The 144,179-nt window shown below is 43.1% G+C and overlaps 1 protein-coding gene across 1 annotated transcript; it reads right to left on the minus strand.

Moving 5' to 3' along the window:
- Positions 1-50,912: 50,912 nt before the first annotated feature.
- Positions 50,913-115,377, minus strand: LOC124805657 (venom carboxylesterase-6-like). The gene is made up of 10 exons (XM_047266224.1): positions 115,330-115,377; positions 113,692-113,826; positions 104,766-105,048; positions 94,076-94,261; positions 87,687-87,907; positions 83,068-83,233; positions 75,741-75,919; positions 71,648-71,771; positions 52,515-52,647; positions 50,913-51,060 (listed from the first exon to the last, which is right to left on the minus strand). Exons 1-10 carry the CDS (start codon positions 115,375-115,377, stop codon positions 50,913-50,915), a joined length of 1,623 nt encoding a protein of 540 aa, XP_047122180.1.
- Between the last annotated feature and the right edge of the window lie 28,802 nt (positions 115,378-144,179).

Genomic DNA, 144,179 nt, shown 5'->3' on the forward strand with positions numbered 1-144,179 from the left:
GGATGCCTTTCAAATTTCCGACAGAGGAGTACGCTAATGTGGTGTTATTTATTGCAAATGTTATGGTAATGCTACGGCAGCAGTTAACGAATATCGCGTCGTTATCCAACTCGGAGGTTTCCGATTGCACGCACCATTAGCGGAGTATTTCGATAGTTACGGGAGACAGGTTCTCTTCTAGTGTTCATAATCACTATGAGCACTTGATACGTGAAGACGATGTCGAGAATATTATGGATGCTGTGTAACGTAGCTCGAGTACCAGTACACACCGTATCTCTCAACGATTAGGCATTTCACACACTAAGGTATGGCGTACACTGAAGTACAATAATCTGTATCCGTACCATAAACAAATAGAGTTGTCCAACGTGTTAAATACTAATGGTGGTTACACAAATACATTTTATTTAGTGACGAGGCACAGTTTACTCGACATGATATACACAGTTTACATAACGAGCACATATGGTCTGAAGCAAACCCACGTGCAACAGTGCAACGCGATTTCCAGCAGCGATTTACCATAAATGTGTGGTGTGGTGTAATCAACACGCACTTTATTGGACCATTCGTTTTCCCAGGACGTCTAACTGGTGAAACGTGCTTACAATTCCTTCAAGAAGAAATGCCCTCTTGCTCGAAGATGTTCCACTTGCTACGCGATTGAAAATGTATTTTCAACATGACGACGCGCCACCACACTTCACCAACTCCGTTACTACACATTTAAATGAACATTGTCCCTAGAAATGGACTGGTCGTGGTGCTACATGATTGTGGCCATCCAGATCGCCCTATTTAATACTAATGGATGGATGTGTGTGATGTCCTTAGGTTAGTTAGGTTTAAGTAGCTCTAAGTCTAGGGGACTGAGGACCTCAGATGTTAAGTCACATAGTGCTTAGAGCGATTTCAACCATTTTTATTAGATTCAACAGATGAATATCAACAAACTAAATGGAAATCGTGCTTTGCTTTAACCTCATTTTTTCTTTAGTTTTACTTGTAGATAAACATTTTAAGATATTTTCATATCTTGATGAATCGCCCTATGTACTCTGACGGAGGTTATTTAGCGGTACCATTCGATAACTACTTTAACTTGCGGCAACTTAAATCAGACTGGTACCTTCTCGACTTAAACTAAGTTAGTTTAAGTTGGATTAAATAGTGTGTAAGCTTAGGAACTGAATGACCTCAGCAGTTTGGTCACATAAGACTTTACTACAAAAAAAAGAAAAAAAAGACGCACGTGCGATAGAAGTATAGTGTCACAAAAAGCTTGTCCGGTGAGTGTACTGTCTTCAAAGATTCGGTACTCAATACGCTCATGCAGTATCATAACTCGCCACACCATAACACCTATTCAATTATAGCCCACTTTGTCCTGATTGAGATGTTATGATGTCTCAAAACTATCCTGTGTAAACGCAGAATTATTGAAAAGCTGGTTTACAAAACGCTTCCTCCTGCGTAAAGATGAAAGAAGTACTTCGTTTAAGTTTTGATGAACATATACCTGATTGACTTTTCCTTGATCTTTTGGAAACAGCCGAATTGAAAAGTATTGCTTCGTTGTGTCTGCACCCGCAAACTACGAACTATTCACAGCCATTTGATACAGCGTTATCCATATCAGCAACTCTTGTTGTTACGTAACTCACAGAGAATTGATGAAAGGTTACCCGGAGAAGGAAGCTAGGATGTTTGCACTTTAGTGAACTATTAACACAGTGCTAGGGGAAGTCATCGAATCTGAGGTCAGTATGTGTTTATTCTGTCAAAAAGTTTCATAGTTTTATTTAGATACTGCATTTGAGATAAGTCGCTTTTGTCCCCAGAGTCTTTCGTGACGGCATACATGAATAAAACGTTCTCGGTTTTCCAGTCACGTCAGTTAGAATAAAATCCTCGGGCTTTCGATGGCAATCTCCTCCATCGTCGTCAGGAGTTCACTGACTGCCGGGGCTAGCCAAGGATCTTCAGTGGGGGATGACTTCAAGCCGTGTGTTTACGGAGTGTCCAGCCTTGCGGCTTCTCCTCCCGAGTCTGAGTTGGTGAGAGAGAAGGACTTCGCAGTATGTTTGTCTTCTGGGCGATCCGGCTGCTGGGGCGTTTTTTTTTTTTTCTTTGATGTTATTTTGCACCTCATACAAGGTGGGCTGGCAGCGGAAAAATGTTACTCCGCTCTTCAGCCACAAGCACTACAATAAAAGAGAAAACCAATGAAGACAGAAAAGTAACATAATGGTGGTTAAAAAACAGTAGATACAATAATTAAAAAACATGAAGCCATTCACACGCGACGAAAAACAAGAAAACTGTCGGCACTGTGCACAAACACTGATGATTTAGACGACACACGTGAATGAAGGAGCGTGGACAGCGAAAAACACTGAATCACAAACACGACGGCACACACAAAAAACTGATGGCGCTGATCTCCGGTGCGCGAATGCCTACTGAACGTGTGCGAGTCCGGGGACCTGCCAAGAGAGTAAGAAAGTGGTATAGAGGGGAGAGCAGAGATGCCAATGGCAGAGGAGATGGTGGGAGGAATGAAGGTATGGGGGTATGGGAAGCCCGAGGGAGGAGGGGGGAGGAGGGGGGAGGAAGGGAGGAGGGAGGGAAGGGAGAGAGAAGGGAGGGAGGGTGCCCTAAGGAAAAAATACAGGAAGTGGGAGGGGAGGATCAAAGTTGATAGGAGGGGTAGATGGAGTGGAGGAGGGCATCATCAGGGAGGGGGAGCTGGCAGAAGCCACTTTGGGAGAGGGTAAGGAAAGTGGAGAGATGGAGAGCAGGTGGACTGTGGAAATACAGGCGCAGCAGCGGACGGGGGCGGGAGAGGATGTGACAGACAAGCGGGTGAGGGGGATCTAGTTTACAGGAGATGTAGAGGAACCGTATCCATTCGAGAAAAGGAGGAGGTGGGGAAACGGAACGGAATAAAGTCGTACAGGATCTACGTGGGGGAGGGGAGACGGATATGATAGGCGAGGCAAAGAGCATGGCGTTCGAGGATATGAAAGGATTTGTAAAAGGTAGCAGGGGTGGAGATCCAGGCAGGTGGGCGTAGCAGAGGATAGGGCGGATGAGGAATTTGTAGGTGTGGAGGATGGTGGAGGGGTCCAGACACCATGCACGGCCAGAAAGGAGCTTGAGGAGATGGAGTCAGGAGCGTGCCTTGGCTTGGATTGTCCGGAGATGAGGGGTCCAGGAGAGGCGACATTCAAGGGTGACGCCAAGGTACGTAAGGGTGGGGGTGAGGGCGATAGGACAGCCATAGATGGTGACATAGAATTCGAGGAGGTGAAGGAAGGGGTGATTTTGCCTACAATGATCGCCTGGGTTTTGGAAGGAATGACCTTAAGCAACCACTAGTTGCACCAAGTTGTGAACCGGTCAAGATGGGATTGGAGAAGGTGTTGGGAGTGCTGCAGGGTGGGGGCAAGGGCAAGGAAGGCGGTGTCATCGGCGTGCTGGAGAAGGTGGATGGGGGATGAAGGAGGCGGCATGTCCGCCATATACAAATGGTACAGAAGAGGGGAGAGGACGGAACCTTGGGGCACACCAGCGGAGGGGAAAGACATGTAGGAATCCATGTTATGGATGGTAACATAGGAAGGACGTTGGGAAAGAAAGGACCCAATCAGACGGACGTAGTTGATAGGAAGGGTGAAGGTTGGAGCTCAAGGAGGAGACCAGAATGCCACACTTGGTTATAGGCGCGTTCGAGTTCAAGGGAGAGGAAGACAGTGGAGTGACGGGAATTGAGCTGTTCAGAGAGGAGATGAGTGAGGTGAAGGAGAAGTTCATCAGTAGAGAAGGATGGCCGAAAGCCACACTGGGTAATGGGAAGGAGGTAGTGCTGGCAGAGATGCTGGTGGATGCTTTGGGTGAGGATGGATTCCAGTACCTTGCTGAAGACTGAGGTAAGGCTGATGGGACGGTAGGAGGAGACAGCGGATGGCGGTTTGTCGGGTTTAAGGAACATAAGGATGCAGGAGCTTTTCCACAGGTCGGGGTAGTAGCCGGTGGACAGGACAATTATGGTCTGGGATGGTAAAGACATCAGAGAGGTAGGAGGCAAAGTGATTGGCCTTACTAAGGTTGTCAAGGAAGGGTTTATTATCATGAAGGAAAGGGTAGTAGGGGGAGGGGTTGGATCCGGTAAGGCGGTGGAAGGCTGACCAGTATGTGGGCGAGTTGATAGGAAGTGTAGCATTAAGACGGGTGCATATCTGTCGCCAGTCCCAGCGTTTCTTAGCCGTGAGCAAGTTTCTGATGTGTCATTGTAGTTGTCAGTGGTGTCATAGTGTGTCTGGGTCACATGTGTGAAGGAAGGCACGGTAGAGACTGTGGGATTCAAGGAGGAGGAGGACAGCCTATGGGGGTGGATGGCGACGGAAGGTCCGTGGGCCTCCATGGCCTCAGACAACGTCTGCTCGAGAAAGGAGGCGGCATGGGTAATGTCATCAGGGTGGTGGTAGGTGAGGGGGTGGCTATCGACCTGGGTAGAGAGGGTATCCCAGTAGGCATTCCAGTTGGCACGGGAATAATCATGGACGTATTTCAGGGGAGGGTCATTACGAGGGTCGGGACGGGGGCGACGACCATCTGAAATGGTGAGAAGGACAGGGAGATGGTCACTACCAATGGGGTCCAGGACATCCACCGCTATGCGGCCAAGGAGGTTAGGGAAGGAGAGGATGACATCGGGATTGGAGTTGGATTCAGGGCTGGGGAATGGGGACGAAGTCGCCTACCAGGGCTGTTACGATTTCTCGCTTATATAGGCAGGATGACATCAGCAGCAGCCAATCAGATCGATCCAATGTGGCGCGCGTGCGTAAGTCGATCTGGGCAGCTAGCAGAGCTATTGCCCTTGGCAGCATCGGTGACGTCAGGTGGCGCCAGGGGCAGGCGCCACGTTTGAAACTGCCACTCCCGCGTCGCGCATCTGTCTCTGCTTTCTTTCTATGTCCAACGCTCGCCCCCATGCCCTGCTGAGTGTGTATCCCTGGTCTCTGTTGAAACTGTTGTTGTTTAAACGAATCTCAGCCGCTTCCTTTATAACGGAGTCATAATATGTAGACGCATGAGTCAACACTTTTGTATTTTCGATCTGTATTTCATGTCCGTTTTCAAGGCAATGCTCGGCTATGGCCGACTTGTCAAGCTCCCTTTGTTTTATATGGCGCTTGTGCTCAGTACAACGCTCCACAACCGTGCGAATTGTTTGTCCAATATACATGTTGCTACGTTCACAGGGTACACCATACACACCGGACACTTGAAGAGCAATGTCGTCTTTAACATGGCGCAACATATCTCGTATCTTGGGGACGGGCCGGAACACTGGTCTTAGTCCATGCTTGTGCAGCAGACGTCCTAACTTACTGCTAGTTGCTCCACAATATGGCAGGAATACAGTTCATTTGGCCTCTTCTACTGATTCAATAGGGGTCTTTCGTCGGTGGCCCTTGAAAGCGTTTGCGATGTCTCTTTTTCTGTACCCATTTTCCCCGAAAACACGTTTTAAGTTCTGCAGTTCAGACTGTACGTGGTCGTCGTAAGAAATAATCTTGGCTCTATGAACCGACGTCTTCAGGAGAGCTTTCTTGTGTGCAGGGTGGTGGAAACTATTGACGTTCAAGTACCGATCAGCGTGTGTTGGTTTCCAGTAGACTGAATGACCAAGCTGGCCTCCTGCCTTCCGCTCAACGAAAACATCCAAGAATGGTAGCTTGCCGTGCTTCTCCATCTAGACAGTAAATTTAGTGCATAGAGGCATGGGTAGGAGCATGCATCAGTGCATTGTGCCACATTGTCCTATCAAAATGAATTTGGTGGTCTCCTGGCTCCAAAAACTACTAAAACAACGATCAAACACTGACTACAACCTCACAAGGGCAAATATAGCAGGGGAAAGATCCACAGTTCAGTTGTTGTGGAACATGCTTTGTAGCCAGGAGACCTTCACAATCATTTTGATAGGACTCAAGTACTGGTAGACACAAGCAGGTCCATTGAATGGCTATACAGAGAGACTATAGAGATTCCTAAACGCCCCAGGAATTTCAGTAGGAAGGAGGACGTGAAATTGAATGATATCTAGATCCAGGTGCTGAAGAAGACGTGTGCGGTATATCCACCATGGGGTGAAGCAACAACGGGTGACAGGAACTGACAACATCCTATTGTGCCCGGCAATTCAAAGCATGTAACGTCACGACGCCGAACATGAGCACGCTTAAACGGAATAACGAGCCAAGGTGTGAATTGGTCAATCAAATAAACTTGATCCCCCTTGAAAATACAATGCTCATATGGCAACGAATCGTTGGGTTCTAATGTGAAATCCAACCGACCATTGTATAACAGCCCGGAATATTTTATTAATTATGACATTTCTGGCCATGAAAGTTTACATTTTGCAATGGTTATGGGTTGTTTTTTGTGCTTTTTTCGCATTTTTGGTCATCCCTGCATTTGGACATCTCATATGTAAGTCTCATCACAGGTTTGCTGATGTCGGAAAACGGAGGCGCTTCTTCGAATAATTTCAAACAGAAACCAGGAAAGATGCTCAAGTATCATCTAATTAAGCCTAGGTCACAGATAGATCATTCCAGATGATTGCCGTGGAAGAGATACGAAAAGAAACCAATGGTTTCAAAAAAATAAATCTCTTAGCTCTGTGTGAATACCCATAGATTCAGCTATTTTGCTTTAGGTTTCTCACCGTGTCCATAAATGACTCCAGATGGAGACCCTATCTTATCTCATGCCCCGTCTCGATCAATTCAAGCTTGTGCTCCGTGTGCGATGACCAGAAGATCGACGGTACATTTAATTTAACTCGTTATCTTTTATACTGTGTTATCCTGTGCAATCCTGCAAACAGCTAACGTTTACTAATGCTCAATACCATTATGAAATGATTTGCTAGATGAATGAAACTTTACGTTTACAACAATAATATGTACACGTTGGTTTTGCTTACAGAGGAAGTCAGGAAACTGTGCTCAGATTACAACTGAGCAGTTGTAGCCACAATTACTACAAGAAAATGACAAAAATATTTTGAGAATAGTTCAAAATACAGGTCAAGGCGTTTAAGGATGGAGTTTTAAAGTAGAAGGTCCTGAATGGATGAAATATCACCATTGAAAAAATTAGATATACTGTACCAGAAGAAAAATGCGCCTATCAGAGCACAAAAATTTCGAGTACGTTCCTCTTTATTTAAAAGACTGACTCAAAAGTGGAGTACTAGATGCCACAGCACATTAAAAAAATTTTCCAAAAATGTTGGCATGTGAAGATATTCGTGCATTTTTTTAACATGGAATTCACCTCTCACTCTCACATGCTCCGCTGACTGTAACTCATTCAGCCATTAGACCATCGCTGCAAGCCACTCTTACCAGTCCTCTACCAGCTGCCCATTCTCACTCACTCATTCAGCCCAGCTCATTGTCATTATCTCTTTACGTTTCTCTGTTATTGTCTCCCGTGTCACAGCCACAGTCCCCTCCATTGTATCCTGCTAATAGTCACCTTCCACTGTCTGCTTCCTCTTGCTCTCTCTTACCGCTAATATCTCATTCCTTCCATCTTACTGATGCTATCTCTCTTCACTGTTACTATCTCTCTGTTCCTTGTTAACTTTCTCATATACTCTGTCTTTAATTAGCACCTTTCTTTCCCTTTATTTCTCCAGCATGGCACTGTCTTCTTTACCCTTTTCCTGGCACTGTTCTGTTACAGTCAAAGATGTTCTACTGTCGCTGCGTCTCTCTCATACTCTCATACTGCCATTTTCTCCTTCGCTCTTTCTATAACACAACCACTGTCTACTACCTTCCAGTTTTTATTACTTTCCCGTCTCATTGCCCGTGCCATTGCCTTCTTCTCTCTCAGCATAAAACAGCGCGAATATGTTCGCGTGTCAAAAGTTTTGGGAAGTTAAAATGAAACAGCTGGTACCCACTTTTCAGTCAGTCTTTTAAATAAACAGCAACATCTCCGCATTTTATTTTTTTTTGCTCCGGTAGGAGCATTTTTCCGTTGGTTCTCTCCTTTTTCCTCCTGTAGCAGGACATGTAACTCATATGAAAAGAAATTGATTCGTCAGTAAAATTTTTGAGGTTAAAAATTTTTGTGGTTAACTTATGTGAAACAGAAACAACGAAAAACTAATTTTACACCTCAGACCGGATTATACGTGCAAAAAAATTTTGCGTGTGCTTCAGTACAACAACATGAGGTTCCAGATGATAGCGGAGACACTTTACAGCATATCTCTCCGTGATATATCAGTTTATAAAATACGTTATTGCCTCACAGGGGATTGTACAAGTAGGGTACCTTTGAACCCCTGCAACTCGGAAATGAATAAAGATACACAGACAATATTCAACGTTGTGCGAGGATCGTAGTAACATACCGTAAAAATTAAAGCCATTTGCTCTCTGTAGCAGTCTTGGGGAGGCTTGCGTGCCTCAGCGATACAGATAGCTGTACCGTAGGTGCAACCACAACGGAGGGGTATCTGTTGAGAGGCCAGAGAAACGTGTGGTTCATGAAGAGGTAGTTACAGGGGCGACAGTCTGGATGATTGACTAATCTAGCCTTCTAACACTAACCAAAACGGCCTTGCTGTGATGGTACTGCGAATGGCTGAAAGCAAGGGGAAACTACAGCCGTAACTTTTTCCGAGGGCATGCAGCTGTACTGTATGGTTAAATGATGATGGCGTCCTCTTGGGTAAAATATTCCGGAGGTAAAATAGTCCCCCATTCGGATCTCCGGGCGGGGACTACTCAGGGGATGTCGTTATCAGGAGAAAGAAAACTGGCGTTCTACGGATCGGAGCGTGGAATGTCAGATCCCTTAATCGGGCAGGTAGGTTAGAAAATTTAAAAGGGAAATGGATAGGTTAAAGTTAGATATAGTGGGAATTAATGAAGTTCGGTGGGAGGAGGAACAAGACTTCTGGTCAGGTGACTACAGGGTTATAAACACAAAATCAAATAGGGGTAATGCAGAAATAGGAAAATAGGAATGCGGGTAAGCTACTACAAACAGCATAGTGAACGCATTATTGTGGCCAAGATAGATACAAAGCCCACACCTACCACAGTAGTAAAAGTTTATATGCCAACTAGCTCTGTAGATGGCGAAGAAATTGAAGAAATGTATGATGAAATAAAAGAAATTATTCAGATAGTGAAGGGAAACGAAAATTTAATAGTCATGGGTGACTGGAATTCGTCAGTAGGAAAAGGTAGAGAAGGAAACGTAGTAGGTGAATATGGATTGGGGGTAAGAAACGTAAGAGGAAGCCGCCTGGTAGAGGTTTGCACAGAGCACAACTTAATCATAGCTATCACTTAGTTCAAGAATCATAAAAGAAGACTGTATACATGGAAGAAGCCTGGAGATACTGACAGATTTCAGATAGATTATATAATGATAAGATAGAGATTTCGGAACCAGGTTTTAAATTGTAAGATATTTCCAGGGGCAGATGTGGACTCTGACCACAATCTATTGGTTATGACCTGTAGATTAAAACTGAAGAAACTGCAAAAAGGTAGGAATTTAAGGAGATGGGACCTGGATAAATTGAAAGAACTAGAGGATGTAGAGAGTTTCAGGGAGAGCATAAGGGAACAATTGACAAGAATGGCGGAAAGAAATTGAGTAGAAGAAGAATGGGTAGCTTTGAGGGATGAAACAGTGAAGGCAGCAGAGGATCAAGTAGGTAAAAAGACGAGGGCTAGCAGAAATCCTTGGGTAACAGAAGAAATATTGAATTTAATTGATGAAAGGAGAAATTATAAAAATGCAGTAAATGAAGCAGGCAAAAAGGAATACAAACCTCTCAAAAATGAGATCGACAGGAAGTGCAAAATGGCTAAGCAGGGATGGCTAGAGGACAAATGTAAGGATGTAGAGGCTTATCTCACTAGGGGTAAGATAGATACTGCCTACAGGAAAATTAAAGAGACCTTTGGAGAAAAGAGAACCACTTGTATGAATATCAAGAGGTCAGATGGAAACCCAGTTCTAAGCAAAGAAGGGAAAGCAGAAAGGTGGAAAGAGTATATAGAGGGTCTATACAAGGGCGATGTTCTTGAGGACAATATTATGGAAATGGAACAGGATGTAGATGAAGATGAAATGGGAGATATGATACTGCGTGAAGAGTTCGACAGAGCACTGAAAGACCTGAGTCGAAACAAAGCCCCGGGAGTAGACAACATTCCATCTGAACTACTGACAGCCTTGAGAGAGCCAGTCCCGACAAAACTCTACCATCTGGTGAGCAAGATGTATGAGACAGGCGAAATACCCTCAGACTTCAAGAAGAATATAATAATTCCAATCCCAAAGAAAGTAGGTGTTGACAGATGTGAAAATTACCGAACTATCAGTTTAATTAGTCACAGCTGCAAAATACTAACGCGAATTCTTTACAGACGAATGGAAAAACTAGTAGCAGCCGACCTCGGGGAAGATCAGTTTGGATTCCGCAGAAATGTTGGAACACGTGAGGCAATACTGACCCTACGACTTATCTTAGAAGATAGATTAAGAAAAGGCAAACCTACGTTTCTAGCATTTGTAGACTTAGAGAAAGCTTTTGACAATGTTGACTGGAATACTCTCTTTCAAATTCTGAAGGTGGCAGAGGTAAAATACAGGCAGCGAAAACTATTTACAATTTTTACAGAAAGCAGATGGCAGTTATAAGAGTCGAGGAGTATGAAATGGAAGCAGTGGTTGGGAAGGGAGTGAGACAGGGTTGTAGCCTCTCCCCGTTGTTATTCAATCTTTATATTGAGAAGCAGTGAAGGAAACAAAAAAAAATTTGGAGTAGGTATTAAAATCCATGGAGAAGAAATAAAAACTTTGAGGTTCGCCGATGACATTGTAATTCTGTCAGAGACAGCAAAGGACTTTGAAGAGCAGTTGAACGGAATGGCCAGTGTATTGAAAGGAGGATTTAAGATGAACATCAACAAAAGCAAAACGAGGATAATGGAATGCAGTCGAATTAAGTCGGGTGATGCTGAGGGAATTAGATTACGAAATGAGACACTTAAAGTAGTAAAGGAGTTTTGCTATTTAGGGAGCAAAATAACTGATGATGGTCGAAGTAAAGAGGATATAAAATGTGTATTGGCAATGGCAAGGAAAGCATTTCTGAAGAAGAGAAATTTGTTAACATCGAGTATAGGTTCAAGAGTAAGGAAGTCGTTTCTGAATGTATTTGTATGGAGTGTAGTAATGTATGGAAGTGAAACATGGACGATAAATATTTTAGACAAGAAGAGAATAGAATCTTTCGAAATGTGGTGCTACAGAAGAATGCTGAAGTTTAGATGGGTAGATCACATAACTAATGAGGAAGTGTTGAATAGGATTGGGGAGAAGAGAAGTTTGTTGCACAACTTGACTAGAAGAAGGGATCGGTTGCTAGGACATGTTCTGAGGCATCAAGGGATCACCAATTTAGTATTGGAGGGCAGCGTGGAGGGTAAAAATCGTAGAGGGAGACCAAGAGACGAATACACTAAGCAGATTCAGAAGGATATAGGTTGCAGTAGGTACTGGGAGATGAAGAAGCTTGCACAGGATAGAGTAGCATGGAGAGCTGAATCAAACCAGTCTCAGGACTGAAGACCACAACAACAACAACAACAACAACAACAGCAGCAGCAGTCTTTGAATCCTCGGCTGTGTTTTAGTCGGCTGGTGACAGCAAAAATCTGGTAAAAAGCCATTTTTGGAGGCTTTTCGAGGGAGCGACCATGAACTAATGGTGCTCCATAAATCCTATCAAGCCCACAATAGACCACATCAAATGCAAAAAGAAGTAACCGATTTTTTGCCTTTGCTTAAACAGGAAGAAGAGTATGCAATTCATAGTGACACTAAGGCGATCCTTCTGTTGGGATACAAATGGTCCCTATGCCAAGGGATATCTAAAACACTTGACCATATCTTTTTATCACCAATAGAGCCCGAAATTTGTGCACCGAAAGTTCCGTTTTTATGTGCAGCATTTTGGAACGTACAAGTATTAGGAACGCATGCTGTCGCACGCGTACCGATATGCAAAGGAACAGCACTCATTGATAAAAAGAATTCATCTAAGTAGCCGCTATCTTTAGACTTATTTAAGATAAATGTACGTTAGTAAATCATTCAAAGAGATGACGAAGAACGCGCAGTTACCTGGGAGTGAAGACAGTCACGAAAGCGACACACCAATCATTGTTTCTTATTGGGAAAGCTGTTCTTGTAGAAAACTGTATCAAGCTCAAGAGAATATAACTTAGTTACGAATATGTATCTTATGAATTGTGAATAAACATGGGGATGAAAAAATTCATCTCTTACTGTTTTTAATAAAGTTATTTTATTAATTTCCATTGTAACTTGTATTTGAAACTATATCATACCAAAAATCAACAAAAAGGTTGTCGCCATCGGATGTAGAGGGGAAGGATCAAATCAAAGAGGAGAGAGGACATTCAGGTGAAGACGAAGTCGCGCAATGTGTCCAAAGACATCATCTGACAAGAAATGGGTTGTGATATTCTTTATTTCTGTATACAAATCCATATATTTCGATGCTTATGACTATCTCCACATCTAAAAAGCTGTTCTGCTTTTAATTATGAAACAAATGCCGATGTTATTTTGATTGTTAGTGCGTTTATACGTAAATCCCTGCAGCTCAGCAATACGCATACTGATTTATCAATGTCGTCGGAAATCATATATGCAGCAGCACAGATCTGAGGCCATAATAAAGATGATGGACGCGCACTGGCTGTTTACATGATGTCACGGGGTGAGTGACTGTAATCCGAAGTAAAGCAGCTTGCACGTATACAGGTCGTCGCACCCAACTCTGCCACCTCATATATTTCCGAAACGAAATTAAGTGTGAAAAATACAAATATCCAGCGATGGTTCTATGCCAGGGGCTCACATAATATGCAGGAAAGCAAATTCATAAATGTAAACAAATATCACTTTCAACAAAAATGCACATGTATGTCTTTTTCTACGGAGATGAAAACTAGACGCACGATTAGTGACGACAGACTGTTTTCACAATTGTCAATGTCATACCTTCTGAAACACGTAGACTTCAAAAGATGACAACTGTGACCCAGTTTGTGCCGTAATGCGCAGAGTAAGTATTGCCTTTAAAAGGCTTCAGGATAGTGCAAACAACCCTCATCATGACATTATTTAAAATGTAAGTGTTCCAGAAGGTGTAAGATTTTGAACATTGAAACCATGTCTGCCATCACTAGCTTTACCTCTAGTTTACATCGGGGTAGAAAAAAGCATACACCGGCCACTCAAAAAAACGTAACTTCTTTTTAAAATTAATGTTTATTTACTTATAGGGCATTGTGCATTCCTTCCCCCTTTGTGTGAGCCCTTGACATTAGTGCATCCCTGGCCAATAGCTTTTTTAGCACTGTGTTTCATTTCGGAACAGCCTAATATATATATATATATATATACATATGCTTGCAGCCTCGCTACTACTGCAGGCCATCGCAAGTGCCACTTTGGTCTCAAAGATCCAGCCAAGTTATCACAAGATACATACACCACTGAGTGCTCGTTACATGTTCTGAAACCTGTGACATAATGTGCTCCTCCATGTCTGAGTACTGTTGGTAGCTTTTGTGGGTATTTGTGTAATTCAGTATTAATCTCTGTAACTTTTTTCGTGTAGCCAGATTCTACATATACAGGGTGATTCCGTGATCATGTTACAGACTTTCAGGGATAATGGAGAACGGTAAATGTATTAGTCTGAGGTAAGAGACCCTGCTCTAAAATGCTTACCTTAAGAGCTATGAGCACTCGTTCACCTTCTGTACTGTGAAACACATTTCTTCTACTGAAAGCTGTTTGGTTTCCATATTTCTGGAGGGGGTACTACGGACCAAAACAAGAAAAAAACTCCACTAAATATGGGCTGTAAAATGTAATTGTTCAGTAGGCGAGGTGAGTTCCGTGGTAGGAAATGTTTACTGGAAAAATTTTTCTTGGTTTGGTCCATACTACCTCCACTCAAAATATGTAAGGCAAAGAGCTTGCAGTATCAGAGGTTCACTGTCAAAGGTAACAAAACCATTTTCTCTTATAACTTTCGACCTCGTCGTTTCCAGACTAGGGACCCTTGCCTCAAATTGATCCATTTACGCATCATCCCTGAAGGTACGTAACATTATCACGGAATCATCCTGCAATAAAGTATTTTCAGAACTAATGAAGTCTGACAATGTCGAACTGGAGCACATGATCTATCTAGAAAGCTATTTTTTTTATTCACTGTTGTCTGCCGGCCGGAGTGGCCGAGCGGCTCTAGGCGCTTCATTCTGGAACCGCACGATGGATGTGTGTGATGTCCTTAGGTTAGTTAGGTTTAAGTAGTTCTAAGTTCTATGGGACTGATGACCTCTGATGTTAAGTCCCATAGTGCTCAGAGCCATTTGAACCATTTTTTTCACTGTTGTCTCGATCACATAGAACGGGCTTACAATAGTTTAACGTTTTCGCGCCTTAGAAGGCATCGTCAGAACCAGTATTTTGACATAAAGAGCAAAATGGGCGTTAGGTGACTCCCAGACGTGTTACTTTTGCAATATGTTATTGGTTCTGATAATTTATTGTAAGAGTCGAAACCTGTAAACTGTTAAGTCACAAGTTCACCCACTACCATCATGACAGTTATAAATAGAAACGTCTTTTCAGCATTACGTTAAATTTAGAATAATATCAACGCAACATCAGTAACTGTAAGTCAGTTTGCTTTTAATATAAATTTTTAAAACACACGCAGTGTTTGATTGTAAAATGTAAGATGTTTCAATTAATAAAATGTTCCGGGCTAATATGCCGTGGTCGAATGGATTTCACATTAAAACCCAACGTTTCGTCCTCATCTGAGGACATTTTTCAAGGGAAATCATAGCTTCCTTGAATGTCCGATTCATACCCTGGCTCGCTAATGACTACAGCAAAATTCCACTTCCGCCTGAGTCAGCGCAGTGGCGTGACGTCACATGGTTTGAATAAGTAAGGCCAATTGGCCTTGTCGACTGCCGTCGTCCGCTGTTGCTGTCACCTCGTGAAGGAAGACTGATACACATCTTTATAGCACCGGAATCCAGATGTCACTCACTTTCACGCTTTCCTCCTTCTTATTCAGGTTCCTACTGTGTTCTACAATCTCTATGGCTTCTTTATATAGTCTTTCATGGTATCTGCTTATGGCCGCCAGTGCTTGAGCCCTATCAAAATGAATGTGGTGGTCTCCTGGCGGGAAACCATGTTCCACAACAGCTGATCTGTCAACCTCTCCTGCAATTGCCTTTGAGGACTTCTAGCCGTTTTTTGACCGTTCCTTTTGTAGTACCTCACGTACACCTCCCCACAACTACATGGATTCCTGTATTTCCTACTTTTTCCAGGGGATGACGAGCACCCTTTGCTGATTCTAGGTGAACTTGTGTCTTCCCTGGTGTTCTACAAACTAACCTGGAGAATTTCTTAAAAACTTATAATAATAGTCCAAATCACATACATATACAGAAATTAAAATATGACTTATGGTTTCAGTGCAAGCATGCTCAGAACATGCTCTTATGAGACGCAAGTTGAACAAATACAGCATGTATCAGTAATGATGGCTTGGTTCAAATGGCTCTGAGCACTATGGGACTTAACTTCTAAGGTCATCAGTCCACTAGAACTTAGAACTACTTAAACCTAACTAACCTAAGGACATCACACACATCCATGCCCGAGGCTACCAGTAATGATCATGATATGCAATGGTGCAATATACTGTATGACATAGTTATTTACTAGTAAATCTAGTTTTTGTTCAGCTTGCCTCTCATATGAGCAAGATCTGAGGGTGGTTTCACTGACAACTGAAACTAGTCTAGTCATCATATTTCAATTTCTACATATGTACCGGGTGGTTATAATTAAACTTTCCCTATTCAAACCGTTATAACACGGAAACAAATTACCGTACGAGTACCAAACTTGGTAGCATTAATGTCCAGATTACGGGGTGCATGATTTCCATACGTCACAGCGCCACTGACCAGTTCCAACTATGGCCGGTAAGTGCCGTGACTAGTCATCGTGATTCATAGTCTCACACACTTGACCACTCGCAATGCACTTGTTCATATGTCAACATGAGCTTGGACAAAACGAGCAGGGCATTATTGGTGAAGTTCCGCTATTATCAAAGCAGCGGTAATGCTGCAACTGCACTTCGAGAATATCGCCGGATTACGAAAGGGTCATCTTTCGCCACCTGTTGCGTGGAGCATGATGAAGTTCGTATCAACTGGAGAACTGGGCGTCGCTCCGAGAAGAGGCCGACGACCGGTTGCACCACAGGTGGTTGATGAAATCCCTGTTGCTATGGCAGACAACGCTGTGCGCTATTCCCGATCGTCAGGCAGTGCGCGTGTTGTGTCATGACAGTGGTCCACTGTACAGAAGGTGCTTCGAAGCTTTCTTAAATAGTATCCATACAAGATCCATATCGTACAGCAGCTTGCACCACAGGACACACAACGACGTGTTGACTTCGATTCCCACTTTCTCGCAAGGACTGAAGTTGTTGAGAGCTAGTCGTGGACCATCCTATGGACAGACGAAGCTCAGTTTTGTCTTTTTTTTTTAGGTGAATACACAGAACTGCCGTGTGTGGGGATCTTCACCTCCAGTCAGTGTGCATGAATTTCCTCTGTATGGTGAACGTGTCATCATATGGTGCGGCTTCACATCGTCATTGGCCCATTCTTCTTTGAAATGGTTGGTGCTCAAGGACCAGAGACGTGCAGTGTGACTGGCCAGGGTTACTGTGATATGCTTCGCCAGCATGTCATACCCGCCTTACAGGAGAGAGACTCATTGAACTCAACAGTTTTACTGCAAGATGCTCATGCTCGTGAAGTTCACCTGCTTCTCCGAAACACATCTGGAAACGATCGAATTATCAGTTGATCGTTTCCAAATGCTTGGCCAGCAGAATCACCTGATCTCAATCCTTTTGATTTTTGGTTCTGGGGCTACCTGAAGGACAGGGTTTACAAGGGGAACATTCACACTCAGACTGATCTGAAGCGCAGCATATCAAGAGACGGAGCCAGCATCACTACAGACAAGCTTCGTTCTGCGGTGCAGACGAAATTCTGCACTTTCAGACTTCTGGACACTGATGGGCTCGATATTGGGCCCCTTTAGTAGCAGTAATAGTACGGGTTTGTAATAGTGTAATGTACCGTAGCAGCACATTAAAAGTCGTAACACGCCTCGGAGTACGAGTGGGTGGGATACTTTAAACTGTCTTCTCGTTCCGTGACCGTGCGCCCTGTCCACACCACGTACCTGAGAATCCCGCGACGGTCGTGCTGTTCTGCTCCACACTGCTGTTGGCTTGCCTACAATTATCTATCGAAATATGCAAGCGGGTTTAGGGGAGCCACTCAACGTTAAAACACAACACTGTCCTATGGCTGGTATGAACATCTATATTCTGAGACGATATGGAAACCACAGGTTGCACTGTTTACACTCCAAATCATAAATGTTTATGCCAATTAACAATCTTGATGATTAACAGTCCAAAATATCATTCGGACGAGCGTATGCGTAACCGACACGACGCGGGTGATTGTTGATGATGCTGAAGCCGAAAAATCGAAAGAAAGTTCTTACGCTCGTCACACATACAGGTACCTGGTAACAGTCCTCCTTGTCACTAGGAATGATATAACACTGGTCGTAAAGTTATTTTTCAGTTCTCAGTTCTCACTTGTACGAGCGTGCGCGTAACCGTCGCGGGGCGGCTGATTGTTGATAATGCGGAAACGCGATGATCGAACGCACGTCCTCACGCTCGCTACAAGACACTAGCACTTGACTGCACTCTTTTATGGTAACTAATTTCTAGTGATTCACATCAGTTCATTCTGGGAGACCGAACACGGCGCGGATGATTGATACTGTGCGACACGCAACTAGAGGATACACAAAATACGTTATCGGCGGCACTGCTCGTTTTTAATTACACGTTGACGCACTTTTCCTCTGAATTACTTCCTTATTTAATCACTTTACTGTAATAGCACTTGTAGCAACACTTCAACCTCCATACTAACAATGCTTCTTACATGAAGAGCTACACACTACACAACATAACAGTTTCGTATCCCGTGTTCGACTCTCTAGACGCGGCTGCCCACGAAGATACTCCCCAACTAAACCAGCGATATGACAGTACTCTCACAAAGTGTTTCAACTGAACTAATTCTACATTACTTCTCTTCTCCATATCCTTGAAATTCATGCTACAAAATTTTGTCCTCGTGCAGCAATTAGTTTCCTTGTTATAACGTGTTAAATAGTGAAAGTTTAATTATAACCACACGATACAAGATCTACGAAATAAAGAGATTTTTGAAAAAAGGATTTTTTTTTAAACTGTAAGTAATGCTTTCAGCTGAACCAAAATTTTAGGGCAAAGGCAACTGGCTCTCCCAGTTTGGTGTCTGACTGTTGAAATAAATGCAGGAAGGCAAAAATGTCGTTCTCAATTGATCTCTGGGACCGTGGGGTGACCTCATTGTTCAGAGGCATTGGATGCAGGGACCTGCCCAGCAATCAAGAGCCGCTGAGAGGGTCACTTCCTGAATTCCGCAAAACTGCCCTATCCAAAAGGAGGCTCTCCTGAGAATCACAGACGGCCTTCTGCCGACAAAAGAGGCCATAGACACGTTTCGGCGACACGCCATTGCAGCACGATGAATGCAAGGCTGCCTTTTCAAGCACATTGCTACAATATGCTCACTGACATAACTGTGAAAATAGCTAGGAAACAGAATTAATATCAGACGGTGATATGTGACAGTGACATCACGTCATTACAGTAGCATCTTACAGTTTATGAAGGATTAAAAAAGGGTTATTTACAAAAGTAAACTTACACATTCCAAATTAACTAAATTTGGAAGCAACTGTTTTAAAATACAGAAATGAATTGATACTATATTTGTATAAAATTGTATGGACTGTTACTAGCAGAACGTGGAATGTGACACATTTCACTGTTCCAGGAAAAATGTAAAATATGAAATATGAGGGAGGAAATTTGCAAGACATGGATTCTGTGAAATGTTGTTTGGAAGCTGCAGCATTATACTTTTTTGGATGTATAATATGCAGGATAAAATTGATTGCGCCTCATATTTGCATTTTTATGCTGAAATGCTGAAAAAAGTTAGTGTGCATGGAGTGCCATTTGAGTACAATGATCCTATGTTCGCATGCCTATAGATAAAAAATGATATCTCGCCTTTTCGGATTCACGTTACCTTTGTCTGGCCCCTGATTGCTGCACCTGAACTTCACGGCAAATCGCACAAAGTTCATCTCCACTGTCATTGTCTTTACTCGTCTACTGAGAAACTTCACTCCATAGTTCTGAGTGAAATTACAAACATTTTGAGTTTGGTTTACGAACCTTTCCTGTTGCGTTTTAAACCAGGTTTTGAAATTGCTGCTCTACCTCTCATCCAGCTATTGACCATAACTCTTGTTACAGTTAGAATATGCAGCCACTACCAACTGAGTATGGAGTCGTTCGAGGTAAGGTATTGACTTCCCTCAATGTAACACGCAAGATTTGTGGAACTGACGAAAGATCCGATTAGGGAAAGAGGCCAAGCCAGCTGTATTTATTCCCTACTGTGGAGCAACGACTAGGAACGTAGAACGCGTGCTGAAGAGGCATAGACTGAGACCAGTGTTTCGCCCCGACCCTGGGATACAAGACATGTTACACCCCATTGAAGTCAACATATGTATTCGGGTTCCTGGTGTGTATGGTGTCCATTGTGAATATGGTAGCATTTACACAGCACGAACACTTCCCACTGTCACTAAGCGTTGTGCAGAGCACTCACAACGTGTTAAACAAGAGTAACATAAGAAGTAGGCCATGGCTGAACGTTGTCTAGAAAACGGAAATGAAATGCAGTTTGGAAAGAACAGAGCGCTGGCTCAAACGTCATCATCTTGCGATTCTGTCACGGAAGAAGCGGCCGAAATTAGAATATACAGCAACAACTTTAACAGGACCAGGAGTACAGACTTAGTAGGGCTTAGGGGTCAGCTTCGGTTATCGAGCGAAAGCAAAGACGGAGGCTTTGAAGCTTAGGGGGAAGCAGGAGTGGCAAACGTCTCTCTTCATGCCGCTTGACGTTACTCGATTCCGCAGTGGGAAGTAGCTGTTATTTGCTGCCCGACACGCGTCACATGCGTCACTTCACTTCACCCCCCTCTGAAAAGGTCCAGTTCCTGCTGTTCCACCTATCTGAGAAGAAAACCGTGCCAGCCCCGGCAGTCAGCGATTTTAAGTCCTGATGACGGTGGCGGAAGCAGGTATCGAAAGCTCGAGTGTTTTATTCGAAGTGACGCGGCTTGTAAACCGATAAGATTTTATTGAAGCATACCACTGTGAAAGACTCTGAGGACACAATGTACTTATCACATACTGTAGGATTATGAGTAATAAGTTACTGACAGTAGCAGCACCACTTTAACCGTCCTTTACAGAAATTGTGTTACAGAATATGAAATGCAATAGTCTTCGTCAAGTTGAGTACCACAGCTGAACTAATACTAATTTCAGTGGTTAGTGAGAACAGTCGCAGCTGTATTACCACACATTTATTGTGTTACTACTAGTTTTGTTCGTAGAACATCTTCAGGTTGCCGAATTGTGCTAAAGTCATGATGTAAATGGTACGGTTGTCGTATGCAATGTTAAAGACCAAACCCAAAAATAATGATCACAAACATTCCGTCGACCACTTGGCAGAAGTATGGTGAGCAGACACGGTATGCTGCGTGCAGAATGCTACTGATGTTGCCATGACATATTAAATAGAAACCATTTTTATTTTGCGTTGAACAGTACATGACACAAAATATTAAAGCGTGTAACTCATTACAAATTTAATATTCCTCTCCAGAAATCCATCCGTTCCTTGAGCATGTCTTGACGTGTCACAAATTCCAGTTTCATATCAAGATAGTTGGTGGCATTGGCCGTCAACCTTTCCCAGACCATTGGATTTCCAGAAGGCGCAGGCTCCCTGGAAGACAAAATTAACGGTTTTGTGATACACTGTGCGTATCTGCTACAATAACGCTGATAACAGTGAACGGCAACTTAAAACTTAATTTTTAAGCGTTTGGGAAATGGCTCGATTTGGTTGGTGTTTGAGAAAATTAATTAAATAAATAAATCTAATTTTTCACAGATTTGGTAGAAATGACAAAATCTTCCAAAGCTCGAACGAATAAAGACGATGCCACCAAAGATGATGCTTGGATGTCTCGGTAGTGCTGCATACCAGTGAACGGCGCTGCGATTAGTAAGCGTCGTCTGCACGTGGCAGCTAAGTGACGTCTGAAAGGAAGGCAGTGGTAGTGCAGAAAGCTGTGACAGACACACAGTAAAGTGTCATATTCATCGGATGAGCAGTCCGTCAGAAGTCATTCGATGGTTAAATGCTTGACTTCAGGAGATTTAACCGAGGCCTGCCAAAGTGGCATACGTATGCAAGTACAAAAATTATTCTGCCTGACATATGTGAAGGCGCCAGAAGAGAAAGAAGAAACGAAATGGAATTTTACAGTCCAAGAGAACTTTCTTTGGGTCATCAGTCTTCCGACGGGTTGCATGCGCCCCGCTCTAACCTCATCATGCATCCTATGTCCCCAATTATTTGCTGGACATATTCTAATATCTGTCTTCCTAAACTGCGTTTACTGTCTACACCTCAGTCTAGTCCATGGTGGATATTCCGTGATGTCTTAACACATGTTCTGTCAACCTGTCCTCTCTTTTTGTCAGTTTATATATACCGAGATTCACATATAAGGAGAGCTCGGCTCTATGAGGCCACTTATCAGCATAACGATGCTCCCTCCATGGTCCAGGTGTTTGCACTGATTGTGCAGATAAGGATATCATAATTGTCTTAACTGGTCTTTGATATCCTGCAGCTGGTCTCCAACAAATGGTCCAGAATGACACGGAATGGTCAGGGATTCCATTATTTACTCTCGGACGGCATGCGCAGATGCGTCCACTGTCACATCCGAATGGCGCATAAATTCGGATAGTGCATGAAATGACCGGACGCAAAATGAAGACCCACCATGAGGCGTCTTTCAAACTCTGTTGGATGCTGATAACGCTTTCTCGGACCAGTACGTGGTGACTATTTAACAGTGACTATTTAACAACCGACACCGTTCACGCCACTTATGTGCCTTACTAGGCCACTCTCTGGTGGCAGTTCTACCTGTTACAGAGAACTGCAGCCGTAATCATTCACCCACCCGCCAAAGGTGCGCAGGTGTACGAAGTTACATTGACATCTGACATTTATCGGTGGTGCTTAACTTTTTATTCATGCAATGTATATCAATTAGTTGGTGGTAACATTACAAGTGCGTCTAATCGACACTCTTTTCAAGCTGTAATTGGCTGCTAAAGCTAAGTTTTAATGACGTACTTACCCGTATTTTGGGAGATTTGTCCACAGTGTTATCAACTAATTTGACACTTTCCCATCGTCGGAATTAGGGTCTGTGTCTGGTTTAAATAAGCCACCCGCAAACAGAAACGTTGTTTCACCAGCATGTATCATACCTGGAAATAGATTAATGTAGATGAGCGCTAGTAGATATAGTTGAAGTGTATTGTAATTTTTATTTTTTTTTTTTTGGCATTGCAAGGAAAAATGGGGACGGTTTGCAAGTCGAATGACATTTTAAAGCCAACAACAATATGCAGCACTAGTTGTTTAGAAAGGGAATTGTGAACGTGACATTTACAAGTTGCAAGAACTTCTCTGGAACCACGCTAGGCAGTACATTCAGTGGAACATACAACGAAAAGTACGTCTCATTTATTTATTATAGAAGCATTGAGATTAATCTCTCAATATATGTGGAAGGGCGGTAACATTAACAACAAAAAGGGAATTCCACTGTTAAATGCAGAGGAGAGAGCGGATAGATGGAAAGAGTACACATAAGGCGTCTATGAGGGGAAAGGCTTGTCCGATGACGTGACAGAAGAAGAAACGGGAGACGTTATAGAAGATGTAGGGAATTCAGTATTAGAATTTAAAAGAGCATTAAAAGTCTTAAGATCAAATAAGGCAGAGGGGATAGATAAAATTCTATCAGAATTTCTAAAATCATTGCGGGAAATTATAACAAAACAACTATTTACATTTGTGTATAGAGCGTATGAGACTGCCGATATACCATCAGATTTACGGAGAAATATCATCCACACAATCCCGAAGATAGCAAGAGCCGACAAGTGCGAGAAATATCGGACACTTAGTTTAACAGCTGCCTTAAACTAGAAATAAATAACAACAAAATTTTACATTTCGATCGGAACGTCTACTGCTAAGACAGACTGGACACGAGTGACATGGGCACATTCATTATTATGAAAAAAAAAAAATCAACAATCTTTAAAAAGACATGTACAGAATCTGAACGCGATGTAATAAGGATGACGAAAAGAATAAGTAATCCTAAGAAGTTTCGGTGCTATGTTAAAACAGAAAGAGGATCGTAGCCGTCAGTCCAGTCGCTCTGACCATAATGGCTCTGAAAGAGAGGATGACAGAAAAAACTGAAGTACGTCTTTCTCAAAAATGTTTTCACAGAGGAGTAGTTCCTCCTTTAATCTGTCACACGAACGGAAAAATGATTGAAATTGTAATTGATGACACAAAGATTTCAAAGCAACTGTAATTGTATCAACAAAGGAAAGTACAATGCACTGACGGTATACCAGTTCGATGCTACATAGAGTATGCTAAGGAGTTTGCCCCTCTTCTAGCAGCTGTGTACTGCAGATCTATAGGGGACTGACGCCGGTCAGAAGTAAAATTTTGAAATATGTTTTACACTGTCGTATTGCGAGACCGGAACCAGAAATCTCCTCTGTTACAATCAACATACGTTCGAAAAACAGCGATCATTTGAAACTCAGCTCGCTCTGTTCGTACTCAAGACCCAGAAAGCACTAGATACAGACGCCCCAACAGATGCCGCGTTGCTTGACATCCGGAAGAAGTTCGGTACAGTTTCACACTGCCATCTAATGAACAAAATACGGGTATACGGAATATCACACCAATAGTGTGGCTGGATTGAAGAGTTTCTGGAAAACAGAACGCAGCATGTCATTGTAAACGGAGAGAAGTGTGATGTACTGATAAACCGCACAAGAAGAGTTTGCGACTGGTGGTACCAGAAGTACCGTGGACGTCCATGCGCAGCGGTAACGTCGCTGCGCGGAAACCAGTCACGCTGGCCGCGAGAATCAAGGCTTGGAACAGCAGCGCCAACAGTTAAGACAGATGCACGCTTAGGTGACCGTTGTAATATTTCTGGCTTATTCAGCAATCATATTAGGCTCCAGGAAGAAATTTTTCCAGGGCAGTAGAGATGCAAGGAGCATAGAGATGATGCAATGTGGGATGAGGTACCGGTGACAGATGTTAGATTCGGTACCATTCCCGTGAGAAAGACCGCCTCCATGATGCTGCTGCTCTGTGATTGGCTGCTGTGTTCGGTGGTAGGGCGCCAAAACGTTAAAATTTAGTTGCTATTATTAATTAAACCTGTCATCCAAATTACTTCATTTTTTTTTAAATAAACATCTCTCAACAGGCAGCTATCAATCAGTCATTTCAAAATTATTAAATCGAAGTATTACTAAAACAAAAGACTGACGATATTACTGCCGATGCACTTCGGTGGCGTTCGGGTCACGCCTTGCTGGCTTGGCGCGCGAAGTGTCTCGGGCAGTCCGGCTCTGCAGTTCTGACCGTTCTAGTAGACAGACATGTTGTCTGTTACAGCAGTATTTGTTTCTTGCAATTTTATTTACTACAGTTCCGACCGTCGCTAGGTACAGACATGTTGTCTGTGGCAGGATGTATTTTTTGTTATTTTAGCCAGATATAATGACTGTGGAAAGATATGTTCAATACGTTGTGATCAAGAATAGTTTGTCGTGTCTATATCAATAAAAACGCGAGTGGCATCCCAAATGAGTTATGGTTTATTCGTAGCAGCAGTTCCTTGCGAAGTTAATTTCAGCCTCTAGAAAAAGAATCCACGACCTGCGTGCTGTTTTCTGCGCTGGGAACATCATCATCCTGAAGACAGCAGGTTAGTGAAGTGTACAAGAACTTATGTGTTCCACACAGGGCAGTGGAAACTACTAGGCATCTCACGTGTACTGCATGCACAGTTCAAATGTGCTCAGTGACACGTCATCTGCAGTAATTCAGAGGAGGTAAAGAAGGATGAAAGTATTAACACTATCTCACTTTTATTCCTTTTTTCTTGCCGTACCGTGCGCGAGCAGAAGTTGTCAGGAAGTTCATGCAGAACAGTCGTTCTGTCTTCACGTCATCAAGTCGTCGAATGAGATAGAAACAGCGGCAGATAAACAGACAGTGGTTAGCCTTCAGCAGAAACAGACCGGTGAATAGAATCGTCCTGTATGGAGAGAGAACGCCTGCCTAGAGATTTAACTAAGAACTGTTAGTCTGGAACTGTTCTCTGAACAGTACATCAAGACAGAAGATTAGTTTTCTTCGACTTCAGTTCATAGGGCATTATTTAGTTTGTGTTCATGGAACTGTAGTCAACGTAGGGCAGATGACCTAAACCTACATTAAATAACTGCTGCAACCAGCGTGACCAAAGTTGTGTATTACTATTCACTATTCTGTGTTACTTTCATTGTGTGTGTGTGTGTGAGTGTGTGTGTGTGTGTGTGTGTGTGTGTGTGTGTGTGTGTGTATGTTCTGTCCTAGTACCGACGCATCCGTCCTACTAAGGCGCCTTTATTAGCCTTTTTCAGCGGCAGCGTGACTTTCATCAAACTGGATGCCCCCAGCCACAACAAGATGTCTTAAGACGTAATAGTAACTTCGCTCGTACCACGAGGGAGTGTTATGCGACCATTACTTTTTACCCCGGAAGACCTGCAGAGGACCGACGCTTGGTGCATTGGCAACCGACATGCAATGTAAGCAAATACAGCATATTGCGAATACATAGACAGAAACACCCTTAGATGTATGATTATACGAAAGTAAAACAGTCACTGGAACCAGTTACTCCGATAAAATATCTTGGTGTATGCGTACAGAGTGATTTGAAATGTGTCAACCATATACAATTAATCACTATTAAGGCAGATGACAGAGAGTCATTGGAAGAATCCACAGGAATTGTAGTTCATCAACATAGAAAATAGCTCACAAAACACTCTTCCGAGCAATATTTGTATATTGCTCATCAGTCTGGGTCAGCACTGAGTCAGGAAATAGGGAAGACTCAAAGCAGAGCAGCACGTTTCAAGTTCATTTAGTAAGCACTAAAGCGAAACGGGTGTGGCTGACGCTGCAAGAAAGGCGTTCTGTACCATGGTATGGTCTACAGTTAAAATCCCAGAAGAATCAACCAATATATTGCCTGCACCTACGTATGCTTGAAAAGATAAAATTAGAGAGACTGGAGCAAACGTGGAGGCTTACCAGCAATCGTTCTTCCCGCGAACCATACGCGACTGGAGCAGAGAAAGGAGGGAGGGACACCGACACACAGAGTATCCTCCCCCACACACTATAAGGCGGCTTGCTAAATATAAATGTAGATGTACAAGAATATATAGGGTCATTCACAACGATATAAATACAGTTGGTGATGGAGTATTTATTGCCTTGTGGCGAAATTGAAGTAGATAGTTCATGTGAAATAGTATGGGTAGAGGTTATACCTGACAATCGGACTAAACTATTAATTGCATCGTTTTTCCACCCCCCCCCCTCCCCCCGACTCAGAAGACATAGTTGCTGAACAGTTCAATGAAAACTTGAGTCTCATTTCAATTAATTACCCCACTCATACAATTATAGTCCGTGGTGACTTCAATCTACCCTCGATATGCTGGAAAAATTATACGTTTAAAGCTGGCGGCAGGCGTAAAACATCATCCGAAATTGTACTGAATGCTTTCTCAGAAAATTATTTTGTTGAGTTTGTGAGCCCACTCGAAGCGTAAATTGTTGCGAAAGCATACTTGACCTCTTAGCAACAAATAATCCTGCACAAATAGTGAGTTTCGTCACGAATACAGGGATTAGCGACCACAAGACAGTTGCTGCTAGGCTGAATACCGTAACACCTACAACCATCAAAAAGAAACGCAAAGTATATGTATTTAAAAAAGCTGATAAAAATGCTCTTAATGCCTTTTTAAGAGACAGTCTTCACTCCTTCAGATCTGATCATGCAAATGTAGAAAAGTTGTGGAATGTTTTCAAAGGGATAGTATCGACAGCAATTGAGAGATATATATACCACACAAATTACTAAGTAATGGTACTGATCCCTCATAGTACACAAAACGGGTCAGATCGTTGTTGAAGAAGCAACGAAAAAAGCATGCCAAATTTAAAAGAAAGCAAAATCTCCAAGATTGGCAAAGTTTTACAGAAGTTCGAAATATGGGTCGTACTTCAATGCGAGATGATTTTAATAATTTCCACAACGAAATTCTGCCTAGAAATCTGGCAGAAAACCCAAAGAAATTCTGGTCATACATAAAGCACACCAGTGGCAAGACGCAATCAATGCCTTCACTGCACGATAACAACGGTGAAGTCACTGATGACAGTGCCACTAAAGCAGAGTTATTAAACACGGTTTTCCGAAACTCCTTCGCCAAAGAAGTAGGATATCCTCGGTGTAACAAAGCAGCTTAAATCACTTAATAAAGACAAGGCCTCCGGTCCAGATTCTATACCAGTCAGGTTCCTCTCAGAGTATGCTGATAAAATAGCTCCATATTTAGCAGTTATATACAACCACTCGGTCACAGAAAGATACGTACCAAATGACTGGAAAATTGCTCAAGTCACACCAATACCCAAAAAGGGAAGTAGGAGTAATCCGCTGAATTACAGGCCTATTTCACTAACGTCGATTTGCAATAGGGTTTTAGAACATATACCGTATTCGAACATTATGAAGTACCTCGAAAAAATGATTTATTGACATATAGTCAGCACGGATTCAGAAAATATCGTTCTTGTGAAACACAACTAGCTCTTTATACTCATGAAGTAATAAGTACTATCGACAGGGGATGTCCAATTGATTCCATATTTTTAGCCTTCCAGAAGGCTTTCGACACCGTTCCTCACAAGCGCCTTCTAATCAAACTACGTGCCTACGGAGTATCGCTTCAGTTGTGCAACTGGATTCGTGATTTCCTGCCAGAAAGACTCAAATGGCTCTGAGCACTATGGGACTTAACTTCTGAGGTCATCAGTCCCCTAGAACTTAGAACTACTTAAACCTAACCTAAGGACATCACACACACCGATGCCCGAGGCAGGATTCAAACCTGCGACCACAGCAGCCGCGCTGTTCCAGACAATAGCGCCTAGAACCTCCCGGTCACACCGGCTGGCCCTGTCAGAAAGGTCACAGTTCGTAGTAATAGACGTAAAGTCATCGAGTGTAACAGAAGTAATATCCAGTGTTCCCCAAGGAAGTGTTATAGGCCCTCTATTGTTCCTGGTCTAGATTAACGACATAGGAAACAATCTGAGTAGCCGTCTTAGATTGTTTGCAGATGATGCTGTCATTTATCGTCTTGTAAAGTCATCAGATGATCAAAACGACTTGCTAAATGGTTTAGATAGGATATCTGTATGGTTCGAAAAGTGGTAATTGACCCTGAAAAAAGAAAGTGCGAAGTTATTCACATGAGCACTAAAAGAAATGAGCTAAATTTCGATTACGCGATATGTCACACAAATCTAAGGGCTGTAAATTCAACTAAATACTTGGGGATTACAACTACAAATAACCTAAATTGGAACGATCACATAGATAATATTGTGGGTAGAGCAAACCAAAGACTGCGATTCGTTGGCAGAACACTTAGAAGGTGCAACAGGTCTACCAAAGAGACTGCTTACACTACGCTTGTCCGCCCTATTCTGTAGTACTGCTGTGCGGTGTGGGATCCGCATCAGGTGGGACTGACGGATGACATCGATAAAGTTCAAAGAAGGGCAGCTTGTTTTGTATTATCGCGAAAGAGGGGAGATAGTGTCACAGACATGATACGTGAATTGGAATGGCAATCATTAAAACAAAGGCGTTTTTCGTTGCTACGGGATCTTCTCATGAAATTTCAATCACCAGTTTTCTCCTCCGATTGCGAAAACATTCTGCTGGCACCCACCTGCATAGGGAGAAATGATCATCACGATAAAATAAGAGAAATCAGGGCTCGCACGGAAAAATTTAAGTGCTCGTTTTTCCCGCGTGCCGTTCGAGAGTGGACCGGTAGAGAGACAGCATGAATGTGGTTCATTGAACCCTCTGCCAGGCACTTTATTGTGAATAGCAGAGTAATCACGTAGATGTAAATGTAGATGTAGATGTAGATATGCAGATAATTTAATATGTTATTCTACAAGTAAAACTACAGGAAAAAGTTCATATAAACACAGGTCCGCAAATGTTTAATTACGGAGTTACGGATAATAAAAGATTTTGCCTAAAATTGAGCAACTTCGCTATTATGAAGCCATCGCAAAACTGTACGTCGTTAAATTAAAGCACGATTTCCATTTATTTTGTTGTTGGTCCGGTGAATCCAACAAAACATGTCCCAGATGTGTATCTGCTGTAGTTTTCCAGAACATCCAGAGAAGCAAAGATTATTATACAAGTAAATTTGTTTAATTTACATTAAGAAAGTAGAAACGTTTATGTCATTGTTGGCAATCGTTAGTGAGTTGTTTCAGTCGTTATCTGACCTTGAAATTAGTTTTTTTCTGTATTGTTTAGTGAAAGAACATAGCAACAGTGTACAAATTGAAATCACATAGTAACTGTTGTATTGTAGTTTGTAGACTATTTATGAAATAGGGATGCCTTTCAAATTTCCGACAGAGGAGTACGCTAATGTGGTGTTATTTATTGCAAATGTTATGGTAATGCTACGGCAGCAGTTAACGAATATCGCGTCGTTATCCAACTCGGAGGTTTCCGATTGCACGCACCATTAGCGGAGTATTTCGATAGTTACGGGAGACAGGTTCTCTTCTAGTGTTCATAATCACTATGAGCGCTTGATACGTGAAGACGATGTTGAGAATATTATGGATGCTGTGTAACGTAGCTCGAGTACCAGTACACACCGTATCTCTCAACGATTAGGCATTTCACACACTAAGGTATGGCGTACACTGAAGTACAATAATCTGTATCCGTACCATAAACAAATAGAGTTGTCCAACGTGTTAAATACTAATGGTGGTTACACAAATACATTTTATTTAGTGACGAGGCACAGTTTACTCGACATGATATACACAGTTTACATAACGAGCACATATGGTCTGAAGCAAACCCACGTGCAACAGTGCAACGCGATTTCCAGCAGCGATTTACCATAAATGTGTGGTGTGGTGTAATCAACACGCACTTTATTGGACCATTCGTTTTCCCAGGACGTCTAACTGGTGAAACGTGCTTACAATTCCTTCAAGAAGAAATGCCCTCTTGCTCGAAGATGTTCCACTTGCTACGCGATTGAAAATGTATTTTCAACATGACGACGCGCCACCACACTTCACCAACTCCGTTACTACACATTTAAATGAACATTGTCCCTAGAAATGGACTGGTCGTGGTGCTACATGACTGTGGCCATCCAGATCGCCCTATTTAATACTAATGGATGGATGTGTGTGATGTCCTTAGGTTAGTTAGGTTTAAGTAGCTCTAAGTCTAGGGGACTGAGGACCTCAGATGTTAAGTCACATAGTGCTTAGAGCGATTTCAACCATTTTTATTAGATTCAACAGATCAATATCAACAAACTAAATGGAAATCGTGCTTTGCTTTAACCTCATTTTTTTCTTTAGTTTTACTTGTAGATAAACATTTTAAGATATTTTCATATCTTGATGAATCGCCCTATGTACTCTGACGGAGGTTATTTAGCGGTACCATTCGATAACTACTTTAACTTGCGGCAACTTAAAGCAGACTGGTACCTTCTCGACTTAAACTAAGTTAGTTTAAGTTGGATTAAATAGTGTGTAAGCTTAGGAACTGAATGACCTCAGCAGTTTGGTCACATAAGACTTTACTACAAAAAAAAGAAAAAAAAGACGCACGTGCGATAGAAGTATAGTGTCACAAAAAGCTTGTCCGGTGAGTGTACTGTCTTCAAAGATTCGGTACTCAATACGCTCATGCAGTATCATAACTCGCCACACCATAACACCTATTCAATTATAGCCCACTTTGTCCTGATTGAGATGTTATGATGTCTCAAAACTATCCTGTGTAAACGCAGAATTATTGAAAAGCTGGTTTACAAAACGCTTCCTCCTGCGTAAAGATGAAAGAAGTACTTCGTTTAAGTTTTGATGAACATATACCTGATTGACTTTTCCTTGATCTTTTGGAAACAGCCGAATTGAAAAGTATTGCTTCGTTGTGTCTGCACCCGCAAACTACGAACTATTCACAGCCATTTGATACAGCGTTATCCATATCAGCAACTCTTGTTGTTACGTAACTCACAGAGAATTGATGAAAGGTTACCCGGAGAAGGAAGCTAGGATGTTTGCACTTTAGTGAACTATTAACACAGTGCTAGGGGAAGTCATCGAATCTGAGGTCAGTATGTGTTTATTCTGTCAAAAAGTTTCATAGTTTTATTTAGATACTGCATTTGAGATAAGTCGCTTTTGTCCCCGGAGTCTTTCGCGACGGCATACATGAATAAAACGTTCTCGGTTTTCCAGTCACGTCAGTTAGAATAAAATCCTCGGGCTTTCGATGGCTATCTCCTCCATCGTCGTCAGGAGTTCACTGAAGACAGAAAAGTAACATAATGGTGGTTAAAAAACAGTAGATACAATAATTAAAAAACATGAAGCCATTCACACGCGACGAAAAACAAGAAAACTGTCGGCACTGTGCACAAACACTGATGATTTAGACGACACACGTGAATGAAGGAGCGTGGGCAGCGAAAAACACTGAATCACAAACACGACGGCACACACAAAAAACTGATGGCGATGATCTCCGGTGCGTGAATGCCCACTGAACGTGTGCGAGTCCGGGGACCTGCCAAGAGAGTAAGAAAGTGGTATAGAGGGGAGAGCAGAGATGCCAATGGCAGAGGAGATGGTGGGAGGAATGAAGGTATGGGGGTATGGGAAGCCCGAGGGAGGAGGGGGGAGGAGGGGGGAGGAAGGGAGGAGGGAGGGAAGGGAGAGAGAAGGGAGGGAGGGTGCCCTAAGGAAAAAATACAGGAAGTGGGAGGGGAGGATCAAAGTTGATAGGAGGGGTAGATGGAGTGGAGGAGGGCATCATCAGGGAGGGGGAGCTGGCAGAAGCCACCTTGGGAGAGGGTAAGGAAAGTGGAGAGATGGAGAGCAGGTGGACTGTGGAAATACAGGTGCAGCAGCGGACGGGGGCGGGAGAGGGTGTGACAGACAAGCGGGTGAGGGGGATCTAGTTTACAGGAGATGTAGAGGAACCGTATCCATTCGAGAAAAGGAGGAGGTGGGGAAACGGAACGGAATAAAGTCGTACAGGATCTACGTGGGGGAGGGGAGACGGATATGACAGGCGAGGCAAAGAGCATGGCGTTCGAGGATTTGAAAGGATTTGTAAAAGGTAGCAGGGGTGGAGATCCAGGCAGGTGGGCGTAGCAGAGGATAGGGCGGATGAGGAATTTGTAGGTGTGGAGGATGGTGGAGGGGTCCAGACACCATGCACGGCCAGAAAGGAGCTTGAGGAGATGGAGTCAGGAGCGTGCCTTGGCTTGGATTGTCCGGAGATGAGGGGTCCAGGAGAGGCGACATTCAAGGGTGACGCCAAGGTACGTAAGGGTGGGGGTGAGGGCGATAGGACAGCCATAGATGGTGACATAGAATTCGAGGAGGTGAAGGAAGGGGTGATTTTGCCTACAATGATCGCCTGGGTTTTGGAAGGAATGACCTTAAGCAACCACTAGTTGCACCAAGTTGCGAACCGGTCGAGATGGGATTGGAGAAGGTGTTGGGAGTGCTGCAGGGTGAGGGCAAGGGCAAGGAAGGCGGTGTCATCGGCGTGCTGGAGAAGGTGGATGGGGGATGAAGGAGGCGGCATGTCCGCCATATACAAATGGTACAGAAGAGGGGAGAGGACGGAACCTTGGGGCACACCAGCGGAGGGGAAAGACATGTAGGAATCCATGTTATGGATGGTAACATAGGAAGGACGTTGGGAAAGAAAGGACCCAATCAGACGGACGTAGTTGATAGGAAGGGTGAAGGTTGGAGCTCAAGGAGGAGACCAGAATGCCACACTTGGTTATAGGCGCGTTCGAGGTCAAGGGAGAGGAAGATAGTGGAGTGACGGGAATTGAGCTGCTCAGAGAGGAGATGAGTGAGGTGAAGGAGATGTTCATCAGTAGAGAAGGACGGCCGAAAGCCACACTGGGTAATGGGAAGGAGGTAGTGCTGGCGAAGATGCTGGTGGATGCTTTGGGTGAGGATGGATTCCAGTACCTTGCTGAAGACTGAGGTAAGGCTGATGGGACGGTAGGAGGAGACAGCGGATGGCGGTTTGTCGGGTTAAAGGAACATAAGGATGCAGGAGCTTTTCCACAGGTCGGGGTAGTAGCCGGTGGACAGGACAATTATGGTCTGGGATGGTAAAGACATCAGAGAGGTAGGAGGCAAAGTGATTGGCCTTACTAAGGTTGTCAAGGAAGGGTTTATTATCATGAAGGAAAGGGTAGTAGGGGGAGGGGTTGGATCCGGTAAGGCGGTGGAAGGCTGACCAGTATGTGGACGAGTTGATAGGAAGTGTAGCATTAAGACGGGTGCATGTCTGTCATCAGTCCCAGCGTTTCTTAGCCGTGAGCAAGTTTCTGATGTGTCATTGTAGTTGTCAGTGGTGTCATAGTGTGTCTGGGTCACATGTGTGAAGGAAGGCACGGTAGAGACTGGGATTCAAGGAGGAGGAGGACAGCCTATGGGGGTGGATGGCGACGGAAGGTACGTGGGCCTCCATGGCCTCAGACAAGGTCTGCTCGAGAAAGGAGGCGGCATGGGTAATGTCATCAGGGTGGTGGTAGGTGAGGGGGTGGCTATCGACCTGGGTAGAGAGGGTATCCCAGTAGGCATTCCAGTTGGCACGGGAATAATCATGGACGTATTTCAGGGGAGGGTCATTACGAGGGTCGGGACGGGGGCGACGACCATCTGAAATGGTGAGAAGGACAGGGAGATGGTCACTACCAATGGGGTCCAGGACATCCACCGCTATGCGGCCAAGGAGGTTAGGGAAGGAGAGGATGACATCGGGATTGGAGTTGGATTCAGGGCTGGGGAATGGGGACGAAGTCGCCTACCAGGGCTGTTACGATTTCTCGCTTATATAGGCAGGATGACATCAGCAGCAGCCAATCAGATCGATCCAATGTGGCGCGCGTGCGTAAGTCGATCTGGGCAGCTAGCAGAGCTATTGCCCTTGGCAGCATCGGTGACGTCAGGTGGCGCCAGGGGCAGGCGCCACGTTTGAAACTGCCACTCCCGCGTCGCGCATCTGTCTCTGCTTTCTTTCTATGTCCAACGCTCGCCCCCATGCCCTGCTGAGTGTGTATCCCTGGTCTCTGTTGAAACTGTTGTTGTTCAAACGAATCTCAGCCGCTTCCTTTATAACGGAGTCATAATATGTAGACGCATGAGTCAACACTTTTGTATTTTCGATCTGTATTTCATGTCCGTTTTCAAGGCAATGCTCGGCTATGGCCGACTTGTCAAGCTCCCTTTGTTTTATATGGCGCTTGTGCTCAGTACAACGCTCCACAACCGTGCGAATTGTTTGTCCAATATACATGTTGCTACGTTCACAGGGTACACCATACACACCGGACACTTGAAGAGCAATGTCGTCTTTAACATGGCGCAACATATCTCGTATCTTGGGGACGGGCCGGAACACTGGTCTTAGTCCATGCTTGTGCAGCAGACGTCCTAACTTACTGCTAGTTGCTCCACAATATGGCAGGAATACAGTTCATTTGGCCTCTTCTACTGATTCAATAGGGGTCTTTCGTCGGTGGCCCTTGAAAGCGTTTGCGATGTCTCTTTTTCTGTACCCATTTTCCCCGAAAACACGTTTTAAGTTCTGCAGTTCAGACTGTACGTGGTCGTCGTAAGAAATAATCTTGGCTCTATGAACCGACGTCTTCAGGAGAGCTTTCTTGTGTGCAGGGTGGTGGAAACTATTGACGTTCAAGTACCGATCAGCGTGTGTTGGTTTCCAGTAGACTGAATGACCAAGCTGGCCTCCTGCCTTCCGCTCAACGAAAACATCCAAGAATGGTAGCTTGCCGTGCTTCTCCATCTAGACAGTAAATTTAGTGCATAGAGGCATTGGTAGGAGCATGCATCAGTCCATTGTGCCACATTGTCCTATCAAAATGAATTTGGTGGTCTCCTGGCTCCAAAAACTACTAAAACAACGATCAAACACTGACTACAACCTCACAAGGGCAAATATAGCAGGGGAAAGATCCACAGTTCAGTTGTTGTGGAACATGCTTTGTAGCCAGGAGACCTTCACAATCATTTTGATAGGACTCAAGTACTGGTAGACACAAGCAGGTCCATTGAATGGCTATACAGAGAGACTATAGAGATTCCTAAACGCCCCAGGAATTTCAGTAGGAAGGAGGACGTGAAATTGAATGATATCTAGATCCAGGTGCTGAAGAAGACGTGTGCGGTATATCCACCATGGGGTGAAGCAACAACGGGTGACAGGAACTGACAACAGCCTATTGTGCCCGGCAATTCAAAGCATGTAACGTCACGACGCCGAACATGAGCACGCTTAAACGGAATAACGAGCCAAGGTGTGAATCGGTCAATCAAATAAACTTGATCCCCCTTGAAAATACAATGCTCATATGGCAACGAATCGTTGGGTTCTAATGTGAAATCCAACCGACCATTGTATAACAGCCCGGAATATTTTATTAATGATGACATTTCTGGCCATGAAAGTTTACATTTTGCAATGGTTATGGGTTGTTTTTTGTGCTTTTTTCGCATTTTTGGTCATCCCTGCATTTGGACATCTCATATGTAAGTCTCATCACAGGTTTGCTGATGTCGGAAAACGGAGGCGCTTCTTCGAATAATTTCAAACAGAAACCAGGAAAGATGCTCAAGTATCATCTAATTAAACCTAGGTCACAGATAGATAATTCCAGATGATTGCCGTGGAAGAGATACGAAAAGAAACCAATGGTTTCAAAAAAATAAATCTCTTAGCTCTGTGTGAATACCCATAGATTCAGCTATTTTGCTTTAGGTTTCTCACCGTGTCCATAAATGACTCCAGATGGAGACCCTATCTTATCTCATGCCCCGTCTCGATCCATTCAAGCTTGTGCTCCGTGTGCGATGACCAGATCGACGGTACATTTAATTTAACTCGTTATCTTTTATACTGTGTTATCCTGTGCAATCCTGCAAACAGCTAACGTTTACTAATGCTCAATACCATTATGAAATGATTTGCTAGATGAATGAAACTTTACGTTTACAACAATAATATGTACACGTTGGTTTTGCTTACAGAGGAAGTCAGGAAACTGTGCTCAGATTACAACTGAGCAGTTGTAGCCACAATTACTACAAGAAAATGACAAAAATATTTTGAGAATAGTTCAAAATACAGGTCAAGGCGTTTAAGGATGGAGTTTTAAAGTAGAAGGTCCTGAATGGATGAAATATCACCATTGAAAAAATTAGATATACTGTACCAGAAGAAAAATGCACCTATCAGAGAACAAAAATTTCGAGTACGTTCCTCTTTATTTAAAAGACTGACTCAAAAGTGGAGTACTAGATGCCACAGCACATTAAAAAATTTTTCCAAAAATGTTGGCATGTGAAGATATTCGTGCATTTTTTTAACATGGAATTCACCTCTCACTCTCACATGTTCCGCTGACTGTAACACATTCAGCCATTAGACCATCGCTGCAAGCCACTCTTACCAGTCCTCTACCAGCTGCCCATTCTCACTCACTCATTCAGCCCAGCTCATTGTCATTATCTCTTTATGTTTCTCTGTTATTGTCTCCCGTGTCACAGCCACAGTCCCCTCCATTGTATCCTGCTAATAGTCACCTTCCACTGTCTGCTTCCTCTTGCTCTCTCTTACCGCTAATATCTCATTCCTTCCATCTTACTGATGCTATCTCTCTTCACTGTTACTATCTCTCTGTTCCTTGTTAACTTTCTCATATACTCTGTCTTTAATTAGCACCTTTCTTTCCCTTTATTTCTCCAGCATGGCACTGTCTTCTTTACCCTTTTCCTGGCACTGTTCTGTTACAGTCAAAGATGTTCTACTGTCGCTGCGTCTCTCTCTTTCTCTCATACTGCCATTTTCTCCTTCGCTCTTTCTATAACACAACCACTGTCTACTACCTTCCAGTTTTTATTACTTTCCCGTCTCATTGCCCGTGCCATTGCCTTCTTCTCTCTCAGCATAAAACAGCGCGAATATGTTCGCGTGTCAAAAGTTTTGGGAAGTTAAAATGAAACAGCTGGTACCCACTTTTCAGTCAGTCTTTTAAATAAACAGCAACATCTCCGCATTTTTTTTTTTTTTTTGCTCCGGTAGGAGCATTTTTCCGTTGGTTCTCTCCTTTTTCCTCCTGTAGCAGGACATGTAACTCATATGAAAAGAAATTGATTCGTCAGTAAAATTTTTGAGGTTAAAAATTTTTGTGGTTAACTTATGTGAAACAGAAACAACGAAAAACTAATTTTACACCTCAGACCGGATTATACGTGCAAAAAAATTTTGTGTGTGCTTCAGTACAACAACATGAGGTTCCAGATGATAGCGGAGACACTTTACAGCGTATCTCTCCGTGATATATCAGTTTATAAAATACGTTATTGCCTCACAGGGGATTGTACAAGTAGGGTACCTTTGAACCCCTGCAACTCGGAAATGAATAAAGATACACAGACAATATTCAACGTTGTGCGAGGATCGTAGTAACATACCGTAAAAATTAAAGCCATTTGCTCTCTGTAGCAGTCTTGGGGAGGCTTGCGTGCCTCAGCGATACAGATAGCTGTACCGTAGGTGCAACCACAACGGAGGGGTATCTGTTGAGAGGCCAGAGAAACGTGTGGTTCATGAAGAGGTAGTTACAGGGGCGACAGTCTGGATGATTGACTAATCTAGCCTTGTAACACTAACCAAAACGGCCTTGCTGTGATGGTACTGCGAATGGCTGAAAGCAAGGGGAAACTACAGCCGTAACTTTTTCCGACGGCATGCAGCTGTACTGTATGGTTAAATGATGATGGCGTCCTCTTGGGTAAAATATTCCGGAGGTAAAATAGTCCCCCATTCGGATCTCCGGGCGGGGACTACTCAGGGGATGTCGTTATCAGGAGAAAGAAAACTGGCGTTCTACGGATCGGAGCGTGGAATGTCAGATCCCTTAATCGGGCAGGTAGGTTAGAAAATTTAAAAGGGAAATGGATAGGTTAAAGTTAGATATAGTGGGAATTAATGAAGTTCGGTGGGAGGAGGAACAAGACTTCTGGTCAGGTGACTACAGGGTTATAAACACAAAATCAAATAGGGGTAATGCAGAACTAGGAAAATAGGAATGCGGGTAAGCTACTACAAACAGCATAGTGAACGCATTATTGTGGCCAAGATAGATACGAAGCCCACACCTACCACAGTAGTAAAAGTTTATATGCCAACTAGCTCTGTAGATGGCGAAGAAATTGAAGAAATGTATGATGAAATAAAAGAAATTATTCAGATAGTGAAGGGAAACGAAAATTTAATAGTCATGGGTGACTGGAATTCGTCAGTAGGAAAAGGTAGAGAAGGAAACGTAGTAGGTGAATATGGATTGGGGGTAAGAAACGTAAGAGGAAGCCGCCTGGTAGAGGTTTGCACAGAGCACAACTTAATCATAGCTAACACTTAGTTCAAGAATCATAAAAGAAGACTGTATACATGGAAGAAGCCTGGAGGTACTGACAGATTTCAGATAGATTATATAATGGTAAGATAGAGATTTAGGAACCAGGTTTTAAATTGTAAGACATTTCCAGGGGCAGATGTGGACTCTGACCACAATCTATTGGTTATGACCTGTAGATTAAAACTGAAGAAACTGCAAAAAGGTAGGAATTTAAGGAGATGGGACCTGGATAAATTGAAAGAACTAGAGGTTGTAGAGAGTTTCAGGGAGAGCATAAGGGAACAATTGACAAGAATGGCGGAAAGAAATAGAGTAGAAGAAGAATGGGTAGCTTTGAGGGATGAAACAGTGAAGGCAGCAGAGGATCAAGTAGGTAAAAAGACGAGGGCTAGCAGAAATCCTTGGGTAACAGAAGAAATATTGAATTTAATTGATGAAAGGAGAAATTATAAAAATGCAGTAAATGAAGCAGGCAAAAAGGAATACAAACCTCTCAAAAATGAGATCGACAGGAAGAGCAAAATGGCTAAGCAGGGATAGCTAGAGGACAAATGTAAGGATGTAGAGGCTTATCTCACTAGGGGTAAGATAGATACTGCCTACAGGAAAATTAAAGAGACCTTTGGAGAAAAGAGAACCACTTGTATGAATATCAAGAGGTCAGATGGAAACCCAGTTCTAAGCAAAGAAGGGAAAGCAGAAAGGTGGAAAGAGTATATAGAGGGTCTATACAAGGGCGATGTTCTTGAGGACAATATTATGGAAATGGAACAGGATGTAGATGAAGATGAAATGGGAGATATGATACTGCGTGAAGAGTTCGACAGAGCACTGAAAGACCTGAGTCGAAACAAAGCCCCGGGAGTAGACAACATTCCATCAGAACTACTGACAGCCTTGAGAGAGCCAGTCCCGACAAAACTCTACCATCTGGTGAGCAAGATGTATGAGACAGGCGAAATACCCTCAGACTTCAAGAAGAATATAATAATTCCAATCCCAAAGAAAGTAGGTGTTGACAGATGTGAAAATTACCGAACTATCAGTTTAATAAGTCACAGCTGCAAAATACTAACGCGAATTCTTTACAGACGAATGGAAAAACTAGTAGCAGCCGACCTCGGGGAAGATCAGTTTGGATTCCGCAGAAATGTAGGAACACGTGAGGCAATACTGACCCTACGACTTATCTTAGAAGATAGATTAAGAAAAGGCAAACCTACGTTTCTAGCATTTGTAGACTTAGAGAAAGCTTTTGACAATGTTGACTGGAATACTCTCTTTCAAATTCTGAAGGTGGCAGAGGTAAAATACAGGCAGCGAAAACTATTTACAATTTTTACAGAAAGCAGATGGCAGTTATAAGAGTCGAGGAGTATGAAATGGAAGCAGTGGTTGGGAAGGGAGTGAGACAGGGTTGTAGCCTCTCCCCGATGTTATTCAATCTTTATATTGAGAAAGCAGTGAAGGAAACAAAAAAAATTGTATTAGGTATTAAAATCCATGGAGAAGAAATAAAAACTTTGAGGTTCGCCGATGACATTGTAATTCTGTCAGAGACAGCAAAGGACTTTGAAGAGCAGTTGAACGGAATGGCCAGTGTATTGAAAGGAGGATTTAAGATGTACATCAACAAAAGCAAAACGAGGGTAATGGAATACAGTCGAATTAAGTCGGGTGATGCTGAGGGAATTAGATTACGAAATGAGACACTTAAAGTAGTAAAGGAGTTTTGCTATTTAGGGAGCAAAATAACTGATGATGGTCGAAGTAAAGAGGATATAAAATGTGTATTGGCAATGGCAAGGAAAGCATTTCTGAAGAAGAGAAATTTGTTAACATCGAGTATAGGTTCAAGAGTAAGGAAGTCGTTTCTGAAAGTATTTGTATGGAGTGTAGTAATGTATGGAAATGAAACATGGACGATAAATATTTTAGACAAGAAGAGAATAGAATCTTTCGAAATGTGGTGCTACAGAAGAATGCTGAAGTTTAGATGGGTAGATCACATAACTAATGAGGAAGTGTTGAATAGGATTGGGGAGAAGAGAAGTTTGTTGCACAATTTGACTAGAAGAAGGGATCGGTTGGTAGGACATGTTCTGAGGCATCAAGGGATCGCCAATTTAGTATTGGAGGGCAGCGTGGAGGGTAAAAATCGTAGAGGGAGACCAAGAGACGAATACACTAAGCAGATTCAGAAGGATATAGGTTGCAGTAGGTACTGGGAGATGAAGAAGCTTGCACAGGATAGAGTAGCATGGAGAGCTGAATCAAACCAGTCTCAGGACTGAAGACCACAACAACAACAACAACAACAACAACAGCAGTCTTTGAATCCTCGGCTGTGTTTTAGTCGGCTGGTGACAGCAAAAATATGGTAAAAAGCCATTTTTGGAGGCTTTTCGAGGGAGCGACCATGAACTAATGGTGCTCCATAAATCCTATCAAGCCCACAATAGACCACATCAAATGCAAAAAGAAGTAACCGATTTTTTGCCTTTGCTTAAACAGGAAGAAGAGTATACAATTCATAGTGACACTAAGGCGATCCTTCTGTTGGGATACAAATGGTCCCTATGCCAAGGGATATCTAAAACACTTGACCATATCTTTTTATCACCAATAGAGCCCGAAATTTGTGCACCGAAAGTTCCGTTTTTATGTGCAGCATTTTGGAACGTACAAGTATTAGGAACGCATGCTGTCGCACGCGTACCGATATGCAAAGGAACAGCACTCATTGATAAAAAGAATTCATCTAAGTAGCCGCTATCTTTAGACTTATTTAAGATAAATGTACGTTAGTAAATCATTCAAAGAGATGACGAAGAACGCGCAGTTACCTGGGAGTGAAGACAGTCACGAAAGCGACACACCAATCATTGTTTCTTATTGGGAAAGCTGTTCTTGTAGAAAACTGTATCAAGCTCAAGAGAATATAACTTAGTTACGAATATGTATCTTATGAATTGTGAATAAATATGGGGATGAAAAAAATTCATCTCTTACTATTTTTAATAAAGTTATTTTATTAATTTCCATTGTAACTTGTATTTGAAACTATATCATGCCAAAAATCAACAAAAAGGTTGTCGCCATCGGATGTAGAGGGGAAGGATCAAATCAAAGAGGAGAGAGGACATTCAGGTGAAGATGAAGTCGCGCAATGTGTCCAAAGACATCATCTGACAAGAAATGGGTTGTGATGTTCTTTATTTCTGTATACAAATCCATATATTTCGTTGCTTATGACTATCTCCACATCTAAAAAGCTGTTCTGCTTTTAATTATGAAACAAATGCCGATGTCATTTTGATTGTTAGTGCGTTTATACGTAAATCCCTGCAGCTCAGCAATACGCATACTGATTTATCAATGTCGTCGGAAATCATATATGCAGCAGCACAGATCTGAGGCCATAATAATGATGATGGACGCGCACTGGCTGTTTACATGATGTCACGGGGTGAGTGACTGTAATCCGAAGTAAAGCAGCTTGCACGTATACAGGTCGTCGCACCCAACTCTGCCACCTCATATATTTCCGAAACGAAATTAAGTGTGAAAAATACAAATATCCAGCGATGGTTCTATGCCAGGGGCTCACATAATATGCAGGAAAGCAAATTCATAAATGTAAACAAATATCACTTTCAACAAAAATGCACATGTACGTCTTTTTCTACGGAGATGAAAACTAGACGCACGATTAGTGACGACAGACTGTTTTCACAATTGTCAATGTCATACCTTCTGAAACACGTAGACTTTAAAAGATGACAACTGTGACCCAGTTTGTGCCGTAATGCGCAGAGTAAGTATTGCCTTTAAAAGGCTTCAGGATAGTGCAAACAACCCGCATCATGACATTATTTAAAATGTAAGTGTTCCAGAAGGTGTAAGATTTTGAACATTGAAACCATGTCTGCCATCACTAGCTTTACCTCTAGTTTACATCGGGGTAGAAAAAAGCATACACCGGCCACTCAAAAAAACGTAACTTCTTTTTAAAATTAATGTTTATTTACTTATAGGGCATTGTGCATTCCTTCCCCCTTTGTGTGAGCCCTTGACATTAGTGCATCCCTGGCCAATAGCTTTTTTAGCACTGTGTTTCATTTCGGAACAGCCTAATATATATATATATATATATATATATATATATATATATATATATATATATATGATTGCAGCCTCGCTACTACTGCAGGCCATCGCAAGTGCCACTTTGGTCTCAAAGATCCAGCCAAGTTATCACAAGATACATACACCACTGAGTGCTCGTTACATGTTCTGAAACCTGTGACATAATGTGCTCCTCCATGTCTGAGTAATGTTGGTAGCTTTTATGGGTATTTGTGTAATTCAGTATTAATCTCTGTAACTTCTTTCGTGTAGCCAGATTCTACATATACAGGGTGATTCCGTGATCATGTTACAGACTTTCAGGGATAATGGAGAACGGTAAATGTATTAGTCTGAGGTAAGAGACCCTGCTCTAAAATGCTTACCTTAAGAGCTATGAGCACTCGTTCACCTTCTGTACTGTGAAACACATTTCTTCTACTGAAAGCTGTTTGAGTTTCCAAATTTCTGGAGGGGGTACTACGGACCAAAACAAGAAAAAAACTCCAGTAAATATGGGCTGTAAAATGTAATTGTTCAGTAGGCGAGGTGAGTTCCGTGGTAGGAAATGTGAATATGTCCTCATAGCTTGCACTTTAGACCCATGTTTACTGGAGAAATTTTTCTTGGTTTGGTCCATACTACCTCCACTCAAAATATGCAAGGCAAAGAGCTTGCAGTATCAGAGGTCCACTGTCAAAGGTAACAAAACTATTTTCTCTTATAACTTTCGACCTCGTCGTTTCCAGACTAGGGACCCTTGCCTCAAATTGATCCATTTACGCATCATCCCTGAAGGTACGTAACATTATCACGGAATCATCCTGCAATAAAGTATTTTCAGAACTAACGAAGTCTGACAATGTCGAACTGGAGCACATGATCTATCTAGAAAGCTATTTTTTTTATTCACTGTTGTCTGCCGGCCGGAGTGGCCGAGCGGCTCTAGGCGCTTCATTCTGGAACCGCACGATGGATGTGTGTGATGTCCTTAGGTTAGTTAGGTTTAAGTAGATCTAAGTTCTATGGGACTGATGACCTCCGATGTTAAGTCCCATAGTGCTCAGAGCCATTTGAACCATTTTTTTCACTGTTGTCTCGATCACATAGAACGGGCTTACAATAGTTTAACGTTTTCGCGCCTTAGAAGGCATCGTCAGAACCAGTATTTTGACATAAAGTGCAAGATGGGCGTTAGGTGACTCCCAGACGTGTTACTTTTGTAATAAGTTATTGGTTCTGATAATTTATTGTAAGAGTCGAAACCTGTAAACTGTTAAGTCACAAGTTCACCCACTACCATCATGACAGTTATAAATAGAAACGTCTTTTCAGCATTACGTTAAATTTAGAATAATATCAACGCAACATCAGTAACTGTAAGTCAGTTTGCTTTTAATATAAATTTTTAAAACACACGCAGTGTTTGATTGTAAAATGTAAGATGTTTCAATTAATAAAATGTTCCGGGCTAATATGCCGTGGTCGAATGGATTTCACATTAAAACCCAACGTTTCGTCCTCATCTGAGGACATTTTTCAAGGGAAATCATAGCTTCCTTGAATGTCCGATTCATACCCTGGCTCGCTAATGACTACAGCAAAATTCCACTTCCGCCTGAGTCAGCGCAGTGGCGTGACGTCACATGGTTTGAATAAGTAAGGCCAATTGGCCTTGTCGACTGCCGTCGTCCGCTGTTGCTGTCACCTCGTGAAGGAAGACTGATACACATCTTTATAGCACCGGAATCCAGATGTCACTCACTTTCACGCTTTCCTCCTTCTTATTCAGGTTCCTACTGTGTTCTACAATCTCTATGGTTTCTTTATATAGTCTTTCATGGTATCTGCTTATGGCGGCCAGTAATTGAGCCCTATCAAAATGAATGTGGTGGTCTCCTGGCGGGAAACCATGTTCCACAACAGCTGATCTGTCAACCTCTCCTGCGATTGCCTTTGAGGACTTCTAGCCGTTTTTTGACCGTTCCTTTTGTAGTACCTCACGTACACCTCCCCACAACTACATGGATTCCTTAAAAACTTATAATAATAGTCCAAATCACATACATATACAGAAATTAAAATATGACTTATGGTTTCAGTGCAAGCATGCTCAGAACATGCTCTTATGAGACGCAAGTTGAACAAATACAGCATGTATCAGTAATGATGGCTTGGTTCAAATGGCTCTGAGCACTATGGGACTTAACTTCTAAGGTCATCAGTCCACTAGAACTTAGAACTACTTAAACCTAACTAACCTAAGGACATCACACACATCCATGCCCGAGGCTACCAGTAATGATCATGATATGCAATGGTGCAATATACTGTATGACATAGTTATTTACTAGTAAATCTAGTTTTTGTTCAGCTTGCCTCTCATATGAGCAAGATCTGAGGGTGGTTTCACTGACAACTGAAACTAGTCTAGTCATCATATTTCAATTTCTACATATGTACCGGGTGGTTATAATTAAACTTTCCCTATTCAACACGATATAACACGGAAACAAATTACCGTACGAGTACCAAACTTGGTAGCATTAATGTCCAGATTACGGGGTGCATGATTTCCATACGTCACAGCGCCACTGACCAGTTCCAACTATGGCCGGTAAGTGCCGTGACTAGTCATCGTGATTCATAGTCTCACACACTTGACCACTCGCAATGCACTTGTTCATATGTCAACATGAGCTTGGACAAAACGAGCAGGGCATTATTGGTGAAGTTCCGGTATTATCAAAGCAGCGGTAATGCTGCAACTGCACTTCGAGAATATCGCCGGATTACGGAAGGGTCATCTTTCGCCACCTGTTGCGTGGAGCATGATGAAGTTCGTATCAACTGGAGAACTGGGCGTCGCTCCGAGAAGAGGCCGACGACCGGTTGCACCACAGGTGGTTGATGAAATCCCTGTTGCTATGGCAGACAACGCTGTGCGCTATTCCCGATCGTCAGGCAGTGCGCGTGTTGTGTCATGACAGTGGTCCACTGTACAGAAAGTGCTTCGAAGCTTTCTTAAATAGTATCCATACAAGATCCATATCGTACAGCAGCTTGCACCACAGGACACACAACGACGTGTTGACTTCGATTTCCACTTTCTCGCAAGGACTGAAGTTGTTGAGAGCTGGTCGTGGACCATCCTATGGACAGACGAAGCTCAGTTTTGTCTTTTTTTTTTTTTAGGTGAATACACAGAACTGCCGTGTGTGGGGATCCTCTGTATGGTGAACGTGTCACCATATGGTGCGGCTTCACATCGTCATTGGCCCATTCTTCTTTGAAATGGTTGGTGCTCAAGGACCAGAGACGTGCAGTGTGACTGGCCAGGGTTACTGTGATATGCTTCGCCAGCATGTCATACCCGCCTTACAGGAGAGAGACTCATTGAACTCAACAGTTTTACTGCAAGATGCTCATCGCTCGTGAAGTTCACCTGCTTCTCCGAAACACATCTGGAAACGATCGAATTATCAGTTGATCGTTTCCAAATGCTTGGCCAGCAGAATCGCCTGATCTCACTCCTTTTGATTTTTGGTTGTGGGGCTACCTGAAGGACAGGGTTTACAAGGGGAACATTCACACTCATACTGATCTGAAGCGCAGCATATCAAGAGACGGAGCCAGCATCACTACAGACAAGCTTCGTTCTGCGGTGCAGACGAAATTCTGCACTTTCAGACTTCTGGACACTGATGGGCTCGATACTGGGCCCCTTTAGTAGCAGTAATAGTACGGGTTTGTAATAGTGTAATGTACCGTAGCAGCACATTAAAAGTCGTAACACGCCTCGGAGTACGAGTGGGTGGGATACTTTAAACTGTCTTCTCGTTCCGTGACCGTGCGCCCTGTCCACACCACGTACCTGATAATCCCGCGACGGTCGTATTGTCCTGCTCCACAGTGCTGTTGGCTTGCCTGCAATTATCTATTGAAATATGCAAGCGGGTTTAGGGGAGCCACTCAACGTTAAAACACAACACTGTCCTATGGCTGGTATGAACATCTATATTCTGAGACGATATGGAAACCACAGGTTGCACTGTTTACACTCTAAATCGTAAATCTTTATCCCAATTAACAATCTTGATGATTAACAGTCCAAAATATCATTCGGACGAGCGTATGCGTAACCGACACGACACGGGTGATTGTTGATGATGCTGAAGCCGAAAAATCGAAAGAAAGTTCTTACGCTCGTCACACATACAGGTACCTGGTAACAGTCCTCCTTGTCACTAGGAATGATATAACACTGGTCGTAAAGTTATTTTTCAGTTCTCAGTTCTCACTTGTACGAGCGTGCGCGTAACCGTCGCGGGGCGGCTGATTGTTGATAATGCGGAAACGCGATGATCGAACGCACGTCCTCACGCTCGCTACAAGACACTAGCACTTGACTGCACTCTTTTATGGTAACTAATTTCTAGTGATTCACATCAGTTCATTCTGGGAGACCGAACACGGCGCGGATGATTGATACTGTGCGACACGCAACTAGAGGATACACAAAATTCGTTATCGGCGGCACTGCTCGTTTTTAATTACACGTTGACGCACTTTTCCTCTGAATTACTTCCTTATTTAATCACTTTACTGTAATAGCACTTGTAGCAACACTTCAACCTCCATACTAACAATGCTTCTTACATGAAGAGCTACACACTACACAACATAACAGTTTCGTATCCTGTGTTCGACTCTCTAGACGCGGCTGCCCACAAAGATACTCCCCAACTAAACCAGCGATATGACAGTACTCTCACAAAGTGTTTCAACTGAACTAATTCTACATTACTTCTCTTCTCCATATCCTTGAAATTCATGCTACAAAATTTTGTCCTCGTGCAGCAATTAGTTTCCTTGTTATAACGTGTTAAATAGTGAAAGTTTAATTATAACCACACGATACAAGATCTACGAAATAAAGAGATTTTTGAAAAAAGGATTTTTTTTAAACTGTAAGTAATGCTTTCAGCTGAACCAAAATTTTAGGGCAAAGGCAACTGGCTCTCCCAGTTTGGTGTCTGACTGTTGAAATAAATGCAGGAAGGCAAAAATGTCGTTCTCAATTGATCTCTGGGACCGTGGGGTGACCTCATTGTTCAGAGGCATTGGATGCAGGGACCTGCCCAGCAATCAAGAGCCGCTGAGAGGGTCACTTCCTGAATTCCGCAAAACTGCCCTATCCAAAAGGAGGCTCTCCTGAGAATCACAGACGGCCTTCTGCCGACAAAAGAGGCCATAGACACGTTTCGGCGACACGCCATTGCAGCACGATGAATGCAAGGCTGCCTTTTCAAGCACATTGCTACAATATGCTCACTGACATAACTGTGAAAATAGCTAGGAAACAGAATTAATATCAGACGGTGATATGTGACAGTGACATCACGTCATTACAGTAGCATCTTACAGTTTATGAAGGATTAAAAAAGGGTTATTTACAAAAGTAAACTTACACATTCCAAATTAACTAAATTTGGAAGCAACTGTTTTAAAATACAGAAATGAATTGATACTATATTTGTATAAAATTGTATGGACTGTTACTAGCAGAACGTGGAATGTGACACATTTCACTGTTCCAGGAAAAATGTAAAATATGAAATATGAGGGAGGAAATTTGCAAGACATGGATTCTGTGAAATGTTGTTTAGAAGCTGCAGCATTATACTTTTTTGGATGTATAATATGCAGGATAAAATTGATTGCGGCTCATATTTGCATTTTTATGCTGAAATGCTGAAAAAAGTTAGTGTGCATGGAGTGCCATTTGAGTACAATGATCCTATGTTCGCATGCCTATAGATAAAAAATGATATCTCGCCTTTTCGGATTCACGTTACCTTTGTCTGGCCCCTGATTGCTGCACCTGAACTTCACGGCAAATCGCACAAAGTTCATCTCCACTGTCACTGTCTTTACTCGTCTACTGAGAAACTTCACTCCATAGTTCTGAGTGAAATTACAAACATTTTGAGTTTGGTTTACGAACCTTTCCTGTTGCGTTTTAAACCAGGTTTTGAAATTGCTGCTCTACCTCTCATCCAGCTATTGACCATAACTCTTGTTACAGTTAGAATATGCAGCCACTACCAACTGAGTATGGAGTCGTTCGAGGTAAGGTATTGACTTCCCTCAATGTAACACGCAAGATTTGTGGAACTGACGAAAGATCCGATTAGGGAAAGAGGCCAAGCCAGCTGTATTTATTCCCTACTGTGGAGCAACGACTAGGAACGTAGAACGCGTGCTGAAGAGGCATAGACTGAGACCAGTGTTTCGCCCCGACCCTGGGATACAAGACATGTTACACCCCATTGAAGTCAACATATGTATTCGGGTTCCTGGCGTGTATGGTGTCCATTGTGAATATGGTAGCATTTACACAGCACGAACACTTCCCACTGTCACTAAGCGTTGTGCAGAGCACTCACAACGTGTTAAACAAGAGTAACATAAGAAGTAGGCCATGGCTGAACGTTGTCTAGAAAACGGAAATGAAATGCAGTTTGGAAAGAACAGAGCGCTGGCTCAAACGTCATCATCTTGCGATTCTGTCACGGAAGAAGCGGCCGAAATTAGAATATACAGCAACAACTTTAACAGGACCAGGAGTACAGACTTAGTAGGGCTTAGGGGTCAGCTTCGGTTATCGAGCGAAAGCAAAGACGGAGGCTTTGAAGCTTAGGGGGAAGCAGGAGTGGCAAACGTCTCTCTTCATGCCGCTTGACGTTACTCGATTCCGCAGTGGGAAGTAGCTGTTATTTGCTGCCCGACACGCGTCACATGCGTCACTTCACTTCACCCCCCTCTGAAAAGGTCCAGTTCCTGCTGTTCCACCTATCTGAGAAGAAAACCGTGCCAGCCCCGGCAGTCAGCGATTTTAAGTCCTGATGACGGTGGCGGAAGCAGGTATCGAAAGCTCGAGTGTTTTATTCGAAGTGACGCGGCTTGTAAACCGATAAGATTTTATTGAAGCATACCACTGTGAAAGACTCTGAGGACACAATGTACTTATCACATACTGTAGGATTATGAGTAATAAGTTACTGACAGTAGCAGCACCACTTTAACCGTCCTTTACAGAAATTGTGTTACAGAATGTGAAATGCAATAGTCTTCGTCAAGTTGAGCACCACAGCTGAACTAATACTAATTTCAGTGGTTAGTGAGAACAGTCGCAGCTGTATTACCACACATTTATTGTGTTACTACTAGTTTTGTTCGTAGAACATCTTCAGGTTGCCGAATTGTGCTAAAGTCATGATGTAAATGGTACGGTTGTCGTATGCAATGTTAAAGACCAAACCCAAAAATAATGATCACAAACATTCCGTCGACCACTTGGCAGAAGTATGGTGAGCAGACACGGTATGCTGCGTGCAGAATGCTACTGATGTTGCCATGACATATTAAATAGAAGCCATTTTTATTTTGCGTTGAACAGTACATGACACAAAATATTAAAGCGTGTAACCCATTACAAATTTAATATTCCTCTCCAGAAATCCATCCGTTCCTTGAGCATGTCTTGACGTGTCACAAATTCCAGTTTCATATCAAGATAGTTGGTGGCATTGGCCGTCAACCTTTCCCAGACCATTGGATTTCCAGAAGGCGCAGGCTCCCTGGAAGACAAAATTAACGGTTTTGTGATACACTGTGCGTAATTGCTACAATAACGCTGATAACAGTGAACGGCAACTTAAAACTTAATTTTTAAGCGTTTGGGAAATGACTCGATTTGGTTGGTGTTTGAGAAAATTAATTAAATAAATAAATCTGATTTTTCACAGATTTGGTAGAAATGACAAAATCTTCCAAAGCTCGAACGAATAAAGACGATGCCTCCAAAGATGATGCTTGGATGTCTCGGTAGTGCTGCATACCAGTGAACGGCGCTGCGATTAGTAAGCGTCGTCTGCACGTGGCAGCTAAGTGACGTCTGAAAGGAAGGCAGTGGTAGTGCAGAAAGCTGTGACAGACACACAGTAAAGTGTCATATTCATCGGATGAGCAGTCCGTCAGAAGTCATTCGATGGTTAAATGCTTGACTTCCTGTTCTTTATAAACTGTTTCAGACTACCAGGCCCACGTTCAGGAGATTTAACCGAGGCCTGCCAAAGTGGCATACGTATGCAAGTACAAAAATTATTCTGCCTGACACATCTGAAGGCGCCAGAAGAGAAAGAAGAAACGAAATGGAATTTTACAGTCCAAGAGTACTTTCTTTGGGTCATCAGTCTTCCGACGGGTTGCGTGCGCCCCGCTCTAACCTCATCATGAATCCTATGTCCCCAATTATTTGCTGGACATATTCTAATATCTGTCTTCCTAAACTGCGTTTACTGTCTACACCTCAGTCTAGTCCATGGTGGTTATTCCGTGATGTCTTAACACATGTTCTGTCAACCTGTCCTCTCTTTTTGTCAGTTTATATATACCGAGATTCACATATAAGGAGAGCTCGGCTCTATGAGGCCACTTATCAGCATAACGATGCTCCCTCCATGGTCCAGGTGTTTGCACTGATTGTGCAGATAAGGATATCATAATTGTCTTAACTGGTCTTTGATATCCTGGAGCTGGTCTCCGACAAATGGTCCAGAATAACACGGAATGGTCAGGGATTCCATTATTTACTCTCGGACGGCATGCGCAGATGCGTCCACTGTCACATCCGAATGGCGCATAAATTCGGATAGTGCATGAAATGACCGGACGCAAAATGGAGACCCACCATGGATGCTGATAACGCTTTCTCGGACCAGCACGTGGTGACTATTTAACAGTGACTATTTAACAACCGACACCGTTCACGCCACTTATGTGCCTTACTAGGCCACTCTCTGGTGGCAGTTCTACCTGTCACAGAGAACTGCAGCCGTAATCATTCACCCACCCGCCAAAGGTGCGCAGGTGTACGAAGTTACATTGACGTCTGACTTTTATCGGTGGTGCTTAACTTTTTATTCATACAGTGTATATCAATTAGTTGGTGGTAACATTACAAGTGCGTCTAATCGACACTCTTTTCAAGCTGTAATTGGCTGCTAAAGCTAAGTTTTAATGACGTACTTACCCGTATTTTGGGAGATTTGTCCACAGTGTTGTCAACTGATTTGACACTTTCCCATCGTCGGAATTAGGGTCTGTGTCTGGTTTAAATAAGCCACCCGCAAACAGAAACGTTGTTTCACCAGCATGTATCATACCTGGAAGTAGATTAATGTAGATGAGCGCTAGTAGATATAGTTGAAGTGTATTGTAATTTTTATTTTCTTTTTTTGGCATTGCAAGGAAAAATGGGGACGGTTTGCAAGTCGAATGACATTTTAAAGCCAAAAACAATATGCAGCACTAATTGTTTAGAAAGGGAATTGTGAACGTGACATTTAAAAGTTGCAAGAACTTCTCTGTAACCAAGCTAGGTAGTACATTCAGTGGAACATACAACGAAAAGTACGTCCCATTTATTTATTATAGAAGCATTGAGATTAATCTCTCAATATATCTGGAATGGCGGTAACATTAACAACAAAAAGGGAATTCCACTGTTAAATGCAGAGGAGAGAGCGGATAGATGGAAAGAGTACACATAAGGCGTCTATGAGGGGAAAGGCTTGTCCGATGACGTGACAGAAGAAGAAACGGGAGACGTTATAGAAGATGTAGGGAATCCAGTATTAGAATTTAAAAGAGCATTAAAAGTCTTAAGATCAAATAAGGCAGAGGGGATAGATAGAATTCTATCAGAATTTCTAAAATCATTGCGCGAAATTATAACAAAACGACTATTTACATTTGTGTATAGAGCGTATGAGACTGCCGATATACCATCAGATTTACGGAGAAATATCATCCACACAATCCCGAAGATAGCAAGAGCCGACAAGTGCGAGAAATATCGGACACTTAGTTTAACAGCTGCCTTAAACTAGAAATAAATAACAACAAAATTTTACATTTCGATCGGAACATCTACTGGTAAGATAGACTGGACACGAGTGACATGGGCACATTCATTATTCTGAAAAAAAAATCAACAATCTTTAAAAAGACATGTACAGAATCTGAACGCGATGTAATAAGGATGAGGAAAAGAATAAGTAAGCCTAAGAAGTTTCGGTGCTATGTTAAAACAGAAAGAGGATCGTAGCCGTCAGTCCAGTCCCTCTGACCATAATGGCTCTGAAAGAGAGGATGACAGAAAAAACTGAAGTACGTCTTTCTCAAAAATGTTTTCACAGAGGAGTAGTTCCGCCTTTAATCTGTCACACGAACGGAAAAATGATTGAAATTGTAATTGATGACACAAAGATTTCAAAGCAACTGTAATTGTATCAACAAAGGAAAGTACAATGCACTGACGGTATACCAGTTCGATGCTACATAGAGTATGCTAAGGAGTTTGCCCCTCTTCTAGCAGCTGTGTACTGCAGATCTATAGGGGACTGACGCCGGTCAGAAGTAAAATTTTGAAATATGTTTTACACTGTCGTATTGCGAGACCGCAATCAACATACGTTCCAAAAACAGCGATCATTTGAAACTCAGCTCGCTCTGTTCGTACTCAAGACCCAGAAAGCACTAGATACAGACGCCCCAACAGATGCCACGTTGCTTGACATCCGGAAGAAGTTCGGTACAGTTCCACACTGCCATCTAATGAACAAAATACGGGTATACGGAATATCACACCAATAGTGTGGCTGGATTGAAGAGTTTCTGGAAAACAGAACGCAGCATGTCATTGTAAACGGAGAGAAGTGTGATGTACTGATAAACCGCACAAGAAGAGTTTGCGACTGGTGGTACCAGAAGTACCGTGGACGTCCATGCGCAGCGGTAACGTCGCTGCGCGGAAACCAGTCCCGCTGGCCGCGAGAATCAAGGCTTGGAACAGCAGCGCCAACAGTTAAGACAGACGCACGCTTAGGTGACCGTTGTAATATTTCTGGCTTATTCAGCCATCATATTAGGCTCCAGGAAGCTATTTCCAGGGCAGTAGAGATGCAAGGAGCATAGAGATGACGCAATGTGGGATGAGGTACCGGTGACAGATGTTAGATTCGGTACCATTCCCGTGAGAAAGACCGCCTCCATGATGCTGCTGCTCTGTGATTGGCTGCTGTGTTCGGCGGTAGGGCGCCAAAACGTTAAAGTATAGTTGCTATTATTAATTAAACCTGTCATCCAAATTACTTCATTTTTTTAAATAAACATCTCTCAACAGCCAGCTATCAGTCATTTCAAAATTATTAAATCGAAGTATTACTAAAACAAAAGACTGACGATATTACTGCCGATGCACTTCGGTGGCGTTCGGGTCACGCCTTGCTGGCTTGGCGCGCGAAGTGTCTCGGGCAGTCCGGCTCTGCAGTTCTGACCGTTCTAGTAGACAGACATGTTGTCTGTTACAGCAGTATTTGTTTCTTGCAACTTTATTTACTACAGTTCCGACCGTCGCTAGGTACAGACGTGTTGTCTGTGGCAGGATGTATTTTTTGTTATTTTAGCCAGATATAATGACTGTGGAAAGATATGTTCAATACGTTGTGATCAAGAATAGTTTGTCGTCTCTATATCAATAAAAACGCGAGTGGCACCCCTAATGAGTTATAGTTTATTCGTAGCAGCAGTTCCTTGCGAAGTTAATTTCAGCCTCTAGAAAAAGAATCCACGACCTGCGTACTGTTTTCTGCGCTGGGAACATCATCATCATGAAGACAGCAGGTTAGTGAAGTGTACAAGAACTTATGTATTCCACACAGTGCAGTGGAAACTACTAGGCATCTCACGTGTACTGCATGCACAGTTCAAATGCGCTCAGTGACACGTCATCTGCAGTAATTCGGAGGAGGTAAAGAAGGATGAAAGTATTAACACTATCTCACTTTTATTCCTTTTTTCTTGCCGTACCGTGCGCGAGCAGAAGTTGTCAGGGAGTTCATGCAGAACAGTCGTTCTGTCTTCACGTCATCAAGTCGTCGAATGAGATAGAAACAGCGGCAGATAAACAGACAGTGGTTAGCCTTCAGCAGAAACAGACCGGTGAATAGAATCGTCCTGTATGGAGAGAGAACGCCTGCCTAGAGATTTACCTAAGAACTGTTAGTCTGGAACTGTTCTCTGAACAGTACATCAAGACAGAAGATTAGTTTTCTTCGACTTCAGTTCATGGGGCATTATTTAGTTTGTGTTCATGGAACTGTAGTCAACGTAGGGCAGATGAGCTAAACCTACATTAAATAACTGCTGCAACCAGCGTGACCAAAGTTGTGTATTACTATTCACTATTCTGTGTTACTTTCATTGTGTGTGTGTGTGTGTGTGTGTGTTCTGTCCTAGAACCGTCGTATCCGTCCTACTAAGGCGCCTTTATTAGCCTTTTTCAGCGGCAGCGAGACTTTCATCAAACTGGATGCCCCCAGCCACAACAAGATGTCTTAAGACATAATAGTAACTTCGCTCGTACCACGAGGGAGTGTTATGCGACCATTACTTTTCATAGTATATACAAATTCCCTACTACATAACGTCGAAGGATCCATGATGCTTTTGTGGCTGATGCTGTTGTATACGGAGAGTTTGCAACGCTAGAAAATTGTAACGAAACCCCGGAAGACCTGCAGAGGACCGACGCTTGGTGCATTGGCAACCGACATGCAATGTAAGCAAATACAGCATATTGCGAATACATAGACAGAAACATCCTTAGATGTATGAGTATATGAAAGTAAAACAGTCACTGGAACCAGTTACTCCGATAAAATATCTTGGTGTATGCGTACAGAGTGATTTGAAATGTGTCAACCATATACAATTAATCACTATTAAGGCAGATGACAGAGAGTCATTGGAAGAATCCACAGGAATTTTAGTTCATCAACATAGAAAATAGCTTACAAAACACTCTTCCGAGCAATATTGGTATATTGCTCATCAGTCTGCGTCAGCACTGAGTCAGGAAATAGGGAAGACTCAAAGCAGAGCAGCACGTTTCAAGTTCATTTAGTAAGCACTAAAGCGAAACGGGTGTGGCAGACGCTGCAAGAAAGGCGTTCTGTACCAGGGTATGGTCTACAGTTAAAATCCCAGAAGAATCAGCCAATATATTGCCTGCTCCTACGTATGTTTGAAAAGATAAAATTAGAGGGACTGGAGCAAACGTGGAGGCTTACCAGCAATCGCTCTTCCCGCGAACCATACGCGACTGGAGCAGAGAAAGGAGGGAGGGACACCGACACACAGAGTATCCTCCCCCACACACTGTAAGGTGGCTTGCTAAATATAAATGTAGATGTACAAGAATATATAGGGTCATTCACAAAGATATAAATACAGTTGGTGGTGGAGTATTTATTGCCTTGTGGCGAAATTGAAGTAGATAGTTCATGTGAAATAGTATGGGTAGAGGTTATACCTGACAATCGGACTAAACTATTATTTGCATCGTTTTACCGACCCCCCCCCCCCCCCCCCGACTCAGAAGACATAGTTGCTGAACAGTTCAATGAAAACTTGAGTCTCATTTCAATTAAGTACCCCACTCATACAATTATAGTCCGTGGTGACTTCAATCTACCCTCGATATGCTGGAAAAATTATACGTTTAAAGCTGGCGGCAGGCGTAAAACATCATCCGAAATTGTACTGAATGCTTTCTCAGAAAATTATTTTGTTGAGTTTGTGAGCCCACTCGAAGCGTAAATTGTTGCGAAAGCATACTTGACCTCTTAGCAACAAATAATCCTGCACAAATAGTGAGTTTCGTCACGAATACAGGGATTAGCGACCACAAGACAGTTGCTGCTAGGCTGAATACCGTAACACCTACAACCATCAAAAAGAAACGCAAAGTATATGTATTTAAAAAAGCTGATAAAAATGCTCTTAATGCCTTCTTAAGAGACAGTCTTCACTCCTTCAGATCTGATCATGTAAATGTAAAAAAGTCGTGGAATGTATTCAAAGGGATAGTATCGACAGCATTTGAGAGATATATACCACATAAATTAGTAAGTAATGGTACTGATCCCCCATAGTACACAAAACGGGTCCGATCGCTGTTGCAGGAACAGCGAAAAAAGCATGGCACTTTTAAAAGAACGCAAAATCTCCAAGATTGGCAAAGTTTTACAGAAGTACGAAATATGGGTCGTACTTCAATGCGAGATGATTTTAATAATTTCCACAACGAAATTCTGCCTAGAAATCTGGCAGAAAACCCAAAGAAATTCTGGTCATACATAAAGCACACCAGTGGCAAGACGCACTGCGTGATAACAACGGTGAAGTCACTGATGACAGTGCCATTAAAGCAGGGTTATTAAACACGGTTTTCCGAAACTCCTTCGCCAAAGAAGTAGGATATCCTCGGTGTAACAAAGCAGCTTAAATCACTTAATAAAGACAAGGCCTCCGGTCCAGATTCTATACCAGTCAGGTTCCTCTCAGAGTATGCTGATAAAATAGCTCCGTATTTAGCAGTTATATACAACCACTCGGCCACAGAAAGATACGTGCCAAATGACTGGAAAATAGCTCAAGTCACACCAATACCCAAAAAGGGAAGTAGGAGTAATCCGCTGAATTACAGGCCTATATCACTGACGTCGATTTGCAATAGGGTTTTAGAACATATACCGTATTCGAACATTATAAAGTACCTCGAAAAAATGATTTATTGACATATAGTCAGCACGGATTCAGAAAATATCGTTCTTGTGAAACACAACTAGCTCTTTATACTCATGAAGTAATAAGTACTATCGACAGGGGATGTCCAATTGATTCCATATTTTTAGCCTTCCAGAAGGCTTTCGACACCGTTCCTCACAAGCGCCTTCTAATCAAACTACGTGCCTACGGAGTATCGCTTCAGTTGTGCAACTGGATTCGTGATTTCCTGCCAGAAAGACTCAAATGGCTCTGAGCACTATGGGACTTAACTTCTGAGGTCATCAGTCCCCTAGAACTTAGAACTACTTAAACCTAACCTAAGGACATCACACACACCGATGCCCGAGGCAGGATTCAAACCTGCGACCACAGCAGCCGCGCTGTTCCAGACAATAGCGCCTAGAACCTCCCGGTCACACCGGCTGGCCCTGTCAGAAAGGTCACAGTTCGTAGTAATAGACGTAAAGTCATCGAGTGTAACAGAAGTAATATCCAGTGTTCCCCAAGGAAGTGTTATAGGCCCTCTATTGTTCCTGGTCTAGATTAACGACATAGGAAACAATCTGAGTAGCCGTCTTAGATTGTTTGCAGATGATGCTGTCATTTATCGTCTTGTAAAGTCATCAGATGATCAAAACGACTTGCTAAATGGTTTAGATAGGATATCTGTATGGTTCGAAAAGTGGCAATTGACCCTGAAAAAAGAAAGTGCGAAGTTATTCACATGAGCACTAAAAGAAATGAGCTAAATTTCGATTACGCGATATGTCACACAAATCTAAGGGCTGTAAATTCAACTAAATACTTGGGGATTACAACTACAAATAACCTAAATTGGAACGATCACATAGATAATATTGTGGGTAGAGCAAACCAAAGACTGCGATTCGTTGGCAGAACACTTAGAAGGTGCAACAGGTCTACCAAAGAGACTGCTTACACTGCGCTTGTCCGCCCTATTCTGTAGTACTGCTGTGCGGTGTGGGATCCGCATCAGGTGGGACTGACGGATGACATCGATAAAGTTCAAAGAAGGGCAGCTTGTTTTGTATTATCGCGAAAGAGGGGAGATAGTGTCACAGACATGATACGTGAATTGGAATGGCAATCATTAAAACAAAGGCGTTTTTCGTTGCTACGGGATCTTCTCATGAAATTTCAATCAGCAGTTTTCTCCTCCGATTGCGAAAACATTCTGCTGGCACCCACCTGCATAGGGAGAAATGATCATCACGATAAAATAAGAGAAATCAGGGCTCGCACGGAAAAATTTAAGTGCTCGTTTTTCCCGCGTGCCGTTCGAGAGTGGACCGGTAGAGAGACAGCATGAATGTGGTTCATTGAACCCTCTGCCAGGCACTTTATTGTGAATAGCAGAGTAATCACGTAGATGTAAATGTAGATGTAGATGTAGATATGCAGATAATTTAATATGTTATTCTACAAGTAAAACTACAGGAAAAAGTTCATATAAACATAGGTCCGCAAATGTTTAGTTACGGAGTTACGGATAATAAAAGATTTTGCCTAAAATTGAGCAACTTCGCTATTATGAAGCCATCGCAAAACTGTACGTGGTTAAAATAAAGCACGATTTCCATTTATTCTGTTGTTGGTCCGGTGAATCCAACAAAACGTGTCCCAGATGTGTATCTGCTGTAGTTTTCCAGAACATCCAGAGAAGCAAAGATTATTATACAAGTAAATTTGTTTCATTTACATTAAGTATGTAGGACCTTTTGTGTCATTGTTGGCAATCGTTAGTGAGCTGTTTCAGTCGTTATCTGACCTAAAATCAGTTTTTTTTCTGTATTGTTTAGTGAAAGAACATAGCAACAGTGTACAAATTGAAATCACATAGTAACTGTTGTATTGTAGTTTGTAGACTATTTATGAAATAGGGACGCCTTTCAAATTTACGACAGAGGAGTACGCTAATGTGGTGTTATTTATTGCAAATGTGATGGTAATGCTACGGCAGCAGTTAACGAATATCGCGTCGTTATCCAACTCGGAGGTTTCCGATTGCACGCACCATTAGCGGAGTATTTCGATAGTTACGGGAGACAGGTTCTCTTCTAGTGTTCATAATCACTATGAGCGCTCGATACGTGAAGACGATGTTGAGAATATTATGGATGCTGTGTAACGTAGCTCGAGTACCAGTACACACCGTATCTCTTAACGATTAGGCATTTCACACACTAAGGTATGGCGTACACTGAAGTACAATAATCTGTATCCGTACCATAAACAAATAGAGTTGTCCAACTTGTTAAATACTAATGGTGGTTACACAAATACGTTTTATTTAGTGATGAGGCACAGTTTACTCGACATGATATACACAGTTTATATAACGAGCACATATGGTCTGAAGCAAACCCACGTGCAACAGTGCAACGCGATTTCCAGCAGCGATTTACCATAAATGTGTGGTGTAGTGTAATCAACACGCACTTTATTGGACCATTCGTTTTCCCGGGACGTCTAACTGGTGAAACGTGCTTACAATTCCTTCAAGAAGAAATGCCCTCTTGCTCGAAGATGTTCCACTTGCTACGCGATTGAAAATGTATTTTCAACATGACGACGCGCCACCACACTTCACCAACGCCGTTACTACACATTTAAATGAACATTGTCCCTAGAAATGGACTGGTCGTGGTGCTACATGACTGTGGCCATCCAGATCGCCCTATTTAACACTAATGGATTTTTATGTGTGATGATGGATGAAAGACATAGTTTATAAGGACATAGTCAATACATGTGAGGCATTACTTGCTCGCATTATGAAAGCAACATACAAAATTAAGAACAACCCCATGAAACTGGAACGAGCATAAAAATCTGTTCATAATCGTGCAGCTAAATGCATTGAATATATTGTGAAACTGTATGTACACAGTACAACTTCCTTAACACTGAGCTTTGTTTTTTACGGTTTAACATGAATTCACGTGTGCTATGGCATTAATTAAAGCAAATTCTCTGACACATTCACACAGTTTCAGCTAACGTTATTACCATCATTTACTCAAAATTAAATTCTCTACAACTTCTGTTGAAAATTTTGTGCCATTGTATGGAATTTAAAAACCAAATTGGGCTAAGTAGTTAATAAATTAAAAATTTTACGAAACTATGTCTTTGCTTATCTGGATGTTCTGTAAAACTACTGCAGATGCACGTCTGGAACATGTTTTATTGGATTGCCGGGCGCTGTGGCTGAGCGGCTCTAGACGCTTGAGTCCCGAACCGCGCTGGTGCTGCGGTCGCAGGTTCGAATCCAGCCTCAGGCATGGATGTGTGTGATGTCCTTAGGTTAGTTAGGTTTAAGTAGCTCTAAGTCTAGGGGACTGAGAACCTCAGATGTTAAGTCACATAGTGCTTAGAGCGATTTCAACCATTTTTATTAGATTCAACGGATCAATAACAACAAAATAAATGGAAATCGTGCTTTGCTTTAACCTCATTTTTTCTTTAGTTTTACTTGTAGAATAACATATTAAGATATTTTCATATCTTCATGAATCGCCCTATGTACTCTGACGGAGGTTATTTAGCGGTACCATTCGATAACTACTTTAACTTGCGGCAACTTAAATCAGACTGGTACCTTCTCGACTTAAACTAAGTTAGTTTAAGTTGGATTAAATAGTGTGTAAGCTTAGGAACTGATGACCTCAGCAGTTTGGTCACATAAGATTTTACTACAAAAAAAGAAAAAAAAGACGCAAGTGCGATAGAAGTATAGTGTCACAAAAAGCTTGTCTGGTGAGTGTACCGTCTTCAAAGATTTGGCACTCAATACGCTCATGCAGTATCATAACTCGCCACACCATAACACCTATTCAATTATAGCCCACTTTGTCCTGATTGAGATGTTATGATGTCTCAAAACAATCCTGTGTAAACGCAGAATTATTGAAAAGCTCGTTTACAAAACGCTTCCTCCTGCATAAAGGTGAAAGAAGTACTTCGTTAAGTTTTGATGAACATATACCTGATTGACTTTTCCTTGATCTTTTGGAAACAGCCGAATTGAAAAGTATTGCTTCGTTGTGTCTGCACCCGCAAACTACGAACTATTCACAGCCATTTGATACAGCGTTCTCCATATCAGCAACTCTTGTTGTTACGTAACTCACAGAGAATTGATGAAAGGTTACCCGGAGAAGGAAGCTAGGATGTTTGCACTTTAGTGAACTATTAACACAGTGCTAGGGGAAGTCATCGAATCTGAGGTCAGTATGTGTTTATTCTGTCAAAAAGTTTCATAGTTTTATTTAGATACTGTGTTTGAGATAAGTCGCTTTTGTCCCCGGAGTCTTTCGCGACGGCATACATGAATAAAACGTTCTCGGTTTTCCAGCCACGTCAGTTAGAATAAAATCCTCGGGCTTTCAATGGCTATCTCCTCCATCGTCATCAGGAGTTCACTGACTGCTGGGGCTCGCCAAGGATCTCCAGTGGGGGATGACTTCAAGCCGTGTGTTTACGGAGTGTCCAGCCTTGCGGCTTCTCCTCCCGAGTCTGAGTTGGTGAGAGAGAAGGACTTCGCGGTATGTTTGTCTTCTGGGCGATTCGACTGCCAGGGCAGTTGAGTTGGTGAGAGAGAAGGACTTCGCGGTATGTTTGTCTTCTGGGCGATTCGACTGCCAGGGCAGTTGAGTTGGTGAGAGAGAAGGACTTCGCGGTATGTTTGTCTTCTGGGCGATCCGACTGTCGGGCGGTTTTTTTTTTCTTTGTTGTCATTTTGCACCTCATACAAGGTGGGCTGGCAGGGGAAAAATGTTACTCCGCTCTTCAGCCACAAGCACTACGATAAAAGAGAAAACCAATGAAGACAAAAAAGTAACATAATGGTGGTTAAAAAACAGTAGATACAATAATTAAAAAACATGAAGCCGTTCACACGCAACGAAAAACAAGAAAACTGTCGGCACTGTGCACAAACACTGATGATTTAGATGACACACGTGAACGAAGGAGCGTGGGCAGCGAAAAACACTGAATCACAAACACGACGGCACACACAAAAACCTGATGGCGATGATCTCTGGTGCGCGAATGCCCACTGAACGTGTGCGAGTCCGGGGACCTGTCAAGAGGGTAAGAAAGTGGTATAGAGGGGAGAGCAGAGATTCCAATGGCAGAGGAGATGGTGGGAGGAATGAAGGTATGGGGGTATGGGAAGCCCAGGGGAGGAGGGGTGAGGAGGGGAGAGGAAGGGAGGAGGGAGGGAAGGGAGAGAGAAGGGAGGGATGGTGCCCTAAGGAAAAAATACAGGAAGTGGGAGGGGAGGACCAAAGTTGATAGGAGGGGTAGATGGAGTGGAGGAGGGCATCATCAGGGAGGGGGAGCTGGCAGAAGCCACCTTGGGAGAGGGTAAGGAAAGTGGAGAGATGGAGAGCAGGTGGAATGTGGAAATATAGGCGCAGCAGCGGACGGGGGCGGAAGAGGATGTGACAGACAAGCGGGTGAGGGGGATCTAGTTTACAGGAGATGTAGAGGAACCGTATCCATTCGAGAAAAGAAGGAGGTGGGGAAACGGAACAGAATAAGGTCGTACAGGATCTGCATGGGGGAGGGGAGACGGATGTGATAGGCGAGGCAAAGAGCATGGCGTTCAAGGATTTGAAAGGATTTGTAAAAGGTAGGAGGGGTGGAGACCCAGGCAGGTGGGCGTAGCAGAGGATAGGGCGGATGAGGAATTTGTAGGTGTGGAGGATGGTGGAGGGGTCCAGACACCATGCACGGCCAGAAAAGAGCTTGAGGAGATGGAGTCAGGAGCTTGCCTTGGCTTGGATTGTCCGGAGATGAGGGGTCCAGGAGAGGCGACATTCAAGGGTGACGCCAAGGTATGTAAGGGTGGGGGTGAGGGCGATAGGACAGCCATAGATGGTGACATAGAATTCGAGGAGGTGAAGGAACGGGTGGTTTTGCCTACAATGATCGCCTGGGTTTTGGAAGGAATGGAGTTAAGCAACCACTAATTGCACCAAGTTGTGAACCGGTTGAGATGGGATTGGAGAAGGTGTTGGGAGCGCTGCAGGGTGGGGGAAAGGGCAAGGAAGGCGGTGTCATCGGCGTGCTGGAGAAGGTGGATGGGGGATGAAGGAGGCGGCATGTCCGCCATATACAAAAGGTACAGAAGAGGGGAGAGGACGGAACCTTGGGGCACACCAGCGGAGGGGAAAGACATGTAGGAATCCATGTTATGGATGGTAACGTAGGAAGGACGTTGGAAAAGAAAGGACCCAATCAGACGGACGTAGTTGATAGGAAGGGTGAAGGTTGGAGCTCAAGGAGGAGACCAGAATGCCACACATGGTCATAGGCGCGTTCGGGGTCGAGGGAGAGGAAGATAGTGGAGTGACGGGAATTGAGCTGTTCAGAGAGGAGATGAGTCAGGTGAAGGAGAAGTTCGTCAGTAGAGAAGGACGGCCGAAAGTCACACTGGGTAATGGGAAGGAGTTAGTGCTGGCGGAGATGCTGGTGGATGCTTTGGGTATGGATGGATTCCAGGACCTTGCCGAAGACTGAGGTAAGGCTGATGGGACGGTAGGAGGAGACAGCGGATGGCGGTTTGTCGGGGTTAAGGAACATAAGGATGCAGGAGCTTTTCCACAGGTCGGGGTAGTAGCCGGTGGACAGGACAATATTATAAAGCCTGGTCAGTGTGGAGAGGAAGGAAGCAGGAGCTTCACGAACGTGGCAATAGGTGACACGATAGTGACCGGGAACAGTGTTGCATCTCGTGCGAAGTGTAGCGATGATATCCTGAGTAGTGGTGGGGGCACTGAGTTCGGTGTGTGCAATGTTGTCTAAGTACTGGAAACCAGGAGCGAGGGGAGGGACAGAGGTGTCAGTTCGATCGCGGACATTTGGGAAGACAGAGTAATTGAACTGGGGATGGTCTGGGATGGTAAAGACATCAGAGAGGTAGGAGGCAAAGTGATTGGCCTTACTAAGGTTGTCAGGGAAGGGTTTATTATCATGAAGGAGATGGTAGTAGAGGGAGGAGTTGGATCTGGTAAGGCGGCGGAAGGCTGACCAGTACGTGGACGAGTTGATAGGAAGTGTAGCATTAAGACGGGTGCATGTCTGTCGCCAGTCCCAGCGTTTCTTAGCCGTGAGCAAGTTTCTGATGTGTCGTTGTAGTTGTCAGTGTTGTCATAGTGTGTCTGGGACACATGTGTGAAGGAAGGCACGGTAGAGACTGTGGGATTCAAGGAGGAGGAGGACGGCCTATGGGGGTAAAGTAGGATGGTGGGGGTGGATGGCGACGGAAGGGACGTGGGCCTCCATGGCCTCAGACAAGGTCTGCTCGAGAAAGGAGGCGGCATGGGTAATGTCATCAGGGTGGCTATCGACCTGGGTAGAGAGGGTATCCCAGTAGGCATTCCAGTTGGCACGGGAATAATCATGGACGTATTTCAGGGGAGGGTCATTACGAGGGTCGGGACGGGGGCGACGACCATCTGAAACGGTGAGAAGGACAGGGAGATGGTCACTACCAATGGGGTCCAGGACATCCACCGCTATGCGGCCAAGGAGGTTAGGGAAGGAGAGGATGACATCGGGATTGGAGTTGGATTCAGGGCTGGGGAATGGGGACGAAGTCGCCTACCAGGGCTGTTACGGTTTCTCGCTTATATAGGCAAGATGACATCAGCAGCAGCCAATCAGATCGATCCAATGTGGCGCGCGTGCGTAAGTCGATCTGGGCAGCTAGCAGAGCTATTGCCCTTGGCAGCATCGGTGACGTCAGGTGGCGCCAGGGGCAGGCGCCACGTTTGAAACTGCCACTCCCGCGTCGTGCATCTGTCTCTGCTTTCTTTCTATATCCAACGCTCGCCCCCATGCCCTGCTGAGTGTGTATCCCTGGTCTCTGTTGAAACTGTTGTTGTTTAAACGAATCTCAGCCGCTTCCTTTATAACGGAGTCATAATATGTAGACGCATGAGTCAACACTTTTGTATTTTCGAACTGTATTTCATGTCCGTTTTCTAGGCAATGCTCGGCTATGGCCGACTTGTCAAGCTCCCTTTGTTTTATATGGCGCTTGTGCTCAGTACAACGCTCCACAACCGTGCGAATTGTTTGTCCAATATACATGTTGCTACGTTCACAGGGTACACCATACACACCGGACACTTGAAGAGCAATGTCGTCTTTAACATGGCGCAACATATCTCGTATCTTGGGGGCGGGCCGGAACACTGGTCTTAGTCCATGTTTGTGCAGCAGACGTCCTAACTTACCGCTAGTTGCTCCACAATATGGCAGGAATACAGTTCATTTGGCCTCTTCTACTGATTCAATAGGGGTCTTTCGTCGGCGGCCCTTGAAAGCGTTTGCGATGTCTCTTTTTCTGTACCCATTTTCCCCGAAAACACGTTTTAAGTTCTGCAGTTCAGACTGTAGGTGGTCGTCGTAAGAAATAATCTTGGCTCTATGAACCGACGTGTTCAGGAGAGCTTTCTTGTGTACAGGGTGGTGGAAACTATTGACGTTCAAGTACCGATCAGCGTGTGTTGGTTTCCGGTACACTGAATGACCAAGCTGGCCTCCTGCCTTCCGCTCAATGAAAACATCCAAGAATGGTAGCTTGCCGTGCTTCTCCATCTCGACAGTAAATTTAGTGTTGGGATGGACACCATTCATATGATCGACGAACTGCTGCAGTGTATCTTCACCATGAGGCCATATCAGGAAGGTGTCATCAACATATCGTAGAAAGCAAGATGGCCGTAATGTCGCAGTTTGCAGAGCCTGCTCCACAAAGTGCTCCATGAAGAAATTTGCGACTGCTGGAGACAGTGGTGATCCCATGGCTGTGCCGTCAGTCATCTCACAATATTCATCGCAGTACAAAAAGTACGTTGTCGTTATGACGTGACGGAACAACTTAATGATTCCAGATAGAAAATGTTGGGCCAAAAGATCCAGCATATCTTGTAATGGCACCCTCGTAAAAAGTGACACACTCAGCAGGGCATGGGGACAGGCGTTGGACATCGAAAGAAAGCAGAGATAGATGCGTGACGCGGGAGCGGCAGTTTCAAACGTGGCGCCTGCCCCTGGTGCCACCTGACATCACTGGTGCTGCCACGGGCAATAGCTCTGCTAGCTGCCCGCATCGACTTACGCACGCGTGCCACTTGGATCGATCAGATTGCCTGCTGCCTCGGCCCTAATCCCACAACCAGGCCCACTTTACTTTCACCCGCCCCGCCGCCCTCGTTTAAGCCCATCTCTCCCCTTCCCGCACCCTTCCCACCTCAAACCTCCTGGCGCATCAACAGTATCGTCTCCTCTACCTCAACATTCGCTCCCTCCCTGCAAACAAATACCTCTTCATGCATACCATCTCCCAGCACCAGGTTGACACATTCATCCTTAATGAAACCTTCCTCCAACCCCACAACGTTGTCCGCACCTCCCCCTATCTCCTACACTGCACTGACAATCCCTTACCCCTAGCCTGAGGCGGGGTTGCTATAGGGCACCTCAGGCATCTCCCTGCCCGGCCACAACCCCTCATCAATAACCTGACCAAACAACTCCTCAGCCTATTTTTTCCCTCCCTCACCATCACTTGTGCCACCATCTATATCCGCCCCGCAGCTCCTCTCCCCTTTGACTTCGTTTCCCATGTTGACCGTACCTTCTCCACCTATGTGATCGCTGCTGACCTCAACATCCACAGCTGTGACCCTGCCACCCTTCGGCGGTGGCATCAGTTCCTTGCCACCCTCCATGGTGACCTTGTTCCTCTCCCACAGCACACCCATCCTGAAAGTAACTCCACCCTCGATGTTATCCTCGCTTACCCCAACCTCCTTGGTCGCTTCGCTGTTGATGTCCTTGATCCCGTCAGTAGTGACCATCTCCCTGTCCTTCTCACCATCTCCTCTACCCGTCCCACCACTGCAGCTACCCGCCCAACTGCCCCTCCAAAGTCTGTCCATGACTGCCACTGTGCCAATTGGGATGCCTACCGGGAATCCATTGCCATACAGGTCGAAAGCCACCCCCTCACTATTCACCACCCTGATGACATCACACATGCCTCTTCCTTCCTTCAGAAGACCATCACTGACGCTGTGGAGGCTCATGTCCCTACCAAACTCATCCACCCTCACTGCCCTACGCTTCCTCCACAGGCTGTCCTTCTTCTGCATGAATCCCACAGCCTCTACTGCTTCTTCCTCCGCACTCGTGACTGGGATACTCTCACCCGCCACCAGCAATTACAGCAACATATCCGGAACCTCCTTACAGCAAAGAAACAGCAAAGAAACGCCGGGACTGGCGCCAGACCTGCACACGCCTCAACTCCACCCTCCCTGTCAACTCCTCCAAGTACTGGTCAGCCTTCCACCGCCTTACTGGTAGCCATCCGACCCCACATTACCCCATCCTCCATGACGATTGACCCTTTCCTGACAACCTCAGTAAGGCTAACCATTTTGCTTCCCACCTGTCCGAGGTCTTCTCCATTCCTGTCGATCCCCATATTGATTACTCCCTCTTCCCCACCGTCCTTGACAGCACTGACATCTCTGTCCCCCCTCTCGCCCCTAGCTTCCAGTACTTGGATCAGTTACCCCCCTCAGACATCAACACTCCCATGAATGCACAAGGCATCACACTCGTCCTCCGCTCCAAATGCAATACCGCCCCTGGTCATGATGGTGTCACCTACCGTCACCTCAACGAATCCCCTCCAACCTTCCTGTCTGTCCTTGCTACCCTCTACAATGTCCTCCTCTCCACTGGATTTTACCCCGACCTGTGGAAGACTTCCCATGCCCTGCTGTTCCCTAAACCTAACAAACCCCCCTCCTATCGTCCAATCTGCCTCACCTCCAAGTTCAGTAAGGTCTTCAAGGCCATCCTCTCTTGCCGCATTCACCGCCACCTTAACCATCACCGCCTCCTTCCTCTTACCCAATGTGGCTTCCGGCCTTCCTTCTCCGCTGACGACCACCTCCTTAACCTTACCAGTCTTTTTCACTCCAACTTAACTCCCATCGCTCCACTATCTTTGTTTCCCTTGATCTCCAGAACGCCTATGACCGTGTCTGGCATCAGGGGCTCCTCTTCAAACTCCAGACCTATGCTCTCCCCATCAACTTCGTCCATCTCGTTGCTTCCTTCCTCTCCCATCGTCCCTCCTATGTGACTATCCACAATTCCAACTCCCGTACTTTCTATTCCTCTGCCGGTGTGCCCCAAGGTTCTGTCCTTTCCCCTTTCCTCTATCTCCTGTACACTGCTGATACGCCCAAACCTCCCCCTCCTGTTGATCTTCTCCAATTCGCTGATGACACCACCTTCCTAGCCCTTTATCCTACCCTTCAATGGTCCCAATGTACCCCCCAAACCCACCTTCACCAATTCACCGCTTGGTGCAACCTGTGGTCCCTCCAAGACCAAGGCAATCATCATAGGCCGCACCATCTGCTCCTTCCGCCTCCATGATTTCTACCTCACCATTTATGGCCATCCTATCCACCTCACTTCTACCCTCAAATACCTTGCCCTCACACTCGAACGCCACCTCAACTGGACTCCCCATCTCCTTACCATCCAAAACAAAGCTAACAACCGCTTCCGCCTCCTGAAACTCCTGGCCAGCCGGACGTGGGGTCTGCATCCTTCCACCATCCTTCACACCTACAAATCCTTGATCTGCCCCATCCTCTGTTATGCCAGTGTAGCTTGGATTTCCGCCCCTCCCTGGTTCTATAAAGCCCTCCAAACCCTCGAACGCCATGCGCTCCGCCTCGCCTTCTGCATCCGCCTTCTGTCCCCCATGCACATCCTCTACGACCTCATCCCCTTCCCCCACCTTCTCTTTTTCTTTGAACACGTCCGCACACTATATATTGTCTGCCACCTTGATCCCCCTCACCCCCTGGTGTCTCCCTTCCTCTCCACCCCAACCAGTTACCACACCTTTACCATTGTGTCCCACCCTCTCTCCATCTCCACACCCTCCATCTCCTTTCCCAATGCATCTTCCACCGTCTACCCCTCCTGAATGATGAGCTTCGCCCTGACATCTACCCTCCCTACCACCTCTAACCCCATCTTCTTAACTCCTCCTCAGGGCTCCCTCTCCTCCCCCTCCCTCCTCCTGAGCGGCTTCCCCCTCCTACTTCCCCTCCATCTCTTGTGCCTCCTTTCAGTGTCTCTGCACTCCCTCCTGCCCTGTCTTTCCTCTTCATCTCCCACCCCACGTGTCTCCTGCCTCTTCATGTACCTGCTGACGCCCCTACTCTCTTCATCCCGCCGCTTCCCCTACTGCCCCTTGCTCTCCTCTCCTTTTCCATCCTCTCTGCCCTTTCCCTCGGCAGGTCCCGCCTGGCAGTTTTATTCTTTGTCGTGTGTGCTCCAGATGGGTTCTAAGTGTGTTGTTCTGGAGTGTTTTTACTACTGTGGCCGACTTTTAACGTGTGCATGTCCATTCAGTGTCTTCTCCGAGTTTTGAAGAATCGCCAACTGTGTTTTTAACTTTCTGGTGACCTTTTTTTTTAAAACTCCGTGTTAGTCTATTTTTTTACCTCCATTTTTCCCCATTATTATGTTTTAAGTTCCCCTTTATCGCCTTATGTATGTAACATTTTATTCTTATTTTAAGTTGTCATGTCACTCGGCTGAAGAGCGGCGGATTGTGCCACTGACAGCCCTCCCCTGAAATCACAATAATGAAAAAAAAAATGATGGCCATCGAAAGCTCGAGGATTTTATTCGAATTGACGGGGCTGGAAAACCGAGAACATATTATTCATAAGTTACTTGTATGACTGGGTTCCGCTGTGATAATGCAAGCACTAGTAACGTATTTTCTTAAATGTATTCAGATTGATAAAGAATACACTGATAACGTATTTTGTCACTGAGGTTGTCTAGATATTACCATATGTGAATTTTGGGTGAACGTTTTGTGAAGAAATCATCTTTATACGAAATATTCTGGACCAACGTGCTCTTACAGTTAGACTGGCGAATTTTATCATTCTGATTTTGTGCTACCTGTTGTTGATTAAAGAAAGGAAGATGTTCTTCCTTCGTAGCCATGGCTAGTAAACTACAAAGTTCTACTGACCTACGAGAAGCTTACACATACAAATTATAACACCTGTATCGTATCATTGTTGGCTGACAGATGTGGGTTAAATCTGAACTGCCTTCATTTACGAGTGTTGAAGAAACAATATTGACATATATGTACACTGTGTAATAAACAATATTACTAGAAATGTACGAGAAATTTATTAGCGTAGTAGTGTTAACAAACAAACAACATTATTCCGTAATTGAGTTTTAGTCAATAATGAAACTAAGAGTGCGTACAAGACTACACTCCATGAAATAAAGTTTAGTGGATACACTACGAATTATTAGATAATTTCATGGAAGTTATTAACATTATATTTAAGTTTACGATCACTCTTTTCAGAAACGTTTATTTTTGGACAAAAGCAATGCCAAATGGCGAATGCTTACCGTAATCCGAGGAGCCGGTGCCGTTGTAGTCAAAATAATAGAAGTGAACAGGTACACTGCTGGAGTTCGCCACCGCCCTAGCGAATGAGTCCGCTGGATAAATGAAGAACAGATCGGATAACAGCTGTAAATAGTGAATTTGTAAGAACAGACATTTAATTTGTAGAAATATATAGATATCAGTGAAGTTTATCATACAGAACAGTGTTTCAGAGGATTAACCTTGTCGTGTCTTCCAACTAATTTATAAAATTCTGGCATGTGTTTTCACTTGTGATAACAGCGTTAGAGAAACAACGGTTTGCCGATTGAAATTGTGTGATCAGAATGATGGTAGTCCTGTAAGCCACACATCCGATTGGTTTGCTTCACAGTTCTGATGTAATAGAGCATGTGATAGGTAGATACACCATAGGAATATTAACGATCCAGTAGTTTACTCCCTCAGCTAACCAATTTGCCTAGACCATACAACCAGTACGTCATCATTTTATGTGTTGAGCGTTGATTCCGTGCTTTGTAACTACCTTTATCGTTCTATGTAACTGACGTCATAAGCTGAAGATAAAGAGATAGAGAAAGTGTATGAGGATATTGAAAGGGTAATACAGTATGTAAAGGGGGATGAAAATCTAATAGTGATGGGGAACTGGAATGCAGTCGTAGGGGAAGGAGAAGAAGAAAAGGTTACAGGAGAATATGGGATTGGGACAAGGAATGAGAGAGGAAAAAGACTAATTGAGTTCTGTAACAAGTTACGGCTAGTACTAGCGAATACTCTGTTCAGGAATCACAAGAGGAGGAGGTATACTTGGAAAAAATCGTGTGATAGGGGGAGATTTTAGTTAGATTACATCATGGTCAGACAGAGTTTCCGAAATTAGATATTGGATTGTATGGTGTACCCAGGAGCAGATATAGACTCAGATCACAATATAGTAGTGATAAAGAGTAGGCTGAAGTTTAGGACATAAGTCAGGAAGAATCAATACGCAAAGAAGTGGCATACGGAAGTATTAAGGAATGACGAGATGCAGTTCAAGTTCTCTAAGGCTATAGATACAACTATAAGGAATAGCTCAGTAGGGGTTACAGCTGAAGAGGAACAGACATCTCTAAAAAAGGCCATCACAGATGTTGGGAAGGAAAACATAGGTTCAAAGAAGGTAACTGCGAAGAAACCATGGGTAACAGAAGAAATACTTCAATTGATTGAAGAAAGGAGGAAGTACAAAAATGTTCCGGGAAACTAAGGGATACAGAAATAAAAGCCGCTCGGGAATGTTATAAATTGGAAATGCAGGGAAGCTAAGACGAAATGGCTGCAGGAAAATGTGAAGACATCGAAAAAGAAATGAGTGTCGAAAGAACAGACTCATCATTCAGGAAAGTCAAAACAACCTTCGGTGACATTAAAAGCAAGGGTGATAACGTTAAGATTGCAAAGGAAATTCCACTGTTAAATGCAGATGAGAGAGCGGAAAGGTGGAAAGAATACATTGAAAGCCTCTATGAGGTGATGTGATAGAAGAAGAAACAGGATTCGATTTCGAAGAGATAAGGGACCCAGTATTAGAATCAGAAGTTAAAAGAGCTTTGGAGGACTTCACATCAAATAAGGCAGACGGGATAGATAACATTCCGTCAGAATTTCTAAAATCATTGAGGGAAGTGGCAACGAAACGGCTATTCACGTAGGTTTGTAGAATGTATAAGTCTGGCGACATACCATCTGACTTTCGGAAAAATATCGTCCACACAATTCCGACAACGCAAAAGCTGACAAGTGCGAGAATTATCGCACAATCAGCTTAACAGCTCATGCATCCATGCTGCTTACAAGAATAATATACTGAAGAATGGAAAAGAAAATTGAGGATGCGCTAGATGACGATAAGTTTGGTTTTAGGAAAGGTAAAAGGATGAGAGAGGCAATTTCCACGTTGCGGTTGATAATGGAAGCAAGACTAAACAAAAATCAAGACACATTCATAGGATTTCTCGACCTAGAAAAAGCGTTCGACAGTGTAAAATGATGCAAATGTTCGAAATTCTGAAAAAAGCAGGGGTAAGCTATAGGGAAAGACAGGTCATGTACAATATGTACAACAGCCAAGAGGGAATAATAAGAGTGGTCGACCAAGAACGAAGTGCTCATATTAAAAATGGTGGAAGACAAGGATGTAGCCTTTCGCTCCTACTGTACATCGAGGGAGCAATGATGGAAATGAAAGAAAGGTTCAGGAGTGGAATTAAAATTCAAGGTGAATGGATATCAATGATACGACTCACTGATGACATTGCTATCTTGAGTGAAAGTGAAGAAGAAATACGTGATCTGCTGAACGGTCTAATGAGTGCAGAGTATGAAATGAGAGTAAATCGAAGATAGACGAAGGTAATGAGAAGTAGTAGAAATGAGAACAGCCAGAAACTTAATATCAGGATTGATGCTCACGAATTACATGAAGTTAAGGACAATAAAGTAACCAAAGACGGACGAAGTAAGGAGGACATCAAAAGCAGCTAGCAATGGCAAAAAGAGCATCCCTGACCAAGAGAAGTCTACTAACATCAAATATCGGCCTTAATTTGAGGAAGAAATTTCTGAGAATGTACATCTGGAGTACAACACTGTGGGGTAGTAAAACACGGACTGTGGGAAAACAGGAAGAGAACCGAAGCATTTGAGATGTGCTACAACAGCCGAATGTTGAAAATTACGTGTACTGATAAGGTAAAGAATGCGGAGATTCTGCGCAGAATCGGAGAGGAAAGGAACATGCGGGAAACACTGATCAGGAGAAGGGACAGGATGATAGGACATCTGTTAATACATGAGGGAATGACTTCCATGGTACTAGAGGGAGCTGTAGAGGACAAAAACTGTAGAGCAAGAGACTGGAATACGTCCAGCAAATAACAGAGGACGTAGTTTGCAAGTGCTACTCTGAGATGAAGAGGGAAGGAATTCGTGGCGGGCTGCATCAAACTAGTCAGAAGATTGATGAAAAAAAAAAAAGACAGAGAGGAGACATATGGAAAGTCGTTTTTCTTTTATTCTATTTGCGTGTGGAACAGGAAAGGAAATGAAGAATAGCTATAAGGGGTACCTTCGCTACAAACCGTAAGGTGGAGTGTGGAGCATCAATGTAGAGGTAGATGCAGCACAGAACCCGGCAAGCATTACAAAGCGGTGGTTATCGACAAACGTGTTGTTTCTGTTTTAGGGCGCCAAAACGACTAGGGTCATACACGCCAATGTCAAAACTGTAGAACACAAAGACAACGAGAGGAGTTAAAAACGAGTACACGTCAATCTCAATCGACGGAAGGGAAGACAGCTGAAAACAGAGGCCTGCAGAAAGGTCTATGACGTACGCCATATAGAAACGGACGTCGAGAACTAAAAATTAAATGGCTTTCGTCATATTGCTACGACGGATAAAAAGTAAAACGAGGTTGACAGCCTATGCGTCTTTTGCTGAAACGGCTGATAACTCACACGGAAAACACAAACGAGAACGTAAGCGGTCAAGAAAAGGGCATTCCGTAAAGATATGGCGGACCGTCAAAAGTTGAACGCAGTGTGTACGAAGTGGTGGGGGAGCAGCATTTAACAAATGGCGATGGCTAAAAAGACAGTGTCCAATACGCAGCCTAGTTAAAGTGTTAAAGTGATCTCCTCTCGGCGAGAGGTCATAGAGGATGTCGTCCAAGCCTCTGGGAGAGGCTTAATAACCCTGACTCTTCGTTCTCCGATAGATGTCTACCAGCGTTTGTCCTTCAGATAGCCAAGGCAAGAATAATAACATGTTGGTTTTGTTTGGACGCATTTAGTAATAACATTCCCACATCTCAAATTTCCGAATTTGCCGCTCGGATGTCAGAAAACACGAATGCCACACAGATGCCTTGTCTACATATTGGTGGTTATACACCCGCATTGGAGATGCGCTACGTTACCTATACGCAGCAGCAACGCGCTCAAATGGACACTTTTTGATCGCCTCTTATACAGGAGACAGAGACTGTAGCCAATTCGACACGATATGGCAAGTATCCGCAGCCATAAGAGAATGTTTATAATTACATCAACCACTGCCTGCATCTGGTCCATAGAGAAGCCCTCGTCGCCGAAGTAGAATTTCTCCAGCTGTTCCGCCGCACGGGTCCGCTGTTCCTCCGTGGGCAGCGGCAGCTGGGAGCCGATCAGCATCGTGAAGTTCTCCTTCATATCGGCTTCCCCCGCTTCTGTCAGCAGTTGAGACACTGGAACACACAAACAGCTCTCCAGTAACAGCCAGCTTTTGAGAGAATGACACTTTACAATTCCAGGTAAGGTGCATCTAACACGTTCTGCTGGCTAATGAAACGTACACCACAATTTCGCGTCTGTTTTAGTATACACTAGCATGTAGTACTTATCATCAGTTGATGTTTGTAGCAAATTTCTCATCTGTGTGCAGAGAGTAGGCACATATGTTCATTAAAATCCCTGTTGTAGAATACGCCTATACTCACACCTTATAATGTTACGATAACTGAAAAAAATCAGTGGTCAATGTTTAAATCCATGTTTCTCGGTAATTAGTTACACTTCTAGCCATGAAAATGGCAACACCATGAAAATGGTGTGCAACGAACGTCAAACTGGCAAGTCGTGTATTAGCTGCTTGGGGTAGCAAATGAAAAGCATTTCACAGCAACTGAATCTAAGGTAAGGTTTTCTAATTCCGAAATCGCATTTCAGCGTTGGTTATTTGTGAGAAGATCGTATTATGTCTCGTGGAAGATGGAGAAAAGTCTACCAGCTCGCATCGAAATTCGATAACGGCAGGATCCTTGACCATCGAGACTATTTTATCGTCCCGCGATATCGGTGCACGTGTTGGTCGCAAACTCACGTTTGTCATGCGTATATGGAAGTGACAGATTCAGAGCGGCCATAATAAGAAGAAACAGAACCCCTCGACGACTAGAGATAGAACGTTCATATTAGCATTTGAACTTTGTCGACCCGCTGGTTCATGGTCAACATCGATATCGCGATGCAACAGCACATACCGGTAAAATGTGCCTGTGGCTCTCGTTGCCGCTGTAAACGGAAACTAATGGATCAGCGTGGCTTCAGCAGAAGTGTAGGATGACTCGCAGACGCATGTGCGAACCGGACTGTCAAATTATTGAGTCTGAAAGAGGTCGCGTTATTAGCATGAGAAAATTTGATGGATTCATCTGGCAAATTGCTGACCCGCCAGGGTAGCTGAGCGCGCTAACGCGTTGCTTCCTGGACTCGGGTAGGCGCGCCGGCCCCAGAACGAATCCGCCCGGCGGTTTAATGACGAGGGCCGGTGTGGTAGCCAGCCTGGATTTTGGTTTTTAGGCGGTTTTCTACATCCCGCTACGTGAATACTAGGCTGGTCCCCACGTTCCACCTCAGTTAAACGACTCACAGACATTTTAAAAACGTTCGCACTATTTCATGACTTACACTCGACACAGTCAGCTAGGGTACACTACCTGCGTCCCGCGGAGTTCGAGACGGCGGCAGGAAGGCCATCCGGCCACCCTCTGCCATTAATACTGCCAAATCTGTCATAACAAAGCCGACCCCGCGTTGGAGAGGGACACAGGCCTGAGAAAGAAAGAATCTGGGAAATTGCTGCTCTTGTAGGACGAAGTGTCTTGGCATTGGAACAGGTGTATACAGAATGGTTCACGGAAGGCCGGAGAACACGACAAGATGGGTCAGGTCGCAACACCCAGATCACCCCGCCCCCACCCCCCCAGGGAGATCGACACCTCATTCGAATGGTGTTGCAGGACACATCCGCGTCCTCCTCGGATCTGGCCCAACAGCACACACAGTAACACAGAAGTGACAGTCCATTGCCATGTATTACGGCATGGGTTACATGTCCGTCGTCCAATCTCCTCCTACCTTTGACGAATGTGCAGAAACATGTTAGTCGGAAATGGTGCATGGAATGACGTCAGTACAGACAGAAATGGCATCAGATAATGTTTTCGGACGAAACCAGTTTCTGTTTCTTTGAAAATGATGACGATATTTTGGTTCACGAACAGGAGTGGCATCACAGTGACTGCATCCGCACCAGACAACCAGCACCAAATCAAGGCCTTATCGTGTGGGGTGCTTTTGGGTACAACAACGAATCACATTTGGTACGTGTCCAAGTACTGCGACGAGTGTGACCTACATGAATGACATCATGTGACTGGTAGCCATAACGTTTCTACAGAACGCTCCAAACGCCATTTCTCAACAAGAAAATGCACGACCACATGTGTCTACACGAATACGTGCCTTCTTCGTGTCACAGGATTTCAGCCTTTGCCCTGGTCCGCCAGATCACCATTAAATATGTGTGGCATATTGTGAAACGATAGGTGCAGCTATGTGACACAATACTAACTACCACAGATGAACTTTGGAGCCAAGTGAATGCAGCATGCATGGATATACACTACTGGCCATTAAAAGAAGAAACGCAGTTGATAAACGGGTATTCATTGGACAAATATATTATCCTAGAACTGACATGTGATTACATTTTCACGCAATTTGGGTGCATAGATCCTCAGAAACCAGTACCCAGAACAACCACCTTTGGCCGTAATAACGGCCTTGATACGCCTGGGCATTCAGTCAAACAGAGCTTGGATGCCGTGTACAGGTACAGCTGCCCATGCAGCTCCAACACGATACCACAGTTCATCAAGAGTAGTGACTGGCGTATTAGGACGAGCCAGTTGCTCGGCCAACATTGACCAGACGTTTTCAATTGGTGAGAGGTCTGGAGAATGTGCTGGCCAGGTCAGCAGTCCAACATTTTCTGTATCCAGAAAGGCCCGCACAGGACTTGCAACATGCGGTCGTTCATTATCCCGCTGAAATGAAGGGTTTCGCAGGTATCCAATGAAGGGTAGAGCCACGGTTCGTAACACGTCTGAAAAGTAACTTCCACTGTTCAAAGTGCCGTCAATGCGACCAAGAGGCGACCGAGACGCGTAACCAATGGCACCCCATAACATTACGCCGGTTGATACGCCAATATCGCGATGACGAATACACGCTTCCAATGTGCGTGCACCGCGATGTCGCCAAACACGGATGCGACCATCACGATGTTGTAAACAGAACCTGGATTCATTTGAAAAAAATGACGTTTTGCCATTCGTGCGCCCAGGTTCGCCGTTGAGTACACCATCGCAGGCGCTCCTGTCTGTGATGCAGCGTCAAGGGTAATCGCAGCCATGGTCTCCGATTTGATAGTCCATGGTGCTGCAAACGTCGTCGAACTGTTCGTGCAGATGATTGTTGTCTTGCAAACGTCCCCATCTGTTAACTCAGGGATCGAGACGTGGCTGCACGATCCGTTACAGCCATGCGGATAAGATGCCTGTCTTCTCGACTGCCAGTGATACGAGGCCGTTGGGATCGAGCATGGCGTTCCGTATTACCCTCCTGCTAACAGTCATTGGATGTCGACCAACGCGAGCAGCAATGTTGCGATACGATAAACGCAATCGCGATAGGCTACAGGCGGTCGGGGTGGCCGAGCGGTTCTAGGCGCTACGGTCTGGAACCGCGCGACTGCTACGGTCACAGGTTTGAATCCTGCCTCGGGCATGGATGTGAGTGATGTCCTTAGGTTTAAGTAGTTCTAAGTTCTAGGGGACTGATGACCTCAGAAGTTAAGTCCCCGAGTGCTCAGAGCCATTTGAACCATTTGATAGGCTACAATCCGACCTTTGTCAAAGTCGGAAACGTGATGGTACGCATTTCTGATCCTTACACGAGGCATCACAACAACGTTTCACCAGGCAACGCCGGTCAACTGCTGTTTGTGTATGAGAAATCGGTTGGAAACTTTCCTCATGTCAGCACATTGTAGTTGCCGCCACCAGCGCCAACCTTGTGTGAATGTTCTGAAAAGCTAATCATTTGCATATCACAGCATCTTCTTCCTGACGGTTAAATTTCCCGTCTGTAGCACGTCATCTTCATGGTGTAGCCGGCCGCGGTGGTCTCGTGGTTCTAGGCGCGCAGTCCGGAACCGTGCGACTGCTGCGGTCGCAGGTTGGAATCCTGCCTCGGGCATGGATGTGTGTGATGTCCTTAGGTTAGTTAGGTTTAAGTAGTTCTAAGTTCTAGGGGACTAATGACCACAGCAGTTGAGTCCCATAGTGCTCAGAGCCATTTGAACCATTTTTCATGGTGTAGCAATTTTACTGGCCAGTAGTGTACTACAGGATGCCATTCGGCCCTTTTAAGCTTCGATGCCTTCAAGCATGGAACAAGTTGTCAGGACTCCTGACGGACTCTGCATCTATTAGGGAACAGGACACATGCTGAACAGAGGTGACTGAAATATTAATGTTTTCTGCAAAACATAGTAATGTAGATGTGTTGTGAGTATGAAGATCCTATCTTCAGTCGTTCAAGGCACTGTTCCTTCTGAACATGAGTGTATAAGGAAGAGTATCCGTTTGTCTGTTTCTTTGTAATTCAAACACTTATACGGCTTTACTCCGGTCTTGATGAAATTTTGCTCACTTCACCTTCAAAATAGGAGGAAGATCACTGTATAAATAAGATTTTGAAATCTGATTTGAAAAATATGTTTGTAATATATAAAGGGGAAAGGTTGTTACCAAAAACCTCTAAAAGTTCTTGATCGATCTACTTCAAATTTCCACACGAGCCCTTAATGAACATTTGGCCGGGCATATGCTATGTATAGTATGCTCAGATTATAAATATACGTATAAAATATAAAGAAGGGGAAACATTGTTGCTAAACATCTCTAAGAGATCTTTGAAGTAGTGTACTTCAAAGCCTTGGCCGATTTACTTCAAATATCTGCACTGAAAAGAAAAAAATGAAGAAAATTAATAAAACATTAAATGCCTTAAAAACGAAATACATCGTGGTAAACTGATTGTAGTTTCATCGCGTGAATAAATTACACTGGCAATACCCGTCTTGAAGACAGTCATTTATGGACTTGTAAAGCCATCAGAAGGTCAAAACCAACGGGAAAATAATTTAGACAGGGCACGTGTATGGTGCGAAAAGTGGCAACTGACGCTAAGTAATGAAAAGTATGACGTCATTCACATGAGTAAACTTTCGGTTATATGGTAAATCAGACATATTTAAAGGCTGTCAACAAAACAACAAGAGATAACAATTACGAACAGCTTAAATTTGAACAATCCCGCACATAACGCTGTGAGAAAAGGGGACCAAAGATTGCGGTTTATTACTTTATTGCAACTTTGAACATGAAACAAATCTGCTAGAGACTGCCTACACTACTACTGTCCTCTGCTCGAGTATTGTGCGGCATGATGCCGTTACCAGACAGGACTGAAGGAATAATTCGAAAGACTTTAAATGAGGGCGGATCGCAAAAAATTGAAGAGTGTGCCACGATATGATACTCGAGTTCCAATATCATCATCATTTTCATCAACTTGCAAGTTGCCGAAGTGGCGTTATCTACAAAGACTTGCAATACTGCGGAAGAACTCCCCCGAATGGGGCCTCCCGGCCAACAATGCCATACGATCATTTCCATTGTTATTCCAACAGCAGTTATTTAAACAAAAAGTCGTTTTCAATTGCGGCAAGACATTTTCGTGAACTTTCGATCTCCACCTTTCTCGTCAAATTGCGAAAGTATTTTGTTCAGGCCCACTTGATATGGAGGATTGATTATGGTAATAAAATAAATCAGAGCTTCCATGATATGATTTAAGTTTTCGTTTATCCTGCGAGCTGTTCGAGTGTAAGATGGCACAGAAACACTGTGGAAGTGGTTCGATGAATCCTCTGCCATGCACTAAGTGCGAAGTACAGACTAGTCATGTAGACGTGGTAGATGTAGAAATTTGCTGGGTAATTTATTCTTATATGCAAAATGTCGATGGTGTTACTCCTGCCTCCTGGAAAGTTAATCATTTACACATCAAAGCAGGTAAAATAGATGTTTGTTGACCGCATTCCTGCATTAATGCTATTGTAAAGGCCACATATAGTTGTGGAACACTACGGTGTGTCGCGCTTAAATTGGTCCTCGTCCGCTATGTCAAATCAATGCACCATTTTCCACATAACTTCCTGCCACAGTAGATGTCACAACATCCACATCAGTTCGTGTTCGGTTTGAGATAAAGGGACGATGTATTTGGCTAACTACCGTTCTCAAAAGCGCGTATATTTTGCTGTAGGTTAATACTCGAAATTGTGTTTTTTCGTACCGTGACAGTCAGGCTTCTCTTAACGATGTACCGTACTTCTTGAAATGTTATTTGATAGTTGATAAACCGGTGGTCACAATAATATGAATATATGAATGGCGATACGTTTCAACACTGGCGTGTGGGCTATCGTTTGGACATTTTAATCCACCTTTCCTCGTGGAAGTAGCCAATGATTTTTAACATTAGATTTTCTCTTTCAAGACGCCTAAGGTGGTCTTCAGAATGCAAGAAGCAATGTAGCTTTTGTAAACCAATAAAATTTAAACAAGTAACATGTAAGAAAGAACAACCAAAATTGATTCCTGGCAGAAGTAGTGCCATTAGAAATTGATGTTGTAAACCGAAATTCACCACAAGAGAAGAAGGACGATGGGTATCCCACATAGGAATCGATAGAAAATACTTTGAGAAATGAATGTTTCGTGAGAAATACACCGAATACGTCATTACTTCGTTAAATTCTGACAGCAGTTTTAGCGACCCTATAAACATCAGTGAAAATGAACCACTGTATTAGTGTAAAGCATCCGTTGGTAGACAAACTCTTGACCAAAAATTCAGTTTTGTTCTCTACATACAATTTCTTTTTGGTTTATTATGAACACTCATCTAATGGATACAATTCGCCTTTGCAATCGTATTTACGGTATTGACGTACCCATCACAATGGCTAAATCTGTTACTCTTACTGGCACTACCCCTAAGACCCTATGCACTGATGAAGAAGACTGAGACAACAGTTTTGGAAGTGAATGTTTTTTTTCAGTTGCAGTCCGCAATCAACCATCGATTTATTGCGTGAGTACGTGATCCCAGACAGCCACGTCGCCCACGTCCAATGTCATCTGACAAATTACGTTAATTTATATTCGACCTACAGAGAAATTTTAAACTTCGGCGACTAATATTCACTACGTAATATGAACGAGTGTCCACGGTTTGAACTGGAATGTGGTGGATTTACACATTATAACGCATAGAGAACTTGTACCACATGACGCCAAATTTACCTGCGTACCAAAAAGGACAAATAGAACGATGTTCAAATTGAACCTACAACAAAAGTTGCAAGTGAGTCACATGATTGAAAGTGACGGAAGTGGAGTCAGATTTTGTTACGTACTGAAGAGTCCGACAATTCCTTCTCCGGAAGTGACGCCCAGTATGATGGGGACCTGGTTGTAGCTGCCGGCCCTGATGATGTCAACTGGAAGCTCGGTGATCACTGCAGAGTCTGATGCTGGCTCCACGACTGGCGCGAAAGCTATCTGCCCTGGGCACCGCTTCTCCTGCACAGTGAAATCAGAGTTAATGATAGCACAACATATGTTAGCGATTCGTTCCTCTACATAAGACTGCCTGTGTTAAAATGTAAAGATGAAAGGTAGTACAGAATGGTACAATACTACGAGAACTAGGTTACAACTTTTTTGCGTGAAGCAAGCTTGGAGAAGAGAGAAAGCTGCGCGGCAGACAGTGATGTTCTGGACGCTCCCCCACCCGCATTACACCCATTGTGTAGTGGGAAGGACAGCGTGGTAGCGTATAGTTGGGGTCAGTGGCAATATACAGCGGTGAGGTCAAAAAGAAATATGCCACAACATGACGTAGAGTTGTCAGATGCTGGAATAACGAAGCACAGAATGAAAAATGCCCCTATCGTAGCACAAAAAAAAGACGATTAAGTCGTGGGAGAGTTAGGGATGTACAAGAAGGGAACTAGCTTTTGGACATATCTGGCAGCTTTGGAGACATTTAAATCAAACCATCTTGACAGATATGCACTTTTTTTACCTCTTAGTATTAACATCGTCGTCATGTAATGTAATGCACCATGTCCATTACACGTGATGTTACGTCATCTGACATGGCACATGCTATCATGTCATCCATCATGGCATTTGTCATGTCTTGCTAGATGGCATATGGTCTCATTAAAGTTTTAGATGCATGCATCCCCACTCTGGGATACTTCATATTACAGAAGTACACCCTCTCCCAAATACTTCCTATTATAGATGTGTCACACTCTCTAGCAGCACACAAATTTGTGTCTTTTTGTTCTTACACCGCTCATCATATATGTAATGGGGGGTGGATACATGGGAGAGATGGTCCCGTTGTGGAAAAAAATCAACTCTCCCACACATAAATCAAAAATTGTTTCAGCTTCCCACCAGGAACAAATCCAGCCCCAGGAATTTTATTCCCCTAGAAACAAATTTAAGGTAACATTTTATGCACTTCCGCCACATGATATTATGTATTCTTTATTATGGCTGACGAATCTTCTGAATTTCTGGGCACAGGATCAGAGACTGTAGCCTATAAACTGCAAGATTCAGGTGTACTAAAACGGTGCAGCTCAGAGAGCTCACTGTGTTGGGGAAACTCGTAAAAAAGTGCGGATACGTCAAGGTTTTTCATACTGGTTCCCAACTCTCACTCTACCATAATTCTGACATTAGCCCTCCATAGCTTGCAACCGATGTAGACTTTTGTTGATTCTGGCGATGACTGACGCGCTATAGGTTTTTTATTGTCTTTCGAACCTTGTGCCAATGGTTAAGGCTTTAACAAAACAACAGGACGACCGTTGATTACATGTATTTCTCTACCTTCTTACAGGATTCGTACCGATTCGCACAAGTTTGAAACATTGAAGTGACGTGCTTCAAACATCTGTCAGAAAAACCTGTTGGCGCGCGTAAAAAAAATAACAAAAAATGTATTTTTTGCACTTAAAATCCGAATGAAACTAGAATTTTGAAACAAAGTCTTCAGTTTTATCCCACCAATGCGTTTTCATTTGTTTGGTTCACTTCTAACCGATTCCACACATTCAATTCACATAAGAACTAATCTTGTGTGCTATGTTTAGCTCGAATTTAAACCATGGCATCTCGACAACGGGTAAATATTATTAGACAAAAAGTTTCGTTTTGACTTTCTTCATTTATCTACTTTTGTGCAAAGTTTGAACCGATTCGTACATGCTTATAATATATAAGTGGCGCCCTTAAAAAGCTACCGAGAAGAAGAGGGCTATATCTAGCTCTACATTTAATCATCGTTTCTCGACAGCACATAACGATTGTTGGAAGATAAAAATTCGTTTTCACTTGATAATTTGAACCGATTCGTGTAAGTTTGATGTGTAGAGATGGCGCACTGCATAAACCTCCAATAAAACATGTTTGTTTGAGTGTTTCTGCACGTAAAATACGTACCTTACACATACAAATGGAGCCATTAGCTGAGCATTAATTTTAGTCCAATTAAAATCTTTTACAATAGGAATTAATTGATTCGTACAATTTGCCTGGGCGTCAGTTCCCGTTCGTCGTTCAAACCTTGCCTAATATGTTCTAACATAGCTACAGTAAGACAAATGTTTCAATGGTTGTACAAACGTCCGCTGGTCCGGGTTATACCAAAAGCCTTTACACCCCATGTACCCAGCTCAAATACGAACCGAGCACCAAGAAACACTCCCCCCCCCCTTCCTCCCCCCAGACCACGATTATGCTCGCGGTCTTTTGAGAAATATTAGTTACAGCGCACTTGAAATGGAGACTTTTACAAATGACCAATTTTGACGGGTAACTCTATTTTTTGGTATGAGAAAGTGACCTGATTGGCAGGTTGAAGAATCTGAGCCGCCCAGGAACATATAAGACAGTCCAAAGACGAATTTTGCAGAATTAATAAAGGAATTTGGAAAGTCTTCTGTTGGAGGACACTGCTACTATACCTGATTTGACGCATGAGAACGTCTGCTGAAAAGTCGCTAAGGTTTTAGTCATGGGGTAAGCAATGGCAGCCAGCATAATACGTAAAATTTAGTCTCAAATGCACATCTTTTATCGTACCACAACCGGTTGCACTTTCTTCTTCAGTTATCATTTTAAAATAGATTTCTATGTCTAAAATTGGTTGCGATACAATAAAAAAGGCTCAGTTTTTTTTAAAAAATGTGTTTCTATAAGGAGCTGCGTATTCCCAAAGTAGAAAAAACGGTGATGACAGTCAGGTGGAGTCATCGGTGGTAGACGCCTTGTGTAGTCTGACCTTGTCACTGACGTGCATGCAGACTGCCTTTCTCCACGAGCAGTTTGGACATTGCCCGAATGCCGATTCTGACAACACACCAGCTGCACACTACCTGGGAATGAGATTCACGAAAGCGGTCGTATAAATGTCTGCTTGGCACGGTTCTATCAAGTTCAGAGCACTAACTATCACCCAGGGAACTAACTATCAGACTTTATTTAATACAATGATTTTATTACGTTTTGTGATCAATCTCAGTTTATTTATAGAAAGAGGTTAACGGTCTGAGAATAGTTTTTCTAAAGAATAACTAACGTTTTGTGGAAATCAAAACAATTAAGATATAGATTTACTATAATTAAAATCCTTAATTCACACGTTTAATCCTGTTAGTTGATGCCGATTTCAAATACTGTAATCATGTGTAATTTTTATAGTTAACAAATGTAATCAATTCATAGCAGGATGGGAAAGCATAAATAGCCATGAACACATAAATACACTTCCAGTGCAACTGCACACAGTGATCCACAGACCACAGGACTTTCCAATTAGATCAGTAGATGTTTGACAGTGTTTGCAGGATAAGCTTCCTCTTGGTTACTACTTTTATTGCTCACAAACGGCTGAAGCATATCCAGGAATGTATGCAAATAATTTCATTTACACTTTTTAGCTAGGCAGAATAGTTACAGTACATAAGAAACATGAGCTGCAGTTAGATTTTTCTGTCTGCAAGAGGACTAACGAGGAAAGTAACTGTATAATTTGCACCATTTTATCTATATTATGCTTATCTTTTAACACTATAGAACGTCATATACACTCTAAAGACGTATAACGAAGGAATTATACGAATGGGATGGAAATCCTCACATGCGAGGTACATGTACAGACAAACAAATGATTAAAATTTCAGAAGAAATTGAATGATTTGTTCAACAGAAGGGGCTCCAGGAACTGAGCAAGTCAGTTACGCTTTGGCCCACCTCTGGCACACAAGCGAGTAGTTATTCAGCTTGGCGTCGTTTGACATAGTTGTTGTATGTCCTCCCGAGGGATATCGTGTCGTATTCCGTCCAACTGGCTCTGTAGATCGGAGCTCAGTTCGAAGCGCGACTGATCGCCGATAACAATTAAACTCCAGTCAATAAGATTCCAGGGAGAACACCTTCAAACATTTTGTCAGCTAAAATAGAGCCGTATGTGGTACGGCATCAGCTGTTCTGATTTGTGGTTTCCGTAGCTGTAGAAATCGATTTCAACGTAGGAAGTATGGATATAGCGCAGCTGCAGGTGGAGTTGCCCAATAATTATGTCAACGTCAATAACACCGTCCTCGACGGACGGCTCGAGAAATGGTGACCATGTTACCGAACAAGGACAATGCAGCAAACACACGTCACACACGTCACTCTGAATGCTGTGCTTGCAGTGACTGTTAGGACTGATCATTGCACGACTGCCTACTTCTGGGAAATTCAGGGAAGGGCGAGGTTAAAGCTTCATACACCTGACATCTCTGCGCTGCAAGTACTATTTTCTACCGACTTTATGCGACGATTATGACATTTTTAAGACATTATGGATGTCAGGAATTTGTTTTTGCCAGAAGCGATATTTCATGTGTAATTAGGTGATAAAGTTACATAGAAAATATCCTATGCACTGAACAATTGGAGCACTTACGAAATCAGAGAGAGCGATATTGGAGTCACCGGCGATGTCTGTGTAGTTGGCGGCGCGAAGGAAGGCAGCCAGCCGCGCGTCGTCGTCGTCAGTGTGGTTATCGCTCTGCGCCTGGAAGCCGAGCGCCTCCGCCATCCGGTACGCCCTCTCGCGGGGTTTCTCTGTCAGTGCCCAGGGGGTCGTCGCTACCCCACTCTCCATAATCACACCGCTGAAGAGACCTGCCGAGAAAGTTAACCTTTAACATTAGAGCTACACCGACCCTATAGTGTTATAATTCCGAACGAAATTCTTTCCCTACAGTGATGTATCGAATGTACAGCACAATCGTAAAAAGAAAATAAACCTTCAGGCTATTATTGTAAAACACATTCCGACATTTCGTGAACAGCACTCTTTCAGATTGTATGAATGCGTGGTGTCTGATCTATGGGATATGTCCAAGAGAACTGAAACCACGCATTCGTATAACTGATTCGCCTCTATGGGCACGAATTGACCCACCTTTAGTGTGGATGCACAATTACGTTCGACGACCTCCAGGAATCTTACAGTAGCGAGAATGGAGGAAGGGGACTGCGGATAGGTGCGACACATACTGTGCCCGTGTAGCGCAGTGCTTAACGCAGCTCCCTAGTAAGTAGGAGACCCAGGGTTCGAGTCCTATTACAGCACGTGCTTTTATTCGTTGCCACTGATTCCGCACAAAGCCTTGACCAGATTATTACCTCCCATTTCCTTTCCTTTCTCCCTCCTCAATTTGCAGAACATGTTCCAGACTGGCCACATGAGATAACGTTTTAAAATGAAAATAGTATCGACGCAGGATTTCATCGCAAATATCTACCTTTTACGAATAGTAATCTTCCACATCAACCAAAATAAGAAAGTACTTTAACCTCCACCCCTCAGCATTCACTATAAATGATCTAGGGCAATTATGCAAATCCTAAACCGTAATTAGACGCGAAATGATCCCACTACTCCCGCATACGAGAACATCTACGATGTCTACATGTGAAACCGGCTTTCCTCAGTGTAACAGCTGGTTTAATTTCGAAAGGTGGTGTCCTCAGTTTGTACCAGAGATATAACTTGGATGGGTTGTATTGTATGTTAACCGGGGACCTAAAAACGACGAAGAGGCTCTGTACCTGTCGCAGCCGCAGTGGTCCACAACTTCACGACGACTACCGCAGTCGACTTCACCCAACCGCCGCCCCACACCGAACCACTCTTTCGGGGTTATTGTGCGGTTCGGCCCCCGGTGGACCCCCCCTCCCCCCCACCCCTCCGAGGGAACGTCTTACACCAGACGAGGGTAGCCCCTGTGTTTGCGTGTTATAGTAATGCTGGTGTACGCGACCATGGAGAACTTGTTTGTGCATCAATCGCCTACATAGTGTAGCTTAGGCGGAATAAGGGGAACCACCCGCATTCGCCGAGGCAGATGGAAAACCGCCTAAAAAGCATCCACAGACTGCCCGGCTCACCGAACCTCGACACAAGTCCGCTTGGCGGATTCGTGCCGGCGACCAGGCGCTCCTTCCCAATCCGGAAAGCCGTCCGTTAGACCGCACGGCTAACCGGGCGGGCTTGGATGGGTTACTCATTTACGAAGAGCGTGGTGTAGCTCGAGCCAGGACGGTTGTGTGCTTTGTAGCAGGAGCCGTTCAAGAGAGCCGAAGCACAAGGACACAATGAAAATACACAACATTGTAGTACATGGCTAGAAAAGTCTTAAAGTTATTAATTACTTTTCAAAAACCTTAGCACGATTCAAGCAATAGTAATACTGTGAAGATTTTAGAGTGAATTTTATGAAAGTGATTTAGTGGTGAATCAATATGGCATTTGAAATGTAACGCGCTCGAGACTGGTTACAGTGAAAACAACTTGGACGCTATACGACAGAAAAGAGTAAGAAACTGCGAAAGGCACCGGATTAATCTGTGAATTTTTCTACAATATTCAAGTAAACGGCAGCTTCCAGTTGACTCACTGCGAATAGTAGTCTTTTAAAATCACGGATTTAACCGCTCCATTGCTTTAATCCAACTCCTGTGCTACGTTTTAAAATTTTTATTTGTCATCATAAGTCTAAAAAAAGTTCTGGAATAAAATTACTAACACACGTACCTATTGTGCAGTTTTATTTATTACAATCAGATTCAGCTCTCATATTCACAAAACACGAATGGTGCTCGTTATAACAAAGGAAACACAGAAAAGTTGCGAGAATAGCTGTACATCTGTTTGCTTAGAGTACATCAAAACTTTTCATAGGGTTAATATGCCCTTGGAGTGAGCTTTCAGATGCGTCTTCAAAGGGCAAACCAAGGACTGGCGAGTACGAGAAGATAAAGCTACCAACAAATGTGGATAAAAGAGAGGAGAAACGTACATAGCCTACAGAAATGAGATCCTGCAGCGAGGGTAGGACAGGCCAGTATTTCGCAACTTCTGATTGAAAACTCTATTCGCAACACTGCATTCCTCCGAGATATCGAACAAGTGATTACGCGGCGCTCCACCGTGGCCGTGCAGAGAACTAGGCCGTTATCATAACAAGCAGTACACTGCGACAGGAGGTCACGTGTCATGCATACTGGAGCAGAACGCGGTTCTAAACATTATAATACTTCCGCAGTGTTTATTACCTGCGCACCTAACTATTATTTGGAGAACAGTCGCGCAAGTGGACGATGAATGTTGCAACCAAACAAGGAAAAATTGAAATGACCCTGATTTACGGAAAATATAGGAGAAATACTGAGGCTGCTGCCGTCTTGCAGACCGAACGTTTTCCAGAGAAAACTCTCTCTCTCTCTCTCTCTCTCTCTCTCTCTCTCTCTCTCTCGTTGGTTCTTTTACAAGGTCGTGAACGCTTTTACGTCTGATGGCAGCGCACTGACCGGCAGAAGCAAACAAAGCAAACGTGTTACAGGAGAAGCTAACGAAGTAACTGTACTATCGGCATTGTACCACAACCCTCGGATAAGAGCCCGGCAATTACACCGCGATTGCGGTATGTCCATAGGTAGTATGTATCATCCATACCCCGTGTCACAGCATCAATAAATTCATGGCGCCGATTTTCATAACCGGGTAGTGTTTTCCGAATGGGTACGTCAATAAACACAAACGTTCCCCAATTTTTCTGCCGAGTTGGTATTTTCCGACGATTGTACATTCACAAGCAATGGTAGCCTTAAACCAGCGTAACTGGACTGTGTACAGATCCCGAGTGGTTACAGAAAGTTGGCCGTCAGCATCCCTGGTCGGTTAACGCATCGAGAGACATCGTAGGGAACAAACTCACGGGACCGTAATTTAATGACTGCACACAAATATCGAAAGTTTTTGTAACAGGAACTATCGGCACTACTGAACGACGTTCGACAACATATGTGGGTTCAGCTTGGCGATTGGCCGGCGCATTACACAACTGAAGAACGTTAGGTATTAGATTGCGCTTACAATGGCCGATGGATCGGCAGATGTGGCCCTATTAGTTGACCCACAAGTCCGCCAGATTTGATTTCTTTCTGGACGGATGTTTAAAAGGTATGGTGTACCAATAAGTGCCAACAGGCCGTGAAGACATGGTCGACCACATCAGAAACGCCTGTGCAGACATTCCCGCAGATATGCTTCCGTCCCGTGCACGGTCATTTAAAAAGTGTATTGAAGTTGGCGGTACTACGTTTGAACACTCACTCTAATTGGTGAAGTAAAGTAGGTTTCACCTCGAACCACAACCACAGTGGTACGTCGAGCAGTTCCCTGCTCGATAAGTCGGAGAAATTCAACGTTGCGAATGGGGTTTGCAATTAGAAGTTATGAAATGCTGGCCTGTCCCAATCTTGCAGCAAGGAGGTTGGGTTCCACGTTCCATTGGATACTCAAAGGCCATTGAGTAGCATGTCTGAAATTAAGATTGTGTGCCCATGTCCATTCCTCTGATTACAGCGTCATCTGTGACGTAACGAAGAAAGTGCTTCAAACAAAACGGATGTAGATTTTGCCGTTGAATTGTAATTTGCAATAAAAATCGGGAGCTCCCACTGAAAATTTCAAAATAGCCTCCCGACACCCACGCACGGTGTGGGGAGGGGGGTTCGAGTATAGTATCAATGGACGTCCCCCTCAGATACAAACAAATTGGAATTAAGACTTTTTTTGGTGTAATGTGTAGTTTTCGAGATATTTCAAAGTATTCAGCTAAAATGAACACCCTGTACCGCCATGAGATGTTATAAAACTTGGAAACGCCGAAATACTAAAATAATCGACATATTTGGACGTATACGTCGGTTGGCTATGGAGAATCGGGGTTCCATCAGCATCTCGACAGACGGCATAAAAACAATGCAGTTCACGCTAGAACAAAAACGTAACGGTGCTATTCGGCCCCTGGAAATCCATAGAAATCGCAACGGCAAACAGGAACCCAACGCCTGCCGGAAACCCACCCCCAACAAGCAATACTTGTACGCTAAATCCCACCATCATGCGGCTCATATTTTACACACGCCAACCCCCGAAACCACTGCATCAGAGCAAAAAACAACAGCAACCAACAACTGAAAGAACCAACGGATACGGCAGTAACACAATAAGATCTACAAAGTTCAGGAGGAGGCCAGGTACAGAAAATGGAGTAATAGAACAGCTCCCAGTGGCTCACTTGTCTCAAGTTAAGGGCGACAGTAATCGAGTAGGCAAAGTGCTTCACCGTGGAGACATCAGTCCAGTTTTGCGGAGTGGCGGCAGCATACAGGATATGGTTGTTTGGATTTGGATGCAGTCAAAGCATTCATCGCCGCAGATGCATACGAGAAACGGTTAGCACCCGCATAGGAGACGATGGGCGCTCTGTTCGGTCCGTGTAGCACAACAGATGGGCACTAAAAGTGTACCGTCGCAATTGGAGAACGAGTACTTGCGACACGGTCGTGAATGCCCATTTGCGGAATACAATTAACGACTGAGGTCTTCAAACACCCTGACAACATCAACAGAGAAGATGGATGTCTCCTGGTCGCAGGAATAACGGTACAACAGGCTTTCTATGATGGCAGGGTAGCAACCTAACTGGTCACTGGTGTGACCGGGTAAAAAAAGAGTGCATGCACAATGCGTATCAAAAGTGTAAATCATGGACTATGTTCACAAAAGCACCGTCTTTATTCAAAATAGTCTCCACCTGAATCAATAAACAGTTAAACTTGTTTTAAAAGTGTACTGAAACAGACGCTATAGTCCTTTCTCGGAATTATGTTTAGTAATACGGTACAATTTCCTTGGATGCCCTGAGTTAGATAATAACTGCGTCCTTTCGTTTCCAACTTCGAGGAACAACCAGAAGACAACTGGGACCAAATCGAGCGAATACAGCAGGCGATCAAGGACTGTGGTCCATTTGCTGGGTAAAAACTGAAATAGCCAACGAATACGACAGTAAAGCAATAAGATCGGCAAAGTTCAGCAAGAAGCCAGGTACAGAAAATGAAATAATAGAACAGCTCCTAGTGGTGCAGAGCATTGTCGTGGAGGAGTGACCAGGAGCCTGAGCCTAGGTATTCGGGTCAGACTCGCGGAATTATCGCCCACAAACGGTGGAGGACTCAAACAACTCGATGTTGCCTAAATGCTCCACTGCCGTTTTCCGACAGATGTCAGACACGTGTTATTACATTTGTGGCAGTACGCCTGCTGCAGTGAAGCTACAACTTCTACATGGCTGTCGTTGAAATTTCAAGAATCGTAACGTCACAACTCGCCATGAGATAGCATTGCAGTCTGGAATTTCACACAAGCAGTCCTAACGGAAAAGGGATTCACTGAATACAATTAGCGTCCATTTCCCATAACTAATTCTTGGAGAATACCTCTCAAACCCTTCCCTCCAGAAACTCGTCGCTGATTCGTAGTCGGCTGCCAATTAGTAGTAAGCTGTGTTGTCCATAAATAGTCTGCCATTTAATCCTTCCCTCAGTCCCAACACAAACCAGTAGTATTTCAGACCCAATTAAATTTAAGAAGTGTGACGTCGGTGGTGTTACGACACTTCAGAAATGCTGTATGTTGAAGCATCCATCCTTAGCTCGTCTTTGCCTGAAGAAGGTTGCTGCAACATGACCGAAGTGCAGCTGTATTAGTATTTCATTGTTTTACATATTTCATAAGAGGCAACGTCAGTACATCTAGAACGGTTTTAACGTAATGCTCCGAAGGGGTTGCGAAAAAAAAAAAAAAACCTAAAAGGTGTGCGTTAATTTCTCAGTTGTGCTAATGTATCTGCTTTTCTTATTTTGTTTAGCAGTGTTATAGTTCCTGAATGAATACACATAGTTTTTGCTCTTGACAGTTTAAGGAGTGCTCACCCCCAGTCGCCGGCGAGAGGAACAGGTGTGATGTGGCGGCGCCACCAGCGCTCGCTCCGAAGAGGACGACCTTGCTGGGGTCCCCGCCGAAGGCCGCGATGTTCCTCTGCACCCATTGCAAAGACAGCACCTGGTCTTTGAGGCCCGCGTTGCCTGGGATGTCGTTGTTCTGCAGGCTCAGGAAACCTGCCAAAAGCCGACACAAAATTACGATTTGTCGGAACATGTAGACTACCAGATGTCATCGATCTCGTTTATCCTACACAAAAATTACTTAAGATACAGTTTCTGATTTTTTTGTTATGAAACAAAGTAACTAAAAAAATATGCACTACTGGCCATTAAAACTGCTACACCACGAAGATGATGTGCTACAGACGCGAAATTTAGCCGACAGGAAGAAGATGCTGTGATATGCAAATTATTAGCTTTTCAGAGCATTCACACAAGGTTGGCGCCGGTGGCGACATCTACAACGAGCTGACATGAGGAAAGTTTCAAACCGATTTCTCATACACAAACAGTAGTTGACCGACGTTGCCTGGTAAAACGCTGTTGTGATGCCTCGTTTAAGGAGGATAAATGCGTATCATCACGTTACCGACTTTGATAAAGGTCGGATTGTAGCCTATCGCGATTTCGGTATATCGTATCTCGACATTGCTGCTCGCGTTGGTCGAGATCCAATGACTGTTAGCAGAATATTTAATCGTGGGTTCAGGAGGGTAATACGGAACGCCGTGCTGGATCCCAAATGCCTCGTATCACTAGCAGTCGAGATGACAGGCATCTTATCCGCATGGCTGTAACGGATCGTGCAGCTATGTCTCGATACCTGAGTTAACGGATGGGGACGTTTGCAAGACAACAACCATCTGCACAAACAGTTTGACAATGTTTGCAGCAGCATGGACTATCAGCTCGGACACCATGGCTGCGGTTACCCTTGACGCTGCATCACAGACAGGGGCGCCTGCGATGGTGTACTCAACGACGAAACTGGGTGCACGTGTGGCAAAACGTCAATTTTTCGGATGAATCCAGGTTCTGTTTACAGCATCATGATGGTCGCGTCCGTGTTTGGCGACATGGCGGTGAACGCACATTGGAAGCGTGTGTTCGTCATCGCCATACTGGCGTATCACCAGGCGTGATGATATGGGGTGCCATTGGTTACACGTCTCGGTCACCTCTTGTTCGCACTGACAGCACTTTGAACAGTGGACGTTACATTTCAGATGTGTTCCGACCCGTGGCTCTACCCTTCAAAAAAATGGCTCTGACCACTATGGGACTTAACTGCTGAGGTCATCAGTCCCCTAGAACTTAGAAATACTGAAACCTAACTAACCTAAGGACATCACAGACATCCACGCCCGAGGCAGGATTCGAACCTGCGACCGTAGAAGCCGCGCGGTTCCAGATTGTAGCTCCTAGAACCGCTTTGTCACTCCAGCCGGCTCTATCCCTCATTCGATCCCTGCGAAACCCTACATTTCAGCAGGATAATGCACGACCGCATGTTGCAGTTCCTGTATGGGCCTTTCTGGATACAGAAAATGTTCGCCTGTTACCCTGGCCAGCACATCATCCAGATCTCTCAGCAATTGAAAACGTCTGGTCAATGGTGGCCGAGCAACTGGCTCGTCACAATGTGCCAGTCACTACTCTTGATGAGCTGTGATATCGCGTTGAAGTTGCATGGGCAGCTGTACCTGTACACGGCATCCAAGCTCTGTTTGACTCAATGATCAGGCGTATCAAGGCCGTTATTAGGGCCAGAGGTGGTTGTTGTGGGTACTGATTTCTTAGGATCTATGCGCCGAAATTGCGTGAAAATGTAATCACATGTCAGTTCTAGTATAATATAGTTGTCCAATGAATACCTGTTTATCATCTGCATTTCTTCTTGGTGAAGAATTTTTAATGGCCAGTAGTGTACGTTGTGTATTACTTCACACGCAACGGTAAGGAGAGGTGGGCTACAGAGTGGTGCAGAAAGCTTGCAGGAGTAAAAATAATTAGCGTACATTAAAACAGCAAACAGAAGATTTACTTGTATTTTTCAAAGCGATTAAAGACTTGTTACGGTTAATGCAGGAAGGATTAGTCAGCTCATACGGTAGCACCTAGGATGAGGCTCGCTGTACTAGGATGAACGATGGTGATATAGCGATGAGGCTTCTAGTGCAAGTGGGTTGAGTGGCTGCCCTGCTGGGGACATGGCTCAGCGGGTAAGCGCCATTGGGTCCGCCAGCTCCCGCGCGACAGCTACCAGCGTCTAATGGAAACTTGCAATTCCGTTACCAACTGCAGAACGCCAGTGAGGTGATATCGATACATGGCACGATAATATATAGGGTTCTATAGATAGCCAAAGAAGTTTCGTTCGATGTATCTAAGAGACAACTGATGTACTGAACCATCAATTTCCTAAATGCACTGCCTTAGAAAAAGAATTGAAGCACTCTGGAAGAGACGAGGGAAAGTAATGAAACCTCTCAAGTCAGGAGGGAATGTAGTGTTATTTTAGTGATTGCAAAACTGTCAAATTTATAAAGAACTTGGCAGTATGATGTTGTAGTGCCTCTGGCCCTTATTCGTTCACTGATTGGGTTGGAAAGTGTGTCGTAAGACCTTTGTATCTTCTGCAGAGGTAAGATGGCGCTCAATTGTTGTAAGTCATCCTTCGTATCCTGAATACAGGCACTGCAGCTGAGTCGTTGTCCTACCTGGTCCCACATATGTCCTTTTGGAGATTGAGCTGTGGATCTTGTTGGCCACATGAGCACATCTACATCACGCAGTCAGTTCTTAGAGACACATTTTGTATGTAGAGGAGCATTATCCTTTTGAAAAATGGCACCAAGATACTGTCGTGCAAAAAAATAGCACATGAGGACACAGGATTCATGTGATTTGCGTTTGTGGCATTAGAGTATTCTCAATCATTACTAGTCGTGATACCAAACGGCTACCTGCACCATGACACCAGGAATAACACTTGTTGGGCCTCCCTAAAACAACGAAAGAATGGGAGCTATCCCAAACTCACCACCGAACTCGCCGGCCATGCTCGGGCTGATTGTGCAGATCCACGATCCATCGTTGAACACCATAGGATTCTTCCTTTAGCAGTCCATTTTTCCAGGTCACCACACCACTCCACAGATGTTTATGTTGCGGTGTTAATGTGAGTCTACGCATGGGGCGGTAACTCCGTAGTGGGGGTGTTGCTAGTTTCCGACCAATGGTGCGCGATGACACAGAATGTTGCAGGGAGTCGATTCCAGGTTCTCGGATGTGACGATGTTACGATGTGCACGGTGCGTGGTATCGCGATGCTCCTTTGTGGTGGTCAGATGTGCTCGACCGAAACTTTGAAGACATGTATGTCTGCCCTGAAGTTCTTATGCAAGCCAACATTGGGCCAGTGTTACATTCGAGAACCTACGAAAATCTGGATTTTACACGATTGGAGCGTGTGGCCAAATGGAGACCCACAGCGAGGCCCCTTTCAAACTCTGTCTGATGTTGATGACGCTTTCTCAAACGGGTACATGGTGGCTCCGTGTTCACAGTAATCACTCTACGTCGGACCCTGTTAACGCCACTTATGTACCCCACCACACCAGGCAACAACACTCAACACGAGCAACACTAATGTACCTGTGGCTAGTCACCTGTCATGCAGATGAAACTCTGAACATGTACATACCAGCCGATGAAGTGCACGTGTAAGTAGTTGTATTGACATGTCTTCTTGGTCTTTCACTTTTTTCTCAGACAATGTAAATTCCTTGAACACAGTAGACATAACAACTCAGTAAGGGACCCACTAAAGCTCACAGTCAGGTCTGAATTTACAGTAGTAATTGAAAAAGCGAGGAGCCTACAAATGGTATACGGATAAATCGCCACTTAGAGTAGATACAAATCAAACGGTTTGTATACAAATTTATGTTCACAGCAGAAATGTCAGTGGTTGCTGAAACGTGCATATTATAGGGAGATTAGAAATTGTCTGGCTCCTGGTCATTCACATGCTTTCTTATAAGCTCTATAATACTAGCTTCTACAACTGCGTCACGTTCTTCAGGATGAAAGACGTATATTATGGCATGCTTGCTATTGGCTATTTTTCCAAAGTGTTTGGGTTACCTTTCATGGCCTGGACACAGAATCCTGACTCGGCAGTATCAAAGAGTGTTTTTTTGGCATGATTGCTGGTGACAAAGATTCGGTTTTATAGTTACACTCCGACATGGTGTATAGGTGGCATAAGGACGCGTGAAAACTTTTGGTGCAGACACCATTTGGTGGGCAGTAGACGGATTTTAACCAAGCTGCCAATCGTTTCAAGATTTTCTTACATTCTCCCAGTCTTTTTTTTTGCACACAAAAGCATCTTACGTCACTGGCTACGGCTTTCGAAAGGCCGTTTGTGTTGAACAGTAACTGTTAAGATATCTTGCATGAATACTGCTGTACCACATCACATAGAGCTTGAACTCATGTATTCTGCAGCTTTTTGAAACATAAAGTTATAACATGTTTGTAGATACATGCCTGAACGTCTGGGAAATTTTCACCTTTTGCTGATAGTACAGTTTATTTTCATAAGTGTGTGTATGAGAAATCTGGCCACATAAGTATGTCTCAGGGATCTGTCGGCATAGGTGACACTCCAGCAGTCAATGTGTGAGGTTAAAGTGTTTCCGAATAATATTCAGTAAATAGAATTTGCTCAACTGAAAACAGTAGGCAGTTCATATTGTACTCGTTTTCGGAACATCCTTAGCCACGTAACGTTATTCATCCTAAGGGATTACAGTGCGCTAGTTTCATTCAGTAGTCACTGCTAGGATTAATATTCTAACGGGGTACATTTGTGTTTCAGAATCAACATAAATTTCTTATTCCTTTTAAAATATCATCATATGGAATTCCAACTGCGCATAACTTGCCTGTTTCGACTTTACACAGTATTATAACGGTAATGCTATGTACAAACTGTAACTGATTAGAAAGCCGATATATATAGAGAGAAAGTGGACGTAGGTGAAGATGCGCGTGATTGGTTCATCAACTGCAACGCCATGTTTCGTCCATGTGTCTCTTCCAATGTGTTGGCAGTGATTTCCGGTGTTGGAATATTGTTTTCGAGGTTTTGAGAACGATTTCAATGTATTTTTGGATTTGTTAAGCACTTTGTATGTGTTTGCACTTTGGTCAGACAGCAAATTGTGTAGATTTTACATCTGTGAACTTAAATACGGGCATTTATCTGACAAAGGGACCTTACAGACGGGCAATCTTTCATTTTAAACTTACTTGTAACGTCTGAAAGTTAGTGCCCGGTAGTCAGTTTCCAAAAGCAGAACGCTGATAATAAGCAGATATAGACCCATAATTTTTTATATAATTATAGCTGTACCTTTTTCATTACTGTCGCTAAGAAAGTAAATTAAAATTTGATCCAGACAAACGAAATACCTTATTATAAATTAAATAAAATACTGAACAATCTCAAGAAATAAAATATGTGTATTTCTTTCCTTGTATTTGACGTTTCGCACTTTCGTATCGAACATTTAAGCTACTGTGAAAATTCACGTTCTCGTATGATCACTAATTAAAAGTAGAAGCTACTACTTTTATTAAAAAAATTACGATTAAATTTATGTTGATGAATACTTTCATTTTTAATAAACATGAAATGTAAATGAAAGTAAAAAAGTTGCTACTAACTGGAATTAAACCAGTGAATCTGTGATTACTGGTTTAGGAAATTGATGTCTAATTACTGACATTCAAATACTATAATTACGAAGAAAACGTAGGAGGACAGAACAGTCCGTGATGTCTCCCTCTGAGAACGGTGTAAGGAAGTATTCGGCGGAAAACCAGTACCGCTCTGAAGTAAGCAGGGTAACACTGGTGTGGTATGTGTTTGACCGTTTGTCGTTCATTCTGCAGTAGGAACATTGCCACATTGTGCTTCTTTTGCGTGTGCAAAAGGTGGATCTAGTAGGCTTGCATTTCCACGGAATGAGGAAACAAAAACAGTGAACATTTGCATTGAAGAAAAGAGACATAGCACACATACGCAAAATAATGCATTTGCGTTCCACTAACCTATCTTTCTGTGGATGCTGTCCTGCCTTTTGGATCTGTTTTATGTAAGAACAATGAGGGACGCCCGTCAGTATAAATGTTTGCTTTTTTATATCACTCACAGTGACTCCCAAATTCCCAGGTGACTCATTGTTTTCTTGTAAACATCACTGGTACTACCAAGTGGGACAATGTACTGGTTTTTTGACGCACTGTATTTCTTTTAATTTTCTTGATTTCGACCATCGGGTTTCGTTATACAGGCTCTCTATTCCTGACCAGCCTGTAGTACTATCTACTGGCTATTCGTATAACTGAATGAAGTTTGTAATCTACAACATTTTACATTGTAATGTTTAACCTCTTATCCAGATCTTGAATACATGCTGGCAGAATGTCATGAAAATGTGAAGCCAACGTTTATTTTCAATCAAAAAAATATTGTGAACACTGCAAATTTTGGCTAAGATTCAAGTAGACATTGTCGAAGTCTGAAATACTAATTGTTTACGAGAGAAACAATGAACGCAAAACACGACTGAGGTCAGCGGTGTGCTGTAGCTACGAATAGGGCTACTCTCAACGCAAAATTTCAAATAGAGATAATCAGAGAATATAACGAACGACTTGCGAAACTAACGTTGCAGTTCAGGGCACGTTATTTTAACTCTGCCAGCCACAAGTTTCTTTGTGCAGGATAAGTATTAGATATATGGGCTATTATTAGTACCTAAACTGTTGAACTGAAGATTGGAGTAACATAGACCTATCTGCATACTATTTCGCACAGAGTATCGCTCGTAGCAGCTTTTACTTGAATTTGAAAAGTGCTGTGCATCTGCATTGCATTTACGTAGTCTGTATCCTTCATCCCGATTACTGTGCTATGTACTTAGATCTATGCGCTTATGAAAGTGTACTTGAAGCCTGTATATTCTGACACTCATAAGTAAACGTATTTCTTTTTTTCATCTTGTTTGCTGCATTCTGCATAATATGACGTTATGCCACTATGTGAAATTCGGTTAGCAGTCTGGAACCGCGAGACCGCTACGGTCGCAGGTTCGAATCCTGCCTCGGGCATGGATGTGTGTGATGTCCTTAGGTTAGTTAGGTTTAGCTAGTTCTAAGTTCTAGGGGACTAATGACCTCAGCAGTTGAGTCCCATAGTGCTCAGAGCCATTTTGAAATTCGGTTATGTAACTGTGCAGTGTTTGTGCTCTGTGGTTATTATTTTGTCGTGTTATTCACAAATACACTACAATGAATTTCAGTACCTGTTACACTGAGCTGTAGGTAATCAATAACACAGTAAACATATCTTTGGAGCGACTCTGAGAAAATGTGTGTCATTGCAGCGCAGTGTAATATGCAGTAAATATTAGGCGTACTGGTAAGACTCGGTATTTCGAATAGGTTTGTATCACGGCAAGTAGTCTTCGACATGCATTCTTACGTATAATGTTAATAAATCCTAAAAAGATTATAGCCAATCTTAACAAATACATTTGCTGTTACAGGTGCAGACAATTTAGATGTTTCTGGTGTGGAGACTTCAGGACATCTCCACATGTGACCTTTAGGCATACAGGCTATTGCCTTGTGAGGTTTTCACATGAATGATATCTGATAATTAGTTAATTAATGAAAAGCCGCTCCAGTTGATACTAAGTTCTTTGTTTTAATCCACCATTGGTTTCATTTTTATGTTAATGCCATTATCTCATGCAAATCCGAAAATGGTACTATAGTGAACCAAGTGTTGATTTATTGTCATGAACTGGCTTTCATGTTGGTGCAACAGTCTACTGGAGCTCAGAATATACCTTGCTAAAGACGAACGTTAACAATAATGTTCAACTTTACAGCTGCGTTCTTATTTTATCTCTGTTATAAATAGGAGTACGCTGCGATTATCTCATGTCGTTTGATTTCTGTGTCGTAAATGTAAGCTATAGAAGTGTAAATCAGTAGCATCCTCTCATGAGCAACTGAATTAGACATAGCTGTGTTGATGGAGTGAGTGAGTCAGAGAGAGAGAGAGAGAGAGAGAGAGAGAGAGAGAGAGAGCAAGAACGAGAGAGAGGGGTGAGAAAGAGAGAGGGGGGGGGGGGCGAGAGACAGAGAGAATTTCTCCGCAGGAAATGTAGTAGTTCTGTATGTACACCACAAGTTAATAGGTAGTCACCGTGGCTGACGCGTGTCGGGTAGGATAAACGCGTGGCGTCACGTTGCTTTATCGCGACCTGGCCCTCAATGCGCGGCACATGGTTCACTCCCCCTTGGACGTCATGCAGACACTGTATTTTTCACTGGCCACTGTGCCCAGGGCGTGTCAGTTCGGAGTAAACGGGAGTGCTGCCACTGGCTGTCACTGGCAACAAGATGTTCACGGTGGGTCGCCTCTAGTCAGGCCAACTACAGTAGATCACTTGTCAGTTCAGCGATGGAAGCCGAAAACCGGTGAGCAATCGTTAAAACTAGGGCTCCCTCCTTGCTAACGGGTGCTGGAGCCACTATGCCTCCTCATGTGTGCCTCTGATCGCCACAGGCCACGGAGCACAGAGTTCGCCACTTGAGCAGACACCGCCACTGGACGATCGAAAATTAGGAAATGATTGCTTTGACTGATAAGTTCCGGTGTCGGCTGGTGCACCCCGAAGTCTAGGTACGAGTGCGTATTCTATGTCAGGGTACAAGTACATCCGAACTACACGGAGAAATGCAGTTTTCTTACGAAATTGTGATAGCATAGCGCGACATCCAGTGTAAATGGTGGTCTTCAGTCCAAATACCGGTTTGATGCAGCGCTCGGGGCGGCCGAAGTGGCAGAGCGGTTCTAGGCGCTTCAGTCTGGAACCGCGCGACCGCTTCGGTCGCAGGATCGAATCCTGCCTCGGGCATGGATGTGTGTGATGTCCTTAGCTTAGTTAGGTTTAAGTAGTTCTAAGTTCTAGCGGACTGATGACATCAGATGTTAAGTCCCATAGTGCTCAGAGCCATTTGCCTATTTTGCAGCTCTCGACGCTAGTGTATCGTGTGAAACTTCCTTTCTCCCTACATAACAGTTGTCACCTACATGTATTTCAACCTGTTTACTGCAGTCAAGTCTTAGATTCCTTCTACAGTCTTTATCTCTCGTACTGCTTCCATTAACAAATTGATGATTCTTGAGGCCTCAGGATGCACCGTATCAACCGAGCTCCTCTAGTGAGTTAAGGCTGCAAACTGCTTTTGTTTTAAATTGTATTCATTAACTCCTCACTAGTTATTCGATCACACATCTAATCTTCAGCATTTTGTAGTAGAATCGAGTGTTAAAAACTTACATTTTCTTCTTGCTTTAAATATTGATCGTCCGTGTTTCACTTAAATAGAACTATACATCTAAAATATTGATATAATTGTTCGAAATACTTAAACTTACATTTGATATTAACAAATTTATGTTTATGACAGGATTTTCTTCCTACTGCCAGTCTACATTTTATGACGTCTCCACCTCGGCCAAACTCAATTATTTTGCTGCCTAAATAGCAAAACTCGTTGACAAAGTTTAGTGTCACTTCCTAATCTAATTTCTCCACCAATCACCTAATTTGATACTTCATTCCACAACCCCGTCCTTTACCTTTGTTGATATTCATCTTACAATCTCTTTTCAAGAATTCGTTCCCCTCACCTATTCTTCAACTCTTTAGCCTTTGTGATAGAATCACAATGCAGTCGGTAAACTTAAACGTTGTAAGTATCTTATCACTGCTGCCTTCTCAGTTTAAAAGGATGTATTCCAGAAAACAGTTCCCGAATCTTTTGCTAAATCTATGCTATAAGCGTAGTTTTGCCTTTCACCTGTATTCTAAGAAAATCTGGCAGTACTGCCTCGCGTTTCCTCACATTTTTCCAGAATCCAAACTAAAATGTCGAGTGACTAGGGCCTCCCGTCGTGCAGACCGTTTTCCGGGTGCAAGTCTTTCGATTTGACGTCGCTTCGGCGACTTGCGCGTCGATGGGGATGAAATGATAATGGTTAGGACAACACAACATCCAGTCCGTGAGCGGAGAAAAATCTCCGACCCAGCCGGGCATCGGACCCTGGCCCTTAGGATTGACATACTGTCGTACTGACGACTTTTTTAAATTATATTCTCATTTTGTTCGATTTTGTTCGTTGCATTTGGTCGGTGCGGATGTCCCAGGACACCCGTTCAAGTTCAGTGTTGAGCCGTTGACTCAGTTTTTTATTACAGAGGGCAGCTAACCCTCTGACCGAACACGCTGAGCTACCGTGACGGCACGACTCAGCTACCGGGGACGGACAGAATCCAAACTGATCTTCCATGAGGACAAAGTAAACAAAAAAAAATTGTGTCAGTGTTTTTTTTTTACAAGTAGACCGTTATATTTAAAATTTGATAGTGATATGATTTACACTGGCATCAAACCAAGCTATAGACCGTCATCTGCTTTCTGTTAATACTACAAAAACTTTTGGATTCCTCTTAATTTTTTTTAGTTAATGCCTAAATCGTGACTGCAACACATAAAAGCGTAGACGAAAGGATTAACTTACCAAGGGCACCGAGACGATAGGTGATTGTCACGAATACAACGCCCTTCTCCACAAAATAGTCTGGAGTGCCGCTGGAAGACGACCCAGCTTCGAAGGCACCGCCATGGATGTAAACCATGACGGGGAAAGGACGGCTCCCCGTACCCGGTGCGTACACATTGAGGTAGAGGCAGTCTTCGGAGCCGACAGGTGGTCGCAAGCCGAGAGCCGATGGCTGGGCACACTTCTCCGCGAAGGACAGCGCGTCTCGAACTCCGGACCAGGAGGTCGCAGGCTGCGGGGCCTGTGGACGTCAACACACGAGTTAAGGGGAGCTGTCTGACATGACCAGTTTCTCGTCAATGGACGATGTATTTTTGTAAAAACTGCAGTACTAATCGGCTAAAATATCATAAAGCAAGAAAAAGTGCAAGGCTTATTCATTTGACTTTCTGCAAACGTTGGATTGTGGACTCCACGTCGTCGCTAAAATCAGATCACATAGCTTACGGATTACTGTGAAAATATATTAATTTTCAAGCGATAATGGCGAAGTAAGACATACCTGCTTAGGACAGTGACAGAAATAAATAACACCAAGAAGAAGTTACGCGAGGTGGGCGAAAGTTGGTAGGCGTGTTTCTACGTCTGAAAGTTGGTGTCTATTTTAACACGATAGTGTATCGTAAAGGGAAGAGAGACTTTATTCAGTCACAAACACGCGGCCGCAGACGCACAGGCGGCGGTTGGGATCGGTTCAAATCCGTGTTGACAACTGAAATTAGCTTTTCAGGAGCACGTGGAGGGCAAGTTTCACACTATGCTCCACATAGTGGGTTAACTCGGCACTTCCACTGGCCGCTAGGGCGACCCCGTGAATCGGAACAGCCGTCCGTTGGGCACCACAATGGTTCCTCGTTTCTCATGACTGTGTTTCGCGTCGAGTGCAGAACTAAGCTTACCCCAGAATTAATAAAGGGTGAGCCATATCTATCACTGATGTGCCAATAGCCTCATTTGAAGTGGAAAATTACGCGTGTGAGAATCCTCCTTCGATAGCCGCATTAGTTTATAAGATATGGCAAGTTAAATGTTATAAATAATTCCTGAAATGTAAAAGTGAATGTCTCGGCAACGCATTATGCAATTGCGACAAACGAGGTGTCTATGGATACATCACGTAGAACTGTATCGGACTGTGGTAGTCGATTCACTGAAATTATTAACACATTTAAATGAGAGACTGAAAAGTGGATTTCGCGCAATTGAAAACAGCTTTTCTTAATAAACAGAGAAACATTAAAACTAGCGGCGATACAGTACTAGCGGCGATACAGTATACTTGATATATATATAACAGATTATTTAATGTAGAATTTAAACTGTTTCTGAATACTGTGATAGTCGAGCCGTCCGCAGTGGCCGAACGGTTCTAGGCGCTTTAGTCCGGAACCGCGCGACTGTTACGGTCGCAGGTTCGAATCCTACCTCGGGCATGGATGTGTGTGATGTCCTTAGGTTAGTTAGGTTTAAGTAGTTCTACGTTCTAGGGGACTAATGACCTCAGAAGTTAAGTCCCATAGTGCTCAGAGCCATTTGAACCATCGTCTGCGGTCACGTGTTTGTAACTGAATAAAGTCTCTCTTCCCTTTACGGCACACTATCGTGTTGAAATAGACACCAACTTTCAGACGTAGAAACACGTCTACCAACTTTCGCCCATCTCGCGTAATTTCTTCTTGGTGTTATATTTTTCTCCAAATATGTACCAGATTATTTAACGTATAATTTAAATTGTTTCTTAATACATATACTCATAAATCCAGAAACAGAGGAGAACTATAGAGATGGTTGTTTACAATCAAATTATAGTATATAAAAGAAAACTAATAACAACATAATGTATCTCGGAAAAATTCTATGTGTTTTGATGTATCATATTTGTATAAAAGGTTAAATTAAGAGTTCCAGCAACTTAAATATTTAGTGTTTTAACTGTCTCCAGTGGCGCTTGACCGATGTTTCCTGGGTGATCAGCGGCGTTTTAGTTGGAGTCCAGGATCGGTCGCCACTGGAGTCGGTCAGACTGTATTAGTCTGTGTTAGGTGAAAGTTTTATCTGATGAACTGTGAAATAGCTGCTAGTTCGCGTGTGTGAGTTATTCAGAGTTCCTACTTTCGCACATAGAAATTTTTTCTCATTTGATGGACTTGGTATTATCGGGTTGCGTGTGAACAAGCCGCATTTGCAAGGCTTCAGTATGTAACCTTTGTGGAATTTATAGTTGAGATACGGTGGAACTTTAATAGTTTTCTAAAGAGAACTCACGCAATTAATAGGAGTTTATTATACCGCCTCCAAGATCTTAAGAAATTCAGTCAGGCTCTCTAATTTATTGTGAAGTGTGACTTTCAATTTTTCTATGTTCTCATTAAAAATAAACTCGAGTTTGTCAAACTTTAAAAAATATGTGGGTTTGGACATGATTTTTGCGTAGCAAATCCTGCCTGCATTGATAATAAATACTTTTGTGGAACATTGGGTACATTGAGACGAATGCGATTGGCGCGCCATAGACGAAACGTAGCCAAACCTGTAGTCCACCCACATTCAAGGGGGCCCATTGAAGTGATTGTGCTGTGTAATGTACCGATAAATCTTATCGTGCAATAGGACGTGGGGTCTCCGAGCTGATCTAGCACTTGTGAACCATTTAGAAATTGATCTTCGGCGGGTTGATCAGAGAGATTGTATTTTATTTCGTCGTCCACACTACATGCAGATACCCATACAACACGATCGGTCGCACTATTCAGTTTTCGCGCCAGTCGCATAAGAATGGTGCCAATAGTGACACTATGAGGATACATATCAGGTTTGCTTTAGATACACAGTGTAACGCTCGCGAGCATTGGTTATCTCTGAGACTGGACGTGGTGATTTGATGTTAGTCAAGAGTGCCTTTAAGCGATAAAAACGCCACTATCAACATGTCATTGAGTTTGAACGAGACTATGTAATAGGGCTACTAGAATTTCGATGTTTCTTTATGATAGTGCAGAATTACTTGGCAATAATATAGCCATTGTTCATGATTTCTGGCAGCGGTCACGAGAATATACGGTCGCAGGAAGCCCGGGATCCGGACGGCCACGTAGCAACACCGTGATGGAAGACCATCATGTTCCACCTACGGTTATGGCACCTCGTACTACATCTACAGCAGCAATTTGAGCAGCAGTTGGGACCACAATGACTCAATGAACTGCTACATATCGGTTACTTCAAGGACAGCTCCAAACCAGACGCTCTGTAGCGTGCTTCCCACTGACTCAAATGACTCCAAACCACCGTCTTGTATGACTTCAGATGTGTCAAGCGAGAGTTCATTGAAGGGCACACTAAAGGTCTGTTATGTTTTATGATGAAAGCTGGTTCTGTCTCGGTGCCAGTGATGGCCGTGTGTTGGTTAGAAGGAGACCAGTTGAGGCTCTGCAACCAGCCTGTGTGCATGCTATACAGAATGCACCTAAACTGGGAGTTATGGTCTGGGGTGCGCTTTCGTATGGCAGCAGGAGCCCTCTCGTGGTTATCCCACATACTCTCTCTGGAAATGTTTGTGTCAGTCAGGTAATTCGACCGGTTATGCTGACATTCGTGAAGAGCATTCCAGAGGGTGCTTTCCAACAGGATAACGCTCGCACACATACGGCTGTTGTAACACAGCCTGATCCACAGAGCGTTTACGTGTTGCCTTGGCCTGCTGGATCCCCAGATCTGTCTCTAGTCGAGCACATATGGGACATAATCGGCCGCAGCTCCAGCGTGATTCACAAACAGCATTAACTGTCCCTGTATTGGACCGACCAAGTGCAACAGTCATGGAAGTCTATTCCACGAACTGAGCATGCTTATATTCAACTTTCTGGAGTTTACACTGTTTATTAATGTACCAGTATTTCACATTTACCATGGTTTACCCTGGGGTTACATTAATCTGTGTTCTTGCACAATGCATGCGCGTTAGCATGCTTATATTCAACTTTCTGGCGTTTACACTGTTTATTAATATACCAGTACTTCACATTTGCCATGGTTTACCCTGGGGTTACATTACTCTGTGATCTTGCAATGTTAATTATTTAAATATGTAACCTAAACAAATATATTCCCAAAATTTCGTTGCTCCACATTAATTCCTTTTTGGTGTAGCGATTTTTTCGTCAGCTAACTTAATAGCGTGTTGGTCCTACTGTAGAACGCAATGTAACAGTTATTCGGTATGGCATGAATTCGAAACGTTCTTAAGTGTCCAGAGGTATGTGGCGCCATATATCTAAGTAAAGGTCACACAATTCAAGTAAATTAAGGGCCAACAGTTGGCCGACACAGAGCTAGTGCCCAATAGCATTGTAGACGATTTTCACTATATTCAGATCAAGCGAATGTGGTGTCCAAGACACCAATGTGAGTTCACTACCTTACTTATCATAATACAGTAATGCCGGCACCGACTGTTTCCTGCTGAAAGATGACATCACCATCAGTGAAGACATTAGACACGATGGAATGTAGGTGGTGTGCAACACTGTTCTCTCACAGATACCTTGGAAACACAGATGAACTGCCTCCTTCCCCCTCCACCAGCCATATCACGTCTACGCTGGCCCAAATGAATTCCTATTCTAGTATTCCCCCATTCGCCAATGCCTCTGGACAGCGCATATTTAGAGCAACTATTCGCCAGGACGACATTGTAGCAGGACACAATCGTCCACCTGACATAGGGAGATGCCTCCGATAAGGTGACATGGATTCGAATTTCTGTGAGCGGTGCTTCGGGAAACCTCAGGAACCAACGTGCAGAGATCATCCCGGGTGATTCGCCGATCTTCACGCATGCTTTGCTCAACCTTCAACACTGTCTCCTCAGAAATTAACGGTCTCCCGAAACTGACCGTCTCCCGCTCCTTTGTTCGTCATGAATTTCGGTCCGACCAGCTGCAAACTCTCTAGATCACTTACGAACGTTTTTGACATCCATGCACGCCTCACCATACACATCCGTCAACTTACGATGGAGTTCAATAGGCGCAGTGCTCTTTGCGTTCTAAAACCGAATAACTGAGCGCAATTCGTACTTCGCGGTATCATCCAACGGGAGCTCCATTCTCAACGGCTTTCAAGCCAAGACTGAGCGCCTCAGCGCGGCGTGCGCATGTTTACACACAGCGCGTGAAGCACTTTTCATAAGAGTGTGACCAACTGCAGCACAAACAGAGTTCTGTACTTATTAAAAAATAGGAGACCATACTTTTGTGATTATCCTCGTATCTGCGAAAATAACCTCAAACGACAGAAACCTATCAACGTAAGGAGAGAAATGTGTTTGTTAGATTTATAATCCATGAACAATTTGTACAACTAATCGCAATGATTTAGAACAGGCCGTTTTACATTTTTCTTAAACATTCATATGTAAATATAGCAATAAGATGACCAGTTTAATGTTTTTAAATGGTGGTAACACATTGTTTAAAATAGTTATAACAAGTAGCATTGGCCGACCGGGGTGGCCGAGCGGTTCTGGGCGCTACAGTCTGGAACCGCGCGACCGCTACGGTCGCAGGTGCGAATCCTGCCTCTGGCATGGATGTGTGTGATGTCCTTAGGTTACTTAGGTTTAAGTAGTTCTAAGTTCTAGGGAACTGATGACCTCAGAAGTTAAATCCCATAGTGCTCAGAGTCATTTGAACAAGTAGCACTGATATCCCCGCTACGGCTATTTGGATTCTCAGTTTCAAGCCTAAGATAAATTGTTCTTATAAGACAGTATGACCTCGCTATGTGTCATATGGGTTTGGAACAGGTTACGTTGTTGTTGTTGTGGTCTTCAGTCCTGAGACTGGTTTGATGCAGCTCTCCATGCTACTCTATCCTGTGCAAGCTTCTTCATCTCCCAGTACCTACTGCAACCTACATCCTTCTGAATCTGCTTGGTGTATTCATCTCTTGGTCTCCCTCTACGATTTTTACCCTCCACGCTGCCCTCCAATACTAAATTGGTGATGCCTTGATGCCTCAGAACATGTCCTACCAACCGATTCCTTCTTCTAGTCAAGTTGTGCCACAAACTTCTCTTCTCCCCAATCCTATTCAACACCCCCTCATTAGTTATGTGATCTACCCATCTAATCTTCAGCATTCTTCTGTAGCACCACATTTCGTAAGCTTCTATTCTCTTCTTATTTAAACTATTTATCGTCCATGTTTCACTTCCATACATGGCTACACTCCATACAAATACTTTCAGAAACGACTTCCTGACACTTAAATCTATACTCGATGTTAACAAATTTATCTTTTTTAGAAACGCTTTCCTTCACATTGTCAGTCTACATTTTATATACTCTCTACTTCGACCATCATCAGTTTTTGCTCCCCAAATAGCATAATTCCTTTACTACTTTAAGTGTCTCATTTCCTAACCTAATACCCTCAACATTACCTGACTTAATTCGACTACATTCCATTATCCTCGTTTTGCTTTTGTTGATTTTCGTCTTATATCCTCCCTTCAAGACACTATCCATTCCTTTCAACTGCTCTTCCAAGTCCTTTGCTGTCTCTGACAGAATTACAATGTCAACCTCAAAGTTTTTATTTCTTCTCCATGAATTTTAATACCTACTCCGAACTTTTCTTTTGTTTCCTTCACTGCATGCTCAATATACAGATTGAATAACATCGGGGAGAGGCCACAACCCTGTCTTACTCCCTTCCCAACCACTGCTTCCCTTTCATGTCCCTCGACTCTTATACCTGCCATCTGGTTTCTGTACGAATTGTAAATAGCCTTTCGCTCCCTACGTTTTTCCCTTGCCACCTTCAAAATTTGAAAAAGAGTATTCCAGTCAACATTATCAAAAGCTTTCTCTAAGTCTACAAATGCTAGAAACCTAGGTTTGCCTTTCCTTAATCTAGCTTCTAAGATAAGCCGTAGGGTCAGTATTGCCTCACGTGTTCCAATATTTCTACGGAATCCAAACTGATCTTCCCCAAGGTCGGCTTCTACTAGTTTTTCCATTCGTCTGTAAAGAATTCGCGTTAGTATTTTGCAGCCGTGACTTATTAAACTGATAGTTCGGTAATTTTCACATCTGTCAACACCTGCTTTCTTTGGGATTGGAATTATTATCTTCTTCTTGAAGTCTGAGGGTATTTCGCCTGTGTCATACATCTTGCTCACCAGATGATAGAGTTTTGTCAGGACTGGCTCTCCCAAGGCCGTCAGTAGTTCTAATGGAATGTTGTCTTCTCCCGGGGCCTTGTTTCGACTCAGGTCTTTCAGTGCTCTGTCAAACTCTTCACGCAGTATCATATCTCCCATTTCATTTTCATCTATATCCTCTTCCATTTCCATAATATTGTCCTCAAGTACATCGCCCTTGTATAGATCCTCTATATACTCCTTCCACCTTTCTGCTTTCCCTTCTTTGCTTAGAAATGGGTTTCCATCTGAGCTCTTGATATTTATACTAGTGGTTCTCTTTTCTCCAAAGATCTCTTTAATTTTCCTGTAGGCAGTATCTATCCTACCCCTAGTGAGATAAGCCTCTACATCCTTACACTGACCCTGTATCCATTCCTGCTTAGAGATTTTGCACTTCCTGTCGATCTCACTTTTGAGACGTTTGTTATCCTTTTCGCCTGCCTCATTTACTGCATTTTTATATTTTCTCCTTTCATCAATTAAATTCAATATTTCTTCTGTTACCCAAGGATTTCTACTAGCCCTCGTCTTTTTACCTACTTGATCCTCTGCTGCCTTCACTACTTCATCCCTCAGAGCTACCCATTCTTCTTCTACTGTATTTCTTTCCCTCATTCCTGCCATTTGTTCCCTTACGCTTTCCCTGAAACTCTGTACAACCTCTGGTTTAGTCAGTTTATCCAGGTCCCATCTCCTTAAATTCCCACCTTTTCGCAGTTTCTTCAGTTTTAATCTACAGTTCATAACCAATAGTTTGTGGTCAGAGTCCACATCTGCCCCTAGAAATGTCTTACAATTTAAAACCTTGCTCCTAAATCTCTGTCTTACCATTATATAATCTATCTGATACCTTTTAGTATCTCCAGGCTTCTTCCATGTATACAACCTTCTTTTATGATTCTTGAACCAAGTGTCAGCTATGACTAAGTTGTGCTCTGTGCAAAATTCTACCTGGCGGCTTCCTCTTTCATTTCTTACCCCCATCCATATTCACCTACTACGTTTCCTTCTCTCCCTTTCCTTACTACCGAATTCCAGTCAGCCATGACTATTAAATTTTCGTCTCCCTTCACAATCTGAATAATTTCTTATATTTCATCATACATTTCATCAATTTCTTCGTCATCTGCAGAGATAGTTGGCATATAAACTTGTACTACTGTAGTAGGCATGGGCTTCGTGTCTATCTTGGCCACAATAATGCGTTCACTGTGCTGTTTGTAGTAGCTTACCCGCATTCCTATTTTTTATTCATTATTAAACCTACCTCTGCATTACCCCTATTTGACTTTGTATTTTTAACCCTGTATTCGCCTGACCAAAAGTCTTGTTCCTCCAGCCACTGATCTTCACTACTTCTCACTATATCCAACATTAACCTATCCATTTCCCTTTTTAAATTTTCTAACCTACCTGCCCGACTAGGGGATCTGACATTCCACGCTCCGATCCGTAGAACGCCAGTTTTCTTTCTCCTGATAACGACAACCTCTTGAGTCGTCCCCGCCCGAAGATCCGAATGGGGGACTGTTTTACCTCCGGAATATTTTACCCAAGATGCCATCATCATCATTAACCATACAGTAAAGCTGCATGCCCTCGGGATTAGTTAAATAAAGTGATTACAAGTATAGGATGACAACCCGTTTTAAGACTCTCATATGTGTTACTCACACGGAATCGAAGATCTCCCAGAGGTGGCGTAGCATAAGGTATGCCCCGGAACTGGTTGTAGAGAGCGCCGTTCAGTGATGTGGCCACCACACCCCTCAAGCCACCGTTTTCTACAGTCACGAATACGTCATCTCCCTAAAACAAGTTCTCAATTACCATCTACACATACACATACACAAACATTACACATTTGAAGAAAGCATCAACGAGACTCACATGTAGCACTAACTGTGGCTAAGTATATCACCGTTAAGAGAATTTATCGGCATTATTTCATATACCACTGCCGGTGACAGTTTCTACCACTATCATTATTAACTACCCTAAGGAGGGAAGAAAGGAAATTCAAGGGGCTCTTACTTGATTCTGTACACCACCTACAAAAAATAGAAAAGTCCCTGCGAAAGAGATCGTTATCCCTCAGAAAGGCAAAATTATGTTACTTTAATGAAATTTTAGGGAACTAACTGTTCAGAGAAGGGAGTAATGTCTGAGTATGGATATAGCGTAGTTAATGTACTGTCTGCATTTGGAGAGGAGCAAACTTCAAGTAAAACAGTTTTTGGTTTCTCCCAACCACTTCAGGAGACACCTAGAACGGTTTTGTTAGTGATTTCATAAGGCATTGTTGTCTTCGGAACTAAGTGGGGAGTCAATCCAGTTCATTTGCAGATAACTGCAGTGAACATAAGCTTTGCTGTGGTTGAATGAATATTAAAAACTATTCTCAAAAACATAAGCCCATAAAAAGCATGTCAATGTCGCACTCAATGAAACTGAAAGAACTGTGACAACCTGTTTGAAACTTACTTCAGTGACACTATCACATTACTGACATTTTTCCTTTAAATGTTGAAACAACGCCCTCTGGGAAGGGTGGAAGAGTCAGATGTCCAATCCTACTGAACTCACGCACAGCCACCACTTCAAAGCTCCCTATGTAAGGTCGAGGAAGAGTTTCACGCGTGGAATCACACCCATGATGTTCAATCCCGACACATATTCGATGTTGCTGGAATATAGAATTTTTCACCTAAGGAAAAGAAACGGCCGACTTTCGCCATTTACCATACACCTGGTGAAATGAAATGAAGTAATCGTCTGGCATCATTGCCTGAAAGTCCCCTCTTGGGGAAGTTTTGCCCTAAATCTTCTCATTGGACGCCATATTGGGCGACTTGGTTGTCGGTGAGGATGAAATTATGATGATGACAACACACCACCCAGTCCTCGTGTGAAGAACATCTCCGACCTAGCCGGAAATAGAAGCCGAGTCCGCTGACAACTCAGCTGAAGGGCCCGACGTACGCTCGATAGGTTGAGGACTGCAGGAACACCATGGTGAAACGGAATTACAATGACAACATCATTTTATATTGCAGACGAATCTAGAGTCCTATACATCTCAAATCAATGCTATTCTGTAAACCTGAAGACTGATTTCATCATAGGATAGTTCTACAAAAGCTGTGTAATATCCGGAAACTATTTACTGCTCTTTGCATTCGGAGAGTAAGGTAACAGTCTGAACTGCAGCTATGTCTCTTATCAATTAGCTACCTACAATTTTGACTTTGCCTCCTTCGATGTCGATTACCGTACCTCTTGAACGATGGGAAGGCGTGGGACAGCCACTACCTTCGTGGAGAAGGCAGCAGCGACTAGCAGCAACGCAACAGAATGCATGTTAGGCTCTGAGCGGCAGCAACCATCCTGGCAATACATATACCCACAGATCGGAGCGGAGTTATTTATCATTTGATCTGTAATGAAAGGCGATAATTAACTATAGTTCAAGTATCCCTCGATTGGTTCAAAGAAACACATTGCATCATAAATAATGACTCTAACTTATCGCCAGTAAAGGATCGCGCTGCAAAATACGATAATTCTGTGTACCTCGTAGGACATGCAGTATTAATCACACATGGGACTAATACAGGTATTGTTTTTAGGGCCCATGTGTATTGGACCTTTTTTTTCTTGTTTTGGTCCATGCTACCGCCACTGAAAGTTTCCTACCCGTCAGTCTTAACTACAGGAGTACATGTATTCCACTGTAAGAGGCATCAGAACAACTTTCGATTATAACCTATAACTCGTTTGTTTCCGGGCCAGGGTCCCTTACCTCAAATTGATACATCCATCGTACTCCATCATCCCTCAAATTTTGTAACAACATCACGTTATGATACTGTACATAGCGTTTCACAATTGATGGTACACACTTCTACAGATTGTAGAGGCACTTAATAGATCAATATTTACATAAAAACTCATGTCAGCAAACGTCATTCAACGAAGCTACGAAGAATCAAAGTTATAGGGACCGGACCCTGTAAATGCATGTACATATATGGTGATTCCGTGATGATGTTACAAACTTTCAAAGATGATGGATATTAAATGTATCAATTTGAAGTAAGTTTCTCTGGTTCGAAAAATAACGAGTCGAAAGTTACAAGCGAAAATCATTCTGATATCTCTGACAGTGGGATGCATCTACCAGTACAGTTGTTGCTAAGGATGTAGGATACGCAATTTTCAGAGCTGGTAGTATGGACCAACACAAGAACAAATGTCTGATGAACACACACTCTAAAACGCATAATTGACGAGCTATGAGCATCTCCACTATTGAACAAGTGCTCGTAGCTCTTAAGGTATGCATTTTGGAGCCCTACATTTTTAAGAAAGTAGTACCAGTACATGTATCTCACTGTCAGAGGTGCCAGAAACGTTATCGCTTATAATTTTCGACTTGTTCGTTTTCAAACCAGGAACCCTTACCTCAGTCGCCAGCATCCTTGAAAATTAATAATATTATCATTGAATCACCCTATACATACATACATTTACAGGCACCGACGTCTATAGCTTTGACGCTCTGTAGCGTCGCTGGATGAACTTTCTGAACACGGGTTCCTATGTAAAACTTTATCTATCACGTCTCCTCTACAATCTTTAGAAGTGTGTGACATGAATGGTGAAAAACCCTTTACATGCATAAAAATACGGGCACTCTTAGCGTCTTTGGATGGCGTTTCCGGTCACAGGTTCACGTCTTCATTTCGTTCCTCAAGACACATACACACACACACACACACACACACACACACACACACACACACACACACACACACACAAGGTAGCAATTATTGGACTACATGAAATAAAATAGTCATAAGCTCTGAACGGTATGCGTTTGGACGTTCACACTGCTTGGTTGGCTGTGGTGCTTGACAGGAATTAGTATGCACAAGCATGCCTTGTTTTAGCGACGAAGCCCCATTACATTTGGACTGGATCGTCAATAAGCAAAATTGTCGCATCTGGTGGACTGTTAATCTCCATTTCGCCATCGATAAGTCTCTTCACCCTCAAATGGTGACTGTGTGATGTGCAATGTCCAGTCACGGAATAATCAGTGCGATATTCCTTGATGGCAAGGTGACTACCGAACGGTACGTGAAGGTTTTTAAGATGATTTCATCCGCATTCTCCAAAGTGACACTGATTTCGACAAGATGTGATTCATGCAAGACGGAGCTCGACCCCATCGAAGCATGAGAATGTTTGATGTCCTCGTGGAGCACTACGGGGACCGCATCCTGGCTGTGGCGTACCCAGAGGCCAGTGGCACGGGCCTCGATTGGCCGCTATACTCTCTGGATCTGCACGCATGCGGCTCTTTTTTCGTGGGGCTGCATTAAAGACAAGACGTACGGCAATAACCCAAAGACCTTTGATGAGCTGAAAACAGGCATTCAGTTGATAATCGCTAGCTTCGATGTTCCGACACTTCAGCGCCTCATGCAGAATTTCGCTACTCGTCTGCGCCACATCATCGCCAATGATGACAGACTTTTTTTCATATAGTTCAATAATTTTCACACTGTATGTATGAGTCATGGCGACTTCATTTCATCTTTTCTTGCCCCTTCATTTGCTGCCTCCCCGCAAGCTGGCATGAATTACTCTTGGCGTCCTGTGTGTTATCGATGGCGAAGTCTTGAAAACAAACCGGAGCGTGTGGAGTTGGGAAGTGTATGGGTACCTCGTGACGGGGAAACACCGACAGTGGTAAGCCTGTCAGCTGTGTGGCCGTTGGCCCTATTTGTGCGGACGCCGAGTAGTTACGAATGTACCGTTAACGGCTCCATCGGTTTCACCGCTCCCTTCAGTGTTCTTCACCTGAACTGTTTTCCCTTATGTCCATGCTGCGTGCTTTTGGATGCTGGTGTTTTGCATTGAGCTGAAATTATGGAATAACGATTTCTTGATGCAGCAATGGTTGGTATCACTCGGGCAGCGATATACCCGCCTCTAAAACTCTCGCTTTATGGCTATCTCAAAAATTTTTTACCCATTGTAATTATTGTTAAATACAACTGGTCTGTTTGAGTTTGATCCATTTAATGGTTAGTGCTTGTTCCGCACAAGTAACGGTGGCTGCTTGCCATTGTAGATGTTACTTGAAGTTTTGCTTTACTATTGCTTGTTTACGCGACAAGCTTTAAACCTGGTGGCCTTCAAATCAGTGTTATTTTCCTGTGAGCCGTCAGGCCGTTTGTTGTTATCCTAGTGTTTAATGAAATTCCGTGTCTAGTGCTGTTAAATTCCTCATAAGCTCTATGGTAAATATGGTTTATTAAGTAGTTGTTTCAACGCCTTGGGATATTTTCTTGGATTTATTATTGAATCTTTTAATTATATTAACTAAATTTGTCGAACTAACGCATGCTGTTCAAATTGTGTTTTAGATCGTTCTGCCTTTGTGTCATAGAAGAGAGCCCTACTTGTAAATGTTAGCAATTAATACCGCCTCCTAGAGGTAAGCTCCTGTTTCCATAGAAATTTCAGTTTGACGCAAACAAGTCGGGCTGTATAGCCTAGGTGACTTATTGACTGTTTTTCTATTTGAACTAATTTTCTGAGATTAATAATTTCACCCTGTTCAGTTAAGTTGTTTTGGGGGGAGACGTATATAAAGCCATCATTTTACTGTTTTATGTTATTAAATGACGTTTGCCCTGTGAAGGTTTGATTAACGCCACTGTTTGATTATCATTGCGTATTTAACGGATTTATATCATTAAGTTATAAAGGTGTGGGTGAATTATATTACATATTTTAGCTCATGTTTCATCTGAATGGTGCTTAACGGCTCTTACTTCTACAAGTTTCGGGTCTGTTGTGGAGGTGGCGATTGGCTGTGGGGACCTGTTACTGTTATGCGTCGATATAGTGTTTCTCGGGATTATTTTTGGCCGCCGTACATTACCTTAGCAGAGCTATTCACGCTAGTACCGTATTTCTTAAGTTTGTTTACCCTACGCTCTTTTTTACAAGCTCCTATGTTAATATTTTCCGCCAAACCTTTTCTGTCTCTCCTGAAATGGGTGATAATATCAGATTTATTATTAACCATCAGATTTTCTGGGTCAGATTATTTCTGCCTGTACTCATTGCGCTAATATTTGGAAACTTTGTGCTTTTGTTTCTTTAGTGGTCTATGTGTGAGATGTTTTTCTAATTATTTTGCCATGACTGTCATTTTATATTCGTTCCATGCGTGTAAAAGAAAATCTTGCTCGATCATATCTGTTGGCACTTAACTTTTATGTTTAGTCTGTTCTGAAAATTGAATGTTTGGAATTGTGATCTGGTAATTAGTATTTGCAGCCTCAGATTCTCTATTCTAAGGCTAGTTTGGTTAATATTGAAACTAATTTACATTTCTAAAAAACCTTTTAAGAGCCATAAGTTGAGATTTGTTCTGAAAGTTATGGGGGAGTAATTCTTTTAATTATTCCTAGACAAAATGCTTTAATTAAGAAATGTCTTACCTTATTATGTTGCAATTTTGTATTTATTACTGATTTCTTGCTGATGGCTTGTGGCCTCTGATCAGTGGTTAAAACTGGTTACTTGTGAAAAAGAAAAAGAAAAAAAAAATCTTAAACCTTCATAGCTATTACGAATTTAAGATCACAAATTTTGAGGACTATCGGTGTATGGTTAGGAATCTGTATGCGTTTACTAGAAATTGTTTTACGTTTTTAGGCCAATGTAAAAACGTGGTATGTCAAAAATCATTTTATGTAAATAATTGTTTTCTCCATTTTATTGAGGGTAGTGCGGAAGTTTTTAATCGATTTCAAACATTTTGATGATATTATAAAAGAGAGATGTGGTAAATTTCAGGTTTATTTCAGTTTTTCTTGGCCTGACACAACCAATATATTGCTTCCTCCTACGTACATCATGCGAAAAGGCTGTTAAGATAAAAATTAGATGTTTTAGATGACGCCGAGGTTACTAGGAATCGTTCTTCCTATGAATGATAAGATGGAAAAAGTAGTATTACACAAAGTGTAGTCCAGCACACACCAGACAAGAAAGCGAGTTAATACTGCTTTGGCATCCAGTTCTGAGCTACGCTTAGTATCTAGTCTCCAGCTCATTGGGAAGCTGGTTGAAAATCAGTTGTATGGAACGGTCAAACATGGAAGAAAGTTATATATTAAGAACGCTGTTATCAGCTCATGATGTGATAACATGCAGTCTTCATCCTGCTGGACGCAAAATAGGGGGTTAGAATTACCATTCGATACCACAACAAAACTCTGAGTAGCGTGCATTGGAAATGTAATGCCTATTGTAAGCTCATTTTTTGGCTGTATGATTAGCGCACAATTGTGAAAGTTACTACAATCATATTTGTGGGAACGTATGAGTCATGTCGATATGTACAGACCACGAATTACTGTAATCTTCTATAACACCTCATCGAAGATTCGATTATACTGTCACATTTTTGAACATTTATATTCCAAATCATATGTGATAGCTTCCAAGGATATTTTGTAATCTGAGACTTTTTAATCACCTCTCCTAGATTTGATTGTGACCTGCTGTTTATATCTGACTTTGTGCTGCTCAGAAGTAGTTACCATACAACATGACTAGCGGCGTCAGCATCAAGGTCTCATACGTTCACTTCGATCTTCATACATGCGAATTTTCTTGTAAAATGAGTAATTATGACTACAAATTTTCTATTCTGAAGAAGTTTATATTTTTATGACTGTGCGTGTAGATGTTGTGCCTAAAATTTAAATCGAATGGCAAATCATGAATTTTAATTCAATATCAAACAACGTTATGTAAGGTCTCATTGCTACCCATGCGTACAATACGAAACTGAAATTCGAAATAAACGATAAAATAAACTAAATTTCTCTATTTCTACTTAAATTATATCTCAATCATGTATTTTTCCTGATTTGTATCAGAACTTGAAAGAGCCTGGGCTATTTTTTGTCACGTTTATGTAAACTGATGCGGTGAGAACATCACTGTATGGTTTTGTAACCGCCGAGAGCCAAGCCTGAAAGCACGCTGCCTACAACTGTACCTCTGAAGTATGCTGAGACAGCATAAATGAAGATGCTAAGTCGTCAGTGTTTGGGGAACGATTAAAACATAGGGCATTATCTTACTTAAGCTTCTGTCTCTTGTGGATTACGCAGATCTTTGGTCCTCCTATAACACTTTTTAGTTCCACTCAAGCGAAGTAATGCTCACGTTATTTTCACATCTAGTTTTCTCTGGAAGTCTCATTGCCTATCCGAAGGTCACTGTTTCGCAACAGCTTTTGTGGTTACACAGATCACCGTATCTCGAGTACTACACTCTGTGATACATATCTTTTCATGTTCCTTATCATCCGAAGATAAGTGAGATTGGAAATACCACACTGACTCCACCATTTCCTGTCTTGATTACAATTATTGACGTAATGTCCTAGTTCACTCATAGTGATTGAAACTATTTCATTGACTACCTAAAGGCTACCGAAAACTTTTGTTTTATCATGGCAAAGTACGTGAAACGTTTTTGGGACTGTTGTTTAGGAGAAATTTTTTGCATGTAACAAGACAAGATTGATGATTTTACGACCATGATACTTCGTATCAATACGTTGGGCGAATTCTCTGTATTGTGCTGTTCTGTAGACGTACACTGAGGTGACAAACTTCATGAGTTAATGGTGTGCATGTATACTAATTAAATTAATATTGCGTAGTCGGCCCCGATAGCTGAGTGGTCAGCGTGACGGATTGCCGTCCTACGGGCCCGGGTTCGATTCCCGGCTGGGTCGGGGATTTTCTCCACTCATGGACTGGGTGTTGTGTTATCTTCATCGTCATTTCATCCCCATCCGGCGTGCAGGTCGAATGTAATAAGTCCTGCACCAAGGCGGACGGACCTGCCCCATAATGGGCCTCCCGGCCAATGACGCCAAAGGCTCATTTCCATTTCCAATATCGAGTACACAAGGTAATGAGCAATGCATGAGCAGCGCTATCATTTGTACCCTGGTAGTTCACGTGAAAAGGTTTCCTACGTGGTTATGGCCGCACTACATGAATTATCAGACTTTGAACTCGAAATGGTAGTTGGCACTAGACGCGTGGGGCATTCCATTTCAGAAATCGGTAAGGAAATCAATATTCAGATATCCACAGTGTCAAAAGTGTGGCGAGAATACGAAAGTTCAAGCATTATCTCTCACCATGGACAACGCAGTGGCCGACGGCTGTCACTTAACGACAGAAATCAATTTGGGACGCAAGTCGAACGTATTCGTTAGAGCGGCGAAATTTGGTGTTAATGGGCTATGGGAGCAGACGACCAATGCGAGTTCCTTTTGTACTTACATAACGACATCTGCTGCAGCGCCTCTCCTCGACTCGTGGGCATATCGGGTGGAACCATGACGGTTGGAAAACCGTGGCCTGCTCAGATGAGTCCCGATTTCTGTTGGTAAGAGCCGATTGCAGGGTTCGAGTGTGGCGCAGACTCCACTAAGCCAGCAAGGCACTGTTGTCAGCAAGCTGGCTGCGGCTTCATAAAGGTGTGTGTTGTCTTTACGTGGAATGGGCTGGTTCCTCTGCTCCAACTGAACCGATCATTGACAGGAAGAGATTATTTTCGGCTATTTGGATTTCATGTTCCAAAAGAATAACGGAATTCTTATGGATGACAGTACTCCATGTCACCGGGCCACAGCTGCTTGCGCTTGGTTTGAAGAACATTGTAGATAACTCGAGCGAATGATTTGGCCACCCAGATCGCCAGTCATGAGTCCCATAGAACATTTATGTGACATAATCGAGAGGTCACTTCGCGCACAAAATCATATACCGGCAGCAATTTCGCAGTTATGTACGGCTATAGGGCAAGCATGGCTAAGTAGTTCCGCAGGAGACTTCCAACGAGTTGCACAACACCGGTCAAAATGAGGTGCGGCCCGATATTAGGAGGTGTCCCATGACATTTCTCACCTCAGTGTACAGTCTGGACCGCAAGAATTACCATTATTAAGTTGCTTCAATACCCTGGGGATATCTATTTCTAAGTTACTCAGGTTAGCAGCTGTTCTTGATTCGAATCTTCGAATACTGACTTCGTTTCGTTTGGTGAAGGACTTTCGGAAAATCTTAATTAGTAAGTCCACTTTAGTGGCACTGTCATCGGTAGCATTGATATTGCATTGCGCAGCGAAGATATTGACTGTCTCTTGCCACTGGTGTTCCTTACATTAGACCAGAATCTCTTTGTTTCGAGAAACGTGATCGTCGATCGACCAACGTGTTGTTGAGGTAAGAACCCTGAAGAGATGTCCTGGATACGTAAGTACAGGTCACCATTGCTTTTAACTGACATTCAGGTTTAATGAATGTCACTGCTCCAAATAACGCTATTCATATTCCATCATTGCCAGACACAGAATAAGCCGGACTGTGGTTTGTGAGGTGTGGGGTTCAAATCTCTATCACGTCACCATCATTTACGGTTTACGTACTTATCCTAAATCCATTAAGGCGAAAGGATGGTTGCTTTGAAAACTAAATGACCGATTTGCGTATCTTCCTTATCCGACATATGTTCATACTCCCTGTCTTATGACGTAAAAAACGAGTCTTCTGTAGGAATCGACATAAATTAATCATTGACAGATCATTTTAGGCACAAATTGTTCTTCTCGTTCACGAGATCCAGTAGGAATCTTCAGTTAGTGCGCTGTTGCTTGAGTTGCAGAATGCCTTAGTTCTGCACTGGCGCCGGGTGAATAGAACACGTGTACATGAAAAATCTTAACAGATCCGGTTGAAATGAAGAATTCCTTGTAAAAACATATTAGTACGTCGATCATAATGGTGAGACACTGTGAGAAGCGAAACTTGCTAACAGCGTGTTTTAAGGAAGAGAAAAATTGCTGTGGTTCTTCAGGGATATTGTATGAGTATTTTGATAATAATGTAATGATGATTTACTCACGTTGTTTCCATATTACCCTTGTTTCCGTTAAGATACCTTCAAAAGAGTGAAAAGGCCATGTAATGTGTAGTTAGCAACACGAAAGTGCATCAAACCTTGTCTGCAAAAGTTCTGTGTTGTTGTTGCCAGTAATGCGGTAACAGCTGACCATACCGTTGTTGTGCCACTCTTCCTTTGCATTCAGCACTGAAATGGCTTATGGGCTTGAAGGACCTGACTAGCTACCTGACGCTGTGGATGTTATGTCTTAATGAATTTGTGTGGGCTATAGAAAACTCACGGCAACGCCTATGGCGTCAGTCGGAAGGTGTACACAGTAGACTGTGTTACCATTTTTACAGACGAGTGGCGAAAGCCCCAGGGCACTGGCTTAAACGTTCAGCGTTTCTCAACGCAAACACAGTTCTGTGCTGACGATGGGTTATTACATAGACTGACCAAGAATGCAAGACGTTTAGTCATACCAGCAAGTTAATGCGAAGAGGTATTGAGGCAGGTCCACGATTCTATCTTCGTAGGGCAAGGGGTATATCGCAGAGAACTACTGGTGGCGAATGCGCAACTTGCACAAGAACTGTGTACCCTACTCAAAAAGGACGGTGCTTGTCTATCAGCAGGTTCCAATGCAGAGATTAACCGAGGCTAGCCAACCGTTGGATATTCCTGGATCCATCGCGCAAATATCAATTTCAAATCGGTACTTTTATCCTTCATTGATCACTTTTCACACTATATATTCACGATGCCTGTACCAAATCAGCAAGCAGAAATCGTGACTCATGCTGTGGTTAATCATTGGATTTCGGTGTTTTGAACACCTTAAAATTTGCTAACCGATCAGGGAATAAATATTAATTATGACGGTTACTACGATTTCAGAAGTTACAGACAGCACTGCATCTACACACTAGTAGAAGACCTTTAATTACTTGTGAGGTGGAAAGTATTTTATGTGTAATAGACGAAATGTAACTTTTTCACTGACCCTTGTTGTTTAAATAATAACTGGGGAACCTGCTACAATTTTAGACACACAATCATACAAACTTTACTTGATTTGTTAATTTTTGTAATTTTGTTTCATGGTTAAACAATATTTGTGGAACTACCATTTTAATTTGTGTGTGCTTTATTAACTGTTCGAATGAACTATCACATCATTGCAATATAAACGTTTTGATGCTGCCTATATCAATTACTCACTATATCTTAATCGTTTTTGCGATTTTGATTAACAGTTATCTTAATGCAGCTTGTATTTTACATTCATGTTACGTGCTTAGACTTCCATAACCTTTGACGAAAGGATCGCAGGGTAGCATTATTTTTGCAGCGAGATCGGCCGGTGGGCATGGAAGCATGTACACCTAGACCCTAAGACAATATGGAACCCATATTCGAAATAGAGCGCTTAATCTCGTCACGTGGACTATTTTAATTGAACAGCATCAGTACTGGTGCAACGCGTATGGATCTTAAAAAAAAGTAAGGCACGAGTGGTCTCAGGTATGGAACACAAATACAAAGGCCCTGGAGAGGCAAGACAGTTGACAGAAAGAGGAAAATGGCTACCTAAACTCCACAATCGACAATGGATGGTGCTAACCAAGCCCTACATTACTAAGGGTAAAATAAAGATATTTATAACACTGTGTCAGGGATCTCATTAGGTGGTCGAGATGTCCAGAGTCTGTTTGATGCTGCAGCTAATAATGCATGCTACCATGGTGCAAGTGGATTGGGTCCGTCTGCCAAAAATGTACCGGAACTCCGTTTTAGATGCCAGCATCTGCCCTTCCATACGCGAGGTAGGCCGTAGTAGATGTGGGGAAGATGCTGACATATTCAGTGCTTTACTTAGCCGATTATGCTTCTTTCTAGATACTGCCCAGTGAAAAGCTAAAATAGCTAAACAAGATTTTTGACTAATAACTTCTCTCCTTCGTGCACCAAGCGTTAACAATTCAGAGTTTTCGTATTTCAGTGGAACTAATATTCTGGTACAGGCAGTATCACAGAGGGTATTAGTGTCGACTCCTTAAATTAAGAACTTCTGCGAATTCTTTTGTCCTCCTCATTATAGGTGACAAGAAAACTGGGAAAACCAAAAGGAGAATTTGTAATTATTTAGTAACTTGATGAGTGTATACATAACAACGGATTGATCAGTACCTGCAAGCCCAGGAAAGTTGCCTGCCTGCACAAAGAATAAAGTGAAATAGTGCTTGTTGTAAATAGGGATCCGAAAACTGTGTGCAGTATGAACAGTATATAAAGTATACGGTCATAGTCCAGATAGTTACAGGTTCAACAGCAGCGAGTAATTTGGGGAAGAGTTCTTTAAAAAGGGAATAAACGTCGCGCAGCTGTCTGGCGCAACCCACCGCTCCAGTAACCGAGCTGATTGCAGACACCATCTGCCGCAGCGCTTCACCTTCATGACTGGTATGGGTACATCGGTATATCATCGCTCCCGTAACGGTGCGACAGTGGAAGCAGGTGACCCTTGGTGACCATTGCATGTCGACAAGCCTGGGCCTGGCGTGTGTGAGAACTGACCGCCCAGCAAGCGAAGCGCTTCAAGTTGGTGAATTTTGTGGTCCAGAGAAGCATTGTCGCTCTACCACCATCCACTTGTGCAGTTACAATCGCTCGTCATCCTACAGGATTGGCTGCCGTAGGTTCCTGCATCAGCTCCGATGGGCCGAGGGTGAAATTTCGACCCTTCTAGCTGCCGACCTGCTCAGTAATTTGCTCACCCGGCCTGACAGCGAGACATCAGGGGCTGGAGTTGGCTCCCTGGATTACACCGCCTTCGCCACAAGCCTTCACCACGTAGGCCAGCAACATCATATAGTTGTCGCACCTGCTTCACTGACTGAGGGTCAGCCGCACCGTGCGACTGCCTACCAAGCCCTCACCATTCTGGGCAACATTGCACTGTTTATGCCTGTGACGGGGATCCTATGAGCCACCAAGGACCGTGGCTTCGACGCTCACTCTGGTCTGCTGGACGTGAGCATACTGTCTGTGATGTACGCTGAACGAAATAAGTGAATGAGTTCCAACCTCAGTGGATTTGATCCTGCTCCAATTGGATATCTTGCCCTCTTTTGGTGAGGGGGTCATACTGGTCGCCCTGCTATGTCTGCTTCTGACCCCCGTCCCCCTCCAAAGGGGTCGACGTTACCAAGCATTGTCAACCCCGACACTTTTGGTTCAGAAGGGCTAGTAAAGGCTACATTTTAAGTCGACCACAGAAGACATGAATGATAAAGATCACCAATGGCTGGGCCAATAACAGTATTCAGCGGAATGGTACAGTTAATTGCCGATTTTAACCGCTGTGAGCGCTTGTAGGGTCGTTTTTTTCTCTCTCTCTTCGCTTGACGGTATTCTGAGACTACTGGTTTCCCGTTTGGCTTCTGGTAATGATACATTCTGAGCAAGAAGGCACTTGGTAATAAAAGTGGTGAGGTGTCTGCGCAGGAGACGGTCCCACACTTAATTGATAAAGTCGCTCAAAAACAAGCAGTCAGTTTAGAATTGCATAGCGAACTAGAGTTGTTATGGGAGATGAGAAGGGAAGAATCATCTCCTAGTGTTTTTCTACCCATCCTAGACGCTAACACCACCACATTAGTTCCTTCTTTCTTAAGTAAGTCAGGAAAAGATATTTTGGCGTTCGTGGACAACCTACACACGATGGAAAGTTAGGAGGATGGAACAATAAAAAATTGTCGTCATGGATGATTAAGATAACAGGGGATACTATGGTACTTTTTATGTCATGAAAAGTTATAGTTTGAGTTAACTGCTTTTGGGAGATAACAGTCATTCGCCAGTCCTGGAAGACACTCATTTTTAGTTGGGGTAACTACTCGTTGATGTTTTTACCTGCGACTAACTAATTGAAAATTTAGAGCAACTTTCTGCAATTTCATAAACAGCAATTTCATAAAGAGCAGTCCCTATGTAGCATATCTGGCTAAGTATAAGAAGATAACTACGCAGCACTACGAGGTCACACGATGGCGACCTACACTTCTCAATTATTGAATGTGAAACCTTCGTTCTAGCTCATAAAATTTTTCGAGTGAATAATCGAATACTCTGAAACCTTGAAATTTTAATCTGAGCAGCAGTATTCTCCATTTTCTTCGTCATCAAATATGCTGGATGCCAAATAGGTGTCAGAAATCAACAGATGTAACTGATGTTGTTATATCGTCATCGAAGGAGTGTATCATCACCAATGATTATGTGTTGAGTGCTTCATAATTGCCCTCAATATGATATAAAACTTTGTGTCGTTATCCTTGGTGCTATCGCGAAACCAATGATCGTTTCTCTCAATTGAACCAGCTTCTACTTTCCATTTTAATTTCTCTGTCATGGACGTATTCAGTTTCTTCCTACCTTCCTCCAATTTCGAACAAGGGGTACTGATGCCCCTTTCCTGCTCCATTATAAATCTGTTTTGAATTCTGAAACGTTGCTTCACTGGATTTATCATTGTTCTTATGACTCAGTTCCTTTCAACGTAAAACCATTTACGATTTACGACAAATCCCACTGATTTCGACCTTATACCGGCACTTAGACATCATTTTCACTGAGAAAGTTAAATTAAAATCATTTAACGTTAGTAGTATCATATTACAGAAACAGTAAATCATATGACTCACAGTAATACGATACGTTTGTCTTGATGAAATTTCAGAAACACGTACAGGGTGGCGCAGATGGATCGGGTGGTTTTAAAATACTTGTCAAACTGTCAATTGTAAAGGTATTGGATTGAAATAAAGTGCAAAACGTGTAGTTACAATGGAAGTTTATTAACCAAAAAATAGTAATGTTAGTTTTTAAAAATTACATCCATCAAATGCCCTCCTTCTCGAGCGACGCATTCTTGGAGTCGGTCCTTAACGTTCCGCATTGCCCGCTCAAGCACATCACCAGGAATTGATGTGATTTCGGTGTGAATTGCTGCCTTCAACTCCTGAATGGTCCGGGGTTTGTTCATGTAGACCCTTGCTTTTAAATAGCCCCATAAGAAAAAGTCACATACCGTGAGGGCCGGTGAGCGAGGGGGCCAATGGACATCTCCATTACGGGAAATCAAACGGCCAGGGAACAGAGCGCGTACAGCTTGCATTGATATCCTAGCGGTATGTGCAGTTGCCCCGTCTTGTTGGAACCACATATTGCCCATGTCGTAATTGTTCTCTTCAAGTTGTGGGAGAAGAAAATCTTCAATCATGTTCACATAACGCTGCGAATTAACAGTAACCGCCTGCTCCCTTTCATTTTCAAAAAAGTAATGACCAATTATCCCTACCTTAGAAACCCCACACCAAACCGTCACTTTGTCACTATGGAGAGGCCGTTGGTGTAGATCTCTTGGGTTAGTGTCGGCCCAGTAACGGCAATTTTGCTTGTTTACGTATCCGTTAATGTGAAAGTGAGCCTCGTCAGACATCATGATAATCAGGTTTACATCTTCCAATAACTCCAACATCTGTTGGCTAAACTGAAGCCTTTGAAGATGGTCTGTTGGGAGAATCTTCTGTACCAACAGGATTTTATAGGGGTGGAATTTCAGTTCTTCGTTAAGAATCCTTTGAAGGCTCCGACGTGACATTCCAAGAGCTTGAGCACGACGTCTCGTTGATCGACGTGGGCTCGCAGTGACATCGCGTCTCACACGCTCCACGTTCTCAGGCGTTGTTATTGTTGGCGGTCTTGGCGTCCATTTTGGAGCACATGAACCAGTAGTGCGGAAATTATGCACCCAACTCAATATCGTATCTCGCTTAGGAACACTACCGCGAGGTGGGATGTTGAAACGCCGGCGAAAGGCACGCGTCACAGCAACAATTGACTCGTTATTGCGTATGAACTCTTCCACTGCGAAAACACGATGCTCAACGGACCACGTAGCCATCGCGACTGACTGCCAGCCTGCAACTGAAACTTCCCGTCCCCCCCCCACCACAGGACGAAGTCGCCGAACACCTGGCTCCCCCCCTCCAGACGTACAGTCCACTTCAAAACCACCCGATCCATCTGCCCCACCCTGTAGTATCATTTACTAGAATGGAATTGGTGTAAGCAATCTACTTCATCTAATTTTCTAGCATCTTTTTAGCCAGAAAATAACGTGTGTTAATGGTAAAAAGTATTTTTAAAAGCATTTATGTCGTTTCCATTAGTTATATGTTCGCTTATCATATGTAAAATTAACTCTGAAGCACCTTCATAGTTAGGAATAAAATGCCCTTCTGTTAACAATGTAATTCGAAAAATAAGCTCTACTCAACGCAATGTTTCTTACGAAGGTAAAATATTTTAACACAATCTTATAATAATAGAGATTGCAATTTTGTAAGTTCAAGCGAGTACTGCGTAGTCTGAGTTCATTATCCCGCCATTTTCTTTTCGAGCATGTATGTCTGCTGTAACGTGAGACAGAGCCACAACGTCTTTATTACAGTAGTATGTCATACAAGAGGACGGTATGCAATAAACATATAAGATATACGTAAAACATCAGGTGAAAAAGACCCTTGTCACACTACTCACTAAAATACTATATTAAACCCGAGAGAGTAAAGTTAAGCTAATAAAAATATTTTCAAATCCTTGTCATGTGTTTGTTATTCATTCTCAACCGAGCGCATTATCACTAGTTTATATCGTTCAACCGTCATTATGGAAGGACGATGTGGCTTCATTTGTCTCCAAGCAGTCACCACCAGCATGGTACAGATGACATTTACTGCTAATCTCATCTTCCACGGTTGCTGTGATAACGTGTTGATAACTGCGACAAGCTCAAAAGCGAGTACAAACAAATCTGCGTCATTAAATGCCTTTGGTTCTCATGCACTGAAGTGGGTCGATAACGATCAACTTCCAGTCAACCTTTTACCTAGAAATAGCGAGCATGACGAGGCAGGTGCTTGATTACAATCGTTTCATCACACCTTAACTGAAAGCCTCTGGAAAGCGATGTTTCTTGCAGCGTAGATAACCTTTAAAGATACTTGATGTGTCCAGCGGTGACCGTGTGCACCACGTCCATATTGTTCTCAATATATTTTCGATAAATGGCAGCATCGATTGTAAATATTGAAATCCTTTATTTTACAGATCGATTTCAGTCACTGTGTGATCATCTTCAGTACCAAAAGTACACGAGAACCGTCAGACATGAAGATCTTAACATAAATGTGGCCCTGTTTGTAACCGCCCTCAAAAACTACAGAAGCAGAAAATATATACAAATATACAGATTTTCGTTCATACTAAATTATTCGAACCTTGTAGGCTCACATCATATTAACACAACATTTTCTACGTGATGCAACATGTACTGTGATGATTACTTCCAACAGATATCTTCACTTTTACTGCATACAATAATTTTAAATTTACAGAAAATTTTGAAACCTTAGCAGCTGCCGATCCAACGTACAGTGAGCCTTGTTGTTTACACAGCCAACTAACTACGCTCAGTATTGCAAAAACAAGCATCATAATGCCTTCTATATTCCAAAGCGTACAACCACGCAGACATCAAATACCATCAACAGAAAAACCAAAACTTAAACAAAAAAATAAAATCGCATGACGACTTTTTCCCGTCAGAAGCTATAGCAAAACTATAAAAACGCGGTACAGGCATAATAGAAAAATACAATAAAGTTACACCCTCTGAAGTAAAGTACAAGATAAAATTTTTATGGGAATATACCTGACGTGAAAGCACATAGTAATTTCTTAAAAACAAATACAGAAAAGTTAACGTCAGAAACAGCCTTTTTACATTTCCAAAAACCTTGATTGCATATTAAAACATTAACGGTGTACACTGAGTCGTTACCGCCTCTCTTATCATACTCTAAGAGTTGACCAACCTAATGATTGGCATTATCAGCGTAAATTTGTATGCGACATTTAAAAAGTAATAAAAAAACATTAACAAAAATACAATAGTCCGCCATATAATCTACCAGACCTGTAATATAACTATTTTTCATGTGAGCAAGTGACGTTAAATTTCAATAACGACAAAGCGAGATCTCTGGTAACTCCAATGAATAGACATACATATGCTAAATATACATTACAAATATTGCTCAAAAATAAACTAATATCCACCATTTGTTGTTAGGGAACGTGTTAAAAACCTCATAGCAAAAATTACTGAAGAAGAGGATTGCCAAAATGCGCACCGAGTGAAACAGCGTTTTGCAGTGTATAAGAGCGTGATACCGGCTAATATTCCTTACCGCTATGATCACGAAGTTCAGTCCTACGGTCACGGAAGCGGACGTGTTGGCGCAACTAAACGCCTACCGCATCCACAATGACTCCGGACGCACCTTCCTTATGCTTTTCTTCACCAAATCCCCCTCCACCGACCATCCACTCATGCAGAGAGCCCTTATTTATAAGCGCCGCCAACCTGTTGACCCTCTCCGCTCTCCTTCCGAGTCTTACCAGTGCCAAAAGTTCCTAGTCTATAACGATCACCTTACCTCTGCCTGTAAAAATCTCTCACCTGTCCATACTGCAAAGCCTCTCATTTCCTCGAACACTGTCAAAAACTTGCCCCCTATCCTTCCTGTAATACATGTAATGAAGTCTACCCCACCTATTCCTCTATATGTAAGGCAATCCCACCCCCCCCCCCCCAACCAAACCAGAGCTCACCATTCCCATTAATCACTTTGATTAACCCCTCTACCCCAACTATTCCCTCCGCCCATCGACCGCAGCCGAAGACATCATCTGGTTCCTTACCATTGGCCTTCAAAATATCCACACCTTCTAGTGTCCACGCATTCTCAAGCAGATCTCCCTGACTGCCTGCTCCGTTTTCCACCTGAACAACTACGCCATCTATCTTCATCTTTACCTGCCTCGACACCCTCGTCCAAGCCTTTCTCGCCCACCCACTCCTTCCTCTCTCTCCTTCCTGGCACGACGACAGTATCACCTTCCTTATCCAAATAGCTGCTCCTTCCCTGCCAGTAAGCCCCTGTTCTTGCATAGCCTGTCCCAGCACCAGGTTGACGCTTTCATCCTCAATGTAATCTTGCACCATCCTTACCATATTGTCCACACCTCTCCCATGTGCTTTACCGTACTGCTAATTCCAACACCTATCACTATAGGCCTCCTTAAGTTTATCACCGTCTGGCACAGCCCCTTCTTAATGATCCTACCAAACATCTGATTCTCAGCTTTTTTATCCCTACCCTCACCCGCAACTGTGCCACCATACATGTCTGTCCTGCTGTTCCCATACCCTATGAATTCGTCTCCCATATTGGCTGCAACTTCTTCACCTATGTGATTGCCACATCCATGACCCTGCCACCCGCCAGTACTGGCATCAGTTCCTTTCCACCCTCCAAGGCGACCTTGTCCCCCTCCCTCAGCATTCCTGTCCTTAAAGTAACACAACCTGCAATGTTGTTCTCATGTACCCCAAACTCCTTGAGTGTATCTCCATGGAAATGGATGATAATGATGATGATGATGATGATGATGACGACATTGATTTGGGGGTGCTCAACAGCATGGTCATCAGCGCTCATACAAGTTCCCAACCTTTCCATTCCCAATCTCGCTATGATGATGAGATTATGACAACACAAACACCAAGTCTCCAGGTAGAGAAAGTCCCCATCCCAGCTGGGAATCGAACCCTGGACCCCGTGATCCAGAGGCAGCCACTCTAGCCACTAGACCACGAGCTGCAGACACCATGGAAGTCCTCAGTCCCATTGGAAGTGACCACCTCCATGTGCTTCTCACCATCTCCTTTGCGCATCGTCCTCCCTGGCTCCTCACCCTGTCGCCCCTCACAAGGTCGTTCAAGACTACCACCGTGCTGACTGGAATGCCTGCTAGGAAACCATCAACACTCAGGTCTTTGGAAGGCAACCCCTACCCTTCCACGGTCCTGATGACATCACTCACGCCTTGTCCTTCCTCCAGGACACAGTCTCTGATGCTGTGGAGACCCACATTCCGACCAAACTTACCCACTTCCACAGTCCTAACCTTCCTCCACAGACTGTACTCTTTCTCTGTGAATCCCACCGGCTCTACTATTTCGTCCACCACACTCTGACTGGGACACACTTTTTTACCACCGTCAATTACAAAGACATGTTCGAAACCTTCTGACAGCAAAGAAACGCTGAGACTGACGCCATATATGCACACGAGTCAATGTCACGCTCCCGGTCAACTCCTTCTACCGCCTTATTGGTAGCCATCCCGCCCTGCATTACCCCATCCTCCATGACAAGTGCCCCTTACCTGACAACCTCAGTAAAGCTAACCATTTTGCTTCCCACCTCTCTGAAGTCTTCTCCATACCCAATGATCCTCAGTTTGATTATTTCCTGTTCCCTGATGTCCTTGACTGCACCAATAACACTTTCCAGAGACTTTCTCTGAGCTTCTAGTACTTGGACCAGTTACCGCCTTCAGAACTGTACATTCCCATCACAGTACAAGACAAACTTATCAAAAAATGGTTCAAATGGCTCTGAGCACTATGGGACTTAACATCTGAGGTCATCAGTTCCCTAAAACTTAGAACTACTTGAACCTAGCTAACCTAAGGACATCACACTAATCCATGCCCGAGGCAGGATTCGAACCTGCGACCGTAGCAGTCGCGCGGTTCCGGACAGAAGCGCCTAGATCCGCTCGGCCACTGTGGCTGGCCATTAAACTCATCCTCTGCTCCAAATGCAACACCATCCTTGGTCACGATTGCATCACCTACAGCCAGCTCAAGGAATGCCCTCTCTTCTTCCTCGCCACCCTTGCCACCTTTTACAACACCATACTCTCCACTGGCCTTTACCCTGATCTGTGGAAGACTTCCCACATTCTGTTGTTCTTTAAACTAAGAAGCCCCCTTCCAACACCTACTCCTATCGCCCCATATGCCTCACCTGCGTGTTCAGTAAGGTCTTAGAGTCCATCCTCTCCTGCAGTATCCATTTTATTTGTTTATTTATTTACACGTCAAGTTCTGTATGACTATATTGAGAAGCGAATCTCCAAGGTCATGGAACGTGTCAGTAACTGAAATTACAACGTAAAAGTAATAACAGATGAAAATAAAATATTTATGAACCCAAGAAAAGTAAAGTTTACGTAAACGAAATCAACAATACAACAGAAGAATCAGCTTAATGTTTCAAGGAACTCCTCGACAGAACAGAAAGAGTGACTCATGAGGAAACTCTTCAGTTTCAATTTGAAAGCGCGTGGATTATTGCTAAGACTTTGTAATTCTAGTGGTAGCTTATTGAAAATGGATGCAGCAGTATACTGCACACCTTTCTGCACAAGAGTTAAAGAAGTCCGATCCAAATGTAGGTCTGATTTCTGTCGAGTAGTAACTGAGTTACTTATTCTTAGGAATAAGCTGATATTGTTAGCAAGAAATGACAGTAAAGAATACATATATTGGGAGGCCAATGTCAAAATACCCAGACTACTAAACAGGGGTCGACAAAAGATTTGCGAAATTACTCCACTTATTGCCCGAACCGCATTAAGCGTTTGAAAAAGATCCTGAACGTGGGCTTTCCACGACAGTTTACTATCTATCTGAACACCTAGAAATTTGAACTATTCAGTTTCACCAATCTCATGCCCATTCTGTGAAATTGAGACGTCGGGTTTTGTCAAATTGTGTGTTGGAAACTGAACTTCTGTCATGAACTGCGCTATTTGAAACCGAGCCCACACAACATCCTTTACTACCAAGCTAGTGTCATCAGCAAACAGAAATATTTTAGTTACCCATAATACTAGAGGGCATATCATTTATACAAATAAGGAACTGGAGTGGCCCCAACACTAATCCCTGGGACACCCCCATCCCCCATTTGACTGTACCAGACTCAGACGCTACATCACAGCCATTCTGAACACTGTGAACAATGACCTTCTGCTGTCTGTTGCTAATGTAAGAGGTGAACCAATTGTGAGCTACTCCACATATTCCGTAATTGTATAACTTCTGGAGCAATATTTTGTGATCAACACGATCAAAGGCCTTAGTTAAATAAAAAAATACGCCTAGAGTTCGTAACCTTTTGTTTAACCCATCCAGTACCTCACAGAGAAAAGAAAATATAGCAATTTCAGTTGTTAAACGACTTCTGAAGCCAAACTACATTTGATATCAACGTTTGTGATAAAAATGATAAATTATCCTTACATACACAGTCTTTTCAATAATTTTAACAAACACTGATGACATAGAAATAGGTCTAAAATTGTCTACATGATCCCTTTCTCCCTTTGTATGAAGCGTCGGCCGACCGAAGTGGCCGTGCGGTTAAAGGCGCTGCAGTCTGGCACCGCAAGACCGCTACGGTCGCAGGTTCGAATCCTGCCTCGGGCATGGATGTTTGTGATGTCCTTAGGTTAGTTAGGTTTACCTAGTTCTAAGTTCTATGGGACTAATGACCTCAGCAGTTGAGTCCCATAGTGCTCAGAGCCATTTGAACCATTTTGTATGAAGCGTCCTTATTACTGAGTACTTTAATCATTCAGGAAACTGATCGTCTCTAAAGGAAAAATTAGAAATATGGCTAAATACAGGGCTAACATGCGCAACACAGTACTTTAATATTCTGCTAGGCACTCTATCATATCCATGACACTCCTTAGTCTTCAAGGATTTAATTCTTGACTCAATCGCCCCCTTGTCTGTGTCACAGAAGGATGTTTCGGACATCAATCTCGGTATGGCATTTGCCAAGAGAGTTATATGATTCCCTGTAGAAACAAAATTTTTATTTAATTCACCAGCAATGCTCAGTAAATGATTCTTAAATACTGTACATATATCTGATTTATCAGTAACAGAAATATTTTTACTACTAACTGACTTTATATTGTCGACCTTGTGCTGCTCACCAGACACTTCCTTCACAATTGACCATATGGTTTTAATTTTATCCTGTAAATTAGCTATTCTATTTGCGTACCACAAACTCTTTGCCTTCTTGATAACATTTTTAAGCACCTTACAGTACAGTTTGTAACTGGCTGCTGTAGCTTGATTGTGACTACTTCCAACATTTTGATGTAATTCCCACTTCGTTCTACATGATATCCTTATTCCACTAGTCAGCCACCCAATCTGCCTTTTACTGCTAGTATCTCGTTAGAACGTTCTAATGGAAAGTAACTCTCAAAGAGCGTGAGAAATGTTTTAAGGAAAACGTTATATTTGGCATCTATGTCATCGGCACTATAAACATCCTGCCACTTTTGTTCCTTGCGAGGTTTAAAGAACTCTCTACTGCCGTTGGTTCAAAAATGGCTCTGAGCACTATGGGACTTAACTACTGAGGTCATCAGTCCCCTACAACTTAGAACTACTTAAACCTAACCAACCTAAGGACATCACACACATCCATGCCCGAGGCAGGATTCGAAGCTGCGACCGTAGCGGTCACGCGGTTCCAAACTGACGCGCTTAGAACCGCACGGCCACACTGGCCGGCTTCTGCCGTTGGATTTACTTTCCTAGATAGTTTATAATTGTATGTAACAGTTTTTTTAGTGCAAAAGCCTGTTGTGTTATAATTTGTGCATCAGGGGCTGAAAGTCCATTTCCTCTTTTACTAACTGAATGCCAATCTAGTAATGAAAAATGAATAAAAATATTTTCTATGGCTGTGCTACTTTTCCCCTGCACCTTAGTTGAAAAAATAAACATTCTGCATGAGATCATACGAATTTAGGAGATCTACCAACATACTTTTTCTTGCACAGTCATATATAAAATTAATATTGAGCTCACCACAGTTAACTATTTTCTGGTACTTCCTATAAAGTAAATCAAGAATCCTCTCTAGCTTGACCAGAAATGTCTGATGTCAGAGTTAGGGGACCTATAAAGAACAAAAGCACCACTTACTCCCTCTTATCGCGTGTTGCTTCCGACCCCCTTCACCACTGACAACCAGTTCCTTAACCTTACCCATCTCGTCTCCCTCCAACGTAACTCTCGTCGCTGTGGTATTTTTGTTTCCCTTAACCTCCAGAACGTCTGTGATCATGTTTGGCATCCTGGGCTCCTTTTCAAGCACCAGACTTACACCCTCCCTATCAACTTCATCCATCTCACTGCCTCCTGCCTCTCTCGCCGTCTTTCCTATGTCACCACTCATAATACCAATTCCAGTGTCTTCTAACATAACACATGTGTGTCCCATGGCTCTGTCCCTTCTCCTCCCCTGTTTCTCCGGTAGACTACTGAGATGCCAAAACCACCCCCATCCATCCATCACCTTCAATATGTCGATGATACTGCCTTTCTTGCCCTCTGTTCTACCCTTCAATGGTCCCATCGCTCCTTCCAAGCCTATTTAAACCACTCTACCATTTGCTGCAACCAGTGGTTCCTTCGAATCGTCCTTCCAAAACCCAGGCAAACATTATAGGATGTACCACAGCCTTCTTCTGGCTCCATGATTTCTACCTCACCATCTATGACCACTCTTTTCAAATACTCCCCATCTTGAAACACCACGGCCTCATCCTTGAACGTCACCTCACCTGGACTCTCGATCTCCTTACCATCCAATGCAAAGCCAGCAGTAGACTCCGCCTCCTGAAACTCCCGTCTGGCTCGACATTGGGATGTAATCTTTCCACCATCCTTCATACCAACAAATCCCTGATCACCCCCATCCTTTGTTACAGCACAGTTGCCTGGATCTCTGCCCCTCCTAAATTCTATAAGGACCTTCAAATCCTCGAATGCCATGTGCTCTGCCATGTCCGCCATTAGAATCCTCTATGACATCGTCCCCTTCCCACAGCCCCTCCTTTTCCTTGAACACAGCGATATCCTCTACACAAGTTGTCGCCTTGTTCACGCTCACCCCCTGATATCTCCTTCCCTCTCCACTCAGCGCCTGCTGCCGCGCCGCTACCGATATTTCCCACCCTCTCTCCATCTCCACACACTCCACCTCCTTTCCCGAAGGAACTTCCAACATCTTCCCATCCTAGATAATATGCTTCACCCTGATATTTATCCGTCCTTCAAACTCTGACGCTGCTCCTTGGGCTCCTTCTCCTACCCTCCCCCACTGCTATTTCGTCCCTCCTATCACCACTGTCTTCTCACTTCTCCTCTCTCAGTCCTTGTGCTCTATCTTTGGCTGTTCTGTCCCCACCCTCCCTGTCTCTGGTCCGTTGGTATGCTACTGATTCCCGCCCTTCTGCCCCTTCCTGCCTCCCCCCTCTTCTGCCAACCCCCCTAATGTCTTACATCTCTTCCTCCACTCTAACCTCGCCTCCCTTGGCAGGTCTTTCAGATTTCATTCCAATTACATTCTAGTGTTCTTATGCTCGCCATGTATATAACATCAGTGCAGTCTGTGTTCAGTGTCGTCGTCCCGTGTCGCTCTCATTCATGCGAACGCCTTTTCTAATTGTGCTCTTCGTGGCGCCATTGTTTATGTGCTACATCTTCATCTAGTGGCATGTTAATTACATGTGGGTTTTATGTAAACGTGCCTCATGAAAATACCCCTTTTTTGTATATTTTAACTCCTATTCTTTCCCCCTCACACGAGTAAACTTCATCTTCTATCCTCTTTGTTGTTATATGTAGTATCTTGGCTGAAAAGCAGCGCATTGTGTCACTGCCAACCCATTCCTGCCCACATTGGGCAAGTATATGAAATAACAGTATAGGGGAAAAAAACAAACAAGCTAATATTCCGTCTCGTTGCTGATTTTCTTGCCGTGTGTTAGGTGGCTGTCAAAGTGGCTCAGAAATGAGCACCTAACGTCACCTTCTACTCGGTAACCAACGTGCAATTACAAGATTTCAAATATCAGAAAATCTCCATCTCCTCAAGGAAACGAGATATCTGCTTGTTTCTCCCCTATGTAGCAATTTAAGCTACGATGTCAAATTAGGAGGAGCATGGTTCGTGCCAATCAAATGTGCCCCACGTTTGATCTATTAGCAACATCCCTCCTATCCAGCGCAACACGCTCACGTTACCTTTTTCGAATTTTCTCCATGTCTGTCCCACACAAACAACGTTACAGTCGGCACGCTGTAATCCGTAAACAACTGACTCTTGCAAAAAATTAAATTTCTGTATATTATTAATTAGTAATTTATGGAACCTATCTTCAATTGAAAATGAGGAGCGCATACCTAATTTTCTTGAAAATCAGAGAGATTTTAGTAATAAAAGTACCTTAGGAAGGTAAAGTAACAAACTTTTTCTGTCCATTACTGCTCTAATTGGCACACATCCCTGTTCACTGATCTTTATTTACTTGTTATAAACATTTCTCGCATAATCATCAGGATGCTTTAATTGTCCAGATCACGTACATATATAGAAATTAAAATGCGACTACATTGGTTTCAGTGCAACCAAGAACATGCTCATATGAGGCGCAAGTTGAACAAATAGTGTATGTGCCAGTAATGATCGTAATATGCAGAGGTGCAATATACTGTATAACATAGTTATTTACTAGTACATTTAGTTTTTTTTCAGCTTCCCTCTCATATGAGCACGGTTTGAGGGTGGTTGCACTGACAACTGAAACTAGTCTAGTCATCATATTTTAGTTTCTACATATGCAGCGGGTGGTGTCTGCCCCCCGTCGCTGAGTGGTCAGCGCGACAGAACTTTAACCATACGGGCCCGGTTTCGATTCCCGGTTGGGTCGGAAATTTTCTCCGCTCAGGGACTGGGGGTTGTGTTGTCCCAATCATCATAATTTCATCCCCATCGACGCGCAAGTCGCTAAGTGGCGTCAAATCGAAAGGCTTCCACCCGGCGATCGGTCTACACACTAGGCACTAGTCACACGACATTTACTTCTTTTACTGGGTGGTTATAATTAAACTATCCCTTGTTAACACGTTATAAGAAGGAAACAAATTACCGCACGAGTACCGAACTCGGTAGCATTAATGTCCAGATTACGGGTGCACGATTTCCAAGAGTCACAGCGCCACTGTCTAGTTACAACTATGGCCACCAAGTGCCGCGACCAGTCATAGTGATTCATAGTCTCGCACACTCGACCAGTCGCAGTGCACTTGTTGTTATTTTAAGGAACCATTTGCACTCGAGCACAGACGATGTTTAATTTACTTAACTTAGATTATAGGTATCGATTTTTTAAGACAAGAGAAAGCAAAAAAAGGAATTAACACCGCTCTCTTGTCGCAGCCAGTAGGCATCTACACACTTACATCATTCGTTGTCCTAGAAGGACGTAATATTTTGTGCGGCTCCACAGTAGCCATATTGATACTTATTTGCAGAAAAGAGGCGCAGAATTAATAAGTCGCTCTTATTTGTGAATTATCTGCAATTATTTACCTAGAATTTTACGTAAGTGTCATTCATATCGTAATGTACATGTTGAAACGAATACATGGTTTTTTTTTTTTTTTTTTTTTACTCGTATGCTTTTCTCTGTTTTAGTAGTTTTAGTCACTCCATTGTCATGATTGAAGCTGAGGTCAGATATCAAACTTTGTCTACAAAAAAATATATAATGAGCCCTGGCTACGTTCCGTACATCTTCGGACGTACGGTGCTCGATAAATTCACGGCGTAAATTTTAATCTCTCAATTACCTATCCAAACAAACAATTATTATTATTATTATTACAATTTATTATTATTATTATATGTTATTATTTTATTTTTATTTGTTAAACTGGCGACTGTGTGCCAGGACTCATTATTGTACTACAACTAATTGTTCTTTTTCATGTACATCCTGACCGGCAACAACCTATGTGACGAGAGTATTGAAGAAAACGAATAAAATCTGGAGACAATTTGGACTGGAAATGCAATCTTCGCATCAAGACGACACGTACGGTAAGACGCAGCACTCGTGCATCCACAATTGTTTCCAAGCACATTTTTCATTCAAAATTATTTTTCTCAGCATTAAATTCAATATTCAGTTTTCATTCAGTAATTTTTTCCAAATTCCGCGAAATCTCATTATTCAGACGATTACATTCCGATGCAACAATACGCAAGTTACATTGCACAATATGGCCGACATTGTACAAGATTCAAGCAACATGGCTAATCACCATTAACACGTATGCTACTTCCGATCTTTAAAGTCATCTCTCAATCATTCTCAGTCATTTAAACACACACATAGGCAGTACTTTTTCACACTACGAGTTTAAACAATTTTTTCTTGCACACAATTTATTCACGATATGGTAAAAACTCGACACCAGTACACAATGGAACAACAATCAAGTAATGCAAATATGGATACACAGACACATTCAGACAAAGAAATTAATACAGACACGCAAACACATCAAAATAACCCGCTACACACACACACACACACACACACACACACACACACACACACACACACACACACACACACTTACACACACACAAACGCCGAAAGGAGCAATTCAGAACCAAACCTGAGAGACCACGTCACGTCTAATGACGCGGCGGGGCAAGCTCATTTTGCAATCAAAATTTTGCCGCTATACTGAATTCAATTTTGGAAGGCATATCCAATATTAAGCAAGATAATGACGAAAAATTCTCACTATTAATGACAGACAATGCAGCTTTCAGAAATGAGATAAAATCAGACTTCGCCACACTGACTCAAAAGGTAGACGTAATTAATACACGTCTTTCGAAACAGGTCGACGATCTTACGGAAAAATTTGAAAATTTAGAGTTACTTCAAAGCGATAATGCCAATCACATCCATGAATTGACAAAAACCTGTGAAACTATTAATTGCAAATTAGAATCAAACACGCACGCATGTGACGAAATTAATTTAAAGGTGAATACAATAGAAACAACCGTAGCTGACATTCACAAACAGATGCACACAACAATACAGAGAGAGGCTGAACCCCATTTCTCTCGCATTAATTCACAATTTAAAGAATGGACAGCACACAAAGACCAAATTTTTGAAGAATGCATACAAAACAAATTGCCACATATTGTGCACGATTCTGTAGTGGAATACATGAAAAACAATAGACAAGTAATTGATGAGGATATACAAAAAAAGACAAATCAATGCCAAGCACAACGGAATAGTACATCCACTACACATTTTAACACACACAGAAGAAAATCTCGATTCGGAAATGAACACATGTACACACACGAATTTCAACACTCAAATACGCAACACACTGACACGCATAGCAACAGATACCCATCACCTGAGATACAATACAATTATCATTTTGATGAAGAACCATTTACACACAGGGAAGAATTCAATGATTACACGGAAAGAAACAGACGAACACGTAGCAAAGAAGCAGAAAGTCTATTCAAACACCGTAAATTCCAACCTTTTATACCAGGCAAAAACACTGTACACCATGTCACCTTCCTACAAGCTTTTAGGAACGCATTTCCACGTTCGTGGAGCGACCACAAACGCATTGCACACGTTGTGGATTACATTCAAGGGGACGCTGCTGTTTGGGCTTGCCATGAAAGCGACAGATGTGTAACATACGAGCAGTTTGAACGCGCCTTCTTTAATAAGTTTTTGTCACCCACTGTGCCGGAACGTATCCGCAAACAAGTCACTGAACCCGAACACTTCAATCCTAAAAACGGCAAACTGCGCCGATATTTCGAGAAGTACCTAAACATGATACACTTTCTTAATGAACCAGTGAAACGAAAAGATGTGATCCGATCGCTGACAGCAAGACTTCCTTTTAATATTAAAGAGAAATTACTGTACTTACCGGACGACGACCCTGAATATTTTTTGGAAAAGTTAGATGCTGTTGATTTACTGTATGAAGAACAAGAACCAACACACAGCTCACGCAGTAGGAATCAACATGTCTACATTGCTACATTACCAAACACGCAGCAAAATCCAAAACACACAGTAAACATGCAAAACAAACACTAAAACTCACAGCTGCACACAAACAACAACTGTAACTATACACAGGGAGATAACCCGTAGAAAAAACGAAGAAACGACAATTTTAATTCAATAAGGAATAACGGAAACAACAACGGACA

This window comes from Schistocerca piceifrons, chromosome 7 (assembly GCF_021461385.2).
Source record: "Schistocerca piceifrons isolate TAMUIC-IGC-003096 chromosome 7, iqSchPice1.1, whole genome shotgun sequence".
NCBI classification, from domain to species: domain Eukaryota; kingdom Metazoa; phylum Arthropoda; class Insecta; order Orthoptera; family Acrididae; genus Schistocerca; species Schistocerca piceifrons.

Bases quoted from the DNA above. Each gene is read 5' to 3' on its own strand.
- LOC124805657 (XM_047266224.1), bottom strand. From the start codon at position 115,377: ATGCATTCTGTTGCGTTGCTGCTAGTCGCTGCTGCCTTCTCCACGAAG. The intron at 113,827-115,329 runs GTAGTGGCTGTC...AACTTGTTTTAG, and splicing joins CTGCTGCCTTCTCCACGAAG to GGAGATGACGTATTCGTGAC. The intron at 87,908-94,075 runs GTGAGCACTCCT...CTTTCTCGGCAG, and splicing joins CCTCTCGCCGGCGACTGGGG to GTCTCTTCAGCGGTGTGATT.